Consider the following 144179-nt stretch of genomic DNA (forward strand, 5'->3'; position numbering starts at 1 on the left):
TAGCCCAGTATCTGGCACAGTTGTTATTCGGGTCCTCCTTACCTTATACTATTTTAGTGCTTTTTTCCAACTCACTTCTAATCTTTCCTTAAGTGCCACTGTCAGATTAAATTTCATTTTAGTGTTTCAAAAGAGCCATTATTTCATTGGTATAACTATACTTTCTGACAGAGCTCTAATAATAACCATAGCTAATACTTAAACGGTTCTTTAAGGTTTGCAAAGTGCTTTACATATTTGTTCATCTCATTTGATCTTCACAACAACTTTGTGAAGCAGGTATTATCTCCTTTTTACAGATGAGGAAGGACATTAAGTAAGTTCACATGGCTCAAAAATCCCTTGCTCAGAAATTTTCAACGGTTCTAGGATAAAGTCCAAATTCTTTAGGCTAGTATTTAAGATGCTCCATCTTTTAGTACCAGCCTATTACTTTCCAGCACACATCATATGCTATGCTGCAGCTAAATTGGATTACTTACCATTTTCTGAAGATATACATGGCTTTGTAGCTTCCAAGTCACTAATTTTGATGTTCTTTCTATTTGGTAATTGAAATGTTGGGCTGACTGACCATCCAGGATTATCCCTAGTCATCCTGATCAGATGGCTCTGGTGGATAAAGTAAGTCTAAGGGTTTTGCATAGCCTTCCCTCACTTAAATCTAATTCACTTGCATGTCATGGCATTACTTCCCTCTTGTCATGGTCCTCTTCAAGAAAAAAGGACAAACTCTAAATCACTATTGATTAGAGAAATGCAAATTAAAACAACTCTGAGATACCACTTCACACTTCTCAGATTGGCTGAAATGACAGGAAAAAATAATGATGAGTGCTGGAGGAGATATGGGAAGATTGAGACACTAATACATTGTTGGTGGAGTTGTGAACTGATCCAACCATTTTAGAGAGCAATTTGGAACTATGCCCAAAAAGCTATCAAACTGTGCATACCCTTTGATCCAGCAGTGTCTCTATTGGGCCTGTATCCCAAAGAGATCATAGAGGAGGGAAAGGGATGCATATGTACAAAAATGTTTGTAGCAGCCCTTCTTATAGTGACAAGGAACTGGAAACTGAGTGGATGCCCATCAATTGGGGAATGGTTGAATAAGTTATGATATATGAATGTAAAGAAATATTGTTGTTCTAAAAGAAATGATCAGCAGGATGATTTAAAAAAGGCCTGGAGAGACTTACATTAACTGATACTAAATGAAATGAGACAAACCAAGAGAACGTTGTATATGGCAACAAGATTATGTGATGATCAACTGTGATGGATTTGGCTCTTTTCAACAGTGAGGTGATTCAGGTCAATTACAATAGATTTATTATGGAGAGAGACATTTGCATCCAGAGAAAGGATTATGGGGACTGAATGTAGAACACAACATAGTATTTTCATCTTTGTTAGTGGTGTTTGCTTACTTATTTTATTCTCATTTTCCTCTTTTTTTTGTTCTGATTTTTCTTGTGCAGCATGATATATGTGGAAAATTTTTAAAGAGAAGGGGCAAGGTGGGGAGAGAGGGAGAAAAATGTGGAACACAAGGTTTTGCAAGGGTGAATGTTGAAAATTATCTTCGTATGTATTTTGAAAAATAAAAAGCTATTATTAACAAAAAATTAACAAAACCCAAAAAGGACAAACAATAACCTCTGAGAGTAGAGCTGCCTCACTGGGAACCAAACTGGAAAAGACAGTAACAGTTACCTACTTCTGTCCCTCCCTCCCTCCCTCCCTCCCTTCCTTCCCTTCTTTCCTTCTTTCCCTCTCTTCTTCCTCTTCTTCCTCTTCTTCCTCTTCTTCTTCTTCTTCTTCTTCTTCTTCTTCTTCTTCTTCTTCTTCTTCTTCTTCTTCTTCTTCTTCTTCTTCTTCTTCTTCTTCTTCTTCTTCTTCTTCTTCTTCTTCTTCTTCTCTTTCTTCCCTTCCCTTCCATCTCTTGTTTTCCCTTGTATTCCCGTGCCTAAAGAATGTCAACTTTTTTTGATTGAAGAAACCTCACAAGGTATTTTGAGATTTACTGGCTAGATTTCTATAAGGACTATGCTTAAACACAAATTTATAATATGTGTTTATTAGCCAACAGGTCTGAAGTCAAACCCCAATTTGTCATTATTTGGGTCCTGATTGATTCAGAGTGAATGTAAATAGCAATTGTTTCTATTTTGGCTGGAAACTGAAGATCTTGCCCTCCCAGATTGATTTTTTAAATTTTTGACTAGGTAAAAGAGGCCATTCTTTGCCTTAATTCTTACCTAGACTTAATTACTGAATGGGTGTTATCTAAGTCAAACTAAGATGGTTAAAAGACCTTAGCTTGAAAAGGCCATGATCTCCCACTGGATCCAAGGCCATCTCCAAACCTCCTGTTCTATATCTGGCCACTGGACAGAGATAAGACTGGTGACTGCCTCACTTCAATCCAGTTCACTTGTATGTCATGGTCCTCTTCAAGAATGAAGGACAAATAACAATATGCTGTACTGCAGCTAAATTGGATTATTTGCCACTCTGAACATGTACAAGGCTTTCTAGCTTCCATATTATTAATTATGATGCTCTTTCTACTTGGTAAATGAAATATGCTGACCCTGTTCAGCTCCTTTGCCATTCTCAATTGCTGAAATCATATTCATTTTTTTGAAGACCCAGTGCAAACCCCACCCCTTTTAAGAATCCTTCTGATCTTTCCAATCTCTTGGAATCTCTTGGATCTCTCATCAGTTTTTCCCAGATTTGTGCCTCTCTTTTGACCTCTACCATATTTCTATATATGTTGAATTTTAAGTTTCTTGGGTATAGGGAATTGAGCTGTTGTTTCCCCCATTGCTGCCTAACTGCTCTTTTAAAAGGTCTGTGTTTCTGTTATCTCAGATTTTGGAACAAATGCTTATGTCCTCTGTTTTTTCCCCTCACTCTGGACATCAAGAACCTACCAGTGACATCTCTGATTAGCCAGCCATGCTACTCAGTTCCCTCATTTTCTCATTCTAGCTCTCCTCCCTCATTCATTCTCTGGGGATGAGGTCATAAAATTAGAAACATTTTGTTTTCTAGTTGATTCCCCTATCTTAGACCTTTCAGTTTTGATCCATGCTAGCTCAGGAGAAAGCTAGAAGCATGCTTAGGGCTATGTCAAGAAAAGTTGTAGCATGTTCCCAAAACCTAGACATTCAAGGCCTGGGTCAGCTATAGGCTGCCAGTGGTCTCTTTTATTTTATCAGATTGAAAGGTGGGACTTGATCATTGGCTACAGTACGTACTATCAATAGTGGTGTTCAGAAAAGGCTAAAACTCAGAAATAGAACCAGCCTTTCCTTGTAACCTTATGTCTGACTAGGCAAGAAGAAAATACTGGCATTATGTCCTGAGAGCTACTGGGTCCTATGTGGGTTGTACAAACAGAACGAGAACAGGTGTTTAAAAGGAAAAAATATGTCTGGTTAAAGAAAGGCATAAAAAGACACCTGTTTTATTTCTCCTTCCTTTTTCTTTCCTTCCTTGTCAAAATCCTGGGAACTACCGAGTGAATTATTGTTTGGGTGGATCTTTGTGGGTTAGAAGCAACTGCTGGAGTGCCTAATTTAGATATACAGAGTGCCTTGCTCACAAGTCAGATCTGGCATGGAGAGTGATAAGCAGACTGCAGTATCCTCCTCAGTACATAACAAATCAGTTTGTATTAAAACTCTGAGACAGCAGGCTCTAGGGTTAAATCAGCTCCTTGCAATTTTCACCACGTAGAATTAATCTTTTTCCTTATATACCAGCCATTGTTCTCTGCAGCTTGAATTTTCTTTTTGTTGGGGGTAGGGGAGATTACCTCACATTTGCATTTTTCTTTTTAAACCTTTTCTTAATAAGGCAATTTATTGTCCAAAGGGGAAAAGACTTCAGGCTATGAGTGCTTCAATTTCTAGGCTCAGACTTCTGAAAATATCTTTTTTTTTTTCTGTTTATTCCTTGGTAAGAACTGGAATTAATTTATATATACATATACTGAACTAACATTCTGATGCAAGGAATAGGAAGGATAACAGGCTTAAAAGTACAAGGGAACGCAAGTGAACAAATCTTGTTTGGGAATCCTTTCTCCTCCCTGCCATTCTACCTACACATTCCTGCTAGAACACAATGTTGGAGGAGAGCACTAGTTTAAAGATAAAGTTATCTTGGGGAAAAAAAAACTGTCAGAAAGTGTTACCATATTCATGTACATGCATGTCTGTGTGTATGTAATGAAATCATGATTTTAAGAAGACTCAGCTATATTATTTTTGTACCAGTGTTGTTGCTAACAGCTACCATCAAATCTCTGCACTGTTATTCAGCCCCTCTAGTTCTGTGTCCTAATTCCCTCTTAATGTTCACCTTTAACTTGATTTTCTTGTTAACTCTATCTTTTTTCCCTAGCCCCTCACCCTCTCAACTCCTCCTCCCCTCACTGGCAACCCCTACTCCTTATTCTCTACCATGGGGCCTTCTGGGAATCTTGCAGGAACTAGGTGAGATCCCTTTCTGTCACATTCCCATATTTTTCTCTGGGATCAGCCTTAAGCTAATGTTCTCTATAGATCCAAGATTCCTTCTTCCTCTAATCATCACTCTATTTAAAGTGTTTCTTAGTAATGAACAATGATCAAGGTAGGGATAGGAAGATGTTTCTTACTACTAAAACTACAAACAAAGCCTTGAATACAGACATTAAGGAATACAGAGAATAAGGCCACAATCTGGATCCCTCTCCCCAAGGAAGGGATTAAGAAGGCCCTTACTGTGTTCTTTGTTGCTTTGAGACTTCTTTTCTTCTTTCAGGGCTCCCCCTGTCTATTCAGTAGGCAGTTTACTTTGTCATATTTTAAACTTAGCTATTTTGGGGTAGAATAGGAGGAACTGGGATGTTTTCCTAGATTCAGCCTCTCCCTAATTTGACCCTGTTGATATAAAGTGAATTATACTTCTATAATATGGGAGGCAGCCAAATTCATAGGATAAACAAAAGTATTCTTGATTCTCTGATTAACATAAATGAATAACCTCTCTTACATTTTCATATCTTAACTTTCAGTTCTAAGTTCAACCAAAAAGATCTACCCATGTTCATATTTCATAAACTTGTATGGGGCTTCTGTTTCTCACTCATATTCTCCCTCAAAGTGCCTCATTTTCTACAGGTGTATACACTAAGTACCATTCATATGAGTACCCAGATACAAATTATTAGGTTTCAGGTAGTCATATACTATCCCATTTTTCCACTTAATTTCATACCATCATTCATCTCCATTATTTTTATCTCTACTCTTCTTGGTCTCTGGTCCATGTATGCATGCAACCCTCTGTTTCTGCGTGGCTTCACAAAAGTTCTCTATTTCTATCCATCTCAAAGCCCTTTATGGTTTCTTTGACTATTAATTTATTTGATTATTTGCTATATTTTAAGTTCTCTCTTTTGTTATTACTGAGATACTGTTGCTAGTCTTCAGATCATTGTGGAGAACAGGATAGGTGCCATGACAAGAGGGAAAGGCCCAATATGCTGTTTTCAAAAAAGGAAAGGGAGTGGGTATGTAAACTATATGTCATCAAACACCTAGAATATCTTTACTGAACACTTAGTAGGCAGTGATACCAAATAACCATGGTTTTATCAAGATCATGCGAAATTAACCTTTCTATCTTTTTTTTTTTTTGACAGGGTTTTTGGGCTGTTGAATTTGGAACTTGAGTGGGCCAGACCTAACGAGTTAATGATCTATGTCAATTTGGAAGGCAGTTTCTAGTGGAGTGCCTCATTGCAATTGATCTAATGCTATTTAACATTTTTATCACTTGGAGAATCGTAGATTACAAGCTTATCATATTTTCAGATGATATAAAACTAGAAACTAACACAAAGCTTCAAGGGAGAGCCAGATCTAATGAGATTAGGCTACATGATTTCTAAGGTTCCTTCTAGTTCTAAATTTATGATTCTAAGGTGAAATTTAATAGGAACAAATATAAAGTCTTACATTTGGGTTTTTAAAAAAATCAGTTTCTTAAATATAAAATGGGTGTATGTTTGTATGTATGTATAAGAGAGAAAGAGAAAAAGAGAAGGAAGGAAAGAGGGAAGGAAGAAGAGACAAAGAGAGAGAGAGAGAGAGAGAGACACACACACACACACACACACACACACACACACACACACACCCCTCCAAAATGAGTCCATAATATGTCATAGCCAACTTAGGCTGAAATTAGAAAGTTACTATGTCCAGGCCTAGAGTGATAACAGAACAACTATATTTTGCCTTGTTAAGACAACATCTGGAATACTATGTCAGTGTAGCCATCTCATTTTAAGAAAGTGGTTGATAAAATCAAAGGCATTTGCATGAGGGTAGCTAGAATATTGTTGAACAAGTTACTTGAAGATTGCTTGAAGGAAATGGGGTTATTTAGCGTGAAAAAGAGAAAACTTGGGATAGTAGGGGACATGATAGTTGTCTACAAGTTTTGTAAAGGTTCTCATGAGGAGGAAGGTGTTCCACAGAGGAGAGAATGAGAAGGAATTTGTGGACGTGTCAGAGAGTTGATATAGAATGTAATGTAGTGAAAACTATGAAAAAAATTACCCTATAGAGAGATACAAACATGGAGTGAACTGTCTGGGCAAGTAGTGGGTTCCCTTTCCAAAAAGGGTCTCCCTGTAAAGTTTGGATGTCTACTTTTCATGGATTTTACTGCAGAGATCAGGGGCAGGTCAGAGAGAAAATCCATAGAGGTCCCTTTCAACTCTTGTGATTCAGTGATTGTCACTTAAACATAAAGTTCTAACTATAGATTCTTCACTTTTTACATAGACACATATATGTTTATCCTCACATGAACAGCTTCCTAGGTACATACATTTATTTTTTGGGTGGGGTGTTTTGAGAAAGACTTTGGATTTGTGATTTTATTATAGATTTATCACATATTATATGTGATTTTTCCCAGTTAGGAAACTCATTCTACCATTGTAGATTAGCAACCATTCCACAAATTGGAGTCTTGAAGGCATTTGATTTTACAGGTGATACAATCTTGCCTCAGATACTTATTAGCTGTATGATCCGGGCTAAGTTACTTAACCTCTTTGCCTCAGTTTCCTGTTCGGTATAATGGGAATATTAATAATACCTACCTCCCAAAGTTATTGTAATCTTTTGGGGATCAAGCCTGTAACCAGTTGGGACCAACTGCGATAATATTTATAAGCAGCTTTGCCATCTTAAAAGTGTTGTTGTTATCGTCCTTGTGGAGTTGCTTAGTGCACCCACAGGAGAATTTAAATGATCTACTGAGGGTCACATGACAAAGTACATATGAGAAGCAGCCCTTGAAGCCACTCTGTCACATTGTTTCTCTTGCAAATTTTCACAGAAATGTTGTGTACGCTGTCACTTTCACAGATGACTTTGCCCTCTTAGAGAAACAATCTGCGAGCTGGAAGAGAATACAAGGTCTTGTTCAACTTTGTACCCGCCAGTCGAGCATCTTCTATGTTGTCCCCAACAAGTGGCCATGCAGGCTGCACTTGAGAAGCTCTGGCAAGGGAAAATTCCCCACCTCGCCCAGCAGCTTACTCTCTCACTGTCTCCAGACCTAAATTTGGATTTCTCACACTGGAGGCTAAACAAGTGCTGATTTCCTACACTTCCAGCAAACAAGTTTTATGCACAAATACTCCCTCACAATGCTTTCCGAGGAAAATGTTTCTGCCACTGGAGCTCTTAAAGAGCAGGCAGCATGAAGGACCTTGTTCAATTTAAGGCAAGCGCTAGAGACAAAGTCCAGCTAGATCATCTCAGCGCATAGTCTGGAAAGAGAGAGAGAGAGAGAGAGAGAGAGAGAGAGAGAGAGAGAGAGAGAGAGAGAGAGAGAGAGAGAGAGAGAGAGAGAGAGAAGCTCATTAATCCCCCTGGGAGTGAGCGCCACTAGTGTCTCTCGCAGACAGCCCTCTGATTTGCTGCCCGCCTCCTGATTGTCCACAGTCATTCAGTGTCCTCGTTGCCCCTCGGCCCCCGGTTCCTCTCGTGGACTTGGTTACTTAACGATGAACTCTCTCAGGCTCAGAGGCAGCAGCTTCAATGGACAGACATGTGATTTAGAAACTTCGGTTACCACAGGAGATTGGGAGAGGGGGAGGAAGGGGAGGAGTGGAGCCAGCTAGACGAAATCCTCGGCTTTACTTTTCCCTGACTGCGCGGCTGCCGAGATGGAGCTCCCCCAGCAGATGCCTTAAATCTGAGTCGAGATTCATCTGGAGCCTGAGAAGGGGCTGAAATTGGGGAAGACGGAAGGCAGGGTAAAAGTATTGTTCCTTTCTCAGGGAGCACAGTGGTAGCTTCCATTGAGAAGTCTGGCTGATTCATACACTGGGTGACTACTGAGCCAAGCGGAGAGAGAAGGAGAAGGGGGCTGCTCGGTGCCAGGTGATTGGGAGGACCGGCTCCTTATTTCCCTGGATTGATCGGGTGCATCTGTCTACTTCACTCCCCACTTTTCTCTCTCCTTCACCTGGATGGGAAGTCAGGCAGAATGGACAGAATATTGCTGGGATGGATAGTTCTCTTCTGGGTAACAGGTAAGAAATGTATTCCACGATGATGTTTAACTTTTAAAAAAGGATTCCACTAGTGATATCTTTATTTAACCAATCCCCTCCCTCCTAATTTTTCTTTTCTAATTCCCTGTGTTTGAATATATTAGATACTCGATTATTAAATGGAGGCGGGGAAGAAGGGGGAGGTAAGGAGCTGTATTACGAGTGAGAGAGGGAGATGCCAAATGAAATATGAAGGTGTTTGATTCACGGATGATGCATTCTTCTTTCGCATGTGCATTCCCCCGTTTCTCTCCTTCCTCCTCATAGCAGTTCTCTCTTAACGTGAGTTTATAATGCCTTGAGTCCTGGTATGAACTCAACTGGTAAAGGAGGACTCAGAAGAGATAGAAATTAGGAAACCTGGATTCTTAAAGAAAAAGCAACCTTTAATTCTTTTCCTAAAGAAACTCAGAATATTTTTCTTAATTTGTTTTCTTACTGGAAGGGCTGGGGTGGTGGGTAGTAAGGAATATAGGTAGGGAATGGGGATGGAGTTTAGCACTGGTTTTCTCTTACTCTAGCTACAAGTTAGGGAGGGGCCACAGTATCTTAGAAGAAAGGGCCCCAGATAATGCACATCATCCTTCAGTTTTAAGCCTCCCCCTTCCCCATTCTTCTCTGTCTTCCCCCTTTTACCTCCCCTCAACAAAGAATGTATAGAGGGATTCAGAATAAGATCTATGGTTATATGTGGGAAAGCTTTGGGTAAGGAAATTTAACACTAAGTTCCTTATGAATAAAACTGAAAGAGGTTGAAAAAGGGACCCTCACTGGCTCTAAATGATAGTGATGATGATGAAGATTTTGGAAAGATTGGTTCCTTCCTATTCACTGGGGCATTGGATTAAGATAAATTCTCTGTTTTATCTTCTTGGGCCAGTGAGTTGCCCTCAAACTTTCTGCTCAGGTTATGAAGGGATTTTCCCCTAACAAGCTATAACACATGATGAATGCATTTTCTTCTTCCTGACCGGACAGCAAAGAGGGGTGGGGAGGGAGTAAGAGTTCATCCCCTCTCTCAAAGAAAGCTGGAGGACAGTTCAAAGTTTGGTACTTCTTGGTGAAATCAAGTCCAATCATACCATAATGGTTGTCTGCTTAGATCAATGCTGCTGTCAGAGGAGGGTTGTTAGGTAGGGTTTATGTGGCCAAACTTGGAAGCGTGGCAAGAGGTAAGTTGAGGTACCAGTTGAAGGAGGGTGTCATTAGAAGCAAAGTTGAGAAAGTTGATATATAGAGGAAGCCAAGATGGACAAAAGGAAGAAAGGACAAAGAAAGCAAGAGGTAACAACAGCAGATTCTCCAGAATGGGAGTCATACTCAGGTGCTACTGTCAAGACTCTAGGAAAATAGAAATAAAATTTAAGTACAAGTTAAATACAAAGGTAAATTTAAAAAAGGAAAAGTAAGAAAAGAGAGAAAATATGCCGTTTCAACTTCAAAAAGAAGCTCTCTAAAACTTTTTTTTTTCAATTAAGTGATCCCTCAATCTGTTCCTCTTGGCCACCCTTGAGTACGTCAATCTCATTTGCAGATTAGCCTCTTATTTGGCTTTTCCTCTTTACCCTTCCTCCTACACCATTTAAGAATGAGTCATCTACAATTCCTGAGGTTGCCTACCCCCAGTCTCTTAACCGGTCTTGCAAATTAAGAGCACTTCCCTGCTCCCCAGAGTCCCCACCACCTACAGCCTTTACCTCCTCTGATCCACCCCCATTCTTCCCTCCCACCCTCAGGCTGAATCTGTCACTTTCCCTTCTCTCGAATTCTCACTGCAGATAGCCGAGCCCTCCCTCCCCCAAATCCAATTCACATGCATATCATGGCATCACCTCCCTGAAGTCATGGTCATCTTGGAGAACAAAGGAAGAGCAACAATAGCCACAACCTCAAAGTAGCAACAGTGTTACTTGAGACCTCCCGGAGGAGGTTCTGAGGAGAGATCTCAGCCTGTTGGCACTGGGCTCTACGCATCTGGGAGGGGAATAGCCCCACACAGTGGAATATTCCTATTTTTAAGTAGAAGAAGAATGACTACAGTCGGTCAGAAGTAGAAGTACTTGTAGAGCTTGTGAGTGAGTATTCAGTAAGTTTCCATAGAACAGAAATTTACCAGATACAACTTGAGAATTGAAAGAGATGTTAGAGACACACTATGAGATCGAGGGGCTTACATAAAGTCTTATGAATGTTAATGAACGGCAGAGTCTAGACTGTAATCCAGGTGTGACTATCAGGCCAGTGTTATTTCTATTACATTCTACTCTCTCCGTGTGTGTGTGTGTGTGTGTGTGTGTGTGTGTGTGTGTGTGTGTGTGTGTAGGGGGGGAAAGATACCGGCTCAGCTAGAAAATAGCATGAAGCGAGCAACAGGTTAGCAGGTCTGTATCAAGTGACAGATGTGTCTGGAGGTATCTTTGGTTACTCATCACAAGTAAATCTATCATCCGCCTTCGTTCTCTCCGTTCTATTACATCACTTCATCCCATTACTCCTCTGTGACTGGGTATCTCTGCATGAAGTCCATGAGCTGTCTCATAAGCTAGGGAAAGTAGAGATGACTAGAATAGGGTTTGGGAGGAGGAGAGAAAGAGTGGGTAGAGTATGATATTGATTCAGACTCTAATTCTTCTCATTAAAAAAGCAAGAGAGGAAAGGTAAGGAATTTTTGACCAGCCCAATCAATGTATTCTCTCTTGAGGGGGTGGCAGAATGGAAAGGAAAGAGGAAAGGACAGATTTTTAATATGAGACAGAGTGCCAAAAATAAACTAATTCATTCTCTCTCTCTCTCTCTCTCTCTCTCTCTCTCTCTCTCTCTCTCTCTCTCTCTCTCTTTCTCTCTCTCTTTCTCTCTCTGTCTATCTGTCTCTATCTGTCTCTGTTTCTCTCTCTCTTTCTCTCTCTCTCTGTCTCTCTCTCTCTCTCTCTGTCTGTCTGTCTCTCTCTCTTTCTCTGTCTCTCTCTCTGTCTCTCTGTCTCTCTCTGTCTCTGTCTCTCTGTCTCTCTCTTTCTGTCTCTCTGTCTCTGTCTCTCTCTGTTTCTCTCTCTCTCTTCTCTCTCTCTCTCTCTCTCTCTCTCTCTCTCTCTCTCTCTCACACACACACACACACACACACACACACACACACACACACAGAGAGAGAGAGAGAAGAGAGAGAGAGAGAGAGAGAGAGAGAGAGAGACACTTCTACCTCCCTTACCTCCCTCTTTGACATGAGCCGAGAAATTTCAAATCAGTATTCCTGCTTTTTCCTCAGGCTTCAGCAGCTAATCTTTTCTTTCATTGTGAAAAATCATTGTTTCTGATATGTGCTTCATCTCATGATTTATCATTGTAATTGCTATGCTTCCTGTGGTGCATCTTTTTTTTTTTTAAAAACAAAAACAAAACAAAATGATCATCAGCTGCTATTATAGCAACAGGTGTTAATTAGGCATTAATAACCCACACTAAACACCAAACACCAAGATAAGGTCAAAATGGGTTCATGACCTAAGCATAAAGAATGAGATTATAAATAAATTGGAAGAGCATAGGATAGTTTACCTCTCAAACCTGTGGAAGAGGGAGAAATTTATGACCAAAGAAGAACTAGAGATCACTATTGACCACAAAATAGAAATTTTTGATTATATGAAATTGAAAAGTTTTTGTACAAACAAAACTAATGCAGACAAGATTAGAAGGGAAATAATAAACTGGGAAAACATTTTTACAGTCAAAGGTTCTGATAAAGGCCTCATTTCCAAAATATATAGAGAATTGACTCTAATTTATAAGAAATCAAACCATTCTCCAATTGATAAATGGTCAAAGGATATGAACAGACAATTCTCAGATGAAGAAATTGAAACTATTTATAGACATATGAAAATATGCTCCAAATCATTATAAATCAGAGAAATGCAAATTAAGACAACTCTGAGATACCACTACACACCTGTCAGATTGGTAGAATGACAGGGAAAGATAATGTAGAATGTAGGAGGGGATGTGGGAAAACAGGGACACTGATGCATTGCTGGTGGAATTGTGAACACATCCAGCCATTCTGGAGATCAATTTGGAACTATGCTCAAAAAGCTATCAAACTGTGCATATCTTTTAATCCAGCAGTGTTACTACTGGGCTTATACCCCAAAGAGATACTAAAGAAGGGAAAGGGACCTGTATGTGCCAAAATGTTTGTGGCAGCCCTGTTTGTAGTAGCTAGAAGCTGGAAAATGAATGGATGCCCATCAATTGGAGAATGGTTAAGTAAATTGTGGTATATGAATGTTATGGAATATTATTGTTCTGTAAGGAATGACCAGCAGAAGAGGCTTGGAGAGACTTACATGAACTGATGCTAAGTGAAATGAGCAGAACCAGAAGATCATTATATACTTCAACAACGATATTGTATGAGGATGTATTCTGATAGAAGTGGATCTCTTCGATAAAGAGAGCTAATTCAATTTCAATTGATCAAGGATGGACAGAAGCAGCTACACCCAAAGAAAGAACACTGGGAGATGAATATAAACTGCTTGCATTTCTGTTTTTCTTCCCGGGTTATTTATACCTTCTGAATACAATTCTCCCTGTGCAACAAGAAAAAAAATAGGCAGTAATAGTGGAAGGGAGCTTTCAATGTCTTTGTTTTCTAATTCGGGGTATTTTACCCTTTCTTGAAGGTAGAAGATGTTAGAAATCCCAGAGTAATGCTGACACACTTGGGAGCAGGCACATGTTATGCCCATGTTATGTGGCTCTTTAAATTCTTTTGGATATTTGCTTGATTGCTATGTTAGCATTTCCAACATTTCTTGCAGGTTCACTCTGGAGGGAATCTTGTCTTAGGTCCCAGTTATTTTGTTAATAATAACTTAATAATAATTATATTAATAGTAATACTGTTAATAATCATTAATAAATAATTTTGTTAAAATTCTGGCATTTTGCTGCTAATCTCAATTTTACTTTGCACTATACTTGGTCTCTTCCCTCTTTTTCTCATTTCAACTTCTTTTTCTCCCCGATCTGTTTCCCAAGCGCTAACATTTCAGGGGTACGCATAGCACTCTTCCTTCTTCCCATCCCTGCATCTGATGCACAGTGGAGCCAGAAACATGGGCTACTTGTTGCATCCTCTTCACTCGACCAAAATGCCTCTGTTGTTGTTCAGTTGAGTCCAACTCTAAATGGTCCCTTTGGGGGTTTTCTTGGTAGAAATACTGGAACAGTTTGCTATTTCCTTCTCCATCTCATTTTACAAATGGTAAAACTAAGGCAAACAGGCTTGACTGACTTGTTCAGGATCACACAGCTAAGACACTTCTATTAGAGAGGTAGTTAATGTTAAATTTGGTTATTATGAGTAATGTAAATGCTGGTAATTAATTGTGATGGTGATCAGTGACCTAGATATCAGAGCCTGAAAACACCTATCCTCGATTTATTTGGCCAAAAGTCCATAGTAAATAGTTGTCAAATGGCAGTCTCTTTCAATCTAGTCAATATGAAAAATGAAAAACAGAAGCAGAGGAATGAACTTTCTTGTTAGACAAGACTCCCCTTTCTAAGAAGTGGAGTAATCATCTGATGAGTTGGTACAGAAAGTAGTATCAACTCTGGAGAATTAAATTGGGCGCTATTGGGGAGATGTGAAATGTGACAAGGACATTGGGAAAAAAAAGTTTATGTTCTAAGTGAAGAAAAAAATGACAGATATCTTCTATGACCACCAGTTTTCTGGGACTCTTGCCAATCTTAACTTCCTTTCTCTCTGCCCCAAGGCCTCTCCTTTCTTGTCTTTTATTCCTCCCCTTATCTCCTTTTCTGTTCCAGTTCCTCTTACTCCCTAGTCAAGACTGTGAAGAAATCACATTTTAACAAACAGTATGTCATGTTGCTTTTGTCAAGGTTCTTTCATATAAATCACTTAGTTGTCTTTACAACAATCCTTATGAATTAGGCAGGGTGGGCGTTATTTGAGGGTACTTTGGGGCTGTGGTGTTCTGGGCCTAGGATTTAGTGGATATAGAGCACTCCAGGTATGGAAATTCCCTTTATCCATGCAATTTAGAAACTCACTTGTAACTTAAAGAAGAGGTTACAATAACTTGCCCAGAGTCACAAAGTCTGTCTGTGTCCTTAGACATAGGACTGAAATCATATCTCCTCATCAATTTACCTTTCTTCCCTCTGTTACAAATCAGGAAAGTGAAACTCATTGGATGAGTGACATTCAGAGGCTCAATCAACTAGCATTTATTAAGTGTTTCATATGTGCCACGCAACTGTGCCCTTAGGTCAATGGCATTTTATTCAAAGAAAAGGGCAGTTGATAGGAAGGAATAAGCTGTTTTAAGTACCTGGACCTAAAGAGAAGCCTGGATCACACAAGAACTTCTTATTTCATGGTATTCTGTCAAAAGTTTGATGTATCCTAGTTGGGGCAATGGGTAAACAGCATAAAATTCAGGAAGATCAATTTTTTAAAGTTCAGACAACTGAAATACTCAGACTTTTTGTATCACCAATATGGATTTTCTCCTCCAGTGATGTAGATATCAACCAATCTGTATCTGCCAATTCTATGGTACTTTTAGTCATATCCTCACATAAATTTGCTATAGGCTATCTACCCAGTGTTCTGGGAATAAGTAAGTTGTTACATATACTTAATGGAAAAAAAAACCAATAGAAAGTAGAATTAGATTTTATGAGAAAAATGATAGTTCAACTGACCAAGAGGGAACACAGAAATAGTTCAGAGATGTCAAACTCAAAAAGAAACATGGGCCACTAATCTATATATAAGGATCCCTAAATGTAATGTTATCTATGCTTTATTATATTTTAATTTGGTCAAATTCACTTTTACTTGATATCATCATACCAGTAGAGAGCTACCTTTGTCAACTGGTTTATTATACATGACCGAGCCATCTTCTTTATTAATTTTACAATTATTTGACGAACCTTTGGGTTCTTCTTTGAGGTTCTTTCTATTTTTTAAGCCTGCTCATGCTTACTTTATTCTCAATTCCTCTATAAGTGAACTATAAAAATTAGGAAAGTACACTAGTACTTCTAATAAGTCTTGAGATGTGTGAAAACATGATATGAGTGATACAGAGGCATAACACTAAGAGAAGAGCATGTGATTCAGGGGGGGAAAGTAAATAATGGGGAAACTTTGATCCCAAGGAATTGTATTGGAGTCCATCCTTATTCCAACAAATATATATAACCTTGGATTTTAGTCTTATCTACTTGGAAGTGAAAGAAGGCACTTTGAGTGACTCTGAGCCAAGGAATGTCTTAGTCAAAATATTTCACTTTCTGAAGTCCTTGTCTGAGATGGTATGTTTTGATGTGGAAGGGACTGTGCCTCCCTAGGTAGCTAATGTTCCTCTTATTTCCTTCATGCCTTTGGTTCCCTAGGAAGCACAGGCAGATGTTTGTATGGGTTGATAAAAAGCTATTGCTTGTAGGTATTTTTCCTGTCTGGATTACTGCACCAAATCACACATCTCCCTAGCAGAAGTCTGACTACCTGTTTTGGGATTTCTTCCAAACTAGTCTCTTGATTGCAGGTTGGACTCTGCTGCCATCTTTTCATATTGGAATTGGGACTGAGCCAGACTTCAGGTAGAGCTCGTTTTAGTTATGTAGTAGGACAGGAGTAACAGGCATAAAGGAAATAGATGTCTCATCTTCATCTGTACAGTAATAGTATAGGGTTAGGATGGTGTTGTTCATGGCATCATTGAGAATGATACTATGCATGCTTAAGAAATAGGTAAGCTGTTACATACAGTTATTGAAAAAAAATAACAGAGGGTTTTTATGAATTAGGTTTTATATGAAAAATGGTAGTCCAATTGACCAAGAGAGACCATGACATAATTTAGGGGTGTCAAACTCAAAAAGAATCAGGGGCCACAGATCTATATATAAGGATCCTAAAAGTAATGTTATTTATGCTTTATTATATTTTTGTTTATTTTGTCAAATATTTCCCAATTGCATTTTAATCTGTTTTGGACCCACTTGGGAGTGTGGCCATATGTTTAATACCTGTGGTAGGGGATAGAGAACTAACCTCAAAACTAGGAAGACCAGGGTTCAAGACCTCCTCTGACATCCTAACTGTGAAATCCTAGACACTTCATACCTCAGGGGGCTAGGCAAACTCTCTAAGACTTTAAGTTGTTGGGAGGATTCTGACCTGCTTTGGTAGAGGGAAATTTTTCTCTTGGGAGTTATCTATCCCCGTGAAATCACAAGTTCAGTCCTTATTCCCATCTCATTTGCTTGCCAGACAATGAACAAGGTCATTTGGGTCAATGAAGTAACAATGGGATGACTAGATTTACAAGTGGACATTTATTTGAATTCTTTCAGACAACAACCAATAATGCTATAAAACAGAACATCTTGTTAAAATGGTAACAACTAGTTACCCTGACGCTGAGGAAGCTCAAAGGAAAACTTGGGGATGCTTGAATTAAAAAGGATCCTATTAAACAGTGAATAGCTCCTCTTCGCTCATTTTTAAGGGAACAAACAGCATGTAGAAAAATATTTCCTGAACCTGAAGGAATTCAAGCCAAATTTTAACTCTTAAAAAAATATTTTGCTATATTTCTTTAGAACATTTCCCAAAAAGCTTTGTTCCAATTCTGAAAATCTTATTAGGTAACAGAAAAGGAGATGGTTTGAGGGGGGTTTGTTTAGACTAGACTTATGGACCAATCATAAAAGAAACTATTTCTATACCTACATTTTTTTAAAGGCCAAGAACCATTTATTTTTAAGCGACTTATAAGGAAACTGGGATGAAGTATCAGAAAACCAAAGCAAAAATGAGGATGACTTTCTTAAAAAGGAGGTGTTTGGCAGACAAAGAAGTCATTAAAGACATTGACTGGAAGAAAAATCCTCAATTTTAAGGATAGACCTGGGAATTGGCTGCTCTAAGAACTACTCTCACCTTTGAGACTTAAATGATTAAGGGAGGGCAGTATTAACTCCAAGATCTGGAAAGATCAGGCTGTGACCTTTAGCGAAGCAATCTTTGTGTTTCTCTAAAATAGGACTCTACTTACAGATCTTCCTCTTAGTGATGTGAGGAATAGCTAGTGCCTGATAAAAAAAAAAGAAACTCACTTTCAAAATATGAAAGTGCTAAAAATAAGAGCAGCATTTCTATAGATACAGCTTTTAATTTTTTTTTCACAAGGGCAGGGTGCCTCACATCTAGAATAGTTTTTCTTTCCATGATAATAATTCAATTACTTTACTAGACATGACTCTGTTGTCCAAGCCCTAATCTGCTTGGTGACTAGTTTACCAAAAAGGTTCAATTTGGGAGGCTGTTATCAGCCTTCATTTTACCATATCTTGATAGAAAGTACATAGATGGTAGGGAGGGTTGGCTTCCTGTAGAGCAAGCAGCACAGCAACAAGGGTTTTTTTTTTTTTTTAGGTTTGGGTACAGCTCAGTATGAATAGCTGGAGAGGGCTGAAAATAGAGGTCTTGGACAGAGGATGGAATGGTCTCAGTATGGCTGGAAGATGGAGGGAGAGGACAGAGGAAACAAGCATTTATTAAGTATCTACTGTGTGCAAGGTACTGTGTAATAAATAATATTATCTTCTTTGATCAAAGATGGCTGGAGTACTTCTTTGGGGACAAAAACCAATTTAGCTTGAGAAAGGCTTGAGAAAGTCAGTGAAGAAAGATTTTGGACCTCTGGACAGAAAGCCCATAAGAATATTGTCTTATGGCAAAAGAGTCAGAGATGTTAGGACACAGATCTGAAGGAAAAGAACGGGATAAAAACTGAGTGAGTGGTAGACAACTCCATAACACCCAGAGCTAATTATTCTTGCTAACTTAGAGCTAAAGTCAGTTGCTTGTGCTTGCTAAAAGAGCACAAGAGCTTCCCTCTAAATTTTGGCACTCTTGGAGAAAGCCTTTTTGTCATTTTACCCTAATCATGGCTCTGCCTCCTGGCTCTTTCTTTCTTTATTTTATCCAGCAGCAGCAACAATCCAACCTCTGAACCATTAGAAGCTATTTTCAAAGATTGGGGAAAGTGGAGTGGTTGGAGGTAAAGATTTTAGATATTTTCCCAGTCTTCAGTATACTATTAGGTGAGAAAAGTAAGAACTAGAGGATCCTTAAAAGTCCTTAATTTTCAACATTAAGGGAGAAGTCTCACTCCACTGCAAAGCTAAAGAGTATAGCATTCATTTTCTATCCATTACCTTTGTAAATCAAGGGATATTTTAGTAATTTCTGCTCTACTCTAATGGGTTCTACACAGTATAATTATACCATTATAAATAACAACATTATAATTAACAACTATAATTATATTGAAATTAACTACAATAATTATACCACTATAATTAATAATCAATAAGAAAAATTCTTTTTATTTTAAAAATTTTTGTCATTCAGTCTTGTCTGACTCTTTGTGACCCCATGGATTATAGTACATGGGGATCTTCTATCCCCCACAATCTTTCAAAATCTGTTCATGAACAGAACAGAACATGTTCATTGCTTCCACGATACTCTTATCTCATTTTCTACCCATTCCATTTCTTTTTTGCCTTCAATCTCTTCTAATATCAGAGTCTTTTCCAGTGAGTCCCATCTTCTCTTATGTGGCCAAAGTATTTAAGCTTCAGCTTCAATATTTGACTTTGCACTGAATAACCTGAATTAATTTCAAACTACTCAAATTTCTAGAGTGCTATAAAATTTACAAAGCACTTTGCTCACAGCAAACTTTGAGGTAGGCAATATAATGATGATCATCATCCTGGTTTTGCAGACAAAGAAACTAAAACTCTGAAACATTGTGACTTGCTCATGAGTAAGTATCTGAGGTAAACTTTTAACTTATCTCTTGATCTTATCTACTCTGAGATGCTGTTCTTAAAGTCTCCTTCCTGTACTCTCTAAAATCCTTCTTTCACAGTCATTTGCCCACATTGTTATGACACCAATTTACTTGATGGGGTGGACATCGGAGTGCCTTCATCTCTCTACTTTTCTTTATAAGAATTTTGATGCTCCAGGACAGTTTCTCCGACCCAGGGCTCAGTCAGAATTCCTGTTATATACTTAATTTTTAGTTCTCTGATTTCTAATGAGCTATAGAACCAATAAAGTGCCAGCACATAAATGGTAGGAGATGAGAAGCCATTGGTGGGAGAGGGGAAAGGATGGTTAGACAGACATCCTTGTGGCCTATGGCATATGATTAGACCTCAGGAATATAAAACAGAAGCTATATTATCACTATCCTTTCGCTAGGATTTTAAAGTGTTTAGTACAGAGCCTGACATATAGTAAATGCCATGTAAATGTTAGCTGTTTATTATTGTTGTTATTAATAGCTATTCCTCTTCAATACTGACTGTAGTAAAATGTTCAAAATTTGGACCTATTCACCTTTCCAACCTTTTAAACCACTCATATTCTCAGTTCTGTCAATTTTGCCAAATTCATTTACTCATGTTATTCCCAAGTACCTTCCTCCTGATGTTTTTGGTCATGTCATTCGCTCACTTGTAATGCCTCCCCTTGACTCTTCACCTCTATAAATCTTACCTGTTTTTAAAGATCTGAAACATTTCAGTGTCCCATTATTTCTGGTTCCTCTGAACTCTTTTACTATTTATTATCTGTACAATTCATTGAGTAATCTGGATCTTTTTTCACTGCACTGAACCATTTCTGTTGTTTTTAGATATTTTTCATTCATGTCCATCTCTTCATGATTCCATTTGGGATTTTCTTGGCAAAAAAACCAGAGTGATTTGTCATTTTCAGTTCATTTTATAGATGAGGAAACTGAGGCAAATAGTATTAAGATACTATGAAGTATGTGAGGTTAGATTTGAATTCAGAAAGATCTTTCTGACTCCAGACCTGGCTCTTTCCACTAAGCCCATTTCTGTTTTATTGTTATACAATTATTTATATGTTTATTTCATGTTGTTCTAATTAGATTGTGAGGTATTTCATAACTGTGAGGTATTTCCAGCTTTTTCACATCCCCTGAAGAATTTAGCACAATGTCTTGTACATAGTGCATAGTAGGTGATCAGATGTTTGTCAGTTAATTGATTTTCTTTTCCTTAGAGAAAGGAGGCATACTGTCACAAGTGAGTTATTAAATGTTTAAAACTGGTTCTCTGGAGAAAAACACACACACATACACACATGTATGCCCATGTATGTATATGTGTGTGTCTCTTTGACTTACTTTTAAGTTAACATGCATTAGTAAAATTTTCTCTATCATTCTCGTAAGTCTAGAAATCAACAAAACAGTAAATCAAGCCTAGATTTCTATTAGTTGATGATTTCCAAGCTAAGTTAGAGCTGGCTTCAGCACACTCCTGCCATAACCATTCTAAAATGATTGGACTGTGATATATAATCCTGAAGAAGTTCATTTAGTGAAGGGAACTGTTAAAATCAAAAGAATACCCTCTTCTCTTATCCTTTCATTCCAAAGAAATAAGCATTTGAGCACATAGAAGAAAGCTAGAAATAACCACTACCCTGCAGGGCCTTGCACTATAGCTGAGATAGGACAAATATGGAAACAAACCATTAACTTCACAACTTTGTTATTTTTCTGGTTTTCTTTTATCATATTCTTGGTTCTTGAGGGGGAGTAAAAAAGAAGAACTTTAGGGCAGTAGGATATTTGAATTGAGTAAGCAAGTTAGGAGCTTAGAAATTTTACTTTTTCTCATTTCAATCATTTCTAAAAAGAATATTAGAAAAAAGGAATATTCTCTATCTTGGGGCACTATAGGGCAGGTTTGACCTGACTCCCTTCGGTTCATAAGACCTCATGATAACAGGTTTTATTCTTATTTCTTGGAGATTATTGCCTGGGATGGATCATATTTTTATAAAAATGAAATCAAATTAGAATTAACATAAAGGTAGGCTTGAAATGGAATGGAAGTCATAACACATCAATGTAGGTAGCGTAAGTTTTTATTAAATAAAGGGCCTGTTTGTGTGGGTTTGTATAGCATAGTAGGGAAGGCAGCACAATCAAAGTGTAAATATAGAAGGAAAGCAAGAAAGAAATGGATAAATTCAAGAATCTATAGCTTTTATTTATATTTATATGTACATATGTGTATATTTATGTATAAATATATGTATACAAATATATATCTATATATACATATATGTACATACCAAGGGTGGGAAATGTCTAGCCTGTGGGCTGTATAAGGCATATGAAATCATCTGCAAATGATGTTATCCATATCCAAATGGCCCTTGCCAGAAAAAAAAAAGGTTTTCTACCCCTGGAATATACATATATACATATACATGTATAGGTAGGTATCTATGCATATAGATACATTGTGTGTTTGTATAGCTACATAAAACATAATAGTAGGTTCAGTTTATAACCAAGGGAACATAATTATTGTTGGAATATGAGAGACCCTTCTGTAGGTGCAAAGAAGGAAATGCACAATTTTTGATGAGGCTGTGTTGGTTTGGAGTTCTTGGGGACATTTTCCCTTTTGTGTATTCCTATACTCTGCTGGGATTCCCTTCAGGAAGAGAAATCAGCAGGATGTGTTCTGTGTTTTTTCTCAGCACACCTGCTGTTTTTGCTGCTATATCACTAAACTGCTTTGAAGTCTAGACAAAGCTAGCATTCTAGGGAGTAATCTAGCCTAAATCTATGCTTTAATACTGATCAGAAAGTATTTAATAAGAGTTTACAATGGTGTCGTGATTTGTGAGATATATATCTCTCACAAATCCATATATATATATATATATATATATATATGTGGGTTGGGAGGGGTAGGAATACAAGTATTATCCTCATGTATGCAATCAGCAAATAAGTGAATGAAAAAACAAAGTAATTATTAGATATATATGTATTAGATGTATTATTGGGGATTCAAATACAAAAATAAAAATAATCTTTATCCTCAAGGAGCTTATATTTTAATTGGGGATCCAACTCACAAAGGGTGGTAGTGGCTAGGGAAGGACACTTTGTAAAGACTGACAAATAGGTTGACACACTCTATAAAGGAATAATGGCAGAGATGATAGAATCATGGCTCATGGTTCCTGAACTAGGGTTGGGAGTAGAAGTGAGAAGTAACAAGGAAGTTGGTGAGGAAGAGATGACTGAAAAGTAAGAAGATTCTGAGAGGCAATCACCAGTTGTGAGGCAGAGGAATTCTAGGAGGAAGATTCCTTTAGAGCAGGGCTTTTTAAACTTTTTCACCACCCTTTTATGCCCAAGAAATTTTTATACAATCCCTGTGTAGGATTAATCTAGGTTCAGAATTCACATTCAACAGGCATAGTCTGAAAATAGGTACAAGTTTATTACTGCTCAGAACCTTGACTTAAACAAGAGTAATGCATAATTAGCAAACATGGTAATCATCAAGATGATATAAGAAGCAAGCAGACGACATACAACATACATCATCATCACTATGAAGAAGCATCAACATCTGAATTCCTGAGCTGGGAGAACTTAGGTCACAGATATTCAAAGTCTCAAGTGAGAAGTTTTATTAAACCAAACTTCCTAGCTGAGTTCTCAAAGTTTGTTTCCACTAAGGGTTTTTATAGGTTAAGAACAAAGAAGGCACTAAAATAAAAATTCTCATTTGATATGTGACCTTTGAGATTGATCAGGCACCCTCAAGTACAGGGATATTCTATTGCAAGAGTTCTATCAAAGAGAATATTTGTTTATTCCTTTAGAAGGATTATGTTTACTCCAGGAATTGGCTAAGTTTCCAGAATTAACACAAGCCTGCCATAAAGGATATTCATTAATTAAGATGCCAGGACAATGGTCAATCCTCCTAATGCTTCCTGAGACAATCAGATAACAAGGAGCATATTTCAAAATTTTCAGCAAAAAAAAGTTACACAAAAGACATGGCTGAGACGTACTTGATTACTTGCATCTGGGTATCTAGATATATGAAACAAGTAGACCATCAAACATTTACTGATAAATCATAATTTCACAACCCCCACATTTAATTACAATATGGGGACATGGGGGTTGTGAACCATAGTTTAAGAAGCTGGGCTGTAGGAACAGCAACAGGATTGGTATAGAAGAGATAGGGAGAACAAGTGGAAATCTTGTGGATTCTACCTCCCATAATCTTTTCCCTTTTCCTTCCTCCTTGAATGATCACCTCATCATCCTTCACTGTTAACTCCTTAATTGATCTCATTGCTTTTGGTTTTTTCCCTTCACCAATATATAGTTCACACAGGTACCAGGTTTGACCTGTTAGTATCCTTCTAAGAAGCTTCTTCTTGATGCTAAAATAAAGTATATGTTTCTTGATTTGGCTTTTTAGCCTGCAAAGTCTAACTCCATCTTTATAGACTAATTGGATATTTCTCTTCATAAACTCTAAAGCCCAATCAAACTGTCCTGCTGCCTCTTCCCCTATATATTACATCTCTTTCTCATTCTTGGATTTTACATGCTTTGATTGTACTTCATTTCTGCCTCATAGAATCCTCAGCTCCACCAGGGTGTCAGTCACTAAGCATGTGTTAAGTATCTACCATGTGCTAGACATTGCATTAAGTGCTAGAAATACAAAAAAAAAGATTCCTTGCTCTCAAGGAGTTTACAATCTGATGGAGAACATATGACAATAACTATATGTTAAATTGGAGATAACCATTGAAAAGAAGACACTAACAGGGGGATTAGGAAAAGCCTTCTTGTAAAAGTGGGATTTTAGCTGGGACTAACAGGAAGCCAGAAGTAATGATGAAGAAGAAGAGAATTCCAAGCGCTGGGGACAGCCAGTGATGATGCCAGTAGTTGGAAGATGGATTATCTTGTTAGAGGAACATGTTGGGTAACAACGATGCAAAATGACTGGAAAGATAGGAGGGAGCCAGATTATGAAAGGCTTTGAATGAGAAAGAGAAAATTTTAAATTTGATTTTGGAGGAGATAGAGTACCATTGGAGTTTATTGAATGAGGGGAGGAAAACATGGTCAGGCTTGTGCCTTTAGGAGAAATTTCAGTGAAGAATGGATTAGAAACTGGAGCCAGAAAGTCTTATGAGCAGGTTATTGTAATAGTCTAGGCATGAGATAATGATCAAAATCTTTAGCATCATGATTTTCTCTAGTTTGGATTCATCAGTGCACTAGTAGGAATGAGGGCAGTGGGAGTAATCAATCCCATGCTGAAGCATGAGAGGACAAAATCTCTAGGAGGACTTGGAAGAAAGGGACTTTAAAGGAGTAGACAATGTAGAGTTGAACTGTTTTACCTGGGGGTTGAGATGGGGAAAGGAGGATAATGTGGCTAATGCAGGAGGGATGACCTGAGGAAAAACAAAGTGAAGGGTTGAGGATTAGAAGGTGAGGACAAAGATCAGGAGTTACAAGGCAGAGAGAGTGGTAAAATGCAACAGGTTGAGGTCACATAAGGGGATTTTGGAGCTCATGAGCATGAAAAAAGAACACTGATGGGGATGGCAAGATCAAGAGGATTTTTGTGATTGTGTATAACAGAGGTGGGTTGAGGCATCAGAAGTAGGTTATGGGAACGGATTTAGTCCAGGAATTGGGAGATTAGGTTGTTTGAGGAGTTCCACTATGTGCATTAAAATCACCCTTTAGGAGGACAATGATTGGAAGGAAAGAAATCCTTGGAACCAGTCACTGAATTCATTAAGGAAAGCAGTGTCCTGGAGTATTGTGGCTATCTGGATTTTGAATAGCTGGTTAATAAGAATCCAGTGAACTTCTAAGAAGGAGAACTTGCTGGGTGATGGTAGAAGGAGAACTTGGAAGTGGCAAGGTCAGGGTGGGTAGAACAAGAAATATTATAACTCACCTAGGATACCAAGAGATCACTCCAGAAAATGCAGCCAGTGCTGGAAAGGGAAGCCAGTGTCATCAGGAAAAAGTTGTGTTTTAATGAGAGTGAAAAATGAAAGCAGGTAAAGAAAAGACTTCAGATGAAATCAGGTTTGTTACTTACAGGATAGATGTTACAGAGAGCACAGTAGGCAACTTTAAATTGGGGCAGCAGGAAATTAGGTTGAGGAAGATGGGAATAAAGAATGGACAGTATGGGGCAGAGAATGGGTTGGGAATAATACTCAGGGCTCAGAATGATGGACAACATATGACAGGTCATATTTTGTTCGTCACTGCATTGAGTTCTGAGGTATTTGGTCTAGTATTGGGCAACTCAAATGAGTGGACAAGTGGAGAAGCCAGGTGTTTCTCTCCCTCCCTTTGAGGCAGTCCAGGCCAAGCCAAGTCAAGAGACTGAAAAAAGGAGCAAGATGCACTAGTCTTTTTTCTCTTCCCAAGCAGGAAGGTTTTTTCTGATTTCCCAGCTGCTAATCTAAAATTATTTTGTATATGCTAGATTGTAAGCTCAGGGATTGTATTTTGCCTTTTTAAAAATTCTCAACATTTAGTATATATGTATATATGTTCTAAACAAAATAAAACAAATATAAGGTAATTATTTTTTATTATAGCTTTTTATTTACAAGATGTATGCATGGGTAATTTTTTAGCATTGGCCCTTGCAAAGCCTTCTGTTCCAACTTTTCCCCTCCTTCCCCCCACTCCCTTCCCTAGATGGCAGGTAAACCAATACATGTTAAATATGATAACATATATGTTAAATACAATATAGGTATACATATCTATAAAGTTATTTTGCTGCACAAGAAAAAGCAGACTTAGAAATAAGGTAAAAATAACCTGAGAAGGAAATCAAAAATGCAAGCGGACAAAAACAGAGGGAGTGGAAATGCTATGTTGTGATTCACACTCATTTCCCATAGTTTTTTGGCTGGGTGTAACTGGTTCTCTTCATTATCCAACAAATGGAACTGATATGGTTCATCTCATTGTTGAAGAGAGTCATGTCCATCAGAATTGATCATCATATAGTATTGTTGTTGAAATATATAATGATCTCCTGATCCTGCTCATTTCACTCAGCATCAGTTCGTGTAAGTCTCTCCAAGCCCCTCTGTATTCATCCTGTTGGTCATTTCTTATAGAACAATAATATTCCAAAACATTCATATACCACAATTTATACTATGATGTAATTTGAGAGGTAGGATTAGCACCTGGAGGAAATTAAGAAAGACTTTAGTCAGAAGGCAGCTCTTTAGTTGGTAAGAAGTCTTTCTTAGAGGTGGAGATAAGGGTGGAGATTTTATCAGACATAAGAGACACAGATGAGAGATGAGGTGTTGTGGGTAAGAAATAACAAAATCAATTTAGCCAGAACTCCTATAAAAAATGGAGGAGAATATTGTTTAATGTGTCTGGAAAAGCACAGGGTTGGGTTTATGATGGGCTAAATGGATTTCTTTATGTTTGATCCTGGGCCTACACCATTAGAAGCTTTCTTAAAAGATTTTCCTTCTCTGAAATAAAGAGAGGGAGCAGTGAAAAGAAAGGTATACCTGGGTCTGGTACAGTATCAACAAGAAGTAGAAAAGGATATGCATATGTTAAATCCAATATATATTATTGTTCAAGAGGACCAATGACATCATTGGGTAATATCTTGACTCTCAGGCAAATTGGATTTAAGTGAAGAAGAGTTGCACAAAAATCTGTCTCAGTCTTTTCCAAAGTCACCAAGTATGGAGGTAAGACAAAAGTCAGGATAACTGTCCGTAGCCTGGAATATAATGGGTGACTTTGACATTTTTGATGTCTTATCAAGTTCTGAAAGCTCAATGTTGCCTGCTTTAGCTGCCTTCATTGCTGTTGGAACAAATTGTTCTCATCCACCCTTTCCTCCAGGGGAAGTCTTAATATGCTCCAGGTAGACATCCCCCTAACTCTCCAATAGTTTTAAAGTCTAAAGGTTACTCTCAGCCTATCGGCTGACATGGTTTTATCCTGGTGTGCCTACTGTGCAATCTACAGCTTCTTGGAGCCATGTGTGAGAGTGGACGGAAAGTGGACACCAGTGGTGGACAAACAGCCCTGAAAAGGATTCAGCTAGCCCTCACACTGGAAGTGCTACATGTCCCTGAACACCCCATAAATCTAAGAGTCCTAGATCATCGAGTTTTTGTGAGAAAAGTGCTTTCTAAATCATAAATGCTGTATAATTGAAAGTTATTACTGTGATGTTCTTTAGACCTATATGTCTAAGTTCCTACACTCACTTAAACCAGTAAAATATCTAGGCCAGTTGAAAGTCACATAATCATCTAAAGCTAGCTGTATAAAAATTTATATGTGGGTTATGTATATGCTGATTTGACCTGAACAGCAAATGTATGTAGTATTGAGAACTGAGAATGGAGTAAACCTCTGTTAATAATTGGTTAAAAGAATCGAGTGCTGTATACAAGTGGCTAATCTTAGCAACAGGGAATAGAACTAGGAGGTAGGTTATTCTTAGTAATCACCTAGCTGACAAAGCCCAGTGCTTTAACTCTCAAAAAAATACCTCAAATCCCAATGTTTCAGTATAGCTCCTACTTTCTCTGTTAAGATTTTCTGAGCACATTAGCTGAATAGGGACCATAATAGAAAGGTGGTATGGTCAAGTAGACCAAGTATGGTGCGGGGAAACAATATTTATAATGAATCAGCCATCTGTAGCTATTTTGCAGGCATTGTAGATAAAGGAACATGTTATTTCACCTATCAGTGTTCATTTATTCTCTAATGAAGTCATAAAAATTTGAGGATGTTACAATGTTAAAATAATTTATGCAATAAAATATAAATAGTTTTTCAAAACCCATTCAGTAGTCTGCATGCTTTCCACAACACTTTTGAGTATAGTCCAAACCAGATTAAAATGTAATTGGGAAATATCAAACAAAATACATAAAAGTGCCATAAAACATAAGTAATGTTAATATGTAATTTGCTAAGTCAATACGTACCACAGGGATCATTATGTATGGTTTGGTGGCCCCTGTTTCTGTTTGAGCTTGATACTAGTGGTGTAAGGGATAAAATTTATCTGAGAAAAGCAGCAATGATATCAAAAAAAGAATAATGGCCTTGGAGTTAGGAGAGATGCTAGGGTTGAATTCTAGCTTTAGCTCTTCCTAACTGTGATCATGGGCAAATTTTAATTTTAATTTTTAATTTTTATGAGTTGCAGGGTTTTTTCTTATTCTGTAAAATGGGGATAATAATATTGTACTCCTTGTTTCAAAAAGAATGTTTTAAGGAATACTTAAGATGTTTTATAAATGCAAGCTTTTATTAATATTACAAACCAGAGTCTTTGGTTTAAAGACTTAGAAATATGGAATTTTACAAATTTTTCATGAACAAAAGTTATTGTTCTGTCTCTTATTTATCAGGAAATTCACATATAGTTGTGCTTTTTATCTTTCACCGATTGATTTAATTTTTTTCTTTATACAAAAGTTTGGGTGTTTGTTATCAAAATCCATTTTCTGACCCTTTCAATAAATATGTAGCTCAAATAAAAAAGAAGGTAATTTAAATTTGTAAAATCCTATATGTGAAGGAACAGTTTTAATGTTAAATATGTAGCATAACTGATAGGAAAATCAAGTAGAGAACTAACTAAAGGACCTGTTTAAGGACAGGAAAAGGCTGAAGATGCAAACTATTATGGTATCTCAACTTATTTACATGTGACTGTTTTTAGAGTTTGAAAGAATAATGCTCACAAAACGGTGAATCAAATAAGTTTTTGGAGACTATGGGGTGATTAAATAAACACTGTTGATTTCATAATTAATAGAAAAATGGATTTTGTGAGTTTTACCTTGTAAAGAAAGATGAATTCCTTAACACTAGAAAGCTCTGATTTAAGTCAGTTTGAGTACTGAATCACCTAACAGAAGTAATTAAAAAAGCAATAGGCAAGAAGAGGCTATCCAGCAGTCATCATTTAGGAAGGTTTCATCTGCTATATAATGGATGCTGCTGATTGGCAGGAATAAAAGCTCCTTGGAAGACAGTTACATTCTGTCTATTGCTTTTTAGCATCATCTGCAATTTAAAAGAGGTGAAGTCTCTTAGAAGTGCAGTTTCTTTGCTTTTTCTCTAGTTTGAGAGGGAAAACAGGTTTTATAGCTGCTTTGCTATAATCATAGGTTGAAGCTGATTTAACAACACAGTATCCCCTTGAGTGGGAATTTGCCTACTCTTTTTTTTTTTTTCTGCCTTCTCTAGAGAACCAATCTGAGGAACTTGGTAGTTTTCTAGTTTATGGGAACTACTTGTCACTATAATAAAGAAACACTGTTTCAGTGCCCTCTGATGACTGATTTAGAAAGGTTTGCCATTGCTTCAACAATAAGGTTAAAAAGAAAGTAGAGTTGCCAAGAAAAAGACCTATGAGGGGTAGAAGGAGCAGATTGATGCGGTACTAAAAGGTACAAGGATATTTAGTTTACAGTCTAGAATTATAAAGTTTTCTGAGTAGATGAATCATCCTCCCTTTTGTTTCCCTTCTAAATTTTTCTGAGTACCATTCTCTTTCTTCATTTTGGGCTATTATGTAAAGTGATGTGTCAATTATTCCTATATTGGCTTTATATAGATAACCATAATGGATTGATTCTTATCTATGTTACATTATCATTAACTATATGTTTTAAATTTAAGATTTAATGGCATCATCATTGTGACTGATTAGTTTTGTGTAGATGGAAAGGACGCCAGTGGGGCTCAAGAACTTATGTAAAAAAATAGGGAGATTATATCCTCCTCATAACAGGGTTACCCCAGAACTCTGAGAAAGTTTGTTATAGCTATGTGGTGGTGGTCTTTCTCTAAAAACCCAGACCTGCCAACATAAGGGAGGTTTGGGGTGAGTGAGCCAGTTAGGAGTCATGAAGGGACTTCATTGAAGGTATCTACTTGGCACAAACCTTATGTAGAAAGAGCTAATCTAGGATTTATTGTGGTGATCTTTACATTTTCAGGGACTCATTGTAAAGATTCTCCATCCAGAATTTATCAGATACTGTAGTGTCAGAGGAATCCACCAGAGAAAAAAATAATAAATTGCTATTTTAAAAAAAGTTATCCACATAATATTTTTGCTTTTTAAATCCTTTTTATGACTTTCTGTGACATAATTTTGATTATTTGAATATTTAAATATTACTGCTGATTGATTTACTATATTTATTAATAAGGTTGAATATGAGCAATACAGCTGTAACATGCCTAGAGTGATAATGCTTCACAAGGCAAATAAACTCTCACAAAATATTCTTAGTTAAGGGGAATACCACTTGACGTTAGAAATAAAAATATTGATGATATTCCAAAACATACTATTGAAAACATAAGGAAACATGAAGTATTACTTAAGAGGTATAAAGAATAAAATAAAATTTCTTCTGTTTTTTTGTTGGGGTGATGGGGATTTTTTGATTTTTGGTTTTACATTTTCAGAATATGTAGACTCCTTTAAAATTCCTAGTAGTATAGAGATGCTGTGTGTGTGCATCTCTCTATCTATCTATATACATATAAATATATATGTGTATACATTCATATAAAACTACATAAATACTTATAATGATTTCTAGCATTTCAAATGGCTTTTAAAAATCATTCTTAAGCAAATTCTGATAAGTGATTTCTAGATACTCTCATTAGTTAACATCTTTTTAACTCTATGTAACATTGTCAAGTGAAACACTCCTGTTATCCTGCCACACTTTATCCTACCTATATGACTAGTTAATCTCCTTCCATCATGCAGTTCTATGATGATATCTTTTATTTTTATTTAATTTCAAAGTTGTTCATTAGTTATATGTTACAGCCTGCTTACACTCGCTTGATGCCTTTCCATTACTGCCTACATGTCAGTCATTTAAAATTCTCTGGAGATTATTAAATTCTATGTTTTGTTGCCTCATTCCAACACTGGTAGAATGTTGGTCTTATAAAAATGGATCTTTGTTTTCCTGGGGAAGAAAGGATTATTAAAGGATCTATGGAATTTCCTGAAGGCATTCCAGCCCATACTATTCTTCCTGTTCAATTTCAGTTTCAACTCATATTCATCTATACTGTCTGTCTGTATACATAATAATAAGTTTTCTATCCTACACAATAGACATTCTTCCTCTACTTTATCTTTCTTGTGCAGATGGTCAGGCTACATATCTATTCCAGAAGACTTTGTAGTTTTCTAGAGCTTGATTAAATAAACCAATGTCAGCCACAAATGAGAACATCATCATCATCATCATGCTAGCATTTGTAAAGCACTTTGAGGTTTGCAAAGTACTTATGGTATCTAATTTTATTTGGAAGTCCTCTCCATTCACAGAAAAAAAAAAAAAACTATTCAATTTGCATCTCTTTCACCACAATGACCATTTGGTGGAGCATGCATTTCCCTATTTTAATGCCTCATCTGATTTTTATGAGCAGAAAATTATTGGTCTAATGATTTTTTCTATTATGTCTAGAGGAATCTTGAATGATTTTGATCAATGGGTTGTAGTCACTTTCAGAGAAGAACTAGTAAAACTAGTTGAAGTTTTGCTCTATGGAATCAAATGCTTTTCCATAATTAACAAGTAAAATAGGGTCACATATTTTCTCGCCTTCCATTAATTGTGACATTGTAAAGATGTGGTCTGTTGTTGAATATCCATTATAAAAGCAAGCTACTTGTTCCTTCATTGAGAATATTCTCATTTTGTGTATCAATGATTCATGAAGATTCTGTGTGGACAGGAGGCAAAGAATCACAAGTTGTTGATGTTTCCTTAATCTAACCTCTTGGTATTAATACGATCTGTTATTGGTCAGTACTTTGGTATCTTTCTTTATTTCAAAGAATCCTCAGTATTTTCTGTAAATCCTTGATTCAATCCCTTTGGTTTTCTCTACTTTGATCTTTACTGACCATTTCTACTTCACCTATGAACACAAGTGAGACTTGGGTGCTAAATTTCAAGTGTAATTTCTTCTGTCTTTGATGGTGAGAAACGTCTGTTATAAGATTTTTGCCGATCTTTCTTTTTTTAAACTTTTCATCTGTTTGTTGTCCTTCCATTTTTATCCTTAAATGCCCTTGGATGATTTTACTTAATTGTATCTCTTGGCAAGCTTTTTTAAAAACTGATTTTCCTCTCCACTACATCTTTCTACTTTATTATACTGCTCATAATTTCCCCTTATCTCTCTTTATAAGACTTCTCAAAAGAGTTTATAGTCTAAATTGAAGTTGTCTTAAGCATCCATTATCCTCCACTTGGCAAGTGGGTTAAATGTTTGCTGACTAATAGGCTTCCAGGGTTCTTTTGGACTTCTTGTAGGAGTAGATTTGTTGTGGTTAAAACTTTTTATAAAATTATTGTGATCAGTGTAATAGACATTTCTTCTTTCTATGTCTCATCTGTCTTTGTTGATTACTTGTTTAAGTAATTTAGAATTAATCTGTTTTCATTGTATGCTATTTTTCTCATTATCATTAGTATTACTTTTTATTCATTCCAACCTTCACCCCAACAAGTTAGTAGTTTAACTTTACAAAGACAATTGATTCAGGGATAATTGTCAACATAATGCCAAGCATTTTCCTAGCTCCAGAATAGAGTTATTTCTATTGTGGCAGTGTTATTTGTGGTGATTGCCATGTCCCTTCCCTACCAATTCTCTTCCTGAAGAATTTGTTCATGATACAAAGATGTCAAGCTTCCATATAGTCTATAGACTTTTGGCTTCTTTCATTCCTGAACTATACATTTCCATCATTTTTTCTTACCTTTACATTGATATTACAGAGTATGAGTATAATTTGGTTAAATTTAAAAGATCTTAATGAATTCCTTGTGGAATTTCTCTACTCTTTCATCTGTAGCAACCAGTGGTGATACATAAGTTGCCATTATTTTCATGGTGGTGTCATTATTTTCATATTTTTTGCAAATACTTATCAACATTGCATCCTGAATCCCTTGAAATAATGTTTCTTATTGCCATCAACTCCATTCTTTGCCTCCCTATATAGTATCTGTAAGCTATCTTTATATTTAGTTGCAACTTCCTTCTTTCTTTTGGTTTCATTTATAGCAAGAATATTAAGGTTGATATGATTAATCTCCTCTATATCATATCCTGTCATTGAACATCTTATATTTAGGGCACTAAATCAAATTAACATTTCCACATGGTCAAAAAATTGAGTGATTCTTAGCCTTATGTCATACCATTACAGAAGTGGAAAGGCAATACAAAGGAATGAGGGAGATTTTCTATTTTTCTTTGTTTCAAGATTGATATGGTCAAAAAATTCATCATTAGGTGGTCATCTTCCTATAACAGCAGCTTTTCTAACATGGTAGAACCTATCAGAACTTAATCTCTGTTGGGATAGCCTTTGAAAACCTGAGGCCATTGACATACCACAGGGAGGCAATGAAGTATGATTTTGTGAAGATAACCTATTCCTAAATTATTATGGTGGAAAAAAAACTATGGTGAGGTCAGGAAAGGTTCCACAAAGGAAATGATACGTGAGCTGAGTACTAAAGGATTTTTAGAGTATGAGAGTGATTTTGAGAGACTTAGATGAGGACACAATGCATTCCAGTCATGATGGAGAAGAGTGAGGTTACCTTTTATGAGTGCATGATAGGAGATGGAGTGTTAAACTTGGGGAAAGTCTAGCTGCCCAATTTTGCTGTAATGTACAATTTGTGAAGGAGAATAGAATGAAAAAAATACTGGAAAAGTAAGTGAAAACCAGAAAGTTAGGATCATCTAGCATTCTAGGCACTAGCGGTTTTTGAGCAATTCAGTGATATACTCAGATTTTTGAAATATAATAATTTAGGTAGTGTTGGGGCAGATGGATTCGAAAGAGGAAATAATGAAAGCAAAGATGTGAAATAGATGTTGATTACAATAACTCAAAGGGCCTTCTTTTGACTCATACAGCCACTGGTCAGAAAGGGATTGTGAAGGTCAAATTGACAAGATTCTGTGATTTTATTCTCTTACCCATTCAAATCATACAATTAGTATCTATAAAGAGCCTTTTATGTTTGATAAATCTGTATTTGTAATATTTTTAACAGTTATTTGGGTATATTGTGTGCAAACACCCTAGGTATTTGCACAGAACTCTGCAATTGATAGAGATGATTATTCAATGCTCTGTTCCTAAGTGAAAGGAGGACTTGGAGAAGAATTGGTCTTTTGGCTTTGAGACTTGGAGGGAGGACACATACAGTTCCAGGCTCCTTTCAAGAGAGATCCCTGGGGGGAAATACAGACTACAGGAAGAAGTTGACATGTAGAGAAGCTGACATCTTAAGCATTCCCTAGTTCCATCTTGTCACAGTCAAGACTACAGAATTTCCCCTTGGATGAGAGTAAATAAGTTCTCCCACTTGGCCTCAAAGTTAAGGAGAGGTCAAGAGGATGAACTCCATCAAGAGAATATTCAATCTCAGCTAAAGGGAAATTCCACAAAATTTCTAATGAGAAAATCAGGCGGACTCCTCAGACTGCTAGTCTTTCCCCAGAGTCTTTGTCTCCCTTCAAGGAGTCCTCTCTGAAAGTGTATGTGACTTCTCTCAAAGCTGGAGTTCTGCCAGAAGACCAGCTTTCTTTTCCTAAACTCTCATTAAGTACACCCGTCACAGAGACATGGAGTATCAAGTAATCATATGTTATTGTTGTTCAGTCATTTCAATTATGTATGACTCTTCATGTCCCCACTTAGAGTCTTGATGGCATAGGTACTGGAGCAGTTTGCCATTTTCTTCTTCAGCTCACTTTACACATGAGGAAACTGAGGCAAACAGAGTTAAGTGACTTGCTCAGGATCACATAGCTGGAAACTATGTGAGACCAGATTTGAACTCTGAAAATTGAGTCTTCCTGATTCCAAGTCTCATATTGAATCTACTATATTACTCAGCTGCCCTAAAAATAATCATAGTATCATTAATTGGGAGAGTCTCATGCAAATGTCTAGACTTGAGCCTGATGTTACATTGAGATACTACTACTACTACTATTACTACTACTACTACTACTACTACTATTAGTTACCATCTCAAAGTTTGCACAATGCTTTACATATTTTATTTCACTGAAGTCTTCTCAACAACTCTGTGAAGGAGCTATGATTATGTCTCCATTTAATAAATGAGGAAACTGAATCTGAGACAGGGTATGTGATTTGCCTGGTTCATGCTGCTGTTAAGTGTCCAAAACCAGTTTTGAATTCAGGTCTTCCTGACTCCAGATCCACCTAGTATGGGACCTGTTAAAGAAGCTCCAGAAGTGAGACTCCACATTCCTAGAACCAAAAGTCATTCTCCCATTTTAAGTTTCGAGGGATGAGATTCTCCCTTCATATGTGGATGTAAAATCTGGTTTGTCCTTCTTGCTTTCACAGCGGTCGCTGAAGGTTTGCAGGTCATTGTACCCGAAAGGACGAAAAAAGCTATGCTTTTTCAGCCAATTGTGCTAAGCTGCCGCTTCAGCACGTCCTCCCAGCAGCCGGCCGTCATCCAGTGGAAATTCAAGTCCTACTGCCAGGATCGAATGAAGGAAGCCCTGGGCATGGCCACTGCCGGAGTCCAGCCCCTCAGCAAAAGGAACCTGGAGTGGGACCCCTATCTGGACTGTGTAGACAGCCGGCGGACAGTGCGAGTTGTAGCCTCGAAGCAAGGCGCTGTGGTCACCCTGGGCGAGTTCTATCGGGGAAGAGATATCACCTTTGGTGAAGGTAATTTGGTCTAGAAGGTATCTGTTGTTGTTATTATGGTTTTAACACAAGCCTAACCTTCCAGGAGGAGAGAGCTGTTGATGACCCTTCTAACTCGATAAACATTTGATCGAGGGGAACAAAGACAGACCAAGGATAGAATTGAAATTTACATTTGACATCTCAGGGTTTGAGTGGTGTTTTCCCTACATTAGCTCATCTTTATTTTACAAATACAAATACAAAACTCAGACATGTCCAGGAACAAAAAATTATTTGTGGACAGAGTTGAGACTTCCCCCCAACCTGTAGATCACAAGCCTACTCTGTCTCCTCGCTGGACATGGACTGAAAAGAATTGTGGAGAAAAGAGAGCTGACTCCTGGGCAGACTTCATTTCAGCATGATATTGATAGCAGATCCTGTACGCAAACTTGACTTCTCTCACTAGATATCAGACTGTACCAGTGTATCTTTGGTATTTTTTATTTTACATGAAAGACTTTGCTAAATTGTCTCTGACTCAGGGAGAAGAGAGGTTCAAAGCAGTAATGTGTGACTTTCTTCCATTATATCAACTTCTCTGAATTTCAGGTTCTTCTTTTGGAAAATGAATGAGAGTATAGTTTGTTTAAAATTCTTTAAGGCCTTAGATATACCTGAGCTCCATTCCAGCCCAAAATCTGAGATCTAATAACCTTATTTCCCCCTTCTCTTTGACTTTTATTTCTTATAAAAGACTAAGGGAATTAGGGCTGACCTGGAAATATTCTTGGGTTGGAAAGTGCCATGAATCCTGTTCATTTCTGGGAGAATGGGCTTATTCTAAGATTTTTCTGAGATCTTAAAGACTATTCCAGATATCAACACTCTCCAAAGAACATATCCATCTCTGGAACTAGATCATAATTAACTTCAAATTTGACATTATCTCTGTTCTACTGGATTGTACCATGAGGTAGCAATACATTTAGCCTAAGGGCTTACTAACATGGGATAAGCAATGCTGTGTGTCCACTGAGGGAAGAAATAATGGAAAAGAAATGGGGGTAAGGGGAGATGAGAAAGAGATGGAGCGTAAGTGATCTCAGAGCATAGCACTTCTACTGGAGGTATATTATCCCAATTTTCCACATGCCATTTTTTAATTATGGGGAAGCTAAGGCAATATTTAGAGGAGAGGGAATAATTGAGTGGGTGAGGGGAGAAGGCCAAGTTCTAGACCTTCTCTGATTGTCTTTCCTAGCTTGCCATTGGGTTTATCCCAATGATTTTTAGCCCTGTGCTCAAGGGCACAGGACTGACAAATCAGCGATATTCTCTGCCACTAAGATGCCATCTTTCTGGGTCTCAGACTCATCACCTGTGACATGAAAAGGTTGGACTTGCTCTCAAGGATGTCTCTGATCTTGTGGCTCTTGCTTTTGTGTGACAGGTGCAGAGCTCAAGATTGGGAAAGTCATGTGGGGAGACAGCGGCCTCTACTACTGTATTGTCACCACTCCTGATGATGTGGAAGGCAAAAATGAAGACTCAGTGGAACTCCTTGTGCTGGGTGAGTGGAAGCCACTTCTAGCCTTGCTTGGGCAGGCTGTTTTTGATTCTCCTTCTACTCCATATACATATGAGTTTAGGTCTGTGTATATAGTTTTCTCTCTATCCAGAAAAACCCAACTGAAGATGAACACACTCTTCAGGTGCCAAATACCCTCATTGCTTTGAAGCTCTCTCCTGCTTTCAGTGTCAATCCAGATGCTTCTCCTGCTTTCCAGCTTCATTTTCCCCTTTTTCTTCCTCTTTCACCTCCTGTTCTCTTGTTCTATATTTGTCTTTTTTTCTATGCTAATGTGTTAGGAAAACAAGAGAGAAAGGCCCTTGAAGGAGGGCAGAGACCACTGGAATGAAAACAAAATTGGTATTTCAGTCTCTCCTGAGATTTGAGGGATGTTTCCTCCATCTAGTTCATTTCCAACTAAGAGAATCACAAAGGTATGAAAGGTTGCAGTGCTTGGATGTCAGAGGCAGCTAATAATTACTTGGTTGTTTTTTTGAGTGTTAGCATTCAACTTGCCAATTCCCCAAGGAAAAAGGTGGGAAGTGAAACTGACTGACTGCCTAGGAGGGCTTGACTTCCCTTCAGAACAAATACATTGAATTATCTTCATGAATATAAATGTATTCCTTTTACATTTTTGGTCCTTTAATACACAGGTTGGGGGTATGTCTTCCTCTGAAATTATAAATGAGGAAAATTTTTAAAAGTTTTTTTTAAGCAAATTGCTTTAATATTGGAAACAAAAGCAGTCACTAGTATGTGGACTGGAGGAGGGAATCATACAAGAGAAATTACATTTTTGTGGATTTCAGTTATTTAAGAAAAACTAAAAGAAAAAAATAGGGATAGTAAATTTCAAAAGGGCATATACTTTTGAAAGTGATATATTTGGGAAATTTATATTCTCTGCTGGAAAAAATATTGCTGGAAGAAGAGGCCACTGCTGATATTTAGTATTCCATGACTTGTTCTGGGATTCTGGTCCCTTTTTCCTTGCTTTTCCATTTATCAAGTGGAATAATGATGATAATGGTTGATTTTCCTAGAATGTTGAATTAGTTTGCATCTAAAATATGTTTAAAGATAGGAGAATGAACAGTTCTCAAGAATTGCAAACTAGTTGCTACTGTTTGCATGAATAAAAATACAACCTGTTTAAAAGGAAAGCAAAAGTGGAAGTCTTATGCTAGTACTGTAAGACACCCCAGGGAAATGAGAGTGGGAAACAGCTATGAATCGCTAAATCAGAAGGGGGGGGGATGAGTTTCTGCTTAATCATATAACTATAAAAGCCAAGTTTGAAAGGATAAGCGGCTCATCGAGCTGGCAATTAGCTAATTGTGGACATATTTATTTGCCCAGTACGGTTATTTGCAGAAAAGTAATTGCCTATGCAGGAAAAGGAGATAAGGTAGAGGCCACTTTAAATAATTTGGACCCAATTGCCCTGCAAACTCTTGAAAAATAAATGCATGAAGTCATGTCATCCGAGGATGTGCTGAAGTGCATGAAGGACACTTCTCTGGATCAAAACATATAAAAAGTAACTTGTGGGAAGATGCTATTCTCAGTGTGGTTCCAACAAACGGGAGGAAAATGGTGTCAGCATCTGAGAGGTGGGAGAAAGAAAGTCTTGACTGCAGTGATTAGTAAGGATGGGAGAAAAAAAAAAGGTGCAGCTGAAAAGTCTTAGTCTTGATTCAAGTGAAAAGGAATATGAGCAGAGAGCAAAAAGAGCTTTGAATTGGAAGCAGGAGAACTCAGTTCAAGTCCAGTGCTGCCATATTTATTAGCTCTTAGGTCTGAATTTAGATATGAAAGGCTGAAATGGGATACTTCCAAAGTCCCTTTTAAAGTTTCTTCTGGTCTGTGATTTTAAGTCCAAATCAGAAGAAAGTAATGGCGTATTTAGCATGGAGCAGCCACACATGCTGTGTCATGGTCAGAGCCGCATTTGGATTTAGGAGGAGTGGTTACATAGGCTACAAATGTCCTTTTTATAAAATATATGTTTTTAAAGCCCAGGAATTCTGATCTCCTGTATGTTGGAATTGTCAAAAACCTGAATTTGGGTCCTAATGGTGATGTCTAATAATACCCAAGTGATTTGGGGTAAATTATTTCCTTCCCTTCCCTGAAACTAAGGGCACTATATTAGAGTCTGAGGGAAAGGCCAGGTTCAAATCCTGGCTAGTTGAGAAATTATTGTATATATTGTTCAGTCATTTTTCAGCCCTGTCCCATTCTTCATGATCCTATTTGGGATTTTTTTTTTTAGCAAAGACACTAGAGTGGTTTACTTCTCCAGCTTATTTTCAAATGAGGAAACTGAGACAAATAGGATTAAGGGATTTGCTTACAGTCACACAGGTAGTAAGTATCTGAGGATAGATTTGAACTCAAGAAGATAAATTGATTTAATCAAGAGGTATTAATGTGGTACGATGACAAAGTGATTTAGAATGCAAATGTGTTCAAATGCTGCCCCTACTACTTACAAATCACCTCAACTCTTTGGGCTTCAGTTTCTTTATTTATAAATTGAGAATTAACGCTACCCTTTATACCTAACAGATAAATCTTCCCGACTCCAGGCCTGGCACTCTATCTGCTGTGCCTACTAGCTATCTCTAGCTGTACTCTTCTGGGCAAATACTCAATTCTTCTGAACCTTAGTTTTCACACTCATAAAACTGGAATTTTAATACTAATAATTATGAGGAACAATAATAGTAGTCGTTAACATTTACACAGAACTTTCAATTTTGCATTCTTTCACATTGATTTCCTCAATAACTTCTTGAAGAGTCTCCGATTAACTGCATTTTACAAATAAGGACCAGAGTGTCTCAAGAGATGAAATTAATGATCTACAGTGACATGGCAAGGGAGAGAGTCAAAAGTTAAACCCCAGGCTCCGCTGACTTTCAGGATAGGAAAATTTGTTCTTTAACATGATACATCACAAGGAAGGTGATGGTAATAGGGGCAATGATGGTGTACTCCCTACTTTAAAGTCTGGATGTGAAGAAATTGTTTTGTAAGCCTTCAAGTCAATACACATTTCTCAAACACCTTTATGATGCTCTAGGATGTATATACACATATATAATTATATATATATAGTTTTACATATATATATTGCCATGATTCTTATTACTACTATGTCATATAGTTATTGATTATATGATCAATCAGGTTCTACGTATTTTGCAGTAAAGGCTCAAAGCTTCTGGTAGGTAATATAATCCAGTAAAGGCATGATCTTGAAATACTTCATCCTGGCTCTGTCCAGACATTTAGGGAAAGAAGGCTAAAAAACTGATCCTATGAACTTTTCAAAGAAAAGAAAATACCAGTTGCTTTTGTAAAAGATCAGTATTTAGTAAGTAGGAATTCTTCAGACCTATTGGGTCCCTTAGGCCCAGTGCCTCTCCCTCAGATCTTTTGGAATGTTTTTTCAAGCTCAGAGGTTGTAGCATTATGTAGCTACAGTTATATAAGCTTCTTAAGAGTTGGAATTGTTTCATTCTTTGTCTTTGTAAGCCCGGTGTCTAACATGGCACATAGTAGATGCTTAGTAAGTGCTTGTTGATTGATTAATCATTTGTATTGAATAATATTATATGGTTGGTATATGATTGGTATATATATGATTAATCAAGAGGTATTGATATGGTATGATAACATAAATTAGAATCCAAATATCTGTGTTCAAATGCTGCCTCTACTATTTACAGATCACTTCACCTCCTTGAATCTCAGTTTCTCTTATCTTTAAATTGAGAGTTAACACTATATTCTATATTTTATACTTAATAGATAAATCTGAAATATTTTATTTCCATGGAAAACAAAAAGTAGATGATTCTAGAACAAGTCTGTCTTCCCATCCAGGGTAACTGAAGGCTTTACCAAATGGGAAACTAATCTCCAGGGATTTAGTGGCCTTGCTAAGAATAAAATAGGGCCAGAGTCCTTCAGCAGATGGATCATCTGACCACCTGGGGCCATGTTATAACCATTCACATTCACCAGGGAATGACAGAAAAACAAGCTGGGTTTTTACAAAGTTTCAATAACAAAAAGAAGTAACTTTTAAGTCTCTCCCCAGACTACACAGAAAAGCTGCTGACTTGGAAGATACTCCATCAACTTGAATTAATTGATATTGTCTTATTTTCTTTGGTAGGGAGGGGAAAAGTAGATGAATAGAGGGGGCTGGTTGATATGGTGAGTGGGCAAATTGGATTGAGATAGAATTAAAGCTGAAGTCAAATTAATGTAAAATAGGTGTGACACATTACAGTCATAAGGGGGATTCAGCTCATGGATCTGTTGTCCTGCTGACATAGGTTTTTCTTGGCCCACCACAGTGTGATCTACCTTTCCTGAGCTGCCTACCATTGATGTACATGATGAGTTCAGCAAACTCAAAATTATGTGCCTCAATTATTCAACAATGTTAAATCATGTGTATCACTATTTTCTCAAAGTGTACTTTATGGTGCAGTGGAAGGAAAGGTAGATTTGGAAACAGTATTAGTTTCCTTGTTTTGAATCCTAGTTCTTTCTCCTGCTAGTTATGACAAGTAAGGCAAATCCTATAATCACTGGGCTTATTTCCTTACCTGGAGAATGAAAAGTCCCAGGCTATTATTGTTGTTTGTTGTTCACTTGTGGCTGACTCTTCGTGCTCCTTTTGGAGTTTCCTTGGCAAAGATACTGGAGTGATTTGTCATTTCCTTCTCCAGCTCATCTGATATATGAGTAAACTGAGGCAAACAGAGTTAAGTGACTTGCTCAGAGTCACAAAGCTAGTAAGTGTCTGAGGCCATATTTGAACTCAGGTCTTCCTGACTCCAGGCCCAGAACTCTATTCACTGAGCCATCTAGCTGCCCTTAAAAAAAATCATTAGATGAGGCGATTTATAATATCCCTTATAAGTTGGAAAATGTAAACCTAAAATGGTCCTGGATTTAAGTTACTGTCTCCCAAGGTTGTGGGAAAGACTAAATGAGATAATTTTTGTAAAGTGTTTAATACAATGCCTGGCACATAGTAGGCACTTAATAAATGCTTATTCTTTTCCCCCAAGAATATTCATAGCTATACTCTGTGATAATAAAGAACTGAAAATACAGTGGGCACTTCTTGATTGGAAAATGGTTAAACATTGAACATAATAAAATATTGCACTGTGAGAAAGAATGAATATGAAAAATTCAGTGAAGCATGGCAAAACTTATAGGAAATAATAAAACACGGCAGTAAATAGAACCAGTAAAATAGTATAAACAATAACTACCACAATATAAATGGAAAGAATAACCAAACAAAAGCAACCCTTATTTTTAATGCTCAAATTTGGACTCAGAGAAAAGTTGAGAAAATAAACCCACCCATTTATGAATTTCAGTCAATCTTCTCCACTTCAGATACCTTTCCCACCTCCAAAAAAAAAGATGAAACAGAGACTCTCCCTGTACTGCAGACCTGGGGGAATATGGATATAGAATACTGTAAGCCTTAGTAGATGTAATTGAAATACTGTTGGTTGGTTTTGCTAAACTGCTTTTTCCCCTACTTCTTTTAAAAAATCTTTGTTATAAAGGATGACTACATGGGTAAGGGAGAAAGGTAGACATATTAGGAAATGAATGTGTGATATGAGAACAAAAGGAATTGTTCAAAATTATAGTTGATACAAAGCTGGGGGGAGTAACTAATATATTTGATTCCAGAATGACCCTCTGAAAAGATTTCAGTAAAGATGTGACTAAATTGTAAAGAGCATAGAGATTAAAGCATGGAAAAATCAATTGTGGGGACTGAGTATATTTGGCCTGCAGAGGTAAAAACTTCAGAAAGAAATAACTGTGTGTGAAGGCAGCTATCGCATGGAAGAAGGATTCAATTTGTTTTTCTTAGTCCCCCAAAACAAAGCTACAAGCCATGGGGAGGATATGTAGATCAATGATGGTGACTTTTTGGAAGGACCGCTTTCCTAAGGATGCTGAAATGGATTGGGTTTCCTTGGATGATAGCAACTTTCTCATCACTGGCAGTCTTTGGAGACTCCATGGTTATGTAGATCCTCAGTGTAAAATTGTAGGGAATCCTAAAGGTCACTGAATTCAACACCCTTATTATATAGAGGAAGAATTTGGATTCAGGTCTCTAACTCTAAATCTAGTACTCTTTACAGAAGGAGATTCTTGTTCAAATAGACATTAGAACAGATGACAGCTGAGATGCCTTCAACTTTGAGACTTTGTAAACTTCCATCAGCATCTTCAACAGAATCCCCAGGATTCTTGCCTCTTCATAGAGCTTCTTGAGGATATGATCACTGCTGGAGACTTGCGGTCAATAATCTTGACCTCTGGGTAATTTGTAGGTTTTATTTCCTTTCTTAACAAAGCTACTTGTAGCTATGGGCTTCCACACTTACTGCAAAAGTAGTTCTAAAAATTCATTCTAAAATTGTTCTTGTTATGTTCCTCCTGATTATCACCAGAACCCTACTTCATTAACAAACTCCAATCGTAAGTCTCTATCTCACTCCAAATTGTTTCTTTGTTCTCTGGTGGGAGAGGGACCAGAAACAAATTAATAATTAAATAAATGAGAGGGAAGGTTCTCTTTGGTGGGAAGTGCCCAATATTGAAGGCATTTGAGTTCATAGGGTCACACCAACAGAACTCTGCTTTTCTGGAATTAGACATGGAGTCTGGGAATCAGTGGGCAGGGACTGGCCTTTATATCCTGGAATTGTGCCACTGTTTAGTTAGAAATAAAGTTCTCTGGGATGGCTCCAGCTGGCATGACAAAGGACTATGCCATTTTAGGCTCAAGCTGTAATTTTTATTTTTAAACTTCAGAGAAATCCTTCATATATATATATATATATATATATATATATATATATTTTTTTCACTGCATTCAATGGACCTCACCTTCTCTCTTTGAATACCCCATGGGGCAGGATTTTTTTAAAAGGACTCTCAAACTAGGTTGATGTTAGAGAAGGTGGATATTGAATAAAAAGAGTTTTAAGTTAACTGAAGAATATTTGTTAAATGCTTTCTATGGCCAGGTTCTGGGGAGCTAAAGACAAAGATGAAGACTACTTGCCTTCAAGAAGTTTATATTTTATCAAGGAAAACCATATGTACATAAATATATATATACAAAATAAATGCAGATAATTTTTTGAGGGGAGGCACTAGCATCTGGGGAATCAGGAAGGATATCAGATAGGAAGTGATGTTTGAGCCTCATGTTGAAGGAGATTAGGGTTCCTAAGAGGTTGGAGATGAAGAGGGAGTTTATCATAGTTGGAGCAAGGGACAGAAATGGGAAATGGAACACCATAAGGAGGAACAGCAAAAAGGGCAATTTGGCTGGATCATAATGCATGTGATAGGGAGGAATATATAATAAGACTGGAAAGGCAAGTTGGAAGCCAGGCTATAAAGGACTGGAAATGACAAAGAGAGGAATTTGTAGTTGATCCTAGAGGCAATAAGGAACCACTGCAGTTTATTGAGCAGGGAAGGGATGTGATCAGACCTTTGCCTCAGGAAACCACTTCAGCAAGGGTAGACCCAAAGAGGAAAGACTTAGGCAAGATCAAATAGAAGACTGTTGGAATAATCCAGATAAGATGTGAAAAAGATCTACTAGGATAATGGCTTTGTAACAAGATAGAAGAGACAGATAGGAGAGCTGTCGTACAGATAAAAATCACTAAGATTGATAACCAATTGAATATGTGGGGTAAGAAAAAGGGAAGATCTGAGGATGATTTTCAAGTTTGCAAATCTGGGTAGTGAAAAAGATGGTGGTACCCTTAACAGGGCATTTAGAAGAGGGGTTTCAGAGAAAAGATAGTATGTTTTGGGTATATTTTGAGATGCCTAGAAAACATCCAGTTAGAATTGTCCAGGAGATAATGTGATAGTAGAGACTAGGGCAATAGTTGTAGATGTGGGAGTAATCTTCATGGAAATGGTAGTTTAAATTCATGGGAACTTAGGAAGTCACTAAGAAAGTGAGAGAGAAGAGGGCCCAAACAGAACCTTATATTGGGGGAAGCATATGGATGATAAACCAATATAGAAGACTGAGGAGTAGTTTGAAATAGAGATAACAGTGTCATGAAAACCCAGTAGGAAATAATATTCAGGAGGAGAAAGGTATCTGCCACAGGGGTATAGAAGTTTGGTTATGGTTTCTTGGGTTGAAGGTAGAGAAAGATAAAATGGGCAAAAGAAATTCACATTAAAATGATGAAGAACTTTCTGAAAAAGAATATTCAGGAAGAGAAAGGTATCAGTATTGCCAAAGGGCCATAGAAGTTTGGTCAGAAAGGTAACACCTTTTCAGCCAGTGTGGCTTCTTGGGTTGAAGACAGAGAAAGATAAAATAGGCAATAGAAATTCACATTAAAATGAAGGAGAACTTTTTTAAAAAAAAGGTATTGGAATGGTGATGAAGAAAAAGAAAACAGCTGCCTCTTCTGAAGAATGTGGCAACATAGTAAGTGTTTAATAAAATTGCTCGTTAATTGGTCAGTTGGCAGATTATCCACTTGTCCAAGACTCATTTAAATTAATCAAACATTAGATAAAGATTATTGACCACAATTCTCCAGCAGTGACTATATTCTTTTTGAATTCCATGAAGAAGCAAGAATACTGGGACTCTATCACATGTTGGGAAGATGATGATGATTAAATATCTATCTTATGTGAAGCATTGTGCTAAATTTTAGGAGTATAAAGACAAGATAGTTCTTGCCCTTCTACGAGCTCATATTATGGCAAGGAGGGAATAGATATAAACACAAGGTAACTCAAGGAGAGAAAAATCACCAAGTCAAATTGGGAGATTAGATATTTTCATGAGGGAGATGAAACACAAGTTCAGTATTAAAAAAAGACAAGGATTCTGCAGGTGGAGTGGAGAGGGAGTGAAGTGCTCTGCAGGCAGAGGATGTGACTTGAGCAAATATACACAGACCCAGTATCCAGTGCCAAATTTGGAGAAGAGAAGAGTCCAGCTGGAATGTCTAGAGAACACAAGAAGTGTGTTGATGGTAATTCATGCTTGAGCTTGGTGGAAACTAGACTGTGATCCCAATACCAGGCTGAAAAATGTGCTTTTACTTTAGCCACGAAGGATTTTGATTATGGAACTGATGCAATTAGACTGTATCTTAGGAAGTTGATTTTGTCATCTGTCTGGAAGATGGTTTGGAGAAGGGAGAGACTGGAAGCACAGTGGCCAATTCAAAAGCTTTTGTAGTATTCCAGGAGAGAGGTGGGGAATGAAGGTTTAAATTAATATGGCGGCCATATGAATGTAAAGTATGCAGAAGAAGGTGCTTCCAGATACATTATTCAATTTAATTCAGGAAACATTTATTAAGTCATAACTATGTGCCAGGTACTCTGCTAAGTGCCTAAAGTAGAATTAGTAATACTTGGCAATTTATTGAATATGGGAGATGAAAGGCTGTGAGCCTGGCTATTAGGAGCATTGTAATGCTCTTAATAAAAAACAGAAATTTGGAGGATGTCCTAGGTGACCCAGAATCATGGAATTCAAGAATTAGAAGAGGCCTCAATCAATTAACAAACAATTATTAATCACCTTCTGTGTGCCAGATGCTCTGTTAAGCATTAAGCCTACCAAAAGGTACCCTCAAGAAATCTACATTCTTACTCAAAGAATGAATTCCATCTCCAAAAAGTAGTTGTTCAGCCTTTATGTGAGCACTCCTAGTGAAGGGGAACCCACTAGCCATTCCTTTTCAGTTCTCAAAAGCTCTTTCAGGCCAGTGATCCTATGCTTCTTCTGAAAAGATCCTCCAGATCACAAAAGTAAATCCACACAGAAGACACAGAAGAGCCAGCTTGCCATCTGCTACAATTCTTTGAATGGTAATACCTTCCCAAAATTTAACATCCTGCAAGATCTTGTCAACCCCTGAAACTCATACCTCCTCAGAAGGTCATACCCCTTGGATCCCTTCTTCCCCCTGATTGGAGAGGGTGGAGAGATCCCTCCAGATCCTTTACATAAGGAGCATGGACAGGCCATCATTTCTTTTTACATTCCCCTTTAGTCTGCAGTTCATCATGCTCCTTGTGGCTAGCTCTTAAACCACCCCTACCTCTACTTTTCAGTTTCTTTTTATATATTGTTTTCTCCATTAGATTGTGAGCTCCTTGAATTCAGGAACTGTCTTTTGCATTATTTTGTATCCTTGGCACTTAGATGGAACCTGGCACATAGTAGGCATTTAATAAATGTTTATTGACTGGCTAATGTAGAATACAGCATATTATATGATTAAATTCCGTCCCATAAAATGAATTAAGCACAAACATTTTAAATCCTTATAAATAGAAACTAGTTTAGAACAGACTATACCACATGAACACATTATTGGAGGGATATTTCTGTGTTTGTACTGTAGTTTTTTTCTTTCTTTCTCTATCTCTGTGTGTGTCTCCCTGTCTCTATCTCTGTCTCTATCTCTCTCTTATGTCTGTTTCTCTCTGTCTCTGTCTCTGTCTGTCTCTGTCTTTGTCTCCTCTATCTGTCTTGTGTTTCTCTCCCTCTGTCTCTTTGTCTCTTTGTCTCTCTCTCTTCTCCCTTTCGCTTTTTCTTCTCTCTCTTCTCCCTCCCTCCTCTCTACCCCCTTTTCCCCTCCTCCTATTCTCTCTCTTTTTCTCCTTCTCTTTCCATTTTCCTCTGTCTCTGTCTCTTTTTGTCTCTGTCAGTCTGTCTTTCTGTCTCTAATTTTTCCCCTCTCCCTCTTCCCTTCCTCTTCTCTCTTCTTCCATTATAACTAAGGTGAAACCTAGGAGTATAATCTGGATAAAAACTCTTGGAAAGATCTGGTGAATCATGTTGGGCTATTTTTTTCTCATCCTCCAAATCTGAGTCGTTTGTAATTTTAGGAAGGGTTTTTCTGGGCTAAAGTAAACCTTTCCACCCATTTGTATTAAAAGCCATTGAGGACACTAGTGAACAGCATTTGGCAAAGGGAGACTCTGTTGGGTCCTGCTTGCTCCCGTGACTTCCATGGGGAGCTTCTTTCTTGAAGCTCTTCCAGGTTCTGTCAGATTCTTCTTCCCAACCACCCATGGGCTGCTGCTACTTCCCTATGAATCTCTGTCCCCACCTCCCACCCCCGTTACTCTATTTCCTACTGTTCAGAAAGGCGACTTGTTGCCAAGGTGCCCCCCTTCTCCTTTTATTTACCAGCCCCAGCCTCACTGATGCAAACAAAAGAGTTTTGCAGATTTAAAGGGCCTCAGCTAGGAGAGTTCCCATGGCAACAGTCTCCTCCGAGGTCTTTGTCGCCTGCTCAAACTTTGATCTTGGAGAGTGGCTGCTGCTGGTTCTCCCCCAGAATGAGAAACCTGGAGGAGGAAGAGGAGGAGGGAAGAGGAGGAGAAGGAGGAGGAAGGGGGGGCAAAAGATTGGGGGAGAGGAAAGTGAGAATTTACTGTTGGCAAAGAAGAGAGAAGGAATTAATTATCGGGCCACATTTCTCCAAACAAGTCTTAGTACTCTGTTCCTGAATATCTGATTTGGGATTAGGAGTCCTGTGCTTCAGAAGGGCCTTGTCTCTGACTCCAATACTCTGAATCCAATACATATTGATCTCATTAGAGTAGACAGAAACAAGGAATTACTCTTCCTTCCCACCTTGAATGACTGAAGTGCCCACATCTTCCCTCAGATTTCCCAGGACTGGTGAAATGACCAAGAGATAGAAGATCATAGTAGGGTGGACCTTGGCTCACACTGACTCGATCTTTCTCAAGCCACCCTCCTTTCTTATACTAACGGGAAGAACTGGAAGTTGAGAGATGGATTTAGAATCTATAGCCAGGCCTCAGTCAAGTCAGAACATGGTCATCTGCCATCATGAAGGGCCTCATGTTGTCATGGGTGTACCATGTGGTTCTCCCATCTCCCCCTTCCTCCCACCAGTCTGGGGGCCTCGAATTTTGTCTTTTGCAACAGCCAGTGGTTACAGGTTTTCTTAAGGAAATAACTTGGTGTCATGAAAAAAGTGTGTCAAAATCCTAGCTTCATGTATGGTATAATGTGCTCGAGGCATTAATAGCCAACTGTACTTAGTGGACTTGATCCATCCCACATGACTAAGGGATTTTATGAAAAATGTTTGATGCTGAAAAAGACTAATAGAGTGGCCCCTTGGAAACCAAAACAGGTCTTCATGGCTGGCTCTGTGGTCCTGAGTTTTCCTCATCCTGCCTCTAGAGTGAAGAGTATGTTCCTTGTACACCAGTGTATGATCTCCATTGATTTCCTATCTCTCTTTGTCTCTATCACTCTATCTTTCTCTGTCTCTCTATTCCCCCACACACACATTCCTCCCTGTTCACATGTTAGTCACATCCCTACACATCATGGTTTCCCCTCCCATGCCTTGTGTAATACCCACCTACAGTCTTCCCATTCATACTCTGGGTCTTTCTCTCTCTCTCTCTCCCTCTTTCCTTCTCTTCTTCTCTTCTTCCCTTCCTCTCTCTCTCCTTCCCTTTTCCCCCCCTCTCTTTTTCTCCTCCCCCTCATTCCTCCCCTCCTTGTTAAAATGTTGGCCACATTCATAAACATCACGGATTCCCCTCTCATGCCCTGCTTAATGCCCACCCACAGTCTTCCCATTCATACTCTGGGTCTTTCTCTCTCTCTCTCTCTCTCCCTCTTTCCTTCTCTTCTTCTCTTCTTCCCTTCCTCCCTCCCTCCTTCCCTCCTCCCCTTTTCCCCCCCTCTTTTTCTCCTCCCCCTCATTCCTCCCCTCCTTGTTAACATGTTGGCCACATTCATAGACATCACGGATTCCTCTCTCATGCCCTGCTTAATGCCCACCCACAGTCTTCCCATTCCTACTCTGGGTCTATCACTTCCGACCCCACCCCTTTATGCCCTAGGTCTGACACACAGCATCAGTTCTCCTCTCATACCCAGTCTCTGACCCACATCCTGCTGTCTAACCCCTCAAATGTTTGATATTGGACATAAACATCTTTCACCATCTCCTCCTATACAATGCCTGTTATCAATGTGTGCTGCCATCTTTCATCACACCCATCATCTGTTGCTCCATTTCCCCAACTCAACTTTATCCTCAGATCCACATGAGTGGTTTAAGCAAAACATTTCACATCTAAAAACTATTACTAAATCAGTTTGGGAAATTATGTCTTAAAACCTGATTTAATTAAAGACAAATACCTTTTGAGTGCCTACTTTTGAGCACAATAATGATGCAAAATGAGAAAGGGACATGGTTTGTCACTTGATAAATGACATCACAAATTTTGTGAGAGGCAAGATTCATCTTTTCAGTACTTTGTTGGATCCATGGTCTCTTTAAGGTCTTTTCCATATGTGCAGATTGCAGCCCCTTTATATCTTCTCATCCTATGGGGACTTGTATTTCTGCTTTTTCATAAATGAAATCATTAGAGAATAAAACAAGATAGAATTCATGGTATTTTTAGATGAAAGACAACATAATTTAACAAACATTGATTAAATTAAAACCTACTATGGGTAAAGCACTGGATTTGGTTCTGGAGAAGATATATTTAGGTAATATCTTGTCCTTGTGGAGAAAGCCATTTAGTAAGGGGTTGTAACCCATATGTAGATATAATATATAATAAAAATAACAACTGATAATTATTTAAGAGATATGTCATGGGAGATCCAAGGGTAAAGTGCCTGGATGAAGAATGTAGAGTAACTCCAGTTATTATTGACAAAATAATATGTAATCGAGTTCATCAAAAAGCCTTTCAGTATGTTTTGGGGAAGTTAGTCTTTCTGCCTGATACGTAGAAGTCTTTAAAGATGGATTAACTGTTGGCAGATGAACCCACAGTCTATCTATGGGATCCTAAACTTGTCCATATCCTAATTTTTATCCTTTATGCCCTTCATCCTGTTTTTTAAATTCTGTATTTCTTTACATGTAGGTATGCATAGAATTAACTCTTTATGCTATATATCTGTAAGTATATGTAAGTCTGTATATATATGTGTGTGTGTGTATGTGTGTATGTGTGTGTGTGTGTATGTGTGTCTACACACTCCACTGAATTTCCATTCTAATATCTCATTCTGTTTTGGAGGTAACCTTGGGAGCTTTAAAAAATATGCCAAGTCTCCAGAAAAAATGGATGATATGTCTTTCTTGTCTGAAGACTAATCTCATGTGATACATGAGGCTTATCATGTGGGCAGGCTTATCACCATGGGGCTGGCCACCAGGTAGCGATCGATGTTGGCTCCGGTAGCTCATGATACCATCTGCTAAGGTATAGAAAGAAAAATTCAGCAATGAACCTTTTGAAGTTAAAAATTAAGATGTGTTAGTATCATATTTGTGTATGTGTATATGTACTACATATATATATATATATATATAAAATATAATGCATATTTTTGCCATTCAGAGTATGTCAGTATAGATGTGTCTACATATACACACAAATATCCACATATACATTTATATTTTTATAAAGTATGTCAGCATATGTATGTATATACACATACATAAATATATATATATAAATATATATATCCTTGACACTCATTTATAAAGCATGTCAGTATATGTGTATATACATATATATATATATATATCTTATAAACCATGTCTGTTTATGTGTGTATGTATCCACACACATATATACATATAATATGAGGTATATCTATGCCACTTATTTATAAAGTATCTTAAGATTTAGAAATTACTTTTCACAAGTCTTGTGACCCAGAGTTTTATGTGGTATAAGTATTATTCCTATTTTACAGATCTGGAAAATGCCCACCCACAGGCTGATCACAGAGATGTTTTCCTTATACTTGATCAGTCAGTCTGTCAGAATCTCACTCTGGATGACCAAGTGATCCTCTTGTACATCTCTGTACTTCGGACCTGTAGAGGGAGAAGGGACTTTTAGAGGACATCTGGCTAGTAGGCAATTGAGTAAACTGTAAAAGACTTCCTGCAGGTCCTACTGGTTGTAGATGTCAGGCAGAATTTCAACCTGGATCCTCTGACTGTCCCTTATGGCACATGGCCTGAGTGTCTCTTCTATGTTGGTTAGATACACAGGCAGACTAAGCTGTGGATTGAGAGCTGGAGGAAAGGGACTGACCATAACAGCCCTGAAGCCCTTCATTAATGCTCACATATTGCTCTATCACTGCTAGCCTACTAAAATCCCTTCTTTCTAGCTAGCCTAAGGGAGAATCATCCTGAAGGGAGCCAAGGGCCTGGGATATATTTTTTTAAAAATCCATAACTGGAGCAACTAGGTGCCAGCCTTGAGTCAGGAGGATCTGAGTTCAAATGTGGCCTCAGACACTTAATGCTAACTCTGTTAACCCTGAACAAATCAATTAATCCCAATTTACCCCCCCCCAAAAAAAAAAAACCAAAAAAAAAAAAACATTTAAAACTAAAAGTTTTCTTTGTCAGTCCTAATTGGCAAGAACAATAGGAACAGCAGCAACTCACATTTGAATAATAATTTAAGGTTTTCAAAGCCTTTTCTTTACTGTGCAGTAGTGTTTTTATAACTATTGTTATTATTATCATCATTATCATGGGCAGCTAGGTGGTGCAGTGGATAGAGCACTGGAGTAAGAGTTAGCCCCTCAGTTCAATTCTGGCTGTAGATACTTAGTAGCTCAGTTTCCTGGCGTGCAATATAGCGCCCACCCACAGAGCTGTGGTGACATTCAGTGAATTAATGGGTGTAGAGTCTAACTGTTAGTAGCTTTTGAAGTGGTCTTGGAGTGATGCAGTCCTGAGTTCAAATGCAACTCCAGCACTTAGTCCTGTGTGACCTCACTGAGTGTTCGTGCATGTGTCTCCTAACGCCCTGGCAAGGGGAGCTTTCACGCACTGAGGCTTCTTCCTCCAGCCAGGCGCTGGGAACGCCAGCGGGGGGCCCCATTCCCAGGGGCCGCCCCTAAAGCTCAATGTCCTCCGCGGTCACTGAGAACAAACGGACGAGCGACCTCAGGGCCGAACCCCCCCTTCTCCTTCTCCTCGGCCCCCTCCCCCCTTCCTCGCTCTCCCTCTTTTTTTTGCTGCACTTGTAGATCAGCGCCGTGGGAGGAAGCTTGGCCTTCAATTAGTGAGCATTCATGACAGGCTTGCGCAGCCTCCCCCTCCCCGCCGTTGCCGTGGTTACCGCTGGTATGAACAAGAGCAGCTGGGTCAGCCCCAGCATTTCATTGTAGCCGGCTATTAAGAATGAGGAGAGCTGGGGGGGAGGTAGGGGGGCACCGGGTCTGCAAAGGAGACCCCCCCCTCGGGGCAGGGCTGGGTGTTAACTATAAATCGGCTCAATCCCTGGAAGGAAAGAATGGAAATTCTTGAAAGCTAGACCGGGGACGATCACTGAGTTCCCCACCTGCCCCCCACCCACCCCCAAAAGCCAGCTGCTGCTATTCAAGGGAGCAGGTCTGGGTTCCGACGTGACCTGGACCCTGGATCCTGCTGAATTGACTTCTCATGAAAGAGTGGGGCTCTGGGAAGGTCCCCTTAGAATGAGCCCTTTGCTTAAACTGGGGGGTGGGGAGAGAAAAAGGCTCTTTCCCATGATTGTCAATTTCCTCCAAGACCTCTTACTTCCCCAACTTTTCTGGAGCCGGTCTACGAGACAAGGTGCCCATGCAGCCGAGCAGACCTAGCTCAGGAAATCATCCCAGCGGGCGCCAGAAACTGTTTCCTCCTCACAGTGAACCCCACCCTTCTCCACATAATTTTAGAGCTAAACCTCCCACTTCTGTGTTACCTCCATCTCATAGTACAGACCGAGCCAAATAGTCTGTCTCGCTAATGTTTGCACGTATTTGTATCTTTGAGGAGAATTTCTCTTAATACTGTGCAACTAAAGTGCTTTGCAATCATTTTTATTGTTTATTAGTTTATAGAGATACATTGAATGCCTTTTAATGAGATCATGCTGGGCTATGATAGATTGGATAATCTTTAGCAGGTTGGAACATTACAAGACGCTGGGTTTTTAAAAGGTTTCAATGATTTAAAATGTTTTCTACATTCAGAAATCATACTTTAATTACACTACGTGCTGTAATGACACTGCAAACACAGATAAATGCAAAAATAGCTTTTGTGGCATATACTTAGAGAATAAAATCCAGTCACTTCACATTACTGAAAGAAGTCTAGGAACAATAGCATAAGAATGAAAAGCACTAGAGCAGGATAGTGTGGGGGGAGGGAAAGGGAAGGGAAAAAGAAGTAAGGGAGGGAAGAAGAGAAGGAAGGGGAAGAGAGGGAGAAGAGAGAATGAGAGGGAAGAAGGGAGAGATAGAAGGGGACCCTTTTGGGATTGGTGGTCTACTGGATCCATTAGAATGTTTTTTAATGTCTAAAATAAAGTACACAGAAAAGTCTATTGTTATATTGAAATAGTTATGTGTATATATATATATATATAATATATATATATAGCAGGCATAATCTTACATAGACACACATATATGTATATATAAATATGTATGTCTGTGTAAACATATTTAAAATTTATTTTAAAAGTTCACAAGCTCCAGGTTAATACTTAGGATGGTATAAAGAATACTGGATTGGAAGTTAGGAGAGCTGGGTTCTTGTTCTAGATGCAATGTAACAGTGGAGAGAGTACACCATATGGAGTGAGAACCAGTTTTTTTATATTCTGCCTCTGTGACCACAGGCAAATCACGTTTAGCTCTCTGAGGTAACATTTTCCCATCTGTAACATGAGGGGTTTGGACAAAATGACCCCCAAGGCTTTTCCAGCTTTAAATTTATGATTCTGTGATTTGGGTTAAATAATCCTTTCCCGCTACACTATGTGAGTGGCAGTAGTCACTCATCAAAAACTATAAATTATTATTTTAAAGTACAATTAAATAAAGTAACCAATATTTTTAAAGTACCTATTATGTGGGGGGCACAAAACTTGATCCTGAGGCTAGAGATGCAAAAGTAAAACAGTTCCTGACCTCAAGATGCTTACATTTTAAAAGAGAAAAATAACATATACACATATAAGCATATGTAAAAATCTATGCAAAGCCAGTCACTAGATTATCCCTGAAGAGAAAAGCATTGGCAGTTGGGGAATCAGGAAAGAGTTCAAATAGAAAGGGTGAAAAACCAGGGATTCCAAAAAATGTGAGGAAGAAGGAATACCATTCCAGGAATTGGGGGGAGAGCTAATGCCAAGAATGGAGTTGGGAGATGGAACATTATGTGTGAAGCTTATATAGGTGTGTGAGAAGGCTAGAAAAAGTCTGAAGCGGCCAGATTTCTGGTACAGGATTTTGTGACAAAAAAGTAGTTTATATAGAATATCCCCAAAGTCTTGTAACTATAGGCTACTGAAGCTTAAAATTGTACTCATACTTTTGGGACATCCTGAGCCCTAGAGATAATAAATAGACTTGTGGTGGGTAAAGATACAGTTAAAGAAAGTGGGAAGAAGTAATTGGAACTTTGGTGATTGCTTATTGATTGATTGAAAACTTGAGTGAGGAAGAAATATCTAAGGGAGGTGTGATGAACAATATTTACAGAGAGGTCAGGAAGGATGAGACTTTTGGTAGTTAGGCAAACTTGATAACTTTGGAGAGAGAACTTTTAGTTAAGTATTAAAAAACAAACAAACAAACAAAAAAAAAAACACTTGCTACAGTGGATAGAGAGCCAGGCTTGAATTTAAATCCAACTTCAGGTTCTTCCTAGCTGTGTAATCCTGGGCAAGTCACTTAACCCTGTTTGCCTCAGTTCCTCACGTATTCCTCACTTGTAAAATGAGCAGGAATCACTCCAGTATAGTTGCCAAGAAAACCCCGAAAGAGATCACAAGAAGAGTCAGACGTGACTGAAATGACTGAACAACAATATCAAAAATGCTTAGGTCTGGCTCTTCCCCTGCAAGCCCTTATAATGTAAAACAATTAACACAAATATAGAGGGCATTGACTTAGGCAGATTACCCAGTAAAAAGATAGTTTATATAAATAGATTATAAGTGTTGTATAATATATGTAAGAAAGGGAAAGGGATCATTCTATATTTGGGATACAAGCCATTATAAATTATACATAGGAAGGATTCTGTTTTGAGTGCAAAGAACTTATGTTTCTATTGGCTTTTGTCATGTATAGAAATAAAGCAGCATCCTGTTTAGGCTTGGGACTGCATACATGTTAGCTAGCATTACAGTGCACATGCACCAGAATAGGGCTAGTTGGTTATGCCAGTAGAATGTCAAGTTCCTTGAAGCAGATTCAGTTTCGTGGTTTTTTTCTTCATGTCACATAGTCTAATACGGTTCCTGATACATAGCAAGCACTTAGTAAACGTCAGTTGGTTGATCAGTAGATTTGTTAATAATAAGAGCTCTGTGTTAATGTCAGTTAGCAAAGATTTAGAGAATAACCACCACCTAAGATGTGTGCAGTTGTGCATGGCCAAAAGCAATTAGTTGTATATACATTACAGTTAATAGACATTGTTTTTAATTATATGTTACTATTAATATATATTTGGCAGCTAGATGGCACATTGCATAAAATGCCAGTCTTGGAGTATGGAGGACTTGTGTTCAAACCCTAGGTGACCCTAGGGAAGTCACTTAACCTTGTTTGCCTCAGTTTCCTCATCTGTAAAATGAGCCGAAGATGGAAATGTCAAGCCCTGTCAGTGTCTTCGCCCCCCCCCCCAAATCCAAATGGGGTCATGGAGAGTTGGCCATGACTGAAACAATTCAACCACATTTGTTTTGTAAACCCATGGTACTTTTACCTATATAATTAGGTTGGATATAGATGGCAAATAACATGTATCTTCCTATGTATGTTAATATGTATGAAATACAGTGGTACCTAGTTGCAACAATGGGAATGAGAAAAACAAGAATGGGGAAATATATTTGGGATCTGCCGAATCTTTGCTGACGTTAGTGAATGTAATCTTGTAGACACAGAGCAGAGAACTAGATGATGAATTAGAGAAAGTTCCTGAATATTCTGATCCTCATGTATGTACAAAAGCAGTCAAATTTGGGAAAACTTTGCAAAACTCCAAGCCAGAATGTAAATTAGCAGGAAGCTACTAAGATAGAAAGCTAAACATGGAATTGTAGAGAATATATAAATTTTATTCTTGTTCTATATGCAAAATATGTTTCTATAGTGACTGTGCAATTAAGAATGTATGAACATGTGTGCTTCCGGTATGAGAGAGGAGAACATGGTGCTATAGGAAGAGCATTGGGTTTAGAGTCAAGAAATTTGGATTCATAATTTGTGAGCTTAGGCAAATCATTTAACTTCCCTGAGTTTTGATTATCTCTTCTATAAAATGGGAGAATTGATTTTAATGACATTTAAGTTGCCCAAAAGTTCTAAGACTGTGAACATGCATATGCTGGCACCATTTATGTAATGTATTATTTTATGTAATAATTTCTTAAGAGAAAGAATGAGTTATTAGATATTTAGTATTATATGATGCTGTATCATATAATGTTATAATTATAGTATATTATCACATACTATATATAGATAATAAACTATATAATATTACACTTACACAATGTATCTTATTACATGCTAATATGATGTGTAGCATATTATTCATTTTAAAAGGAATTATATGAATCGTAATTTATATGATAAAATATATGTAATGTGTTAGACATTATATATTCTTTTCAGAAATCTGCGTATGATATATTCATGTTTTTTATTTATTTTTTATATAGGGAGGGAAAGAGAGAGAAAGAATAATGGAGGGAGAAAGAAAGAGGGGGGGAGAGGTTGTATTAAGAGTGCTCTCATGTCTCCTTCTCCCTCTCCTCAGCCCGCCCATAGGTAGAGTGTCTAGTTTGTGTATTTGACATATGGGGTTGTATTAAGATTGTATTTAGAGTCAAACTATCTCCACTGATCACCTAGCTATATATGTATATATATATCAAAATTATTAATTATATAATCATATAACACAATCAACTATATGTGTCTCTACATAACATAGATACATGCAGCTATAATATGTATTAATATAGATATTGTAAATGTATGCATATGTATATATATACACATATACTATATATACTATGTATGCTGCATACATGCATTGTGGTTAGGTATATATTTAGAGAGATAGTGTATGTATGTGTGTGTGTGTGTATTTGTATATATGCATGCCTGTGTGGTTAGGTATAATATGCACACATCATGTATGCATATATTTACATATATCCACATATCCATACATATATGCTGCATGGATGCAGGCATGAAGTTAGGTGATCCAATGGATAGTGCTCAGAACCTAGAATCAGGATAACTTGAAATCAAATCTAGTCTCAGACACTTAGACAACTCAGACCAGTTGTGTGACTCTGGACAGGTCAATCTCTATTTGCTTCAGTTCCTCATCTGTAAAATGGAACTAATAATAACACTTACTTCCCGGGATTGTTAGGAGGATCAAATAAGATAATATTTATCAAGTAATTTACTAACATTGTAGCACCAAATTAATGCCAGGGATTGTGCTCATATATTAGACAGTAGTTAGAAAGCCGGGCCTGCTGTCAAGAAGACCTGAATTCAAATTCAGCTTCACATTTAACCTCTGTTTGCCTCAGCTATAAAATGGGGATGGTAATAGTACCGAACTCCCAGGATGGTTATGAGAATCAAATGAGATGCTTAGCACAGTGCCTGGTACATAGTAGATGCTCTATATAAATATTACTATTGTTATTACTACATCAGTGATGTATTTTGTATATAAATATAACATATGTTATATATTATGCATTATATATATGCATGCATTATATCTATAGTATATAATTTCATTATATTATATTTGTATTTTTATTATTCTTTTCAGAAATTACTACATAAAAAACTACTGTCCAGTTAAAGAGATAAATTTAGAGCTAGATGGAGATGGTTTATATTATTATTATATCTATAATATATAATTTCATTATGTTATATTTATATTTCTCTCATTCTTTGAAGAAATTACTTTGTAAAAGACTACAAGATATGCGTGTGCTGTTACATACACACACGCATGATCCCAGCAGACATTTGTATCTCTATCTCTATCCAGAAAAAGAGATAAGGTTAGACTGAGGTGGAGGCAGCCACCTATCTTTTCTGGCTTCTGCTTCTTTCCATCTCTATTATTCTATATCTATCTCTCTTTCTATTTCAGACCAGGCCCAGCAGAGGATGGGCAGGGTGGGGTGGGGTGGGGCGGAGGATTACCTGTCTTCTCTCCCCAAGGCCCAGTGGAGTGCAGGATTCTGAAGCCACTTGTACCTGGTCCTCACTCTGTCCAGTATAGTCCATCGGCACAGTCCTGACCAGGGGTTTGTTGGGAGACTTCTTCCTTCCTTCTAAAGCATCTTTGATTATCTGCCCCCTCCCCCATACTCCTTTTCCAGATGGGGACAACAGGCTTAGAGAAGTTCATTGATTTCTTTGAGATCACACTGCTCGTTGATGTCAAAGCCTAGACTTGATAAAACTCGGGATTCCCGACTCTCCCTCTAGAATTCTTTCCATCTGAGTGCTACTGCAGATAGAGCCCTGGGATGTCTGGAGTCAGGAAGACCTGAATTCAAATCCAGCCCCAGACATTCGCTGTGTGGCCCCAGGCAAGTCAAAGTCAAGCTCTGGGCAAACCTCTGTTTGCCTCAGTACCCTCAACTGTAAACTGGAAATCATAATAGCAGCTACTTCCCAGGATTGCTGTGAGAATCAAACAAAATAATATTTGTAAAGTGCTTAGTACAGTGCCTGATGTGTGGTAGGTGATATATAAATGTTTGTTTCCTTCCTTTCTTTACCATGATCCTTCCAATTTGCATTTTATCTAATATTGATTATATTAATTATAGATTATATTGATTATATATCTATATATGTGCATGTGCACATAAACATGCGACATATATTAAAACATGCATATATACACTCAGAAGAAAGAAAGAAGGAAATGAGTAGTTATTAAGTGCTTAATATGTATCAAGTAATCTTTGCTAAGCACTGGGCCTACAAATATTAGCAAAAAAAAAAAAAAAAAGAGTCCCTATCCTCAAGGGGTTTGTATTCTTTATTCTAGAGTTATTGTCTGAAAACCAGCTAATATTTGCCAAGTTAACATCATTAGTAGATTACATTTAATATTCTCTTTTCTATTGATTTGTTTATGTGACCTTTCTCCTCACTACATCAAAAGGGCATAAATGTGAACTATGATAATTAATAATAATCTTAATACTTTGCCTTGACCACTAAAAAGTAATCACAAGCAGAACTGATTTCTTTCTCACAATCAATGAACATCTGCTTTGATGTACTAAGAGTTTCTAATGACCCCAGGAACCATCCTAAGGTTTTGTAGACAGGGTGCTGTAAAGAAAAGATTACTGGACATGGCCCCACTCTGACACTTATTGGCTGGATTAATTACTGTTACTGAATTTTTATGAGGCTTACTTTTCTAATCTATCAAAGAGGGATAATATTTGCGTTACTTCATGGAGCAACATTATTAAGAAAATATTTTGTAAACCTTTAAAAACACTTTAGAAATGTATGTTACTATTATCATATAGTTAAGTGATATCCTAGTTGTTGGTCAATCATCAATCAATGATGTACATTCATCCCAAAATATATAGTTAAAAGTAAAGCCACAATTATAATAACTTATAAAGAAAGAACATTCTCTAGCTACTTGCCTTCTGAATGAATAGATAACATTAGCAATATTCCAGCTTGTGTACAAAAATGTGGGAACCTTTTAAGTACAGAGATAAAGCAGAATCCTATTTAGGTCTGGACATAGGTTAGCATAAAAGTAATTTTTGATCTATTTATGACAGGATGGTATAGTTTGTAGATAAAGGTTTGAGAGTCACCTAGTAAAGATTTAGATGGCAGCTGCTGGTCTTTGCTGTCTGATGTGAAATGGCAAAACCCTTTTGCCGTGGAATTTGCTTTTCTCACTACACAAATGTACCATGAACATCCTGAGGGTAAGGCTGCCATAGCATACTGTACTTTTTCATCTATCATGCTATACTGTATGAAAGCTCTTGTGTTCCTACGGCCTCATCTGGGCATGGCATATGGAAACACAATCCCCTATATATGTGTGTAACGGATATTTCTGAAGGCAGAAGGAGGGTGGAGAAGTCGGCAATTCATCTACTTCTCACCTTCCTCTGCATTTGAATATTTTAATCATTGAATTCAGTCTAAGGCATAAATAGCATCATCTAGTAATATGATAACTCCAAGATTAAAATGAATGTGTAAATGCATTTGCTTTTATGTGGACATAGAATTATGAGTGTATGTATGTTTGTATGAATGGGCAAAGACATGAAAATGTGGATTGGACGTTTGAGTGGGAATGAATTAGATTTTGTGATTTATAGAGAAGAGTGTCAATATCAGTTAATATGATATGTCTGTTAGGCAGTTGTCCCTAACTGTATTAAAACAGTTTCTCTCTGACTATTAATAGATTGGAGAGAAAAGCTCCCTTTCTATCTCTACATCCCACCCCTCAGCCCATCCCTTGCCCCTTAACATGGAATCAAAGGGAGATCATTACCGAGTTGAGAGGAGGATAAAAAAGACCAAGTGCCTGTGATCCATAAAATGCTTGTGGGTCAGGATCATGGCCTGGGGATGCATGACTGGTTGGGGCCAGGCTTTTGGCAGCCTTTTCCCCTGGAGTAACCTCTTTCCTTCTTTTCCTTCTGCCTCTTCTAGGCAGGACAGGGTGGCTTGCTGCTCTCTTGCCAAGTTTTGCTGTGAAGATTATGTCAGGTATTCAGTCATTTAACTCCTTATTTACTTGTTATTCTATTAGTCTGTCTGTCCAGCTTCTGCATTGTATACTAATTTCACCCTTTATTTTTTGTCCAGTTTGTGTGTTGATGTTTATGATCTTTCTCAGGATGGACTGCTTCTTTTGGGAAAAGCCTATCTATAGTCCCCATTCCATCTATAGTTCTGACCAGTGAAAGAGAAAAAGAGCTTAGAGGGGACATCTTCAGTATTAGGAAAGCAGAACCTTAAACAAAGTCTTTGTTTTTTATCTCAGTGTCTTGCTAAAACTAGTGAGTACCATGGTGTATTGATTATTAATTTATATTCTTGTAGGAGCCTTTTAAACAACAACATATTCCAGTGCAACTTTTAGTCAAACAGCTCATCACCTTGTTTTTTCCCTATTTTTGCAAACCTTAAAGCTTACTCAAATGTGAGCTAGTATTATTGATACAGTATAATCTGTATGTAGTGGATGAAGGCAGCTGTAAATTAAAGATAGATGATTAGGAAATACTAGAACTTACAGGCCAGCTTTCTTTTTTGTGTATTTAATTTTTGATTTATTTTTCTTCAATTTCGTCTAAACACAAAATTTTTAAAAATTCTTTTAAAAAAATGTTGGGTTTCAAATTCTCTTCCTCCCTCCCTCCTCTTCTTCCTCTTTATTCCAGAAGGCAAGCAATTTAATATAGATTATACATGTTCAGTTTTGCAAAACCTTTCTATATTACCTATAATACAAAAGAAAATTCAGGTTAAAAAAAGAATAATAAAGACAGTTAAGAAAGTATACTTGAATCTGTATTCAGACTTCATCAGTTCTTTCTTTGCAAATGAATAGTACTTTTCATCATAAATCCTTCAGAATTGTTTTGTTTCATTGTATTGCAGAGAATAGCTAAGTCATTCACAGTTGCTCATCATATAATAATTGCTTTTCCTGTGTAGTGTTCTCCTAGTTCTGCTCATTTCATTTTGTATCCGTTCATGCAGGTCTTCTACAAACCAAATTTCAACTATATCTTCAAATAGTCCAAGAGCTGCCTAATATTTCTGAGCCATAAAATGAAGTGATAAGAGTCACTACAAAGGGACCCTTCAAGTCATTGGTTCTGATTGAGTTTTATCTGGGATGCTTAAAAATTAAAACTAAATCCAACAAAATTTATTGGGTACCTATATATGAACAAGGCAGCATTCTTGATACTTGAACCCAAAAGTGAAATCAACAAGATCCTCTCAGACCCTAAGGGATCTTACCATCAAATTGGGGAAAACATGACATTTGCACAATCAGAGAATAACAATGGCTGACATTTTTATCAGATCTTGACATTTTCATTTTACATACATTATCTCATTTGAGAAATTTTAAATGGAGAGATCTCTCATTTGGAAGAATGAGGAAGGAAGGTATCATGGGAAAGTCCCTGAGTTGAATCTGAAAGAAAGCATCTTCTACAAGAGAATTGCTCCTTTGGTAGGGTAGATGGAGTCTAGTCACCAGGCAAGCGAGACAATATGAACAAAGGTAGAAAAGTGGAACTAGGAAAGATCAGAATGAGTATGATGAACGGTTCAATTTGGGTAGAACATGTAAAGAAGAGAAGTATAAGATTGCTCTGAAAAAAAGTTTAGAGCCAGATTAGAGAGGACTTTGAATGTCAAAATAAGGAGTTTTTGCTTTCAAAAAGCAAAAAGGAACCAATAAAATATTTCAAAAGTAGAGAAGTAATGAGATTAGAACATTGCTTTACAAAAATTACAGCTGGAACAGGGTGAAAGATGGCAGAAAGAGAAGACACACAGTGGGCATGAGCCCCCAACTTTAATTTGCTTACTGTTTAGAGGTAGCTCTTAGAGTCACCCTGTTCTTAATTGTTGCTTTCAAGTTGGTCGATGCCTTCAGAACATTCTTGGCCCAGAGAAGCTAGATAAATAGAAAAGAAAAACAAATCTAAAAGTAAAATTTAGTGTTAAGTTTTAAAGTATCCTATACTACTCAGTAACTATTTATACCTTACTGCTCTAAGTACTAAGAAGCCTTTCCCATTAGCTGAACAATCTAAATGTAGAATTCCCACTAATTATTGCCAAATGAATGTCCTTTTAGGACTCAAGTGACCAGGAACATATTACATCACAAACAAAAGTTTTGTATACATTGTGCCAAGGAAATGTTACACTCACCATTCCCCACAAGACATCACTGTATTTTGTTTATCTTGCTCTGTGGGCCTGAACCTTCCTTCCTGCTGATAGTATTATTTGTTTATCTGGAGTAAGTTCCCATCTTTCTGTCCTTGGTTTTTTGAGTAAGGTATTCTTCAGGCTTTGGTAACATCTTAGCTTTCTTATCTCTTTAGTCCCATGCTTCTATTCTTCTTAAAGGATATGTTTTTGCGTGTGTTTATGATACCAGCAGACATAAAAAGCCTCATTTACATTCTTTACAACATCAGTATTCTGTGTGGTACAATGCTATCATGACTCACAGAACTCTGATCATGCATTCTGTCACTAAAATGAATCAAAATCACAGAATCATTTTCATTTCAGAGCTGAGAAAAGACCATAGTGACCATCTGGTCTGCCCCAGGGGAAAAACAAACAGATTATTTCTTCTACAATATACCTGACAAATGGTCATAGAGGCTTTCTCCCAAGACTTTCAATAAAGAGAAACTTATTACCTCTTCTATATTGAGAGAGCCCACATTGTTATGAAGTGGGTTTCCCCCCTTTATCCCAGTCAGATTACCTCTTTGTAATGTCCACCCATTTGTCCAGTTCTTCTTGGAGGGGACATTCATATCCCATTGATGAGCAAACCGTAATATACAGAACTAAGTTCAACTACATCAAATGTTCCATCACTTAGTTTTAATTAATTTCTTCCCTCAGCTGTTCTAGTAACTATAATATGACATGCTTACATCACAGGGTGGTAGCATCCAAGTCATACTCTTCAGACCACTAGATTCAAGGTCAAGAGATCTGCATTCAGTTCCCAGTTCTGCTTTAATTTGCTCTGTGTGCTCAGTTAAGTCACTTAATTCCTCCAAGCCTTAGTTCCCTTCTGGGTAGAATGAGAGAATTAGATCATATAGTGACCTTATAGTGTGAAAAATTACCTGATTATAGATTTCTATTCCAGCCCTATTTTGTTATACAGGAAGACCTAGGCAGAGGATTTTTTAGTTTTAAGCATTAATGTTCCATGAAAGTAAGAACTTTTTACAATTTTTGTCTTTCTCCATCTGCTAGCATGGTACTTAATAAATGCTTGTTGATTGGATAATTGAAAAATCACTTTAATTTATTCAATAAGTATTTATTAAGCACTTTCTGTGTACTAGAACACTGTTCTAGACACTGAGGATTCAAAGACAAAAGCTTCCCTACCTTCAAGGGGCACGTATTCCTTTTAATAGTTTGAAAAGCACTAATGTAGGATCAAATTAATGATGATCACGGGAAAGCAGATTTAAAAATAGGGAAACATGGTACCAAAACTTACTTTGACAGTAGGCATAATGTAATAGAAAAAATTGTAATGTGGTCTGGGAAGACCCACAGATTAAGAATGTCAAAATCTCATGCTTGCAAAATCCAAAAGGCAGCCTTTTGCTGTTGCTGATAACCATTCTGATACCTCCTCCATCAATTTGAGGAGCTCTTTCCCTAAGAGGTAACAGTGAAATTCATCTGCATTGTCCCATGATTTCGTGTTTGTTGGTCATTATGTTGCTCCCAATGCAAGTCCAGTCACTCTTTCCTTGTCTCCACACTGGGAGGGCTCAGTGCCCCTCATTTCCAGAGTTTCCTTTGGGTTTGGGGGCTCTCTGCCTTGTTAGGAGATATTCCCTTCCTCAGGTCCCAGCTGTTATTTCACAGAGGGAGCATGAACCCAGGAGACCCTTTTCCTGGTGTAGAATTTCTTTTAGTATAGATTTTCTCTTTCTGTTTCCAGAGTGGGTGTTTGTTGGCCTGGTGATCTTGGGAGTGTTCCTCTTCTTCCTCCTGGTTGGGATTTGTTGGTGCCAGTGCTGCCCACACAGCTGTTGTTGCTACGTCAGATGCCCTTGTTGCCCGGACTCCTGTTGCTGTCCTCGGGCATGTGAGTGAAAATGAACATTTTGAGTTAACATTCAGAATTGTACCGACCTCACTTTCCCTTCCCCAAAGCTTTCTTCTCACCAATGGGCTGATCCTTCCAGACCCTCATCCTTGCTGGAGATCCCTGAGGAACCAGAGCATCATTGCCTCATTACCAACAATCCCATTCCCATGTCCCTACCTTTTAACCCACATATATTTCTCCTTCACATGGAGTCTTCATTGATTTCAACGAAGGACATATTTGAAGGTAAGAGGGCAGATTCGGAATTCTGAACTTGGAAAGGCTAGTACCCCTCAACCCTTTCACCAAGGACCTCAAGGGTATAGCAAATGAGCTCATTCCTTTTCCTCCAGAGACTAACTAAAATCCCACTTATTCCTATAGAATTCTCCATCCTGGAGACTATTAAAGGAAAAGGTATCTACCATACTCAGCATTAAGGCAACTTCCTAAGAGAAATTAGGGTTATTTATTCTTCTCTTCAGCTAGGAGGCTGAGATCCAGTTAAGAGCATCCCTAGCTGTGAGTCTCCTCCCTAAGGACTAAAGCAGGATTCTGATTTTAGACTGGGTTGCCAGGTTGTTTTTGTGGCGGATGCTTTCTTAAGTACCAGGGGATGCTAGGATGGTACCTAGTGCCATTTAATTACCCAGTTTTGTCAGATACTAAATACTATAATTCCTCATACCACTGTCTTTCAGCATAGCTGGAGGAATGTAAGGGGGTGGGGAAAATGAGCCTGATGAGTCAGTTCAGGGGTGGAAAATAAAAATAATTTTGAAACCAGGAATTTCCTTAGGTTGTTCTGTTGGCTATAAATCCTAGGGATGTGTGTGTATGTGTGTGTGTGTGTTTATGTGAGAATTGTGAGGAGTTAGTTGGGGATATAATCTATTTTTCTCTTCTCTTCACAGTATATGAAGCAGGGAAAGCTGCAAAAGCTGGCTATCCTCCCTCTGTCTCCAGCGTTCCTGGTCCTTACTATATTCCCTCTGTTCCTGTTGGAGGAGTCTCCTCTTCTGCCATGCTGATGGATAAGCCACATCCACCTCCCTTGGCGCCAAGTGACTCCCTTGGAGGAAGCCAGAGTGGTAAAAGCAAAATATATTTTCCTTACCCTTCCCCATTCTGCATATGAGCTCCTATCTATGTTCCTTTCTTAGCACAGTCAACTCAGTGGAGCTATTAATTCCATGGATGGAGTCAAGAAAGCCCATCCGTGGTACCATAATTTCCAAGGGCAAGAGGACATTGCTTTTCTTTTCCTTTAGGCCTTCGAAAAATAAGAAATATAACCAGAAAATAATAGAAAATAATTCAATCTACTCAGACCTCTAGTCATGTAATCAACTGAAAAGTTATCTGCCATCATCCCAGGATTGTGTTAGATATCATTTTAAAAACATATAATATTTAGGTTCTGTCCTCAAAAAGTATATAATCTGGTGCTAAACTGTATAGGACTATTTTGTGCAGTAGTGATTCAGAAAAAGGAGAGTTTACTGTGGTTTAGAGTAAGCTGGAAAGGTTCCATTTCATAGAAGAGGTGAGTCTTGAATGTTGAAGAGGATTGAGACAGCAAAGGACAAGAAAGAGCACTCCCAAGTTGGAGAAATTAATAGGCAAAGACTAACAGAAAGGACTGGTAGTGAAGATAATGGTAAATCAGTTGACAGTGGTACCAGATAATGGAGGGTTTTGAAAACCATTGTAGAGTATTGGGTGAGTAGGAAGCCGACAATAGATTTGCAGTTTCACATGCAATGATTAAAAAAGCATACAAGTTATGGAAATGCCTGTTTTCTTCCATAAATTAAAAAAGAAAATATTTTAAAAGTGGTTTTTAGGAAGACTAGCATGAAAGCAGTATGTAAAATGAATTGGAAGAAGTAAAAACTAGAATTAATAGAATTCAGAATGCTTTTATGTTCCACTGAGCCAAATGTTGGAAATAGAAGCAGAAAAGATAAGATAAATCAGAGACATTGTTCAGTGCAGTGAAACAAAGATTTGTTAAGTGTCTACTATATATTAAGTGCCTACTGTATTCAGCAAAAAGGTATAAATGACATCATACCCTGCCTTGAGGAGCTAACTTTCCTTTGGAAAGAACAAGATAAATATAATCAAAGCCAGAATGTGGCAAGTGCATAGGAGAGTTCAAACAGAGAAGAATGGGAGATTTAGGAAGGAAGGAATCCTTTTCTAAATAAGGGAATTGGGACCCCTTCATGGCTGAGGAAATACTTAAATTGGGCCTTGAAGGAAAAGAGGATTTTTTTTAAAAGCTGAGAATGTGAAATCTGTTTCAGGCAATGATGTGTGTGTGTGTGTGTGTGTGTGTGTGTGTGTGTGTGTGTGTGTTTGGGTGCGCGTTGAGGGAGAAGACAGATAGTCAGAGGTGGGAAAAAGACAAAATGAGAACAGGTGGTTGTCTAATTTGGTTGGAACACGGTGTGCATAAAGGGAGACTATTGTGAAACAAGTTAGCAAGGGTACATTAGGACTAGATTATAGAGGATTCGGATACCAGATGAAGGAATTTTACAGGTGAAATTGGTATGGAGCTAGTACTAATTATAAGCCTTCACAGAATATAGACTCTCAAGTTAGAATCTCTCAGCCTCTGGATCTGCACTCATCAACAACTTGTGAATAACAAGGAGGAAAACGTGAGATAGTTTGAAGTTGTCAGTTTGGTCTAAGTTGAGTTTGAGCTCTCAGTATGGTACAGTGGAACATCCTAATTAACTGTCATTAATTCACTCTACGACCTTCAGCAAGTTATTCTGAGCTTCCATTTTTCCATTTGCAACAGAGGAATTAGAGGAAAGGACCCCTTTACTTTCTTAAAAATTATCAACAACTTCCCTACAAAGAACTTTTTTTCCCTCAAATAAGTTGTAACCATTGATATTTACCACAGGTGGAATCCAACTATTTTAATATTATGAAAATAGTTTTAACAAAGTAGATTCTAGGTCCTTTTTTCTCTTTTAAGAATCACTGGAGTAGACAATATCTGAGTTCCCTTTTCATTTTGAAATACAATAACAAATCAAAGTTTCCTGCAGGCATTTGCAAAAATGGGTCTGAAATGTGGGAGATCAGGGCTAGAGAAGTGACCTGCAAGTTCACATGCATAGAGAAGACAGTTAAAATGTAAGGAGTGGATAAAACCTCGGTAAGGGATAAACGTCTGATTTTTTCTCGTTTTATTAACTTGTTGATATTGAGTAACAGTAAGAACTTTCTATAGCCAAATATATTTCTTTGAATAAAGTTGGGTCTTATTGGGGACAGTTATTATTTTTAGATCTCAAATATCAGTCAATAAGCACTTTTTAAGCATCACCTATGTGCCAAACTTTTCTTACCTCTCCTTGAGGAGCTTACATTCTATCCAAGGAGACAACACACACACACACACACACACACACACACACACACACACACACACACAAAACAATAACTGTGGAATAAACACAACATAAATTTTTAGGCAGTAGGAGTACTATTAGGAACTGGAGGATCAGGCTTCATGTAGAAGGTAGAAGAACTGAGCAGAGTTGTTTTTTGTTTTTTGTTTTTTGCTGAGGCAGTTGGGTTAAGTGACTTGCCCAGGGTCACACAGCTAGGACGTGTTAAGTAGCTGAGACTAGATTTGAACTCAGGTCCTCCTGACTTCAGGGCTGGTGCTCTATCCACTGGGCCACCTAGCTGTCCCCTTGAGCAGAGTTGTGAAGGAAACAAGGAATTCCAAAAGGAAGAGGTGAGGTGCCATCTAGGCACCTACGAGACAGAAAATGGAACATTACTTGTGAGAAACAGGAAAAAGTCCAATTTGGCTGGACTGTAAAGTATGGGAAAGAGAATAATGTGTAAGGTAGGTTATATTTGAATTATAATGGGCTGTAAGGAAACAAATAGAAATTTATATTTGATCTTCAAAATAATAGGGAGCCAGGAGAGTTTTTTTGAGTAAGGGAGTGACATGGTTAGATCTCTTCTTTAAGAAAATCATTTTGGCTGCTGCTGACTAGGACAGAGAAGAGAATTGAGCTTGGAAGTTAAGATAGGAGACTATTGCAACAATACAGGCAAGAGGTAGTGAGGTACTAAAGAAAGATGGTGGCTATGTGAGTAGTGTGAGTAGTGACAGAAAGAGGAAACATTGGAAGTAGAAATGACAAGATTTGATGACTACATGAGGGGTGAATCAGTCAATGATCATGTAGAGATTGTGAACCTTTGTTGCAAATGGGAAGATCCTTGGCAATAAGAGGGAAGTTCAGATGAGGATAAGGTTGGAGGAATGAAATAAAATTGGAATTGCTCTGAATTACCTCGTTATTGAAAGGAGCCAAATTTATCACAGTTGATCATCACATAATCTTGTTGCTATATACAATACTCTCTTGGTTCTGCTCACTTCACTTAGCATCAGTTCATGTAAGTCCTTCCAGGCTTTTCTGAAATCCTCCTGCTGAACGTTTCTTACAGAACAATAATATTCCATAACATTCATATACCACAATTTATCCAGCCATTCTCCAACTGATGGACATCCATTCAGTTTCCAAAAAGGCTGCCACAAACATTTTTGCACCTGTAGGTTCCTTTCTCTCCTTTCAGATCTCTTTGGGGTATAAGCCCAGTAGACACTGCTGGACCAAAGGATATGCATAAGTTTGATAGTCCTTTGGACATAGTGAAGAAAAGATTTTAAGTTCTCTTTTGAACATGAACCTATAATATATGTGAAATGAAATATCTTATTAGAGATGGAGCTTTGTGAATAAAAGTCAGGAACTACATTAAGACTATATATATATTTGAGAATCACCTGCATAGAGACTGTAATTAAACCCATGGGGCTGATTAAATCATCAAATGAGAGATTATAAGAAGAAAATAGAAGAGGGTCCAGGATAGAGCTTGGGGGTATCCCTTTAGTTAGGAGACATAATACAGATGAGGAATCAGCAAAAAATTCAAAAGATTGCAAAGGTTGAGAAGTGAGTGAGAGGACAGAGGGTGAAGGCAATGGACATAGACAGCTTTTTCTACTTTGTCTGTTAAAAGGGAATTGGGACCAATTGTGAAGGGTTTGTGATGCAAGCACAGGCAAAAGGCTTCATTTTGGTTGTTTTATCATCCATTTTTTGTGAGAGAAGAAAAGCCAAAATGTTTAATTTAAAAGCCAAATATCGGAATTATTTTATTCTAGAGACAACAAGAAACTATCAGAGTTTATTAAATAAGAGTAAAAAATGGTCAATTTTTAGGAGAATGATTTTGGCAGATATATGGAAGAAGACCTGGAGAAGGAAGACAGGGAGACCAGTTAGGATCTTTCTCATTAGTTCAGGTATGAGAGAGAGCTTGACTCTTCTTATAACTATTCATAGAAATCCCTATTCCTGAGAATGAAATAAAATGGTCATTAGATGGTGAATCAACAAGCATTTATGAAACACTTAATATGTGGTTGGCAGAGCACCAAGTCCTGGGGATATGAAGAAAGACAAAAATGTAGTCCCTTCCCACAAGGGGCTCATATTCTAATTCGTGAGATAACTGTTGGTTTCCTGAGGAACATGGGATCCAAGTTGAGTCTTGAAGGAGACCAGAGAAAACATAGGAAAGTGAGGAGGGAGAGCATTCTAGGTATAGGGAACAGCCACTGAAGAAACATGGAGGCAAGATATGAAAGGGGCGGAACTGCAAGCAGACCAGATAGCTATCTTGTAGAGTATATGAAGGGGAGTAATCCTCAGGAATTCTCTTGAGAAATGGAGTAGATGAAAATCACTGATGGAAGTTTTCTAATCATCCATGAGTCTTCTCTCCATCTTTCCTATTACTCCCTTTCCCCCCGCCCCCCATGCCCACTGTCTCTCTGCATGTAGCTTCCTATTCTGACTTTCCTTTCCCTCTTCTTTCATGTTTCTTTCAACCTACTTGTGCTGGGTACTATTTGCCATTTTAACAACCCTTGCTCAGGCATCTGGACATTCTTATTCTTATCCAATCCTTATGATGGAGCTCTCCAGTGAATTCTTTGTGACATTAATGGGGTCAAGTGGAAGAGACCTGATGTGGTGAGCTTATGTGGTATAGTGGAAAGAGCTTTGGATTTGACTCAATGCCCAATTGCGCTATTTTGGTCAGTGGATCAGTAAGCTTTTATTACATACTTACTGTGTGCTAGACACTGTGCTGGTTGTTGGGGATATAGACTGGGAGTGTTTGTATAAATATGTATATGTAAATATATACATATGTATATACACATATATGAATATACAGAATAAGCTTAAAGATAATAAATGCAAATAAATTCAACATGGTTAAAGACAAAGTAGCTGGGGCGGAGGCCATTAGCAATTGGTGAGATATTTGTTCTCTCTGTGACCTTGAACAGATCTTTCAAACTTTCCAGCTGTCAAATGTCCTTACCTATACAATGAAATGGTCCCTTCAAATCCCAAATCCTGTCATGAATGGCCATATTTTAGGTATTCTTTGACTACTTCTAGCTCAAAGAAGTGGGCTTGGGGGAAATATTCTTCAAGGGATTTTATTTTCTTTGAGGGAAGTAAATTTTCAAAATTGAAAATTCATAGTTTTATCACTTTGTGTTATTCTAAGCATAAAAGAATTACCATCATCCAGAACTATTTATTAAACTTCACAGTGGGATCTGAGTTATGTAGTAGAAAGGATGCCAGGTTTCTGTGGTCAGAAGACCTGGATTTGAGTCATGACCCAGCATTTATCACTTGTGTAATACTGTAAGTCCTTAAATTGCCCTGGGCTGCATTTTTCTCATCTGTAAAATGCCTAAGTATTTGATTTCCTACCTCAAAATTCTATGAAACCTATACACAGATGATATATCTTATACCATTATACTCAATCAAGTAGATAGTTTTCTATTTAAACAAACCTATTGTGTATTTGAATGTAAATAGAGCAAAACACTTTGTATGTTTTTTAATCGTATTTTTATTGTTGTTCTTTGTTTTTACTTTCTGTCTGCATTTCTAACTACATTCTTCTCTTTACAATCAAGGGAGCTATACTTTGTAACAAAATTTCAAAAGAGGAATAAGTGATAATCAGCAAAATATTAATCTTGAGATTATATGTAATATTCCACATGCCTAGATTCTTTTCTAGAGTGAAGAGGAGGGGGAAGTATAATTTTCTTTTTCCCCCCACTTAATAGTATTCTACTTTTTCCGATTATACATAAAGATAGTTAGTTTTCAACATTTCATATTTGTAAGATTTTGAATTCTATATTTTTCCCCTCTATCACCTTACTTCCCTCTTCCCTAAGTCAGCAATCAATCTGATATAGGTTATACATGTACAATTCTATTAAACATATTTTCATATTAATGAAAATACTATGCTTTGATCTGTATTTTATTGCCATAGTTCTTTCTCTATATGTGAATGGCATTTCCCATCACAAATCTGTGGGAATTGTCTTGGATCACTGTATTACTGAAAAGAACTAAGTTTATCATAATTGATCATCACACAGTCTTGCTGATACTGTGTACAATGTTCTCCTGGTTCTGCTCACTTCACTCAGCATTAGTTCACCTAAGTCTTTTCAGATTTTTATGAAATCTGCCTGTTCATCATTTCTTATAGATCAGATGTATTCTGGGAGGTGTATTTTCTTAACTCTTCTCAGGGACCAAGCTAGGTCATAATTACACAGCATTCATTTTTACTTTTTTGTTCCTTTCATTTGCATTATCATAGTCATTGTTATGCATTGTTTTCCTGGTACTACTTATTTCTCACTATGTACCACTTCATATAACTCTTCATTTTTGTCTTTTCTTATCATCATGATTATTATTCACATCCTTAATCCAGACTCCCACTTTACCACCTATGTGAGTTTAATAAATAGCTTTAGCTGATGATAATCCGCCAACATTAGAACAACATAAGCATAAAACAAGCTGAATTTTCATTTAAAAAAATTACTTCTCTGAAAGAAAACAAAATCTCTTGAATCCAGGAACATGGGAATAGAATGCCAGTCCTGGAGTTGTCAGACCCTGAGTTCTAATATGGCCTCAAACACTAGTTACATAATCCTGTCTGCCTCAGTTTCCTCATTTGTTAAATGATCAGAAGAAGAAATTTGCAAATGACGCCAGTATCTTTGCCAAGAAAACCCAAATGGGGTCACAAATAGACACAACTAATCAATAAAAGGAAAATTTGTAGGGATATATTCCTTTACATTCATGTACATAACACAATTTGTGTAACCCCCCAATCAATGGGCATTTTACCTGGAGCCTTGAAACGAATATTCTCTGTCTCTGTGAGTTGAATCCTGTCTTTCTTTAACAACACAAAAGCTAATCCTTATCATTTACCATTGAGGAGATTAAATTTCTGCAGAATGGTTGGAGTTCTGGCCCAAAGGACACTACTTACATAAGTTTTCAGTATCATTCCAGCCGTTAGAATGTGAATGGTACATCTGGGTGAGCCAAGGAGAATACTGCAGATTCTTGACATCACAGAAAAAAATCCAGACCTGGTCCAGATATACAAAAATCCCCAAATGACTCTAGCAGGGAGCGAGAGCTACATGCTGTGTAAGTTGGCACATTGGATTGCTTCAGCATGTGTGCATTTTCAAGTGGGTAAGCAGCCTGCTCTTGAGGAAGAAGGCAGAGAGGATCCATTGGGCATGCTAGGTAGGATTTATCCTCCTCCTGCCCTGATAAAAAATGCTTTCTGGACTCAGAAAGGCTGAGTAAAGAGTTGCATTCTATACAAAGAAGAGCTCTAGTTTGTTGGAACTAAGGAAAATAAATCGTCATGGACATGGTAACTACAAGTACTTGAAGAAAATTGGAATTTGAGAGTTAGAAACTGGTCTTTTATAAACTTTTAAGAGACAGCTAAATTCTCTAGATAAAAATGCTTTCTGGACACAGAAAGACTGAGTAAAGAGTTGTATTCTCTGTATATAAAAACGAGCTCTAGTTTGTTGGAACTAAGGAAAATAAATAACTGTGGACATGGAACTACAAGTACTTGAAGAAAACTGGAATTTGAGAGTTAGCACCTGTTCTTCTAAGCTTTTAAGAGAGACAGCTAAGCAGTCCACTGGATAGAGTGCTAGATCTGGAGTCAGGAAGACTAGAGTTCATTCACTAGCTATGTTACCTGAGCAGATCACTTCCCCTCTGTGTCCCTCAGTTTTCTCATCTGTAAAATGGGAATAGTAATAGTACCTACCTATAAAGGGTTGTTGTACTTTGCAAACCTTAAAGTGCTATATAAATGGTGGTTATTATTATTATTATTCACATATTATCCCAGCTTCTTCCTGAAGCATATTAAGACCAGTGCCAGCTGGGGGGAGCACATGTAGATTGCTATCCAAGTAAGCTCTTTCTAGCCCCCTAGTTTCTGAATGAGACAAGTGCCCAGGGCACCTCACCAGAAAGTAGAACCTCTCTTCCTCAGCTTCTTACACTGCCTAGAAGCCTAGAAATTTCCTGGACTTTTAATAAGAATTCCCGGCATCTCTGCAATAATTTTGAGACATCATAGGCTCTGTTGACATTTATTTGTTTAGTGCCTGGAAACCAAAAGGTTCCAGGAGCACTTAAAAGAACATACCAGTCTTGTAAAATCAAAGAAAACAAAACCAGCCTCCTGACCCACGATGAATGAGCTTGTGTTGAAGTTCCCAACAATGAATGGCTTGTGTAGCCCAGGGACACCCCCTGCTTCCCTTGTTAATTATCATCAAGAGCCTGGCTGGGGAATAGAAGTACTTAGTCATTGCTCTGATGTCCCATCAGTCCCCAAATGTCTCTTAATTAGTACTAATCCTCTGTTTGAGTTTTAAAGCATTTTCTAGCCTTGACCTCCTTCCCTTTCTTTCCAGTCATCTTGCCCTTTACTTCCCTCCATGTACCTCAGGCTCACATTAGGGGATGGCAGCACACTCTGTGCCCACAATGTAGAGCCTCCTTTTTACAGCACTTGGCACATATTGGGCTTGTAATAAATGTTTCTTTCTTTTACTTATTTGTTTGTTTGTTTATTTTTGCTGAAGCAATTGGGGTTAAGTGACTTGTCCAATAGTTCTGCAGATTTGAACTCAGGTTCTCCTGACTTCAGGACTGGTTCTCTATCCATTACACCTGCCCCTAAATGTTTATTTCTTGATTGATTTTTGACTACCAGTTCCTCACTCCTTTCAGCCTGACACCGGGTTTCCTTCTGGTACAGATGAGTGAACTAGTGTATTGATGGGTAGATTGGTTAAATCTTGTTTACAATTCTGATAATGTGTGTATATGCCTGAATATGCATAATTACATAATTGTAGTATACATACACATATGACATGCAAAAATGAAAGCATTACTATATTCCCTCCTGAACGGAGTCCCCTTGGCGATAGAATATGGCAGCTATTTCACCATCCATTAAAAAAATACACATATTGTGGAACTAAAGTATGACATTAGATTGAATTTGCTGGCTTCTCCTTTCCAATAAAATAAAAACTGGTTAAGCTAACAAACTGGAGAACCTGAGATGTGAATATCTTGATATTTGTAAAGTTCTTTACCAAATATGAAAGATCTGGATTTCATTATTGTTGTTGTTATTAATGCAAAGACAGACTGGACTAAAGAGAAAAATTATATAAATCATTCATTGACTCTAAATTGAAACCTGTTTTTTAAAAATCCAATTTTCCAAAAATGATTCTAGCATATTGCATATTTCTCATTAAATTATCACCACCATCTTGGAATTCCCAGAATTTTGGACCATTCTCTATTATGGAAAGAAGCATAATAACATAAAATTATCCCAGCTACTATTGGGTTTTGTAGTGAGCCATAACAGTTCAGATTGGGATGAAATAACTGTTTCATCACAAATGATGCTAATCAATGAAATTACCTAATAGAAATAAATGTTTTTTCAATGCTTACCATGTGCTAAGTATGTTGCCAAGTACTGAGGACATGAATAAAAAAGTTAACAATTTCCTTTCCTTCAAGGAATTTACATTTAAAAGATAGAGGCATCTTTGGGAAGTATAGGCCAGGGAAAGTCTGGTCTCAGTTTCGGTCTGAGAGCTTCGCAGATTGTGTGAGTGATGGGAGAGTTGATTGGCACAGACTTTCCAAAAGCACGGATAGTACTGATTTGATTACTGTTCCCAGAGCAGAAGGAGGAAAGAGGAGAAATGTTAGGAGGTGAGGTAGAGATAACACATTTTGGATTTGCTAATGTGGTGAATTTGAATTTTTGTCTTGTGGATTCTGAAAGGAATAAATTCTTGAAATGTGTTATCTCTGTAGATGTATGTGAATGATGTGAGAAAGAATGAGCAAAAGACCAATAAAGTATTATCTGATCAAAACAAAACTATATCTTCACAATCAGATTAGCTACTGATAAAGATTGAGTATCCCAATGAAAACCTTCATGTCCCCCTAAGCAGATTTCTCTCTCAATGAATGTTAGGCAAAAATCTGAATGTTTTTGTGAGTTACCACTAAAATTTGTAAAATTCTAATGTAGTCAACAATAAAATTGTTAGCTCTGTAGTAAAAATAATTGCCACTGTGGCTGATCAAATAACAGGATTTTAAACTTCAGACTTTAAAATGACCACACATTTTATATTGAAGGTATAGCCAAGTTCTTTAGCTGCTGAAACCCAAACCGATAACATCCATGGGACATTAAGAGATCCAGGCACCATCTTCCCTCAATGGCTTCCAATGTTATTTGAAGAGCATTAGAAATCCCTGAAGACCCAGATGGCATGACTAGGAAATCAACTTTGGGATTTTTTTTTTGAAGAATAGTGGACCAAGGATATAATGTTGTACCAGAAGACAGGACAAATACCTTCTTTCTAGATTATGAAGTATACAGATTAGGTTTTCTGAGTTGATATGTATGGTATCACAATATGTACAGTCATGAATTTTCTCTGAGGATGAGACATATCTAAACTGTGTATATGGTTCAGATTATAACTCCAACTGGGATCAGTTTAAGGAATTCAGGATATTTAGATCTATATCTAAAGGAGGAGAAGGAAGGAAGGAAGGAAGGAAGGAAGGAAGGAAGGAAGGAAGGAAGGAAGGAAGGAAGGAAGGAAGGAAGGAAGAAAGGAAGGAAGGAAGGAAGGAAGGAAGGAAGGAAGGAAGGAAGGGAAGGGAAGGATTGGAAAAAAGGAAGGAAGGAAGAAAAGAAGGAATAGGAATTGGGTTTGCTTGATTCAGTCTTAGAAGGACAAATCCACGAAGTAGGAAGTACAGGAAAATGAAATTTAGCTTGTTATCATTAACCTCCTTAATAATTAAGGTTGTCTGAAAAATATAATTAAAAAACTGCCTTGTGAGCCAGTGCCTCACTGGAAATGGTTAAAGGGATGCTGATTTGTCATGGTTATCATAGAAGGCATTCCTATACGGGATGAAAGTTGGGTTAAATATGACTTCCAAATAATTACTAATAAATTTCTCAGTTCCCTGATTCTAGTTGCACTGTCTCATTGTTAGAGAATCATGTCTCATGTATCACTGCTTTCTCTCACCATCCTGGTCTTACTATTTTTTGAAGTTCTGTTATATTAAAATGTTAGGCAACATGAAAATAAAGTCAAGGAGAAAAGGGCAGGACACTCAGTAACCCTGGAATAAAGAGAGAAACATAGAGAGAGGACTGGACCATTAGAGCATCCTTACTTAGCCTGTTGCCATCTGCCTGTGCTAAGCCCAGAATTTAGATTACTCTGCATTCTGACTGATGACATTGGACAGCTTGCCAAAAGAAAGGCAGCCAGATTTTGTTTGGACACAATCCATGATATAAACATCAGTGGCAGGAGGACAGCACTTGGATATGACACATCTCTACTGATCACCACCTCTTTGACTTTGAACAAGTTGCTTTCCTTCTCTGAATATGCAGACTTTAGGATTATAGAATACAAACCTAGAGCTGCAATAGATCTCTCAGATCATCTAATTCAACCAATTTTACAGGTAAAGAAACTGAGGCACAAGTTAAGTGACTATCCCAAGATGACATAGGGAGTAAATGTCAAATGTGGATCAAATGAAATAATGGACTTTATAGACCTTTTTATTTTATTACCAATTATTCTCCCTTCCTCTCTCCCTTCCCTCCTCCCTTCCTCTTTCTCTCTCTCTCTCTCTCTCTCTCTCTCTCTCCTCCCTATAGGGGATGAATTAATGAATGAATCAATATTATTTTAATAGTGTTTAACACACACGCATAGTTAAGCAAAATAGATCCCCACATTGCTGATGTTCAAAAATACATATTTTCATTCTGCATCTTGAGTTATCACCTACGGAATATGGTTGGTCATTGAATTCATCAAAGTCCCTAAGTCTATTAAAGTTGTTTGTCTTTACAAGGGGAACGTGACTGTATTGATTTTGTTTTCTTGATTCTGTTTGAACTTTGCATTCATTGATACAAGTTTTCTCAGGTTTCTATGAATTCTTTAAAATTCTTAAAAGTAATATTGATATAGATATATCTACATATCTATATTAATACATAAAGATGTCAGCCATTGCTATTAGTTAGCTTTGCTTACAAATTCCCTCTGCCTAAAAGGGCCCTCCTCACAAGCTTATTTCCTACCCATCTTTTCGGACCATCTCTTTCATTTTCTGCTATTTTCTCAGCGGAAAATAGGCTCCTCTCTGGACTCCCATAGCACTTTGTACCTCTCATATTACAGTCTTACATCCTTTTATTATACTATTTATGCACATATTTTCTCATCCTTTCCAGATTGTAAGCTCCATCTGGTTGAGATCTCATTTATAATGCAATTTTAGACTGTAGTAAGAGAAAAATAGTGTCCAAAACAAGAGAGAAATAATACTCCAGAATTTGCCCTGAGTAGAGCACAGCTGGAATACTGTGTACAGTTGAGGGGCCCACATTTAAGGAAATATTGTTGTTGTTTGTCCTTCATTTTCAAAGTGTATCATGACATTGGGGAGATGATGACATGACATGCAAGTAAAATAGATTTAAGTGAGGGAGAGCTGTACAAAGGCACCTGCCTCACTTTCCCCTCCAGAGCCATCTGGGTCCAGATAGAGACCAGGACATCTGGAGATGGTTCTGGATGCAATGGGAAACCAAGCGGTTTAAAGCTAAGATCTTTAACAGGTCTCAGTTGGATTAAGGCCACACCCATTCAGTGATTAAGGCTAGGTAGTAATTGAAGCAAAGAATGACCTAGAGAGAAAAAAAAATCTGAATAAAGAAATCAATAAATCGGGAAGGAAGGACCCTCCGGATTTCTGACCAAAACAGAAATGATGATTATTTATATTCACGATGAATCAATCAGGACCCAAACAATGACCAACTGGGGCTTGGTCTGGGATCTATTGGCCAATCAGCTAGAGCCAGAGTGATCCTAAAAAATGATTTCCCTTTTCACTGTGATTCTATGCTTCTTCTGTAAGATTTAATAAAAATTAGCCACTTTAACCAGTCACCATTATTTAAAACACTATTAAAATGGTATTAATTCATTCACTAAACATTTGTTGAGCATCTGTTATGTTCAGGGCATTGTGTTAAATGCTTTATGGGATAACAGACATGATTTCACCACAATCTCAGTCTTACAGATTGATAATTTAGCAAGGAGAGTAAGACATTTACACAAAGTGTAATACAAAAGAGAATGTGATTAAGTTCTATAAAATAAGTATGAACAAAATTCTACTGGAATTCACAGGAGAGGAAAATTGTTGCTAGCTGGAGTAATCAGGCAAGGTTCTTCATGGAAGAGGTAGTACTGGAACTCATCCTAATATATCTGTTATTTCTTATATGTTTTGAATTACACAGAATTCAGATCTGATCTCACTTAACCTTTCAGCATTTTCATGAGCCCCACTGGGGAGAAGGTGTAATTCTTCCCATTTTATAGATTTTAAAATTGAGATTCAGAGAAGCCATTATCTGCTCACAGTCACCCACTGACTCATTGGTAGATCGGAAAATGGATGACTATTCTCCTGATCCCCAGCCCTGTACTTAATCCAGTAGACCAAGCTGCCTCAAAAGAGACACAGCATTTTCGTAGGATAATTGCATTTTAATTGAACTGTCTGTACTACTCTGCAAACGCCTCTGCAGAGATGGGAGAGTGAGTGCTTGATAAATAAAACCATTATTACTAATAATTTCCTCCATGTAAGGATTTTAGAGTTAACCTCCAAGAAAAGGTGCCCCCAAAATGTGTGCTGAGAATCATTAAATTTTTTTAAAGCAATCCTACAATTTGAAATGAATGTGCAAGAGATGCCCAGCTTGTTCTCATATAATCAGTGCACCTGCAAATGTGTGTGTGGGTGTCTTTCACTGTCTTTAGTGCTGGTTCTGTGATTAGCGTACTGCAAAATGTAAAATTCTCATCTGTGATGTAAATAGAGCTTTGCTCACAATCAGGGCACAATGACCTATCTCCTCATAGATTTTAGAAAATTAGACCAGAGAATAGAAAGGAGGCTTTTCTCTAAAAGCACATACAATGCTCTTCATTACTATTTGTCAGTCTTTGTGAATCACTTCCATTAAGAGTCAGATCTTAACTTTCTGAAGTCCCTTCCAGCTCTGGTTTGCTGAGTTTAGGATCTCATGAATATGAGTGCTATCTTGAAATATTAGGAGGGCATTTATTTAGAAGGTAGGTAGACTTAATCTATTAGATCCAAGGGGCAATGATATAATATGGATAGAAGTTGGCAAGAGCAAGATTTAGGATTGATGTCAGGAAAACCTTCCCTAATACTGAGTCCTCCAGATGTGGGATATGGGCAATTCATCATCCCTGGAGGTTTTTGAATAAAGCTGGATATTCACTTGTCATCTCTATTGTCATGGGGATTCTGTTCCAGAGATGGGCTGTTCTAAATCATTACAATGGCTCATTATCAGTGTTAAATCCTGTATTCAGTGAAGGGGTAGGCAACTCATGGCTCTTGCCTTGTTGGTGCTCAGTCAATCCAACTATAAAAAATTCTTTTCATAAATGGAGAATCGTAAGCTCATTTGTTCAAGACCATAGAGTGGAAGTAGACTCTTATCTGGAGATTTTTAAACAGAGGCTGGGTGGCCACTTGAACAGAGATATTGTGTCCCCAATCTTTCTTAATTCTAGTGCCTTCCCTTTGTATATTTTCTCCATTTATTGTTTGCTTTAGCTATAGCATGTTACTTTACTCATTAGACTCCTTAAGAACAGAATTGACTTTCACCTTTCTTTGTGTCCTCAGTGCTTAGCATAGGGCTCCGTACATGGCAGGTGTTTAATGAATGTTTACTGATTGATTGATTAGAAGAGATTCTTAATCAAGATATTAAGTGGCGTGAATGACCTTTGAGGTTGATTCTTATTTATTTTTATTTATATTTGTATTCTCTCCTCCTTCCCTTTTTTTCCTTTAAATAAGCTCCTTGAGGACAGGGACCGTCCTTCATTTCTATTCTTGTACTGCCAGCACCTAGCACTGTATCTTGCACATAAATATTTGTTAAGTGGAATCCAATTGTATTCTTCCATCCCGTTCTTCTCTTGGCAGTTCGCAAAGGTTACCGGATCCAAACTGACAAAGAACGGGACTCCATGAAAGTGCTGTATTATGTTGAGAAGGAATTGGCTCAGTTTGATCCGGCCAGAAGGATGAGAGAAAGATGTGAGTAATAAATCTTCTGTGATTCGTTCCATGCTGGTAGCTCTGAGAAGTAGCCTACTGGCTAGTCCCAGGTGCACAAGGGTTTGCTGAGGTATGAACTGTCAGAGGGCCATGGCCTTGAAAAAATTCACCTCGAGTGGACCCCGGGGAAAGAGCTTCTGATTTGGTGGGTAAAGGAATCTCTTGTTATTACATGACGCCAGATTTGTGTATGAGGATCATTATCCTCAGTGGGGGCTATCAAAACACTTCAAAGACAGAAAAAATATATAATTTGGCAAAAAAAAACCCACCCCACCCTTTAAAATTTTTTTAAAAGCTCCTGAAAATCTCGAGACTAAATTCTGCAGTTCACTGACTCAAAAGACCTTGACATTGAATTCTGTAGACCTGGCAGCAGTTTTCCCTGTAGGAAGTATTTGAGAGAAAACCACCTTATGAATCTGGCAGTCAGGGGCTTCATCATCCTAAGCAGCCAAGTAATGGAAGGCTTGAGGGGCAGAAAGAAAGAGAAAGGGCCGTCTCTCTTGTTGGAAGGACTTGTTAATTAAAGAGTCTCTTGGTGGCAGGGCCCCAGCCATGAGCTCATTCACAGACCTGAAGCCTATATAGCTGATGGAGATGATTCTTTGGGATAAATCTTTAGTCACCACATATCATTAGTGTCTGCATGTAGCAGGTCTGACATGTGAGGGCTAGTTATGGAAGGCCTGTTGGAGTTGGTGAAGAGGCTCTCGTTCCTCCTTCTCCCTTCCCTGCGTTGATAGCAGGAATCTGTCATAATTAGGGGGTTCTGTTCAGATTAGGAGGAGCCAACACACTGCATTAGCTCTCCAGTCTAAAACTATCCTGTCTGAGGAGCATTCACTGCTGTATCCTCCCACCGCACCTACTATAAAAAGATCATCTCCAGATTGTAATGTCAGAAATGCAGATGTCACTGCATTTGATGGGCTCGTTGTATGAGCTGTGATGATGGGTCTGCATTAGGGCACAAGGAAAGGCCCGGGTAAAGGAGAAAGGTTAGGGAAGAGGTGGCTGCTGAAGGAGAAAGAGGATCAGATGCTGACAAAATCAGATGTTGTAGTCAGACAGCCAATAGAAATTTGCTAATTTATTTATTAAGTACCTTTGTGCTAGGCGCTGGACTGAATATTGGGAATACAAGCTCAGAGATGAACCATGGCTCTGGCAACTGGGCGACCAGCCTAGCTAAATCTAAAGAGTTTTGTCACTAGATATTACAGATCATCATCATCATCATTATTGTTATTATTATTATTATACCATTACAGCTCTTGCTAAGAAAGACTACAGTCTTTCTGGGTAGCATAACTATACCAAGGAAATGGTCCCTTTATATAAGTAAAGACTAGAGGTGAGAATAAGACTGACTACTTTGCACAGCCCTGCTTTACTCAAACTTAGCTCCCATACAAGTCAAGACATGATAACTGTGATGCCTTTGGTTCTCCACAAGAACAAAGTATGAACAACACATTAGAAACAAGAGCTAGACGTTTTACGGCTTAGGGCTACCTTCCGAAGATGTGCTAGGCTCACCTTTCTCATACATCATCTCCTTTTTCAAATGTTTTCCTTTTCCATGTTTGATCCTAATGGACAAGAGCAGCAGAGCCCAAAGGCTGCTGGGTGAAAGGCAAGCAAAAAAGGGGAAGAGAGAGAAAAACCAAAAGCCCCCATTGTCCATCCTGATTCTTATTAGGAATTGGAAATATTTAAGATTAGTTCCAGTTTGTGCAGATTTGGCACATGGCTTATTCCAATGATTTTTTTTTTCTGAGGCAATTGGGGTTAAGTGACTTCAGGGCTGGTGCTGTTCCAATGATTTTTTTAAAAAAATGAATGTCCAGCTTTAATTCAGTATAGTTTAGATTTAAGCAAACTAACATGGCTCATTCTAGTCTCCAGGTTCAGACCCTGTCTATGATCCTTCTACAGGAAGTCTCTGGGTCTGGTTTGGGGCTGGAGGGAGAGAGCCTTCCCCAGCCCCTAGAGTCTTCCAGTACTTGCTGCTGAGGATAATGTGGGCTGCTGGTTACCAGATTCATCAGGAAGTTTGGGGTTTTTACCTCTGTTAGAAAAAAGTGCTGCTAGATCTACCTACAAAAGGAAAACCATGCTAAAGGAGAATTCCCACATAGGGAAATTCCTTCTCCCAAAGCAGGTCAGCCCCTTCTCTGCAATTTAGTCTTAGAGACTTACTCAGAGCCCTGGCAGGATAAGTTACTTACCCAGGATCACACAATGAATTTGTGTCAGAAGCAGGACTTGCATCCCTCTGGTTCAGGAGGCAAGGAAGCCAGCTTAATATCCATCACTGCCTCTCCTGGATATGTCTCATGAGATAGAATACTCTCTAGTTACTGAGAGAGGCTGAGAAACAAGATAGATATTGGTTTCTTGTCTCCCCGTATGTCTGCTTCTTACCTGAATCCTTTATATTCTGTTAGTCTTGTTCATCAGTGTTGAAAAATACCATGTATTCTCCTACCGAAGAGCAAGGCACAGAGAGGAAACATCATTTTTCTGAGCAGACATGACTTAAATTGCAAGCAATTCCTGCTATTTCAGCATAACCCGAAGGAGCTTTGGTCAGTAACCCACCCTGAATTAGAGAATGAAGAGGGTCCTCCGAGAATTGTTCTCAATGCCTTTGGCTTTGAGGGATCACAGAATAATGTTATGTTGGGGATGTGTTTTTCCCCCCTTGCAGATAATAACACCATTTCTGAACTCAGCTCCCTGCACGAAGAGAATGGAAATTTCTGTCAATCTTATCGCCAGATGCGGAGGAAGCCTCTCCCTTCTTTGGGGAACATGGAGAGTGATGCAGACTATTGGACAGGTGTAATGGGAAACAGTGGTGGGTCAGGACATGGGCCCTCATCTTCCAATTATAACAAAGAGGATCGAGACAGCTTCAGGCACAGGTATAGAAATTTTGTTTAAAAGGAAAATGAAATTTAGGCAAAGCGGGGGGGCGGGGAGAAGGAGAGAGGGAGGGTGATAAATAGACGTGGTGCAAAGCCTAAGGAAAGCTGGATTTGCTGATTGCCACTCATGGCTTTCCCATTCTATGTTAGTTTGGTTGAGCTTTATTTTCCCTCCTGAGATCTTTTTGCATCAATTTCTTTTGGTAAACCATTGGATTTCCAATGACATAATGGAAAGTCATGAGAACAGAGTTCAAGTCTCAAGTTTCCCACATACTATCTATAAACATGAGCAGATTTCCACCTTAAAATCTATGATATTTCAAGATCATATAGAAAAATGATTCTTCCATCCTTAAATATCTCTAATTACTCTGGTTTTCCCAATGTCTCATATTATTTTCTTTTAGTATAGTTGTTTATGTGCAAAATCCTCATCCCCCACTCAATTGTAATCTCCTTGAGGACAAGTATATTGTTTTATTTTCATCCTTTTAGCCTCAGCACTTAGCTCAGTGCCATGTGTGCAGTCTTAATTGGATTCTTGGCATTCTATAATTCTTTGATGAATATAACAAGTAGTTCTTGGGTTTCTCCATTCCATAGATAAGTTTAAACAAGGAAACATTTTAAAATGCTGTTTGCAAGAATTACTTTGTTAGACTAGAGTCAAAACATTAATCACTTTCCATTTTTTTCTTTGAACTATGTCATACATCCTTTTTTAAATAATTAAAATTAATTTTTTTTTCATTTTCAAAATATATACATGGATAATTTTCAACATTAACCCTTACAAAACTTAGTAATTTTTTTCTAATTTTTCCCCTCATTTCTTCCCCTAGATGGCAAAGTGATCCAATATATGTTAAACATATACAATTCTTCTATATATATTTTCTTAATTTTTTTTGCTGAGGCAATTGGGGTTAAGTGACTTGCCCAGAGTCACACAGCCAGGAGTGTTAAGTGTGTGAGAACAGATTTGAATTCAGGATCCTCCTGATTTCAGGACTGGTGCTCTATCCACTGCACCACCTAGCTGCCCCTCCTATACATATTTTCCCAAATAAGCTGTACAAGAAGAATCAGATCAAAAAGGGAAAAAAAAACCAGAAAGAAAACAAAATTCAATCAAACACCAAAAAGAGTGAAAATACTATGTTGTGGCCCACATTCAGTTCTACCATCCTCTCTCTGGGCACAGATGGCTTTCTTCATCACAAGACCAGTGGAGCTTATGCCTTAATCCTTATGAACTCTCATGCATATGTTTTCTCATCCATCTCATTTATTTTGCCACATAGCCTCTAAAAGCACATTATACTGCATAGTAACACCTTTTCTGCTCTTGCTTTCTTACTGTACGAGAAGAGCGGTATATATTTCCATCCTTGGCTAATTGAAATTTTGCAAAGGAACTCTGTTCAATTCACTTTTTCCAAAGCCCTCTTTTCTCTATACCTTGGGGGAGAAAGGAAAAAATATTGCCCAGAGGCTGCTAGAGAAGTAACTAGGTATGTGATTACAAGAGAATCTCGAAACCCTATAAGAATCTAATCTAGTATTATTATCGCTGTTATCACTATGGATGTGAGATGTTGCTCCTTAATATACATCCCGGCCACGAGGATAGGTCCCAAGATTAGGGGGAAACATTGGCAGGTCTCAGGACTTTCTCCTATTCTTGGCCAGCTGTAATATCTCGCATATAGTTGGTGCTCAGCGGACGTTTGTTGGTTGGCTAAGGTTGACCGATGGCTTCTTGGTTTGCAGCCAGCAGCGGTCGAAGTCGGAGATGTTGTCGCGGAAGAATTTTGCCATGGGGATGCCAGCCGTGTCCATGGACGAGCTGGCCGCCTTTGCGGACTCCTATGGCCAGCGGTCCCACCGAGGCGAGGGCAACAGCCAAGAGCCTCGTGGCGGGAGCCGCTTTGAGAGATCCGAATCCCGGGCCCACGGCGGCCTCTATCACGACGGCTCCTTAGAGGAGTATTACAGCAAAAGGAGCCGCAGCCGCGAGCCCCTGACAGACTCCGACAGGGGCTGGTCCTACAGTCCCCCACGCAGACGGGCGAACGAAGACAAACACCTCCCGCGCCTGGTGAGCCGGACCCCGGGAGTTGGCCAGAAGTACGACCACACCTATTTGAGCAGCGTGCTAGAGAGGAAGTCCCGGGGCGAGGGCAGCAGCGGCGGGGGGAGCCTCGAGACCCCGTCCAAGCTGAGCTCCCAGCCGCTGCAACGGAGCGGGAGCTATTACGCCTGGTCGCCGCCGACCACCTACAAAGCGGGGGCTGGACAGCAGCCGCCCTCGCAGCCAGACGAAGAGGACGATTTGGAAGATACCTTACCGCCCTACAGTGAACTGGAGCTGACCCGAGGGCCTTCCTACAGGGGCCGGGATTCCTTGTACCATAGCAACTCGGAAAAGAAGAGGAAAAAGGAGCTCCCCAAGAAAACTGTGAGACCGTGTCTGGTGGTCCTGATCCAAGTGGGATGAGAAGGGGACCGTCAGGCAGGGAACATTATGGCTCATGGGCAGAGTCTGGCACAAAGCCTGTAGTGGAATGGAAAGAGCTTTGTAAGGGTTGGGTTCCGGGATTAAAGCGTACAAGTCATCGAAGTCTGGGGGAACTGGGGAAGGGACTGTCCTATTTTATTTATTTATTTATTATTATTTTTTGCTGAGACAATTGGGGCTAAGTGACTTGCCCAAGGTCACACAGCTAGGACATGTTAAGTGTCTGAGTTCACATTTGAACTCGGGTCCTCCCGACTTCACTGTGCACCTAGCTGCCCCGACGATCCTATTTTTTAAAGGCTCACTCACTATTCAAGTATGAATTGGGGTTCTTAGTGATGGGTAGAAAAAGAAAAGCAGAAAGTGGTGAGAAGCAAGTCTGGGCGGTAAGAAGGAAATTTTGAAATCGTTGATTAGGAAGAATAAACACCTAGGAAAATGCTAACAAATATCACAAGATGCAGCATTCTAGAATTTTATAGTAAAAATGACTCTTGGATTTTAGGAACCATTGCTTCTTTGCAAACTTCCCCACAAGATTAGTGCAGGCAATAAAAAGATAAATGGAAAAGCTGCTACCATTATCATTAACAACAACAAAATAAAAATATGTAGTTGGTATATTTTAGGTTTTGTATTTCATCTAGAGCAGGGTTCTTAATCTATGTTGTATTACAGAGCCTTTTGAGAGTCTGATGAAAGGCTAAGGACTTCTCAGAATAAGGTCTTTCAAAGCACAAAAATAAAATACACAAGATTACAAAGGAAATTGATTATATTAAAATATCATTAACTCTAATATATATATGTGTGTATGTATATATTTTTACATATATATATATATTTTTTAAAGCTTATGGGCTTCAGAGTAGAAAATTCCTGTTCTAAAGGAATTATTTCCTGTTCAGTTATCAGTACTGTTTTATTGTATATGTTCCAGTTCATTTGTCAGTAGATGCTTTGGGTTAGTTTTTCAGAAGTAGGAATTGGTTTGTAGTGAGCCATCCATACTCTGTTTCTCACCTGATACTTCATATAACCAATGATAAGATAATGGAAGTAGGAAGTACATAGGCTAGTCTGTAGCTAAGGAACAAAGCTTTTCTCTTGAGGAAGCTAAGGGGTTTCTCTAAGAAGAACAGTTTTGGATCCAGCAACTGAGCTAACTGATCTAAGATAACAATCTTGTTATGAAGAAGAATTGCATTGTTAGCTGTGTTCTAGATGCTTTTTAATATATAGGGAGAAATCTAGTTCTTCTGTCAGTCAGTCAGTAAACATTTATTTTGTTGTTGTTAGTCATTTCAGTCATGTCCAAATCTTCATGAACCTTTTGGGTTTTTTGGAAAGATATTGGAGTGGTTTGCCTTTTTTTTTCTCTAATTCATTTTACAGATGAGGAAACAGGGTTATGTGACTTGCCCAGGGTCACACAGGTAGTAAGTGTCTAAGGCCAGATTTGAATAATGGGAAATTAGTTTTTCTGACTTCAGGCCTAGCACTCTATCCATTTCTCTACCTACCAGCCCTAAATATTTATTAAGCATCCACTATGTGCCATGTATCTACTATGTGCTAAAAGTTGGGAATACTAAGGTCAAAAACAGACTATATTCTCAAGATGCTCACACTCTAGTTGGGGTGTCAACATGTAAGCAACTATCTGCAGACAAGCTGCATGCAGAATAAACTAGAAATAATCAACAGCAGGAAGCGATCAAAATTAAAAGGAATTGGAAAGGCATTTCATAGAAGGTGAGATTTTAGCTGGGACTTGATATAATCCAGAGAAGCCAGGAGATGGAGTTGAGGAGAGAGAGCATTCCAAGTATGGGGGCAGCCAGATAAAATAAGCAGAATACAGAGATGGAGTGTCTTGTTTGGGGAACAGTCTTTTCCCAAATAATCTGTTTTGTAAGTTTTATTTAAAGATTCATTAACTTTTAATCTCTCTGTAGCCTAACTTTTCCCTCTCTTAATTTTTCTCCCTAGAATGACTTTCCAACCAGGATGTCTCTTGTGGTCTGATACTTGTTTTCAAGGCATCTCTTTGGATGACTAAAAACGAGGAAGTGACTACAGGGACAAGAATCTGACCCAAGAGCCAGCAGGCCATCAGAGATGGAAGATGTGACAGTTACCAACTTTGTCTTGAGGAGACTCATCCCAAATCATAATGTCCATTGAATAAGCTCTTCAAGAAATGATCAGAAAAACAGCAAAGATTGGGATTATTCCCATGTTTTTGACCTTAAGTGTTTCACAAAATTTGTGCTCTATTTCATGGAACCAGAACCAAAATGCTATTTTCTAGTATGAAAGAAAGCTAGCTCTTGACCTCTTATCACCTGATATTGCCTCTGTCTGTGGTACACTTTCCACGTCTTGGACACCCCCCTTAGAATCCCTTTTGACTCATTTGGACAAGAACAAGAAAGGTGATTCTTAATTTTAAGGGGAGGTCTGCTGCTAGCATTTGAACATGGCCCTAAAGCAAAAAAAAAAAGTACCCCATCTCTGTACTATTCATTTACTGTAAGGACAAAATCTTAAGGCCTTTGGAGATTGCTTAATGAATTTGCTCAAAATCTTAGTAATGATGTCATGCTGGGCAATGAGACTTCAGTTTGCTGTTCCAAGTGATGATTCTTTAGTAACTGGAGCAAAAAAAAAGGGGGGGGGTAACTCCTTTCTGAAAAACTTTATGAGTTTTGAGATGTAGGGCAAAGAGCTGGCTTCCAAAGCCGAGAAGATCGGGGTTCAAGCCTCCTACACAACTGACTCTGTAACTCTGAGCAAGTCTCTTAGTTCTCAGCATTCCAGTAAGCTCTCTGAGCCCATATATTACAGAAAAAATGACCTGCATTTGTAGGAGGAGTCTCTTCACCTTCATACCAGTGAAAGAATAAGTTCAGGATCTATCCCTTTGGGACATATGTGACCCAAAGATGTGATTTAACAATACAAACTGTGTTTTTTGGTTTATGCTGCTCACTTGAACATGCAAATCACCCTGACTTGAGCTAATAAAGGGCTTTCACTCCCTCTTCCCTTAGCTGGGTAGCATAAACTAAGAGAAGTACACTACCAGCAGTGAGAGGATTTTGGTGTCCTTGGGAACCTTGAGATAACTTTTTGAAATACATAAATGAAACAGGAGAAGAAAGGGAAGGGGAGGAGGAAGAGATGACAAAGCAAAAAAGAGAATGAGAAAGAAACTGGGGGAAATATATATGTAGCAGTTGAGCATGTTTACCATTTCCCCACAAAAATAACAGAATCATTGATGTTTTTTATACCTTCTTGACCATGAATTCTTTTTACCATCTCATTTCTGCTAACTCTAAGTCAGCATTGGATGGTGAAGAATAATTTTTGCAGGGTAAGCAATCTGATAATCTGAATAAGCAACCATTTAATGCTCTGCGATTAATGGGTACTTGGTAAATATTGCTTTCTTAGCAAGAGGGGATCTCTTCCTTCCATCTCTGAATGATTAAGTCTATATAAAACTCAGTGAGGGTTCCTTTCTTATTTCTCTGACTAGGAACCTACTTGTATGGCAGTGATAAAAGCTATTAGTTGCTCGCTATGGAAATTGATCCTAACATAAGAGTCTGAGGTTCTACCATCCATCCTTCCTGGATGAGGGACTGGCCTCCATATAACCTGAGCCATGTAATTTTGAGAAAGATTCTCAGTTGAGGCATGAGAAGGCAGCTAAAATTTCCTATTCCATACAGGAGAATCTTTTATCTGGTTGCCTACTTCTATAATCATATATCCCATGCCTTTTTTTTTTTAACTCTGGGTATTGTATAACTGCCATTCAGTTGGAAAAAGTATTTGAATGATTGTTCAGATAGCCCATCAACCCTGCCACATTGGTAGATTGGTCCATGTTTAAGTTGGAATCTCTTGGAAGGGGCAATCCTACTTGACCTTGAAATCCCTACCTACTCCTCCCAACCCCCAGAAGGAATCTCATTTCCAAACTCAGTAGCTGTGGTCCTGATTCTGCTGGATCCCTTCAGAATCAATTTGGGCTTCTGCAGAGCTACCTGCCCCAATTGAGATAATTGTTCTCAAAACTGAGGATAATGTTCCATTGGTCTCCAACATATTTTAATAACATTTCTTAAAATTGGGTGTTGCAGACATTGAAACATAACCAGGTCCATTTTGGAGAGGTAGGAAAATATGTCCTGCACGCCACTTATTATAGGAGAAGTAAGGATTTATTTCACTCAGATTTGGACCGTATCCCTTAGCAGGGTTGGCTTCCCAAAGGACTACAATGTCACCCTGACCCTCACAGTGGAATAGGGCAGGATGCTTACAACACCTCCAAGTTCTGCCATTCCTGAGAGATGGATGGACTTCTTCAATAACAAGATCAAATCATAATGCTGGTGCTTGCCTACTCTTCTTCATCAGAGTCTGACTCGTTCTCATTGTTGACCTTTGATCTTTATTCAGATGAAAAAGATGAAGTACCATTTCTCTGTCATCTTCTCTGTAGTTTTACTATTCTTAGACAACCCCAGCTTTATATTCTAGCTTGCTTGGGCCCTGATACAGATGAAATTTGGGAGCTACAGTGGCTATAATCTCTTTAAACTGAGCCCTATGTCAGGCTTCACACAAATCAGAGAAATATAGCACTAGCTACAGAGACCAAAAAAATATTGTTTTTATTAGCAGATGGTATGTATGATTCTTATAAAGATTTAAGGAGCAAGGGGAAGAAAACTATTATAACTGGAAACCTCTGTTTCAAAAGACTGTAAACTACATATAAACAATAAAAAGATAATAAACTGATAACTCAAGCCTTTTTGAACACATACTATGCATGGGTCAGGCATTGTGTTACCCCCAGGGATAAAAATACAAAGAATGAAACAATCTTGACTTTAAGGGGGAAAAAAAGACATTCTAATAACAAGATAAACCTCAGGTTTATGAAATAACCCGGGGAAGAAAGACTGGAACCTTATTTATAGAGACATGATAACCATCCACACTTTCCAATAACTAATATGGGAAAATGTTTTTTTTTTGAGTACACAGGCTCCTGACTTAATAGGACGGGTTTCACTGACTGATGAGAATAAATAAAGCCCACACTAGCCGCTCAATATTAAATATACCTGACTCCTCTTTGACCCTTCCCACATCTCTGACATCATTATTTTCAAGCATCCAGTGCCCTAGTGCAGCTTTGGTCTCTCCTAACTCAGAAAAGTTATTCTTTTCTGAATAATTCAGAATAATATATAATTCAGAATAATAATATCTCCAAGATATTAAAAACTGAATATGGCTCCCTATCTAGGAATCTTTTCACTTAAACAAATGATTTCAAGAGAAATAGCTCAAACAAGTTAATTGCTAATTATAGAATCCCATCTATTAGTTATAGAGACTTTTTCCATATGGGGTTTTCAATGATCTCAAAAATCACCTAATGTATTTGCTGTAGCATAATCTGGTCAATCAATTAGGCATCCACTAAGTGCCTTCTGGCTGTCTAGCAATGATCTATAGAGAAGTAGTGTGTCTGCCTCCGCTCATAAGCAGCAAACAGTCCAGGTGAGTCAACAAGACACTCACATATCAAATAATAAATTTTAAGATAACATAAGACCAGTTATGGATAAAAAATTTCCCAATAAGTTTATAAAGCATAATAGAACTTAAAATAGTTTTAAACTAAAATAGTCTTTAAAAATTCATCTGGGTGTGTGCTTCCTTTGCCCAGATATGTCCTCCTTATAAACAAAAATAGTAGCACCTTTTGAACAAAATCTGTATTTAGAAAATAAAGAAGGGATGATTATATACCAGAAGGAGTTTCGCTCTGAAAAAGAATAAACTGAAGTTTTGTTTTGTGTAATGCAAAGCCACCTTTGAGGTATGACATAAAATGCATGTAACTTTTTCAAAATGATGTAGTGAGACAAATATTAATTTGGGAGAAAATTGATACTAGTTCTAGATTTTGTCACCAACTCTGTAATCTTGTAAAAAGTCAGTGAACATCTCTGGTTTGAATTTTCTCATATAAAAAATGAGGAGGATAAATTACAGGATCATTAAAATTTTTTCCATCTCTAACATTCTAGGATTCTATGAATATAGAAATCGTATAAAGTGAAATACACCCACCCAGCAGGAACAAGATGTGTTTTCATTATTTCCCTTGGTACATTGACTGGGAATCCTATAACATTTCTTTAGATCTTTTATCTTTCCTATTTAGGGACTTTACAAACTCCAGAAAGTTATCCCAATGTTTCCTAACATTAGAGTGTATATGAACTATGTCCATTTGGCCCATAACCTGGCATGTAAGCCATTGGAAAATACAAGGAAGGTCTTATTACCTCAAAGAAAGACATGACCTTCATTGGAAAGGAGAATCAGGACTGGTCTGAGAGAAAATTGTGAAATCTACAACTTCTTTTCTCTGTTTAATGTCATCCTGTTCTCTCTTTTTCTTTCCTAGAATTCTCTTTCTTACTCCCCTCTACCCCCAAACATTTCTTTTCATTTTTAATTCATTTTAAATTCATGAAAAGATTTAATGTCGATCATCGATGGAAAGTTGGACCCAGAGCCACTAACTAGATGATAACTTTGGTTAATCTGCATCTACAAAGCATGTATGACAACTTTTACTATACTTCCTTCATGGGTTGTGAGGAGATATTGGCTTTAAAAATAGTAAAATGTGGGACAGCTAGGTGGCACAGTGATTAGAGCACCAGCCCTGAAATCAGGAGGACCTGAGTTCAAATCTGATCTCAGACACTTAACATGTCCTAGCTGTGTGACCCTGGGCAAGTCACTTGTCCCCAATTGCCTCAGAAAAAAAAAAGGTAAAATGTTAAACCACAACAAAATTTTTTCCTCTATTAAAGGAGTTTCAGACAAATGGGGAAAGTTAAATAGACCCTTCCCAGAATCCCTGAAATTACATTATATTGCTTGTGGGTGGCCCTTGAGGCTGTCACACTGCAGGCTATTTCAAAGCCTTTAGGAAGTCAGGTTCATATTTTCCAGGGCTCAATCTTGGGTCCATTGTAAGACTGGGTCAGTAGGGAATTGTGAGAAATGCTGGCCACCAGATAGCCACTGAATCTTTCACCCAAAAGGTTTTCCTTGATCTTTGTCCTAAGGAAGGCTTAGCTTGTAAGATTTTGGAAGAGGGACATAGATTTAGGCAGGCAGGCCTACGATTCATGAGACTGAATCTCCTCGAGTGAATCATGGCTCAGTCAGTGAAGGGTGAGGAGAGCTGAGTCTGTGCCTCAAGAGGTACCTACACATCTCAGGACCAAATATTATAGGCTCATGAAAGAGCTAGTGGCCTTTTCCATGGACTTGATGGTACCATTCTGTTGTATTGGTCCAACTTAGGGTAGAAATCTGAATTCTACTTGAAATGTCTACCTGCAACTCTGATGCTAATCTGCAAGCCAGATGCTGCACAATGGATAGATACATCTATAAATGAATAGATTTATTCTATTCATAGATAGAAATATACACAGATAACATATATACATGGATCAATGGATAGATACACAGATGGATACATATATACATAAATTGATGGAGAGAGGGAGAGAGGGAGAAAAGGAGGAAAAGAAAGAGAGAGAGAGAGGCAGAAAGTTTAATGCTTGGCACATGGTAAGTACTAAGTGCTAGGGATATAAATATAATCAAGCAAATCATTTCTTGCCCTCTAATAGCTTACATTCTAATGAGAAAATGTATAATTTATTTTTAATTTCTTGGGGGTGATATTTTGCCTTCTGAGGCTAGAGCTGAACCTGCTAGAGGTCTCTGCATATTGTGGAGAAGGATTGTTCTCTGCTTCATAGTCAATCTGTGCTGAATTAATTATGCCCAGTGTTGGCTTAGAGCCAGCCAGATAGTACTATTTCTATCTATTGATAGAATCCTAGAATAGGAGTCAAGAAGATGAGTTCAAATCCAGCCTCAGACACTGACTAGCTGTGTGACCTGGAAAAGTCACGTAGTTTGTCTACCTCAGTTTCCTTGTCTGTAAATTGAGAATGAATAATGATAGCACTTGCTTCCCAGAATTCTCATGAGGACAAAATTATGTATTTATAAAGTGCTCAACAAACCTTAAAATGCTATATAAATGCTATCTATCATCAGATTATTTAGTCACACATGCTAAGGCAGGACAACTTGCCCAAAGCAGATAGAATAACATCAGGCAAAATTTGAACTAGATTATACTACTGTTGTCCTACCATTATCTAATAATAATTCACATTTATACTGTACTTTTTATACAAAAAATTTTTCTCTGAAAAAGCCTGTGAGAAAAGTAGTCCAAATATTATTACTCCCATTTTTCAGATGAGAAAACAGAGGCTTAGAGAGATAAGTTGTCCATCATTGCATAGATAGAAAGTATAGCAACCAGAATTTGGAAGAAGCTCTACTTTTGCTTCCAGTGCTCTTGACATTACACTGTGTTGTTTTCAATAACCTCCAGATAATTTAGAGTGATCTGATTTGTCTGCCAATTTCTAACCTCTAAAGTAGGTAAGTATAATTGATAATTTTACGGTTATTTTATAACCTGGAAAACTGAGATAAAAGAAACTAAATGACTTGACTAAACTCTGGTAAAAGCAAAAGGTCTGGATCAGTCTACATGTTAATTCCTCTAGGTTATGTTAGTAAGAGTTGAAATAGTGCATTCATCAAGCTTCAGGATTTTGTCTCCAAATTACCTGTGTAGGATGCCAAAGAGGTTGCTTCCTAGTCACCTGGGGAGGGAATGTTCTGGTTACCTGCCATCTGAAGCCATCAAGACAATCTGGCCATGACACTGTTATCTGTCTCATCCTCAGCTGGAGAATTCTTTGGAGAAGAGGGGAGGGCATGTTAGCATCAATCCCCAGGAACCTATATTCTTCAATTCACAGAGCAGTGATCTGTTATGACTGTGTCAAATCAAAGAATAAAAATTACAGGTAATTTTCTCATCCTCTTCATGCTATTCTATTAGTCATTAGACTATTCTTAGTCACACTAGGGACAGATAAAGAAGGGACCATGGACTAAGGGGATGGCAAAAAAATGAAAAAAGAAAAGACTTTTTTTTCCACCCAGGTATTCAGGAAAATCATCGCCTAATCAACACTTTAAGGTCAAAAGTGGAAGTGGTCAGGAGAAGCTTGTATATACCCTATCAAAAATTAAAATTGCGAAAAATCTTGAGGAGCTGGTGACATTTTAAAATAAGCTCTGGAAGTCAATGTAAAATCCAAATCCATTAAGAATTGACAGTCAGGGCATTTATGGGCCAGGAGAAAGATAATGATTCCCTAACACAGGTTTGTTTTTCTGCTGTCAAGGCCTTAGTTCACATAGGTCGAGTGAAGTCTGATGATCTCATCTGTCTCCAGAGCACTACATCTCAAGCAAGATGAATTATAGTTTAGTTAAGTAGGGGCTGGATAGCAGTCCCCAACAATAGGCCAGACTTTGCTGAGTAAAGAGGTTACCACACATTGGCCACAGGTAAACTTCTGGGGGAAAATGAAGAAAAGGAGCTAATGGAACTGAACATTCAGTTTATTTTCCCAAGAATCAAACCCTTGTCAATGTTTCAGAATCAGGCATGCATCTTGATACCCACTCTTCCACAGATGATATTAAAATAGGATACTTCAGGTGGTTTAGGAATAATCACTAATTTTCATAAGGTTTTAGTTCCAGGTGGGCCAATAAATAGTCAGAGTTCAATTCAGACTCTGACACTAGCTGTGTGTGACTGAGTAAATCACTTAATCTCTGCCTCAGTTTCCTCATCTATAAAATGAAGATATGTAATAACCTTTGGCCAAGGTTATTGTGAAGATCAAAAGGTGTGATATTTATAAAGTACAATATAAATGCTAGCTTATTATTATTATTTTATTATTATTACTGAAATGTCTAGATATGTTATTTGTAAGGTCCATTCTGTGACTCTGAGTCTGTCATTCATTAAGTCAAACACACTTATGAAATGTTCTGGTGTAAGAAATAAGAAATAATTTTACCTCAAAAAGCTATATTTTTGTGAGCTGTTCCAGGGCACATTTGGCAGAGGTTCTGAAGCAGCTCATTGCACAAACTTTAGAATTCTATCTTGAAAAACATTCTGGGCAAACCTCAAATTTCAATGAGTGTAGGAAATCTGGGAAGGGGCTCGTGGGTGACATCTTTGGCATCTCATTTCACTGGCAAGGTTTAAGGATTTTTGGAGAGAGGTAAAGGATATGGAAATGAAGGAAGAAAAAAGAAAGAGAGAAAATGCTGTTAGAATCTTAGCTCAGAAACAACAAAAATAAAAGGTATTCTGGGAGTTTGGAGATAAAGATTAGACAGACACCAAGGGAGAGAGCACCTTGTGATAACTTTTCTTCCAGATACTTAACCTTAATTTTAAGACGTAATTTCAACAATAACAAAGGTTCCAGTTCTTTGGAGTTTTTCAGATGGTTGGATTTTATGGAAAATGGAATCCAGGGAGAAATGGAGCAAAATTGTAGGGAAGGGAGGTTCAGGTGCCTGACTTTTCAGTAATGTACCTAACCATCATATTTGTTAGTTTTGCTATGTCCTTGGCATAAAAAAACTAAAATGTTGTATCAATGTTGCTCATGAAACAATGTAATAATTGTTATAAGACATTCTCAGTGAATTTAGTTGTATTGTCTTAGAATCTCAAAATAAAGCATAATTTTATCTATCTCCATTAGTGGAGAGGTATCATATTCAATCAATCAAAAATATTTATTGTATTCAGATCCTCACTGTACTCAGAAATTTACTAGCTTGCTTAACTTTGCTGCCTTAGTTTCCTTAACTGTAAAATAGAGACAACAATAGCACTTACTATCTAGGGTTCACTTACTATCTAGGGCTGTCCTGAAGAACAAATGAAATAATATTTGAAAAGCAGAGTGCTATATAAATACTAGCTATTGTTCTTGTGGTTGTTATTAATAGATGCCAGCTATTAAGATTTAAAACTTCCCTAAGACTTTTGGAACATCTAATATAAATAAACAAGGAAACAAGACCTAGTCTCAAGAAGATATGAAGAAAAGTAAAAATAAACATAATCTTTATTTCCAAGATTCATCAGTTGTTTGTATGGAGTTGTAAACTAAGATATTGGGGGTAGACCCTTTTCACTGGTGGACTATGTAATCTGAAGGATTTTAGAAAACAAATACTTTGACAAATACACATGTCAAAAGAGGCTCTTGGGTTTGTCAGATAATTCTAAGCTTTAAAAGCCCAAATGTAAAGATTTTTAGCTTTATTTTATCGAGATAGGTCCAAATAGACACACATTTTGAAGGAGAGTGGAAGAACCCAGGACCATCCCCTTTTAACAGCACCTCTCACACACAGCTAGGATGTCCCATTCGTATCAGGTGGGTTCCATCCCAACCCCCTTTCCTTGTTTTTCTGATAAAAATGATATGCATTCTGAGAACAGTGACTGAGCTCCAGCATAAATCCAAACTCTTCATGAGTTCCAGACATCCTTCTGGCTCCCTGCCAAATCTGTCTTTTCCCTGCTGATGCTGCTCTTTCTGGTTTACTGTAGGACTGAAAGCAACAACATCCCTAGGCACCTCGACTGAGAACTCCTTATGGGATCTTTAGCTTCATCAAGACCAGAAAATATCGAAAGTTCTCTGGAAGAGACCAGTCCCAAAGAAGTCTCTTTAGTTCTTCAGCCAATGGAATTCCAGCCAATGGGAATGTTAGCTCTCATTTTAAATTGTGGTACCTCATAATTCTAATAGTTCAATTCAATACTGTTAACAGAGCTTTTACATAGCCCTTTAAAATTTGCAAATTTGTTGGTTGGTTAATGTTTTTCTTTCTCAACGAGGACCAAAATAGTATCATTCTGTTAGAGTAGAGTTACAGTGTGTCCAACTGTGGCTGAGCAGAACAATATAAGCTTAGACTCTCTGCCACAGGTTAGGCATGAATTTGGGGTGGCTTCCCTAACAGTGATCATTTTTCTGAGCTAATTCAATTCTGATTTGCTCATAGAGCACAGCGCCTTCTCTGATAGGGCACGCCATGCTGGGTGGTCCTGTGCCAGTGTCATATGCCATGTCATATAACCAATTCTAAAGTTCTTAAGAGACACCTTGAGAATGTCCTTGTATTGCTTTTTTTAAAAATCACCTGTGAGCTTTTGCCTGTGTGAGTTCTCCATAAAATAGTCTTTTTGGCAAGTGTACATTTGGCATTTGAACAATGGTCAGCCCAATGGAGTTGTGCTCTCTGCAGTAGAGCTGGAATGCTTGGCAGTTTAGTTTGAGAAAGGACCTCAGTGTCTGGTATCTTATCCTGACAGGTAATCTTCAGAAACTTCTTAAGCATTTCAAATAGAAGGGATTCAGTTTCCTGACATGGCACTGGTACACTGTCCAGGTTTCATAAGCATACAATAATGTAGATTTGTAGACTTTCATCCTAGTACTCTAAGACCTCTCCTCTTCCACACTTTCCTTCAGAGCCTCCCAGACACTGAGCTAGCTCTGGCAGTATATGTGTAAATCTCATTATCAATCTCAATTATCAATGGAAAATATACTGCCAAGGTAAATGAACTTATCTACAGCATTCAGAACTTCTCCGTTTGCTTGGTAATACATATGGATAGTAGCCCTTTAAAATTTGTAAGGAACTTAAGTAACTTGGCTTGTTTGCTATTCCTAACAATCCTGTGAAGAAATAAAACTCAAACAGGGTAAAATGAAATACATCAGTAAGGTGTTTGTCAGTGATCACATCAGGGTGTTTGGTTATTAAATGGTTTTTCTTTAACTGTGAAATGAAAGTCTTTTCTCCCTATTTTCAGCTATTCCCATTTGACAAATGAAGAAATGGAGGTGAAAATAACTTAAATAACTTGTTCAAAAATGAAAAAAATAGGAAAAATGTGAGATTTTTTATTGGAAAAACAGCTGACTTGAAAAATAGGTCTAAGAGAGATAATTTTAAAATGATTGGTCTACCTGAAAGTTGTGATTAAAAAAAGAGCCTGAACATCATCTTCTAAAAGTGTGCAGGGTCAAGTGTCGGAATCAGGATTCAAACTCAGTACTCTTGTGATCCAATTCTAGAATACTTTCCCCTCCAGCATATTATTTTTCATTATTAAATGATTGTTATGTGTAAAAAAACTAGATCTTCTTGGTATTGAGGATAGAAAGATGAAAAAAAGACAATTCTTATTTTTTAAAAGCTTACAATACAAAAGGGGTATAAGATGTACACAAATAGCCATAATTAAGTGCCAAATAATATGAGACTCAAAGAGAGAGATCACCATCACTCTTACTAGATGAGTTCATTCCACACATGGGAGAAAGCCTGTATGAAAGTGTATAAAGGTGCAATTAGACTGGAAACAAAGCCTATGGGCTTTGAGTGCTTGATGTTGGCCAGCCTGGCTATGGGATTTTCATTTTATCTTGTAGATAGTGAAGTTTGAATGAAGTTTTGAGCACAGGACTGACATGATCAGACCTGTGTCTAAGAAGAATACTTTGGTAGTAGTAGTAGGAAAGATAGATTGGAAAGATTAAATCTTAGTGATCAAAAAGCTAGAATTCACTTTAGACATCCTCAGATTTATTTTATTTTTTTGAATTAGGTAACTGAAACCAAAACATGGAAAAAGGAGGAAGAGAAAGAAGGAGGAAAAGGAAGAAATGAAAGAGGAGGAGAACAATAAGAAAATCTTTCATTTGTGTAGTGATAGAATTTTCAAAATTCTCATATATTTAAAGCATCATCTTGCCTGTTGATTGACTCATTGGAGTAGGTGAAGAACCACACTATTATCTCTCTCTTTCCCCTTCCTTCCCTCTCTCTCTCCTTCTCCCTCTCTGCCTCTCCCTCTCCCCCTCTCCTTTTCCCTTTCCCTCTTCCTCCCCCTCTCTTTGTCCCCCTCCCCCTCTCCCTCTCCTTCTTCCCCTCTCTCTCTCCCCCTTCCCTTCCCTCTCCTTCTCCCCCTCCCTTTCCCTCTCCCCCCCTTTCCATCTACCTACCTATTTTCCCAATGAAACCTCACAATAACCTAGTGAATTAAGTACCCTTATGACCACCATTTTATAGAAGGGAAAACTGAGGCTCAGTGAGATTATGTAACTTAGAGAGGTTAGTTATGTAACTAGAGTTAGACAGCTGTTAAGTAAATGAGTCCAAACTAATCCAAACTAGATTAGTTCAAACTAGGTCTTCCTATCTTCAAGCCTAGTATTGTATATCAGGGGTGTCAAACAAGCTGCTGGGGGCAGAGAGGGTACACATCACTACTGATTAAAATGTAATTGGGAAACATTCAACAAAATCAATAAAAATGCAATAAAACAAAGATAATATTAATATATGACTTTTCTAGGTTAATATACTACCCTCATGGATCCTTAGGTAGATTTAAGTGATTCTTTATTTTAGCTAGACAGCATTGCTATACATTATTCTCATTCTCTCAGTAGCAGATTGGGAATTTGAACCCAAGACCTCTGACTACAGCTCGCTCAAAACTATCATAATAATGAGGCCCTGAACTAGAGTAATGGTAGAAACAATAGAAAGTAGAAGTCAACCAGAACAGATACAACAGCAATGATAAATGTTTTAATGTGGATGAGAAAGAATTAAAACATAATTCTTTACCATGAGCTTAATTCCAAAGTTAATGACAAAACAAAACAAACAAAAAAATTATTCTCCTTACTATGTCTAAACAATATTCTGGGAACTGGAAAGAATGCTGACTTCGAGTAGTTTATAATCTAATAAATGAAGAAAATACCTACACAGATAATCATAATCTATATTTTAGATATGTAATATGGAAAGCTTCAGTTACCATTTGGGAGATGTTTAGAAGAAAATGGGTGGTTTTTTTTTTCCTCCCAAACTGAGAGTTTTCCAGAAATGTTTGTCTAAATTCCTTCAGATTGAGAAAAGTCATCGGATATGAAGATAATTACCAGAACCACATGGGGAAGATGTGTTTGCCTGAGGTGCCATCTAGTGGGCTTTGTGAAATCTCTTGTGGTTAGAAATATTGATACATACATACATACATTCACACACACACACATAATATATATTTTTTAAATGTGGTGGTTGATGTTCCTCATTTTGTGCAGTCAGAGCATGCCCCAAAAGGGCAAGAATTCCATTTATTTTAATGAATCACATCAGATTTTAAAAGTACTAAATGAGCTTCTGGTTTTTAACATGAAAAAAAAAACCCTTTTATAAAATAAATACCCTGTAATTTTTATGTTTTATAAATTCAAATTTTCAGGTTTTTTAGGACAAACCTACAGGGTACCAGTTAGGGAAAATTTCATATTTTTTGTATGGGTGTGATTCAAATACTCACTTTTATTTGAAACTATAAAAAGACCAGTGTGTGCTTTAAGTAGTACCAGGTTTTAAGAATTTTCTTTAATTAGATCAGGCCTATTTTTCTGCAGAAATATAAGTAAGCCCAGTGTAATATAGCAGAAAAGTGTTTGACAACATTCAGAAAACCTGTACCTTTGGAAAGTAATTTAATCTCTCTGTGTCTTAATTCCTTTCTTTGTAAAATGAAGAGAGTAACAATAGTCAATTTGTTGGATCATTGTGAAGAAACAACTTTTAACAGTATCTTGAAGTTGAGAATAGTCTCAGAGATCATGCAGGTCAGAGGCATTCTTGAGCCTCAGTTTCTTTACCTGTAAAATAACCATGGTTTCTACTTCACAGTTGTTAGGAGATCTAAAGGAGATATCATAGACTTCAAAAGCATCAAAATGCTTTAGAAATGTTCATTATCATCATTGCCATCATCATCATCATCATCTAGTTTGAGGGGGTGGCAAACTATGGTGCGTGCATCAAATCTAGTCAATTGTCTGTTTTTGAAAGGTCCACGGATTAAGAATGTTTTTTTTTAACTATTCTAAAATAAAGATTCCACTCTACGCCAAAACAGGAATACTTTTGACGATGTAGCTTAAAATATTCAGTTCAATCTGTGACCAAATCTTGACATTACTATCTCTTTTAGCCATCCCCTTCTCTCCATTCAAACAACTCAAGTTTTCAACCCTTCTCACCTGGAGCATTATGGTGGCTTTCTAACTGATCTTCATTCCAATGCTGCTCAATCCACTCAGCTGCTAAAACCATTTTCTAAAGTGTAAGTATGACCATATCACATCCTGCTTGATGAGTTTTAGTGGCTCCCTTCCTGTTTGACATTTACTGCTCTTTCAAAATTTTCCCATCTTTTTAGTCTTTTCACACTTTACTCTGCAAACTATAATTTGTTGACACTGACCTACTTACTGTTCCCTCAAACTGAATATTCCATCTTTTGTCTTCCATCCCAGGAAAGCTCTGTCCCCTTCTCTCCATCTGAGTTCTAGTGATTTCTTTCAAGCTCCAACTCAAAGTCCACCTTCTGAGAGAGATAATTTTCAGTTCACCCACTTGTGGATGTCCCCTGCTTTCAGATGGCTTTATATGCTTCTTGTATGTACGCAGTCAGTTCTATATTGTCAACCCCATTAGAATGTGAGTTCTATAAAAGTAGGGACTATTTTTTTTTCTGTCTTTGTACCCATAACACAAAATGCTTGTTGATTGACTAACTTTGCTCAGAAACATTTAGTGAGGGCGAATGTACTACTTGGTCAGATGGCTTGTTCTGCTTTTAGGTAACTAACTTTAGAGTTTTTTCCTAACTCAAGCCAAAATTTGCCAATATAAAAGTGTTAGTACTTGTCATCAATAGATATGAAAGGTATCATTCCATTCCACTACCCTGAAATCACACAAGAATTACATCTACTTTTAAAGACTACAGGGGTGGAGAAGATTCCATATCCTGTATGATAAAACTCTTTCTGATGTATCCTTGCAGTCAGGAAGTCTTTTCTTATGTTTAATCTGGGTCTGTCATGATATAGTTTAAGCCACTATATTATTATTAAAATAAACAAAGGCTAGATAAAAGAGGGATGTTCCCTCCAATAAGAATCCATGCTCCTAATTCTTAGCCTGCCAACTATCTTTATAAAAGAAACTGTATTCTCTTTGCCCTGTGTCAGTAGTACAAGAGGAATCACCTCTCAAAGGTTCTAGACAAAGAACTTATATATGCCATGCTTTACAATCACCTCAAATTGAGGAACTCCTCAAACTGATTAAATTCCCCCTTATACAACTTATGAACTCTCTGTTTTGTACCTTTCCACATAGAGATAAGCTGTTTACACAAAAGATCCTTTTAGATAGAACAGCCATGCATGTGCTTAAAACCTAGAATTTACTGCAGAAGAGAGAATGGCACCCTGTAGAGACACTCTGTGAAATGCTTAAAAATAGATTAATCTTGCATATTGTTGAGGAGCCTTTTTAAATCTGCTCAATTTTCAAATTCCTTCAATACGGTTGCATGTTTTATGTCCTGGTATCCAAGAGTCTCTCTATATGAAGAAGGACATAAGAAAGGGGAGAATGACCAAAGGAAGTAGATCAAAGGCAAGACAATTGGAAAGAATATTATATAAAGAACAGGGGAACATTTTTGTCTGGAAAAGCCCCATATATTGCCAGAAAGGCCTGCTTAGGCACACAAGGTTTGAACAGGACTGAATCTCTGGGCAATCAACTCTGATTGCCAAGGCTGGAAGGCAGCCAGATGCAATGAAGTAAGGCTGCCACTTGCAAATATCCACTTCTTTTTGTACTCATCTGGGCACATTCATCTTCACACTATTCATTCCTTTTTTTCTTCTGGCGTTGTCTGACCAGAGCATCAAGTGAATAGGACACCCATCACTTCTTCTCTATGGGAGAGAGAAGATGGAAAGCTCCAATTCTTGTCCACTGGACAGTCAACAGGCAATGCTATAAAGGGATGAGTAAAAGTCCATTATTCTTCTGAAATTTACACTTAATAAGTTGCTTCAGAATAGATTAATGATTTATAGAATGTCAAGATAGATGCAATCCCGCAGAAGCTGGAATCTCTCATAGTGTTGATGGATGTCTTAAGGACTTTCTGAGATTGTCCAAAGGTACAAAATTAGATCATCCAATTTCTCTGTTCTGTCCAGTCTCCCATTTTTTTTCCTTTTACTTTCCCTTCTTTGTATAAACCCCTGCTCTACTGTGCTTGGTGGTCCCTTTCCCTCATGAAGGAGGCCCGCAAGGTACATCACTCTTAATCCCCAATAAATGCCCAAATAAATGCCTTTGCTTGATTTGGAGAGTTTGAGCCTGAATTCTTTAAGAGATAATACTGTAAGCCACAGCTCCAGTCCTTCAACAGTATCTTCTCCCCAGAGGGCAGATGTATCTAGAGCTGATACTGACAATGTTTTTGTTTTTTTAAGCCAAAGGTACTACTCCTTTGTCTTCCTTGACTACATAGTGTCTTCACCTTCAGTTTTAGTTTTAGCAACATACCAGGTGTATGATAACATTATAGTCCAGACTCATAAGTAGAAGATGATTTTAAAATCATTTCTCTGCAAAAAGGAACCTATAAAAGGATTATTTTCTCCTACTTCCACACCACCCTTAAAGAAAAAAAAAAGCAAAAGAAAGGATTTAAATGTGGAAAGAATTGTTTTTACAAAGATGTAGTCTCTTGGGTCCTTAAACTTCATTGTGTCAGAGACCTCGAGAGTAGCTTGGTGAAAGTATGTTTCTCAGAAAAATGGTTTTAAGCATATAGAATAAAGTATATATGATTACAAAGGAAATAAATTATACAGAAATATGGGTTATATGACCTATCTTGGTGAAGGAAATTCTCACACTGGAAGCCTCCTTCACTGCTGAATTCACCATTGTGTGGTGGAAAGAGCTATGAACAAAGAATCAGGAGACTTGGTTCTGGCCATGACTGTCACTGACTTATTATTTTGTCCTTCATTTTCAAAGAAGAACATGATATCAGGGAAGTAAAAAAACAAGTGAATTGGATTTAAATGAGGGAAGATTGTTTAGAATTTACCAGCCTCACTTTTTCTTCCAGAGTGATTTGGGTCCAGTGGCAAGATATAGATCAGGATGATTGGAGATGGTCCTGGATGCAATGGGAGACCTTGAAGACCTTTTAAAACTAAAGTCTTCAACAGGTCTCCAGGCAACACCCATTCAGTGATTAAGGCTAAGTAAGAAATGAGGCTGATAATGGTTTCTTTTACCTAGTCAAAAAAAAAATCAGTCTAGGAGGAGAAAATATTCAGGGTTTCTGGACAAAAATATTGCTATTTACATTCATTTTAAGTCAATCAGGGCTCACACAATGACCAAGTAAGGGTCTGGAGGAGACATTGAGACTGGTGATTTTGCATTGACTTGTATGCATTTTGGTAAGGCATTATCCCTCTCTGAGTCTCAGTTTCCCCCCTTACTAATTTCTACTTGCCCCACCAATTCCATAGGATTGTTGGGAGGATCAAAGGCAATATATATATATATATATATATATATATATATATATATACACACACACACACACACACACACACACACACACATACATATATTATATATATATATATATATATATATATATGTATATATGAAAGTTCCTATCTATAAGGGACAAAAATAAAATAAGTTAATAACAAGCCTCCACTAAAGTTTACACTTCATTTTATAGAATGATGTGTCTTTTATCTCTTTTCACAGCACTTTGCTAGAACTTAACAAATATTGACTGTTTACCTCAGTTTCCTCATCTATAAAATAGGCTGGAGAAGGAAATGTCAAACCACTCTAGTATCTTTGCTAAGAACACCCCAAATGGAGTCGGAAAGAGCTGAACACAACTGAAGATGGTTTTGAGGGCTAAGAATCAATGGTGGTAATACAAAGAAGCATGAGACACATAAGCTTAGTCTTATATATTCTTGTGTAATAGTCCTCTCTACTATCTCCAATTTGCTACAAAAACTCCAAGTAAGAGTGATTTTCTCCAACTCTAGACAACTCATTCCACTTCAGAAAGGATCCTTTGACACATCCTCAGCTTGACCCCCCTTTTTTCCTGACTCAAAAAAGCCTTTTCACACATTAGGCCATTCACCTTAGGACAGGAAGGTTTTTTGTGTTTTGTCTATCTTTTAAATCTTTTTTCCCCCCTCAGAATCATGAACCATTTCCACAGATGGATGAAGCCTGTGACTCCCCAGAACAAAGTTTTTAAACCACTAAAGACAATGCTGTGATATCAAGGTTAATAAAAATAAAGATGTAATTATCTCTTTCTCATTTAAGTTCATGGATTCTCTGAAGGTCTAAGGAATCCCAGCTTTAGGATAATTTGTTTAATTTCCGTTTTTTTAAGAAGGAGATAAGTACTGTAGTAGTTTATTCACTGGGTACAAGTTCATTTTTTTACCAATCTCTTAAGCAATCGAGCTATTCATACTTCTTATTTGGTAGCACATCTATCTGATTTCTCTAGGGCTCCTGGAGATAGATAACAGCTCACTTTTATACAACACTTTAACGATTATAACGTCTTTTTCTTTAGTTTCTCTCTAATTTATAATGAAACAGACACAAAAAGGCTAAATGGTCTTCCCAAGGCAACATCAATAATTCAATGACATTGAACCCCACACATTGGGATTCTAACACTTCAATATTAAACACAACATCAAAAAAAGTAAAGCTGGCACTCAGGGAAATGTAGTCAAGGAAAAAACATGTAGACCAGATGAAGTCCTTGCTAAATGTGGCATGATATTAAAGCAATAAAGGATTGCTTTTCTTAAAAAAAAAAAACTCTCAAAGATGGAAAAATAACAAGCAACTGGAGGTGTGTGTGCGCGGGGTTACATTAGGTATTACTGCCCTCCCCCAAAAGACTACGGAGAGGACAATCAATTACTGAACTACCTGCAGCAGACCATATTTTCACAATCCCATGCCTGACTGAATGACAAAATATATAAACTACCCTATTTATTGTTTATAATAAAGCATTCGACTCAGCAAAACTAAATTCAGCCTAATTGGCTGTCATTTAAAATATCTCCTATAACAAAAATCATACAAGTTGCTTTGATAGATGTAACAAAGACAACTATTCGATGATCCTCGGATCAGGTATGTGGTACAGTAGATAGAGCATTGGAGTCAGGAAGATTTGTGATCAAATCTGACCCTTACCAGGCTGTGCCAACTTTGACAAACTACTTAACTTCTTTCTAGCATAGTTTCCTCATCTATAAAATGGGGATGATAATAGCATCTATCTCCCAGAGTTATTGGGAGGAAAAAAATAAGATTTATAAAGTACTTTGCAAACTTTGAAATACTACATAAATGTTGGCTATTATCACTAATGGTGTTTTTGTTAGGCATTTTTTAAAAAGGGAAAAAATGTACTCATCTAAGATAGATGATAAATTTATATCTAAAAGGAACCTTAAAGGACAGTTGGTTAAACCCCTTCATGAAGGGTATGTTGGTGATGGATGAGTCCATCTGCTACTCAATTGGGCTGACTTTTTAACTATCAAATTCTAATGTTATTTCTAATATAATTCTAATATGTTATATAATAACAATGCCAGAGAGATTTGCCCAACCCATTTAAAACATCTGGGTCTCGGTTTCATCTTTAAAACCAAATAAATAAATGAAAGTGTCAATGCAGCAATACAAGAGTTTATATCACAGAGGTTCCATGGGCTAAAGGACATGTGAAGATATAAAGATAGGAATTGGACTCAGGAGTTTCAGGGGATAACAAGAAGGCCTGTTGGAAAGGGGTGTGACAACTTTAGTGTTCTATGAAGATGATATACCTTCTGTATCCCAAGATCCATAAGCTTTTGCATTCATTTGGAGAGTATTTGACACCAGCAATCAAAGAGCACACCACCATAAGCTTCCTTCACTGATACAATGGGGCTATATTTGTTACAAGCTAAGGTCATCCAATATTAAATAATTTAAAATAATTTGGAAGTGCATTATTTTTAGAAAAGAATTCATTTAGATGGTAGTTTTTTTAAACATACTTTATTTAGATAAAAACATTTAAAACCATACAGCAGATACCATATTTGAAATGTCCATCCATTCTAACCTTTACACAGACGGATCAGACCAAATATCAGTATCACAAGACTGATAAGTAGGCCTCTGAGCTGATGTTTATAAACAGTAAGAACCTTTTGAAGCTGGCTAAAAATCAACTTCGAGATTATCTAAACAAGCTAAGGTATGTAAAAGATCAACAGCTCAACTTGTATATTACTAAATTTTAGAGAGACAAGCTAGATACTGGGACTGAGATTATAGTTTATTTTTCCCCAATGGCAAGTCTGTTCCTCTCTTGAGGCTTCCTATTTTATATTATACTGTCTTTCCCTATTTCTACTAGCCTTTCATACTTCTCCTCCTCTCCAATTCCCCTTATTTAACTAGGTTTCTACATTTCATCACTGTGTCATTCTAACCAGAACCAAACAGATTATACCTCCTCTCCCAGTCCCCTTCCATTCTATAGGCAAACTGTAGATTCAGGGAAATTAAGTCTATGAACAACAGACAGCATACCTCCCTAGTTCACTGCTTGAAGCACTGATGTGCCAGCATGCTTTCTGAAGAGTCGAAGATTTGTTTACAATAAGGGCACAGATAACTGGGTTTTTGAAGCAAGACGCCAACTTTGATACCGGAATGTTTTTTTCCAGGTGGGTACGAAAGTCTCCTGGATGACTAAAGATTTCTAGACAACAGAGACAGTGGAAAGGGCCCTTTAAGTTTTGGAGGTATATATTATAACAAAGTCATCCTCGTCATCCTCATCGCTAATACTGGAGCAGTCCCCATCTGGCACTGCCGTGGCCGCCGGGTCCCCATCTGGCACTGCCGTGGCCGCCGGGTCCCCATCTGGCACTGCCGTGGCCGCCGGGTCCCCATCTGGCACTGCCGTGGCCGCCGGGTCCCCATCTGGCACTGCCGTGGCCGCCGGGTCCCCATCTGGCACTGCCGTGGCCGCCGGGTCCCCATCTGGCACTGCCGTGGCCGCCGGGTCCCCATCTGGCACTGCCGTGGCCGCCGGGTCCCCATCTGGCACTGCCGTGGCCGCCGGGTCCCCATCTGGCACTGCCGTGGCCGCCGGGTCCCCATCTGGCACTGCCGTGGCCGCCGGGTCCCCATCTGGCACTGCCGTGGCCACCTGCCTTTCGGAATTAGTCAAAAAGGAGGAATTCACCTGAATTTGGTATCTAGGCAAGGTATCCCCATTGCTCTGGTTACAAACATCATAATAGTTCTGGAAGTATCTTTCCACCTGTTGTCGAATAGCATGATATTGAAGCCTCCTCTCCAAGTTCTTTAGAGATTTTATTGCCTTTGAATAGAAGCATGAGTGTGGTCTTGACACACTTCCACAGTAAATACAAGAGCATGGTGTTGTCCTCTGATGACTGAGAGTGAACCGAGGCCTCCTAGTTTGGTGATCCAGCCTTCCTTCCCCATTGACCACAGGTACTGGCGGAGCTGGAGGTAAAATAGGGTTCGTTGGGGAGGGGTACTCTCTCCATTTCCAGGTTGGGGGTAGTTGAATAGAAGAGGTTGCTGACGAATCATCTTGAACATGCTCCAAAGAGTCTTTGCAAGTTTGTCACCTTTTGGAACTTAAAGGAAAAAAAAAAGAAGTTGGTCCTCCTAAAGTCTTACTTCTGAAAAGCTATATACCCGGAAGGGACCTGAGAAGTTTGCTACTCTTAAATCAAGATAATTTCAAGTTTATCCATAAGTCTTTTTCAAAGAGATATTGATTACATTATATTATACTTCTGGGCAAGAGGATATTGTATTCTTTTGGAGGACTATTCAGAAACCTAAAAAAAAAAAACAAAAAAAAACAAAAAAAAACTAAGGTTCTTGGCTTGAGACTTGACTTTGTCCATCTCTCTGTATTGAAAGAATGCTACAACTATGAGTTATGTTTTTCTATCCTGGTTATGGAAATATCCATCCCAATCCTCTTCCAGGTCTTTTGGAAGATAAAAAAAAAGTCAAACCCCTGATCACCCATTATCCCTTTGCTCTCCAGCCTTATATATATATACAAATGTTCCATTTGTACTTGTCTGATGAAGAAAGTAGATAAAAAAGTCACATGATCTAGACTCAAGCCATTGATGGACAAATATCAGTATTTCTAGGTTTTTAGTTTACTTGCCTGGAAAAAAAGAATCTCAGGAGGTGATTTCCTAAGCATCTCCCAGCTCCAAACTATATTCTTATTTTGTATCATTCACTACCCTATTAGGCTATAATCTCTTTGAGGGCAGTTTTCCAGTCTTTTAGCTTCGTATATTTGGTATTTAGCATACTGTCTCATATCTTATAGATATTTAATTACTGAATTATTCTCCATCCTAAATATACTCTTTAGGCAATCTAGTTCAGATTCTTTTAAGAAGTACAAAGAAAATAAAGTTTAGACTTATTTAGCCGGTTCTGAATCTATTCAATTATACTACTGTTTAATCCATTGATCTGTCTTTTTACAAATACTTTGATGAAATCTAGGCCAACTGTCTCTATAGCATTTTCCTCTACTAGTTTAGTAGATTTGTTCTGCCAACCCCTCTCCTCTCAAAAAAAAAAAAGTGAAATGAGTCGATCTTGGTCCATTTCTTATGGGAAGCAAGGCTGGCTCTCAGTGATCACTGCTTTCCCCCAAAAAAAATGGATAGAAAGGAGACAGAGAAAGAGAGACATCTTTGTAAAATATTGATACTATTGAATCCCTATGGAAAAGTAAATTTTCTTATCTAGTAACTGAGAAAAGCCACATCTAAGAGGGAATGAACTATTAAATGATCTGGAATTCCTCAGTAACTGATAGGAATTATTAGCCTATTGCTAAGCCAGGAAACGGGGACATGGAAGATTACCACAGCAGAGTTACAGAAAGGATGCAGAGAGGATCAAGATAAAACAAAAGGAATAATTCTGTCAACATTTAAAAGGCTCAGTAAATGAATTAAAATACTATAGCTGCCCCTTACTGCAAATGTTAGGATTTAGAACAGACAAAGTTATAGGGATTTGAGCTCTTGAGTATTCTTCTGTGCCAAGATGCTATCAGAGAGTCAGCCAACTTCTAAGACAGACAGGAAGTCCAAGTCAGCTTGGAACCAAAGCTCTTTATGAGAGAAAGGGACAGCAAGAAGGAAAAGTGGGTATCTCTTAACTTTTATCCCAATTCCTGATTTCCTACCCTTTTCTGAGGTAACCAATATTCAATAAGCCAGGTACAGTTGAGATGAAGCCTGTTCCATAAGCTCTGAGGCAGCTCAGTGTATCAGTTACACAACTCATTTTATCATTTCATTTTAATTCCAAAAAAGAGCAAAGAAAAGGAGTGAGAGGAGGCACCCTTTTCAGATGGATGGCACTTGGGACAGGTGTTATCCCTCAGAATAACTGTGATTAACACAGGCTCACAGCCCACATGGCCCTTTTCTTAAAGTTCTCACACAGGAGCTCCTTAAGCTTTTCAGGTTCTCTTTTAGGTCATCAGCCTTGATTTTAAAAGGCAAAAATTGATTCATCTCATTGTCCTAGAGAAGCCCTAATGAAGCCAGTGTTGTTAAGGGAAATTCAAATCTAGCTCCTCATTAACTCAGGTAACCCCTATACTACTCAATTAAAAAGCATTAAGCATTTACTATAGCACATATGTGTGTGTGTGTGTATATACACACACACATACATATATATGTGTGTATACATACATAGATCTATATATATGTGTGTGTGTATATATACATACACATGTATAAATACAATAACATATGTAATACACACATGTAGTCCTCATTTCTTCCTTCAAGCTTACATTTTCATTTACCTGTTGAGAAGTCTTCTGTGGTCTTTTGGTGTTTCTGGTCATATGATTTTTGGTATTGTTTTAGAAGAGTAGCCATGCGAGACTTTAGTTCTGTTTGTAGGAAAGAAGATAGATCCCTATTAAATATTTATTAAGCACCTAAATTGTGCAATGCTAGGGATAAAAATAAGCAAAAGAAAAAAAAAACAGTCCCTACGCTCAAAAGTCTTGCACTCTTCTTTACTTCTTGAGGAGTCTTCCAAGTTCTCTTCCTTGGCTTTTTGATATTCCTGGTTACATGTCTTTATGTTTCTTTTTGAAAGAGTAGCCATCTTGGAAATTAGTTCTGTTTGTAGGAAGAAGACAGAGGATCATTGAATATTTATTAAGCACCTACATCTTACTAAATGCTAGGCATACAAATAAGAAAAAGATAATCTCTGCTGTCCTCAAGGAGTTTACAAACTAATAGGAGAAAATAACATTCAAAAGGAAACTGAAAAGTGGAAGAATGGAGCAGAGAAAATACTGGCAAAAGGGGTATGCTGGAGTACAAAGATAGAAGATGGTCCCTGCCCCCAAGGGGCTTGCACTTTCCTTTACCTTTCAACAAGTTATACAAGTTTTCGTATTCCTTGGCTTTTTGGTGCTCCTGGTCACTTGTGGTTTTGGTTTCTTTTGGAGAAGTAGCCATCTTGGAAGTTAATTCTATTTGTAGGAGCAAGAAAGTACCATTGAATATTTATTAAGCACCTACATTGTACTCAGTGCTAGGGATACAAATAAGCAAAGGAAAGAGTTCCAACTCTCAAGAAGTTTGCCTTCTCCTTTACCTTTTGAGGAGGCTTCTACGTCCTCTTCTTTTCTACATTTTTGGTATTCCTGGTCACTTGTGTTTATGGTTCTTTTTGGAGGAGTAGCCATCTTGGACATTAGTTCTATTTGTAGGAAGACAGGGCAGCATTGAATATTAACATTTATTAATATATTGTGCTCAGTGCTAGGGATACAAATAAAGTTGAGAGTAGGGACTCTTTCCAAGTTTGCACTCTCCTTTACTTTTTTTTAAATGCAGTATTACCTATTTTATTTTATTTTCATTTATTTTTTTCTTTTTTAAATAGCTTTTTATTTACAAGATATATGCATGGGTAATTTTTCCAGCATTGACAATTTCAAAACCTTTTGTTCCAACTTTTCCCCTCCTTCCTCCCACCCCTTCCCCAAGATGGCAGGTTGACCAATACATGTTAAAGATGTTAAAGTTAAATACAATCTATATATACATATGTCCATACAATTATTTTGCTGTACTAAAAGAATCTGACTTTGAAATAGTGTACAATTAGCCTGTGAAGGAAATCAAAAATGCAGGTGGACAAAAATATAGGGATTGGGAATTCTATGTAGTGGTTCATACTCATCTCCCAGAGTTCTTTCTCTGGGTGTAGCTGTTTCACTTCATTACTGTTCTATTGGAACAGATTAGTTTCATCTCATTGCTGAAGATAGCCAGGTCCATCAGAATTGATCATCATATAGTATTGTTGTTGAAGTATAATGATCTCCTAGTCCTGCTCATTTCACTCAGCATAAGTTCATGTAAGTCTCTTCAGGCATTGCTGAAATCATCCTGCTGGTCATTTCTTACAGAATAATATTCCATAATATTCATATGCCACAATTTATTCAGCCATTCTCCAATTGATACTCTGCTTTACCTTTTGAGGAGGCTTCCAAGTTCTCTTCTTCGTTGGCTTTTTGGTGTTCCTGGTCACTTGTGCTTATGGTTTTTTTTGGAGGTGTAGTCATCTTGGACATCAGTAATTCTGTTTGGAGAAGACAGAGTACCATTGAATATTAACATTTATTAATATACTGTGCTCAATGCTAGGGATACAAATAAATAAAGGAAAGAGTTCCTACTCTTGAAGTTTGCCTTCTCCTTTACCTTTTGAGGAAGCTTCCAAGTCCTTTTCTTCCTTGGCTTTTTGGTGTTCCTGGTCACTTGTGCTTATGGTTTTTTTTGGAGGAGTAGCCATCTTGGACATCAGTAATTCTGTTTGTAGAAGAAGACAGGGTACCATTGAATATTAACATTTATTAATATACTGTGCTCAATGCTAGGGACACAAATAAATAAAGGAAAGAGTTCCTACTCTTGAAGTTTGCCTTCTCCTTTACCTTTTGAGGAGCTTCCAAGTCCTTTTCTTCCTTGGCTTTTTGGTGTTCCTGGTCACTTGTGCTTATGGTTTTTTTTGGAGGAGTAGCCATCTTGGACATCAGCAATTCTGTTTGTAGAAGAAGACAGGGTACCATTGAATATTAACATTTATTAATATACTGTGCTCAATGCTAGGGATACAAATAAATAAAGGAAAGAGTTCCTACTCTTGAAGTTTGCCTTCTCCTTTACCTTTTGAGGAAGCTTCCAAGTCCTTTTCTTCCTTGGCTTTTTGGTGTTCCTGGTCACTTGTGCTTATGGTTTTTTTTGGAGGAGTAGCCATCTTGGACATCAGCAATTCTGTTTGTAGAAGAAGACAGGGTACCATTGAATATTAACATTTATTAATATACTGTGCTCAATGCTAGGGATACAAATAAATAAAGGAAAGAGTTCCTACTCTTGAAGTTTGCCTTCTCCTTTACCTTTTGAGGAAGCTTCCAAGTCCTTTTCTTCCTTGGCTTTTTGGTGTTCCTGGTCACTTGTGCTTATGGTTTTTTTTGGAGGAGTAGCCATCTTGGACATCAATAATTCTGTTTGTAGAAAGACAGGGTACCATTGAATATTAACATTTATTAATATACTGTGCTCAATGCTAGGGATACAAATAAATAAAGGAAAGAGTTCCTACTCTTGAAGTTTGCCTTCTCCTTTACCTTTTGAGGAAGCTTCCAAGTCCTTTTCTTCCTTGGCTTTTTGGTGTTCCTGGTCACTTGTGCTTATGGTTTTTTTTGGAGGAGTAGCCATCTTGGACATCAGCAATTCTGTTTGTAGAAGAAGACAGGGTACCATTGAATATTAACATTTATTAATATACTGTGCTCAATGCTAGGGACACAAATAAATAAAGGAAAGAGTTCCTACTCTTGAAGTTTGCCTTCTCCTTTACCTTTTGAGGAGGCTTCCAAGTCCTTTTCTTCTTGGCTTTTTGGTGTTCCTGGTCACTTGTGCTTATGGTTTTTTTTGGAGGAGTAGCCATCTTGGACATCAGTAATTCTGTTTGTAGAAAAAGACAGGGTACCATTGAATATTAACATTTATTAATATACTGTGCTCAATGCTAGGGACACAAATAAATAAAGGAAAGAGTTCCTACTCTTGAAGTTTGCCTTCTCCTTTACCTTTTGAGGAGGCTTCCAAGTCCTTTTCTTCCTTGGCTTTTTGGTGTTCCTGGTCACTTGTGCTTATGGTTTTTTTTGGAGGAGTAGCCATCTTGGACATCAGCAATTCTGTTTGTAGAAGAAGACAGGGTACCATTGAATATTAACATTTATTAATATACTGTGCTCAATGCTAGGGACACAAATAAATAAAGGAAAGAGTTCCTACTCTTGAAGTTTGCCTTCTCCTTTACCTTTTGAGGAGGCTTCCAAGTCCTTTTCTTCCTTGGCTTTTTGGTGTTCCTGGTCACTTGTGCTTATGGTTTTTTTTGGAGGAGTAGCCATCTTGGACATCAGTAATTCTGTTTGTAGAAGAAGACAGGGTACCATTGAATATTAACATTTATTAATATACTGTGCTCAATGCTAGGGACACAAATAAAGGAAAGAGTTCCTACTCTTGAAGTTTGCCTTCTCCTTTACCTTTTGAGGAGGCTTCCAAGTCCTTTTCTTCCTTGGCTTTTTGGTGTTCCTGGTCACTTGGCTTCATGGTTCTTTCTGGAGAAGTAGCCATCTTAAACATTACTAGTTCTGTTTGTAGAAGAAGACAGGGCACCATTGTGCTCAATGCTAGGGATACAAATAAGTAAAGGAAAGAGTCCCTACTCTCGAAGTTTGCCTTCTCCTTTACCTTTTGAGGAGGCTTCCAAGTTCTCTTCTTCCTTGGCTTTTTGGTGTTCCTGGTTACTTGTGCTTATGGTTCTTTTTGGAGGGGTAGCCGTCTTGGACATCAGTAGTTCTGTTTGTAGAAGAAGACAGGGTACCATTGAATATTAACATGGATTAATATATTGTGCTCAGTGCTAGGGATACAAATAAGCAAAGGAAATAGTCCCTACTCTCAAGAAGTTTGCCTTCTCCTTTACCTTTTGAGGAGGCTTCCAAGTCCTCTTCTTTCTTACATTTTTGGTATTCCTGGTCACTCATGCTTATGGTTTTTTTTGGAGGAGTAGCCATCTTGGACATCAGTAGTTCTATTTGTAGAAGAAGACAGGGCAGCATTGAATATTAACATTTGTTAATATATTGTGCTCAGTGCTAGGGATACAAATAAGCAAAGGAAAGAATCCCTACTCTCAAGAAATTTGCCCTCTCCTTTACCTTTTGAGGAGGCTTCCAAGTCCTTTTCTTTCTTACGTTTTTGGCGTTTCTGGTCACTTGTGCTTATGGTTCTTTTTGGAGTGGTAGCCGTCTTGGACATCAGCAATTCTGTTTGTAGAAGAAGACAGGGTACCATTGAATATTAACATTTATTAATATACTGTGCTCAATGCTAGGGACACAAATAAATAAAGGAAAGAGTTCCTACTCTTGAAGTTTGCCTTCTCCTTTACCTTTTGAGGAGGCTTCCAAGTCCTTTTCTTCCTTGGCTTTTTGGTGTTCCTGGTCACTTGTGCTTATGGTTTTTTTTGGAGGAATAGCCATCTTGGACATCAGTAATTCTGTTTGTAGAAGAAGACAGGGCAGCATTGAATATTAACAGGTATTAATATATTGTGCTCAGTGCTAGGGATACAAATAAGCAAAGGAAAGAGTCCCTATTCTCAAGAAGTTTGCCCTCTCCTTTACCTTTTGAGAAAGCTTCCAAGTTCACTTCTTCCTTGGCTTTTTGGTGTTCCTGGTCACTTGGCTTCATGGTTCTTTCTGGAGAAGTAGCCATCTTAAACATTACTAGTTCTGTTTGCAGAAGAAGACAGGGCACCATTGTGCTCAATGCTAGGGATACAAATAAGTAAAGGAAAGAGTTCCTACTCTCGAAGTTTGCCTTCTCCTTTACCTTTTGAGGAGGCTTCCAAGTTCTCTTCTTCCTTGGCTTTTTGGTGTTCCTGGTCACTTGTGTTTATGGTTCTTTTTGGAGGGGTAGCCGTCTTGGACATCAGTAGTTCTGTTTGTAGAAGAAGACAGGGCAGCATTGAATATTAACATGGATTAATATATTGTGCTCAGTGCTAGGGATACAAATAAGCAAAGGAAAGAGTCCCTACTCTCAAGAAGTTTGCCTTCTCCTTTACCTTTTGAGGAGGCTTCCAAGTCCTCTTCTTTCTTACATTTTTGGTATTCCTGGTCACTCATGCTTATGGTTCTTTTTGGAGGGGTAGCCGTCTTGGACATCAGTAGTTCTATTTGTAGAAGAAGACAGGGCAGCATTGAATATTAACATTTGTTAATATATTGTGCTCAGTGCTAGGGATACAAATAAGCAAAGGAAAGAATCCCTACTCTCAAGAAATTTGCCCTCTCCTTTACCTTTTGAGGAGTCTTCCAAGTCCTTTTCTTTCTTACGTTTTTGGCGTTTCTGGTCACTTGTGCTTATGGTTCTTTTTGGAGTGGTAGCCGTCTTGGACATCAGCAATTCTGTTTGTAGAAGAAGACAGGATACCATTGAATATTAACATTTATTAATATACTGTGCTCAATGCTAGGGACACAAATAAATAAAGGCAAGAGTTCCTACTCTTGAAGTTTGCCTTCTCCTTTACCTTTTGAGGAGGCTTCCAAGTCCTTTTCTTCCTTGGCTTTTTGGTGTTCCTGGTCACTTGTGCTTATGGTTTTTTTTGGAGGAGTAGCCATCTTGGACATCAGTAATTCTGTTTGTAGAAGAAGACAGGGCAGCATTGAATATTAACAGGTATTAATATATTGTGCTCAGTGCTAGGGATACAAATAAGCAAAGGAAAGAGTCCCTATTCTCAAGAAGTTTGCCCTCTCCTTTACCTTTTGAGAAAGCTTCCAAGTTCACTTCTTCCTTGGCTTTTTGGTGTTCCTGGTCACTTGGCTTCATGGTTCTTTCTGGAGAAGTAGCCATCTTAAACATTACTAGTTCTGTTTGTAGAAGAAGACAGGGCACCATTGTGCTCAATGCTAGGGATACAAATAAGTAAAGGAAAGAGTTCCTACTCTTGAAGTTTGCCTTCTCCTTTACCTTTTGAGGAAGCTTCCAAGTCCTTTTCTTCCTTGGCTTTTTGGTGTTCCTGGTCACTTGTGCTTATGGTTTTTTTTGGAGGAGTAGCCATCTTGGACATCAGTAATTCTGTTTGTAGAAAAAGACAGGGTACCATTGAATATTAACATTTATTAATATACTGTGCTCAATGCTAGGGACACAAATAAATAAAGGAAAGAGTTCCTACTCTTGAAGTTTGCCTTCTCCTTTACCTTTTGAGGAGGCTTCCAAGTCCTTTTCTTCCTTGGCTTTTTGGTGTTCCTGGTCACTTGTGCTTATGGTTTTTTTTGGAGGAGTAGCCATCTTGGACATCAGCAATTCTGTTTGTAGAAGAAGACAGGGTACCATTGAATATTAACATTTATTAATATACTGTGCTCAATGCTAGTGACACAAATAAATAAAGGAAAGAGTTCCTACTCTTGAAGTTTGCCTTCTCCTTTACCTTTTGAGGAGGCTTCCAAGTCCTTTTCTTCCTTGGCTTTTTGGTGTTCCTGGTCACTTGTGCTTATGGTTTTTTTTGGAGGAGTAGCCATCTTGGACATCAGCAATTCTGTTTGTAGAAGAAGACAGGGTACCATTGAATATTAACATTTATTAATATACTGTGCTCAATACTAGGGACACAAATAAATAAAGGAAAGAGTTCCTACTCTTGAAGTTTGCCTTCTCCTTTACCTTTTGAGGAGGCTTCCAAGTCCTTTTCTTCCTTGGCTTTTTGGTGTTCCTGGTCACTTGTGCTTATGGTTTTTTTTGGAGGAGTAGCCATCTTGGACATCAGTAATTCTATTTGTAGAAGAAGACAGGGTACCATTGAATATTAACATTTATTAATATACTGTGCTCAATGCTAGGGACACAAATAAATAAAGGAAAGAGTTCCTACTCTTGAAGTTTGCCTTCTCCTTTACCTTTTGAGGAGGCTTCCAAGTCCTCTTCTTCCTTGGCTTTTTGGTGTTCCTGGTCACTTGGCTTCATGGTTCTTTCTGGAGAAGTAGCCATCTTAAACATTACTAGTTCTGTTTGTAGAAGAAGACAGGGCACCATTGTGCTCAATGCTAGGGATACAAATAAGTAAAGGAAAGAGTCCCTACTCTCGAAGTTTGCCTTCTCCTTTACCTTTTGAGGAGGCTTCCAAGTTCTCTTCTTCCTTGGCTTTTTGGTGTTCCTGGTTACTTGTGCTTATGGTTCTTTTTGGAGGGGTAGCGGTCTTGGACATCAGTAGTTCTGTTTGTAGAAGAAGACAGGGTACCATTGAATATTAACATGGATTAATATATTGTGCTCAGTGCTAGGGATACAAATAAGCAAAGGAAATAGTCCCTACTCTCAAGAAGTTTGCCTTCTCCTTTACCTTTTGAGGAGGCTTCCAAGTCCTCTTCTTTCTTACATTTTTGGTATTCCTGGTCACTCATGCTTATGGTTCTTTTTGGAGGGGTAGCCGTCTTGGACATCAGTAGTTCTATTTGTAGAAGAAGACAGGGCAGCATTGAATATTAACATTTGTTAATATATTGTGCTCAGTGCTAGGGATACAAATAAGCAAAGGAAAGAATCCCTACTCTCAAGAAATTTGCCCTCTCCTTTACCTTTTGAGGAGTCTTCCAAGTCCTTTTCTTTCTTACGTTTTTGGCGTTTCTGGTCACTTGTGCTTATGGTTCTTTTTGGAGTGGTAGCCGTCTTGGACATCAGCAATTCTGTTTGTAGAAGAAGACAGGGTACCATTGAATATTAACATTTATTAATATACTGTGCTCAATGCTAGGGACACAAATAAATAAAGGAAAGAGTTCCTACTCTTGAAGTTTGCCTTCTCCTTTACCTTTTGAGGAGGCTTCCAAGTCCTTTTCTTCCTTGGCTTTTTGGTGTTCCTGGTCACTTGTGCTTATGGTTTTTTTTGGAGGAGTAGCCATCTTGGACATCAGTAATTCTGTTTGTAGAAGAAGACAGGGCAGCATTGAATATTAACAGGTATTAATATATTGTGCTCAGTGCTAGGGATACAAATAAGCAAAGGAAAGAGTCCCTATTCTCAAGAAGTTTGCCCTCTCCTTTACCTTTTGAGAAAGCTTCCAAGTTCACTTCTTCCTTGGCTTTTTGGTGTTCCTGGTCACTTGGCTTCATGGTTCTTTCTGGAGAAGTAGCCATCTTAAACATTACTAGTTCTGTTTGTAGAAGAAGACAGGGCACCATTGTGCTCAATGCTAGGGATACAAATAAGTAAAGGAAAGAGTTCCTACTCTCGAAGTTTGCCTTCTCCTTTACCTTTTGAGGAGGCTTCCAAGTTCTCTTCTTCCTTGGCTTTTTGGTGTTCCTGGTCACTTGGGTTTATGGTTCTTTTTGGAAGGGTAGCTGTCTTGGACATTAGTTCTGTTTGTAGAAGAAGACAGGGCAGCATTGAATATTAACATGGATTAATATATTGTGCTCAGTGCTAGGGATACAATTAAGCAAAGGAAAGAGTCCCTACTCTCAAGAAGTTTGCCTTCTCCTTTACCTTTTGAGGAGGCTTCCAAGTCCTCTTCTTTCTTACATTTTTGGTATTCCTGGTCACTCATGCTTATGGTTCTTTTTGGAGGGGTAGCCGTCTTGGACATCAGTAGTTCTATTTGTAGAAGAAGACAGGGCAGCATTGAATATTAACATTTGTTAATATATTGTGCTCAGTGCTAGGGATACAAATAAGCAAAGGAAAGAATCCCTACTCTCAAGAAATTTGCCCTCTCCTTTACCTTTTGAGGAGTCTTCCAAGTCCTTTTCTTTCTTATGTTTTTGGCGTTTCTGGTCACTTGTGCTTATGGTTCTTTTTGGAGTGGTAGCCGTCTTGGACATCAGTAGTTCTGTTTGTAGAAGAAGACAGGGCAGCATTGAATATTAACATGGATTAAAATATTGTGCTCAGTGCTAGGGATACAAATAAGCAAAGGAAATAGTCCCGACTCTCAAGAAGTTTCCCTTCTCCTTTACCTTTTGAGGAGGCTTCCAAGTTCTCTTCTTCCTTGGCTTTTTGGTGTTCCTGGTTACTTGTGCTTATGGTTCTTTTTGGAGGGGTAGCCGTCTTGGACATCAGTAGTTCTGTTTGTAGAAGAAGACAGGGTACCATTGAATATTAACATGGATTAATATATTGTGCTCAGTGCTAGGGATACAAATAAGCAAAGGAAATAGTCCCGACTCTCAAGAAGTTTCCCTTCTCCTTTACCTTTTGAGGAGGCTTCCAAGTTCTCTTCTTCCTTGGCTTTTTGGTGTTCCTGGTCACTTGTGCTTATGGTTCTTTTTGGAGGGGTAGCTGTCTTGGACATCAGTAGTTCTGTTTGTAGAAGAAGACAGGGCAGCATTGAATATTAACATGTATTAATATATTGTGCTCAGTGCTAGGGATACAAATAAGCAAAGGAAAGAATCCCTACTCTCAAGAAATTTGCCCTCTCCTTTACCTTTTGAGGAGGCTTCCAAGTCCTTTTCTTTCTTACGTTTTTGGCGTTTCTGGTCACTCGTGCTTATGGTTCTTTTTGGAAGGGTAGCTGTCTTGGACATCAGTAGTTCTGTTTGTAGAAGAAGACAGGGCAGCATTGAATATTAACATGTATTAATATATTGTGCTCAGTGCTAGGGATACAAATAAGCAAAGGAAAGAATCTCTACTCTCAAGAAATTTGCCCTCTCCTTTACCTTTTGAGGAGGCTGCCAAGTCCTTTTCTTTCTTGTGTTTTTGGCATTTCTGGTCATTTGTGCTTATGGTTCTTTTTGGAGGGGTAGCCGTCTTGGACATCAGTAGTTCTGTTTGTAGAAGAAGACAGGGCAGCATTGAATATTAACATGTATTAATATATTGTGCTCAGTGCTAGGGATACAAATAAGCAAAGGAAATAGTCCCTCTCAAGAAGTTTCCCTTCTCCTTTACCTTTTGAGGAGGCTGCCAAGTTCTCTTCTTCCTTGGCTTTTTGGTGTTCCTGGTCACTTGTGCTTATGGTTCTTTTTGGAGGGGTAGCTGTCTTGGACATTAGTTCTGTTTGTAAGAAGACGACAGAGTACCACTGAATATTTATTAAGTACCTAGACTGTACTAAGTGATCGACATATATATATAAAAAAAATAGTACCTGCCTTCAAGGAGTTTATAATCTAATGAGAGAAAACATTCAAAAGGAAACTGAAAAATGGGGGAATGGAACAGAGAAAATATTGACAAGAGGGTATGCTGGAGAACAAGGATAGAAGGAAGATGGGACCTGTCTCCTTTACCTTTTGAGAAGTGTTCCAAGTCCTCTTCTTCCTTAGGTTTTTGATCTTTTTGGTCACTTGTGTTTATGTCCCTTTTCGGAGGAGTCATTTTGGAAATTAGTTCTGTTTAGAAAGAAAGAAGACAGGGCATCTTTAAATTCTTACTAAGCATCTACATTGTGCTAAGTGCTAGAAATACAAATAAGAGACAGTCCCTGCCCTCAAAGAGGTTACAATTTAATAAGAAACATACAAAAGAAAACTAAAAAGTGTGTGGGAGAGGGGTAATCCAGGACCTAATTAGACAAGTAACAACGTAGAAAGCAATAGTGATTAAGTAGGTGAATCTTCTATCAATCATCTAGATACAGTAGGCAAAATGTTTAATACAATAAAATTATAACAGCATGCATCTTTGTAACACTTTAATGTTTTCAGTTCTGTCAGTGTCCCCATTTTACAGATAAGAATAAGGCTCACAGTTCTTAAGGGACCTACCCGCCCAAGTCACACAGGTTTAATCTTAGGCAAGTCAACTATCAGTTTTCATATATATAAAATAAGGGAATTATACTAATCTCTAGCATCTCTTCTAGTTTCGACATCTTATTAAAAATAAGAAGTGCTACCTAATGATTTTTTTTTCAAAGTTTGGGTCTATAGGGAATAGTCCTTACCTCGCTGCCAGGAGCCTGATTTTTTTTCCCTGTTAGTAACAATCTAACTTTCTTCTCCCATCAGCTCTTGTGCCCATTGGTGGGAGTTTCCTTTTAGGGCTTTAATGAGATTATCTATCCCACCTGTGTCCCTCTGAATACTGGCCAGGCAAATGTTGATCTCCCTAGTATGCCTTCTAGATCCTGTTCCTCTCATCCCCAAAGTTCAGCATCAGACTTGGAATCAGGAGAATTGAGTTGAATCATGATTGCCCCCTATTAAACTCCTTGTTTGTGTTTAAGATATTAATCCTCTCTGAACTTCGTTCAGATTTCTGATCTACAAAAGTGGGGGTAAAAATACTTGCTCTAACCCTATCTTCCAGCACTGTTGTGAAGAAATCACTGTTGAAGGGAACAATTGAAATGTGAGCTATTATTTTATGACTACTAATAATAGCTAGAGTTCATATATTCAGAACACCTGATATTGCAGAGCACCTGATGTATTCTTATTTGATTTTCATTATGGCCTTTTTACAGGTAAGGAAATTGAGATCTAGATAGGTAAAATCCCTTGTCCCAGGGTCACAAAGCTATTAAGTGGATTAGAACTGAATTCAGGTCTTTCTAATTCTGGCACTCTATCCATAGCTTTTCCATCTTGGTGCCTCTAATTACAGCATGTCAGTACTTTAGGAATCCATCATGTCATCAGTTTGAGTACTGTTTCTACCAACAATTTGCAATTTCTTTAGGACTTTGTAAACAGTCTTTCAAAATTACAACTCAGGAGTTGTGGATATGAGGGAAAAATGCATTATTACTCTGTGTCTGACCCAGTAATAAGCTTCCAAACTTAGTGGGTTTGATCCTTCTATATAAAGTCTTTCCCTTGGTCCCTATAAATAACGTTGGAAGAAGTGGACAGAACTGGCCAGATCAAGAAGCCAGGTTCATCAGCATACCACAATGAGGAATGTTCTAACAATAATGGGAGAAAAAAGTTTCCACATATTTCTAGTTGGATAATTTTATAACTAATAAAGCAAAGCAGCCAGGGAAAAAAAATCTCCCTTTGTCACTGTTTTTTCCCTCTTTTTTTTTATTGTGCTTTATAAACTTTTATCTCTAGGTCAGGAGAATCAATAGGCATATTCAAGTGACAGCCCCCTCCAATTTGGCTGGCTTCCCTCTGAAAGAATTGCTACCACAGTAGAAAATTTGATAATCAGAAAGAGCAGAAAGCAAATAGGCACCTCTCAGAAGAATCCTGGCAGGTAATATTAAATATTAATAAGAGTGAGAATTTACATATCACCTATGATATACCAGACACTGTTATCTCATTTGATACTCCCTGAAAAGTAGAAGCCCCATTTTACAGTTGAGGAAATGGAGATTAACAAGAATCAAGTGACTTCCTTGCCCAGGGTCACACAGGTAATAAGTAATATCTGATTCTGGATTTGAACTCAGATCTTCTTGACTCTAGTCCTAGCACTTATGTACTATGTCACAGAGCTATCAAGTTAAGTGAATACAAGCTTTGCTCCTAGGTGACATAACTGCAAAAATGGGTGCAGATGTCTAGGTAGTTCAGTAGTGACGGGGTTAGGAGAGGAAAAGTATTCTAGTAGCTGGCACTTGCTTATGTGGGGCTTCTAAAGGTTGTGAAATTCTTTACATATATTATCTCATTTGATTCTCTTCCCAACCCTGTGAGACATGTACTAGAAGCATTATTGTATTTGTGTGCCACTAGGTTCCTAGATATTATGGTCCCCAGCTAAGAATCAGAAAGTGTTTAGGATGGGCTCAAACTTTGGTTTCTCTTATATCTAAGTTTTGATTCAGAATGCTTTGATGAAACCTTTCCAAAGCAAAAGTGAATTTTAAGTCAAAATGAGTATTTTCCTATTGTGTGAGTATATTAAAACACCAAACTTTTTTTGGTTTCTTTAGAAATATTTTACAAATAATACTTCCCCAGCCTTTAGACCTTTCGCTTTAAGAAAATGGGAAGAACATCTTCTTTTCAAAAGGTGTAAAGGTGCGTTAACCAAACTTAACTCCTATTTAGACAAGATCCCTTCCTCACCCCCTGAAGTACTGGAGTCAAGACCTACCTGGCGATCAGATCTTCTCTTTGAAATTCAGTGTTAGAATATTGATTACAGGAAGGAACTCCTTTTAGTTCTTGGAGGGGAATGCTCAAGGTGAAGGAACTGAGTAGTTCTGGACTGTTAAGCCCAATCTATAGTTTTGTGTACTATGATTTTTTTTTTGTTAAAGATTCTTATAAATGTCGATTTAAGTCTTCTTGGAGCAAAGAGTTATGTCAGAAGCTATGAAAAACTATGAGAGTTTGAACACCTCTCTCTCCAATTTAGAAATGATTTGCATATAGATTTCTTTTTTTTTTTTTCCTTTTTTCTTCCCCCCCCCCCCCCCCCCCCCCCCCCCGTGAGGCAGTTGGGGTTAGGTGACTTGCCCAGGGTCACACTGTGTGAAATAACTGAGAATGGTGACTCCTGACTCCAGGGCTCCACTGAGCCATCTAACTGCCCCTTTACATATAGATTAATGTAAATGTTAACATTCAATTAAATTCAGTAAAATTCTTTCTAGCAGACTTGAGCCTAAATCACAGAGTAATTATTTGAATTATGTTTTTCCTTTCAACAGCATGTAATATATTCCCTAGGGTTTCCCCATGATTGTTCTCATGGGCACTAGATAGTTCCGCTTTCTTGGGAATACATAGTCCAAAGCATTAATAGGCTAATACCTTTATTTTTCAAGTGAGAAAATTGAATGTTGGGGAGATGAAAGAACTTTCCCAAGATCTTACAGGTAATAAGCAATAGAGGCAGAACTTAGGCTCAAGTGCTTTTACCCCAAAGCCAATATTTTCTTTTTTTATTATTATTATTATTAAATTTTATTTTTTAATTAACGAAACTTCCATTTCCTTCTTTTCTCTCCTTAAGAATAAGAGAAAAACTAAATCCCTATTTTAAACATGTATAATCAAATCAACAAATTTCCACAATGACCATTTACAGAAAAAAATATACATACACACATGTATAGTTGTATATACATTATACATATATTTCTATGTATGTGTGTATATATACATATATATATACATGCCACATATACATAACATACATATACATATATATGATATATATATACACACACATACATAGAGAGAGAGAGACAATGTGTATATACATCATTCTGTACTCTGGGTTTTGCTCCTCTCCTCAGGAGGTAAGCAATATGCTTCTTCTTTTTTTTTTTTAATAACTTTTTATTGATAGAACCCATGCCAGGGTAATTTTTTTTTACAGCATTATCCCTTGCATTCACTTCTGTTCCAATTTTTCCCCTCCCTCCCTCCACCCCCTCCCCTAGATGGCAAGCAATCCTTTACATGTTGAATAGGTTACAGTATATCCTAGATACAATATATGTGTGCAGAACCGAACAGTTTTCTTGTTGCACAGGGAGAATTGAATTCAGAAGGTAGAAATAACCCGGGAAGAAAAACAAAAATGCAAGCAGTTTATATTCATTTCCCAATGTTCTTTCTTTGGGTGTAGCTGCTTCTGTCCATCTTTGATCTGAATTAATTCTCTTTATCGAAGAAATCCACTTCCATCAGAATATATCCTCAAACAGTATCGTTGTTGAGGTATATAATGATCTCCTGGTTCTGCTCGTTTCACTTAGCATCAGTTCATGTAAGTCTCGCCAGTCCTCTCTGTATTCATCCTGCTGGTCATTCCTTACAGAACAATAATATCCATAACATTCATATACCACAATTTACTCAACCATTCTCCAATTGATGGGCATCCTTTCATTTTCCAGCTTCTAACCACTACAAACAGAAAGCCAGTATTTTCTACCAAACTCACCACTTCCCCCAGTTTCTTTCCTCTCTTCACTCAATCTACCAATAATGCCCTGGTGATCTGCTTTCTTTCTTTCATGCTACTGAGGGTTCTTAGGGAAAGGATATGAACAAAATATGTTAATTTTTTCTTCCCTGAACAAGCATCTCAATGTAAACATGAATATAAAAATAACACAATGCATAATTCAAAACTCTTCAAATCTGAATGCCAGCAAAGATTTTAATAGCATGGAAGTGATATTTTCTACTTTTTCAAGTGAAGGGAACCCAAGTTTAGTTTGGTAACTGCTTGGGAATGCTGGGGCCATTGAATTTGAGCACACATTGGGAAACCTTGGAGTAACTGCTGTCTTGGTATTGACAGACAACCAATTGCTGTGGGAAAATGGTGGTGGGGTGCCATGGGATGTCCCCAAGACCTGGGCAAGGAGTTTTTCTTTGAACACAAGGGTCCTTTATCTGTTCAGTAGTAGGGGCTCTATAGGAAGTCATTATATGCTGGATTCTGAAACTTCAAGATGGAAGCAAGAGCTTGCATACTAAAACTGGAAATTCTTACTTAGATTGTCAGAAGGGACCATAAGAAAGGCTTAAATCCTGAGTTAAGATTTACATTTCACAAAACTTTTGTCTTTTATATTTTTTCCCTCTTTTCCATGGAGCAGTCTAGAGAAGCATGCATCTATCCTGACACCTTTCTGGTACTTTTTTGGCTAAATAGGTCTACCCTGAATAGAGTAAGCTCTTACTAAGCAATTATTGAACACTGAACAAATTAATGAACATAAAATTGTACAGAATTTAGCCACTGTTGTTGTTCAGTCATTTTTCAATCATGTCTGATTCTTTGTGACTCCATTTAGGGTTTCCTAGCTATATGGAACTACACACCTGTATCAGAAATTCTGTTAGAAAAGGATTTTTTTTCTCCTAGATGCTGTTAAATTGAAAATTAGACTATTAAAAATGTGGTCAAATTGTTAAAAACTTAAATATTTAACTGGAAATAATTTACTTTGATAATGGAGAACATAGATAACTTACTGTGGGAAGAAAAAGCAGAAAATACCTCTTAAATTATCTTTATCTGTGAAATGCCTTGGGACTTTTTACTTGGACGGAATCATAAAATCTTGTCAATCCTATCTACCACTGTTGTAAAATTCTAAATACTAACATTATATCTTTGAGCCACCTTTTTAAAACAATAGACCGTAGATTCAAAGATTCCTTTTGTCTTAGGCATTAACTGACAGTACAAAATTGGAGGTTTGCTGTAGTCAGCATTTTTCTGGGGCTTTAAGTCATCTATTATGTAGGGGCATGTAGGTCTTACAGAGGGTTATGGGATTCAGGAAGACTTGAATTCAAAATTGGCTTCAGATTACTTACTAGCTATGTAAATCACTTAACCCTATAAAATGAGCTAGAGAAAGAAACAGCAAATCACTCCAGTAGCTTTGCCAAGAAAACTTCAAATGTAGTTACGAAGAGTAAGACATGTGTGATGATCTTCTTCTTTAGAATAATAATGGTTGTCTCTGGGAACAGGTTTCTTGGGGAGGTTTTCTGGAGGCAGCCTTACTTGCAGTTGAAAGTAATAATCACCTCAAAACGCAGCCAGGTGATAAAAATGCAAACATTTATTTTCTCCTTCCAGAATAGCCCGATTAGTTCAGGCCTATCTCTCTGCTTGGTTCTAAGAGCTCTTGAAGCTTTATCCTTTGCTTCTGCCTCTGCTTTCTTCAGCCTCCAGCCAGCCAAGTGGAAAATGGAATGAATCTCTTTTGCCTCTGAGAGAGGGCTTCTGGCTCTCAATCTCCCAGAGTGATCTGTGTCTGTCCCAGCGTGCTTCTCTCCAATCTGATTCAGCTGAACTCTCTGACTGGGCTCACTGAAACCCTATTTATTATGCTCCTTCTTCGAGAAATGTATTGTGGGATTTCTCCCAGAGTGTTCTCTGGCTCTAAGAGCTTCAGGGGAGGTGTGAATTCACAAAGTTACAAAGTTTACTTTGTGAATCTCTCATACTTGTGAACGCCAATGAGTACTTAAATACTTCTTGCTTATATGAGCTCTCTAAAGGTGTGAACACAAGCATTGTTTCTATTAGTTCTACTTAGTACCTTGTTTCAGGTTCTGGCCCAAAACATCTCCTTGTAAGATCAGATCAATGATACTGAACCATGCTAAATTAGATAATTATTGTCTCTATCAACTCTAATGATTTAACAATTTGTAAAGATTCCAACAGACATGACTGGAAATGACTAAACAATAATAACAATCATGTATTCACTGTATATGTGAAACTCCAAAATGTAGTTATTCTTATATTAAAAAGAAATTAATGAGATGTTCTTATATGTGTTCATTGTTAATAATTCTTGCAAAGTGAGAAAACATCATAACTTTTATCCTATACTACTATTAGTGTAAATTTGCTATTTGAAGCAATTTCACATGAGGCTGTAATTTGATATTGTTCTGAATTTGATTTTATGTAAAATTATCTAAATTTCTCTTAAGTCAATAGTCCACCATCCATGAGAAATGCCATTTACTGCCCAAATAGAGTGTTACCCAAGAATTGCAACAGTTGGATATTTGTCTCTGGGAAAAATTGAGGAGGTGAGTTTGTGTGGCAAAGGTAAGACTCCTTTGGCTCAGTTTTCCATTATGCTATTTCTTTTCTGAATAGGAAATTTTCCAACCTAATTCTGAGCCTGGCTTTTGATATCCTGTGAATAAATGTGGGATTTTGCTACAAAACTAACTGTTAAATATTATTTATGACTGGAATCAAATAAACCTAAGAGAATTTTTCCTTGATATGTCTTATATCAGATCAGTCTAGGTTTTTGAAAGGACAGTCTTGATATCATCATAATCATGTCCTTTCCTTTTGAAGTACTTGCCAAATCCCTATAGATAATGGATACTATCAAGGGATCTGACAACCCTAAAGCCAATTCTGTATTGGGTTTCTTTATTCACCTCCTGTAAACTTTGCTTGTTATATTGCTCCTATGTAGAATTATGGACCTGTTACCTACTAATTCACTTTTAATTGGGAAAAGATCATCAACATTTCACAATTCTTGCCCTCCTTAATTAACCTTATGACACGTTGTCAGGCTACCAGTTCTGTTATGAGCAAAATGGGACACTAGGTCAGACAGTAGAATGGCTCATGGGATATAATTATACCCTATTCCTGAGATAAAATATGACTATTCAAAAAGGAAAGGATTGTGTTTAAGTCAGGGGAGCAAGCACATATGAGCAGGTTTTTATTTTTATTTTTATTTTGTGCTGGTAGTGGTTCTTTTTTAGGATAGCCCCACAGAGTATTTTTCCTGTGCAACCAAAAAGCATATTATTGCCTCCTCTTAAATTAGACAGATAAGTGTAGATTGGGATTCCTGCCTATGATTTTGTACTGGCAAAATAAGCTTGCAGCCATCCAAGTTTCTACAGTGAGAGAGCTTGAATATGTCTTTTCCGTCATATTGCTTGTGCATGGGACTGGAAACCATTTGGTGCTCCTGAATAAATCAAACAGATTTTTATATTTTTTAATGAAACCATAGGTGTAGTGAAGAAGCCAGATATTGGAGTCCATGAACTTAGGACTGTAAGCTTATAAAACAGGCTAACTCTGAATTTCTTGGCAGGAAGAGATGAGGTATGTACTTGTAGAACAGGACTGCTATACCTGGGTTCCTAACAACTTCAAACACATCCATAAATGTATGGATTGGTTCTGAATCCCTGGAACAATCCCTGGTCCCTGTGGAAATGATTCAGCACTTGGTTCTGTTTCTTAGGTTTCTGTTGTATCTTCATAGGGGTTGTGTGCTGTTTGTGTTTACAGTACCTCACTTAGTACAAGGAACTGATTCCCAAGTTAATTTCCAAATTTCATGCAACAGAGATTAGGGTGATGAGATTGGGAATAGAGGAATTTGTATTTTTTCAGTTGATTAAATATTTCCCAATTATATTATATTTTAATCTGATTTTGGCTAAATTTAAAAACTAAGCTAATGTATAGCTTACAGGGATCCTTATGTGCAGCTTAGTATTTGACCAAAAACATGACTTGATATACAAAATTATGAGAGAAGCCTACTTGCTAATTCCATATGTGATTCAAACTCATTATGGCTATTTGAAAACTATGCATGATTTGGCAGGGTCCAAACACCTCAAATTTAGTAGATGTATTAAGCAACATGACTCCTAAGAAAACCTAGATAGTATGAGATTGAATGTGAATTAAACTGTATAGTATAAATATCCCTCTATTTCTACTATAGAGCCATTCTTTATAATAAAGAATTTTTAAAAAGAAAAAAATTATTCAATAAAAATTGTACAGTGCATCAAATGAGTAATGATGCATTAAATATTCAACATTTATAGTTCTCCACTCTACAAACCAAGGAGGTGCATTCTCCTATCTCTTCTAAAACAAATTTTATGTAGCATTTGATTTCACAATCTTTACCCCTCTCCACATTCCTGTCTTGCAAAAATTTACATTGTTGCTTTTGTTGTTTATACTGTTTTCTTGGTTCTGCTTGCTTTACCTTGCATCAGTTCATGTAAGTTTTTATAGACTTCACTGTGTTCTTCATTTTTATTGTTTCTTAGAGGAAACAATATTCCATTTTACTTTTTAATCAAGAGGCACCTACTTTGTGTGCAGTTCTTTGCTATTCCTTGGACAAAATAGGCCTTGAGATGCCTTCTAACACTGTCATTTCATGCAAAACTGCATGAAAGAGCCAAAATGTTTCTACCTTCTGTACCTGTCCGCAGTAACAAAGGTGAAGGCTGCTTTAGTCAAGTTATTTCTGTGGCAAGGGTCATTTTGCAGAGGAGATTATAATATTTCTTGTGTCCCTCTCTGTGATTTGCACTGCTAGGAATAACTAGGACTTCTTTGTCAGTTTGCTTTGAGGCTTGCTAAACTGTGTTGAAAAATCCAGTTGCTTTTGTATATTACGTGATGCAAATTAGTCCTTTTGTAGGCGTATTGATGACAATACTCGTGAAAATACCAAAGGGTTTTGTAGGAAGTGAAGAAGCAATATACTACTGCTTGATGAAGCAAGTAATGGAAATATCTCATCCCTGTAGAACATCTGACCAATCTGGCTCAATGGCTGAAGAAATCTCTTATTAGTATAACTGAAGCAAATGAACTCAGACTTATTAATTGAGCTGAATTCCCAGTATGTTCAGTAAAATAAAGAGATTAGTTATTTTAACATTATTTTACATGTTAATATATTTTTTTAAAAATACTGTTGATGGGGTTCTTGGTAGCTAGGTGGGCCTTGACAGAGAGAGCCTGAATTACTATAAATAATCTGGAAGCCACATTACTCCTGAATCAAGCAGAGAAGAGCACTGATATGATTATCTCTTTAAGGGGTCCTTTTGATTTTGGTGAGACAGATGACCTTGCACAGCCTTCCCTCACTTAAATCCAATTAGCTTGCATGTCATAGCATCACCTCCCTGATTTTGTTATCCTTTTATTATCCTACAAAGACTTTTATTGCAATAGGCCCAAGTTGAATTACTTGTTCAATTCCTTGTATTGACAAATCCTATAGTTACTGTATCCAATCAGAAAGCCAAGTTATGATGTCAACCTCACCCCCACGTTATTTTTCTCCTATAAAACCCTAATCCCCTGTTAATTTGTTGGCCCATAAATCAGTGCTGTAATCCCCAGCTAACCTCATTTTTTTTAAAAAAAGAATTTAGCCTATCTTATGGCATTCTCCTTGTGATAGTTAACTCCTTTTAAACCTGCTTACAGGCATCTTTACCCTGGTTAATTGTGAGTTCTGTTAGGGAACTTAGCAACCCTAGTCTTTCCCTTTGTTAATTATTAAAATTCCCTTTTTGGATCTTAACCCCGTTAGTCAATGGGGTAATAATAAAATCTTTGTCTCCTGATTTGTAGAGAGTATAAGCTGACAAATTCTTTTGGGATATTTTGTGCTACTGGCCCAGAAACCCAGTATACTTTTGGGTTCAATCCCCTTTGCACGATCATTTTGGTGGCCCTTTCAGGGAAGTTACCCTTATACTGTATCATTTTGTGGCATACCCCATCATTGTTTTATTATACATGTAATGTATATGATGTATATAATAAGTAAAGAAACATCACAAAAAGTCTTTTAGATAGAATTTGATTAGCTTTGAAATTTTTTGGCTGAATTTATTATATTAAAATTAAATTAAATTCTACTTAAATTGCTCTACTTCATTTTTGTATTGTTTTAAAACTTGTTTTTAAAAGACTCCCTTCAAAACTCATGTTTTCCTCCTTTTAATAAATAATTTTTATGATTATTATATTATGTTAATAATTATGTTTATATTAAAATCTAATCACCAATCTAATCTCACCATGCTGGTAACTGCCTTAAATTGGGAGACATTGCCTTAAATTTAAGCCCTGCCACTTTCTATCTGAGTAACTGTGAGTAGAACCCTGAATTTCATTTTCCTTATTTGCAAAATGAGAGGTTGGACAAGGTGACTTTGTAAGGTCCCTTCCAGCTCTAAATTTAGAACTCAATGATAATTTCAGAGAATAATTAAAAGAATCATTAAAAGGTGTCACCTTGGCCATGCTTTGAATAAAGTTGGAAGGAAAACATCCCAAATACCTGGGATCCCTTCTAGACAGTCAAGAGATGGAGGCTTGTGAGTGAGGGAAAGCTAGTGGGGCAAAGAGAATCATAGTCCACTTTTGAAAAGGGATATCTCAAGATGACACAATAGTGCATACGACATTGATTCTGAAACCAAGAAAACCAGAGTTTAAATGCAGCTTCAGATACCTGTTTTATGAACCTGGAAAAGTCATTTAACCCTGTCTGCCTCAGTTTCCTCATCTATAAAACAGGGATCATAATAGTATTTTCCTCCCAGGGTAATTGTGAGGATAAAATAATATCTTAAAGTGCTTTTATAAATTGTAAATCACTATATAAAAGCCAGCTATTATTAATAAAAGTTGCAAGTATACCACATTTTAGTGCATTAGCTTTGGTTGAATATCAAAACACTCATAAAGAATAATACATGGCAAGCATTATTATCTGTATTTTACAGATATAGAAATAAATCAGTGGATAATCTAAAAATCACATTTCAAGTTAATACTAGTGCTAGAACTAAAAAGTCTGAACTTTGAAACAAACATATGTCCTTGGAACTTAGATTCTACCTTTCAATGGTCTACTTTGTTTTTATATTGGACAGTGTCAGGTACTGTGTCTGAATTCTGCTTCTCTCTTAGGATTAGTAGCACCTGACTTGCTCTCAGCTCAATGATATATAAGTATATTTGTAATATTTTATGTATACACAATGTGTATATGTATACACAAGCATATATGTATACACACATATATTTATAAATACACATGTATATATGTGAGTATATACACACATATACAAATATATATGTAATATATATGTATAGTATATATATATATATATATATATTTTTTTTTCATACACATACACATAGATTTGACCCCTAATTGTTGGCTTGGAATCAGGCATTTTTTCCCAGCTAAACCCCATTACTCCATGTTGGCTGAATTCTCTTTTGCCTGAAGCCCTAGAACCATTCTGAAAACATTTAAATTTTTTCTGTAGAGGAGAAAAAAGATAGAAGATGGGACATAGAGGGATCCTCATTGAATATAAGATCTTATCACCTTTCCTTTCTTTCTTCCATGTTCTGTTCATTCAAAGTAGATAAATTCAGGGGCTCAGATTCCAGTTATGAAAAACTGGATTTGGAAAATCTTGTCAGCATTTATTTGAGATTCGATGGAAAGTCTTTAATATCAAATTCTGTGAAAAACATGGAATTATCACTATAGCAACATAAGTTTGAAGAGTAACTATGGAGACACACACACTATACTTGGAATTATGACCAGATGGCTGCCTGGTGTTAAGTATTGAAATAGGAAGAATGCTACTGCAGTAGCCTAGTGCCTTAAATATGCATCAATTTGTCAAGAACCTATAATTTTGCTGTCATGCAAACTCTAAATATATAACTCATAAAGAAGTCTTGTAGAATTGCCTGAATTTCAGAGGCTTCCCCATGGTCATTTAGCAAGGGAGAGTAGAAGGCTAGATTTGAATACAGGTCTTCCTGGCTCCAACTCTAGCACTTAACCACTAGAGTCTTGAACTTAGTAGGTACTCAGTATTTATTTAATTGAACTGAAAAAATATACAGATTGCTACAGATAGCTAAATATATAGGTATCTACAGCTTATTCAGTCATATTCATCTCTAAGTTAACTATAAGGTTGATCAGTACCATTCAAACCTCCCACCAATCATAAATAAATAGAGAAACAGCGTGGAATTGTATTTGGAGTCTGGGGACCTGGTTCAGGTAAGCCTCCTTCAAGTTCCAGAAAACTGATCAAATCAGAAGTAACCTAAGGAGAAAATTTATAAATCCAAAAGACCATCCCATCAGAGAAGGGCAATTGATATTCCATCACCTCAGCCTTTCCTTTCCTTCGCCTTCTGGATTGCAAAAAAGGTCAGAGATGGATACCTCCCTAGTCAAGAGACTTCATCTCTCTTTGTTTCAAGGGTGACTGTTTATTTCTAGTTATAAGCCCTTGGCAGAGAGTGTGCCCACTTGGGGTATCATGGCATTGTGAATATTGTGACCCACATTTCATCCTGTCATTTTATTATCTCTGAATTTTGTTCATCTCTAATTCTTCCTTCAAGTATAATTTGGCATATTTCTTAACCCTAATGTCATCTGGGGAGGGTTTAGAATCTGGTTTAATACTCAAGGTAGCCATATCCAGCAATAGTTTTTTCTTTATCTTGGGTCAAAGTATTGGAAAACTGGAGATATATTGGGTTATTTCATGAAACAGAGGAAATAGCTAGGAGCTCATCATGGTAGATTCAAGTTTTCTTCAAGAAGGTGCTTGGTCAGAACCTTAAGTCAATCTATCATAGCTTTTCTTTCCATGATCATAGTTGCCCTTGACTTTGCTTATTCTCTCTAAGGTTGGTGGAAAGATGGTTCTCTTCTGGTCTTTTGTTAAGGATGTTCTCTGCATAACATCTGCACAAAGGCGAACATAGTTTTCATCCTCCATTATTAAAAATATCCTTCAGTTGACCTTGCCATCCCCTCAAACTGTCTTTCTAGCCTTCTCTTTCCCAGAAAAAAAAAACTGTCTAAATTCTTTGCCTCCACTCACTTTCCTCTCTTCTCATTTACTTGTCAAGCCTCTTAATCTGTCTTCCAGTTCTTCAGTTCAGTTCATACTCAAATGAAATTGCTCCCCTATGTTACTAATGACTTTCCAGTTATCAAATCCAATGACAAAACAATTTTTTCTTTTTTCAGTCTTCATCTTTTGTTGACCTCTCTGCAACATTTTATAATGCCAACCATATTTTTCTTGCATACCTTCTTTCCTCTATGATTTTGTGGCATGGCAAACTCTTTTTTTTTGAAATTGACACAAAGAATTTTATTAAACATTTTTTAAGCAGGCAGAGTGAAATGGAACGTTTCATAAAGGATCCTCTTTTTTTGAAAACTACCTTTGCATATGCATATATACATATATATATTTAATATTTTCCCCAGTTATATTCAAAACAATTTTTACATGTATTCCTAAGATTTGAGTTCTCTCCCTTATCTCTATCTACAATCAAAAAACCACATGTGAAGCCATGCAAAACATTTCCACAAAAGTCTAGCTGCAAAAAAAAACATAGATTTCCCATCCTAATGAAAATAAAAACCCTCAAGAAAAAAATAAGTTAAAAATTAAGAGAGAGATAGAGAAATATAGAATGCTTTGATTTGTATTCAGACATAATCAGTTCCTTCTCTTGGTATGGCCAGGATCTTTCATCAGTTCCTTCAGAGTAGTTGTGGATGACTGTACTACTGAGAATAACAATGTCATCCACAGGTAGTCATCCCAGAACTTTGCTATCACTTTGTATACACTATATTTTACTTTGTTCATGAAGGACTTCCCAGATTGTTTATTTTTTTCTTTCTGAGAACATCCTGCCCATCATTTGGCATGGTGAACTCTTGACTCTCCTTAAATACATCTGACTATTCCTTCATTGTCTCCTTTGTTGTATTATCAACCACCACTCACTGTGTATACATCAAGACTGTCCTTCACCCTTTCTCTTCTCTCTCTCAGTGAATTCATTCATTTGCGTAGTTTCACTTATGACCTTGGTATAGATGATTCCCAAATTTCCAGCCCTGGCTGATCATCTGACACCAATTGCTTTTTGAACTTTTTGATCTGGATATCCTAGAGGCACCTAGAGGCATCTTCTAAACATAATACACTTCCCCTTTATGGCCTTTCCCCATCTGAATTTTCCTATCTTTGTCTAAAGCACAAATATCCTTTCAGTCACTCAGGTTTACAACCTGAGTTCATATGTCTACCACTTTAATTCAAGCCTAATTTGTCTCTTGCCTGGAACACTCCAATGGCGTCTACAATAGCATCCCTACTTCAAGTTTCTTCTCTTTCTAAACCAATGATCCTACAACTGCCAAAACAATGTTCCTAAAGTACAGATCTGACCACGTCAACTCCCCTCTCCAATAAGCTATAGTGGGTCCCATTGCTTCAAACGTCAAATTCGTTCTCCTCTGTTTGGCATTTAAAGCCCTTAAAATCCTATCTCCAGGCTGTATTTTTAGACTTATTAGATGTACTCTAAAATCCAGCTAAATGGACCACCCTGTCTGGAATCTCTTCCATTCCACTCCAGCTTCTAAAAGAACAAGTTTAATGGTGTTCACAAAGGGAAGTAACATATAATAAGCCTAAAAAGATAAGATGTAGCCAACTAGAGACTTTCATCTTTGTTTTTGCACCATCAGCATCTAATACAGTAGCTGATATATAGGCACTGATATATAGCTTAAATGATTATCCAAGAAATATGTACCAATGAACTAGTTTTGTAGGTTGCCCATCTGGCTAAATATCATATTCTAGAGCAGTGGTGCAAAATTCAAATAAGAATCACTAAACCATACATAAATATCCTTAAGAGTATCAATTAAAAAAAACCCCACATATTTACATTATATTTTCCTGTATTTTGTTAATTGCTTCCCAAATATATTTTAATCTGGTTTGTATTGGAACTCAGGAATGTTGTGGGCCCATTGGTTTCATGTTTGATATCTCTGCTCTAGATCAGAACTTCTTAAACCGTGGGTTGAATAACTGAATTATGATCAGTAAATGTTTGATATGTAAGTTTAAATTTTTTTCCAATTACAATTCCTTTTTTCCTGAGAAATTTTTATACAACCCTAGGTATGTATGTATATAAAATAGGCATACAGATCAAATATTTACTGATAATCATAATTTTGTTTCCCCCACATCTTTAGCTATCATCTCTATGCAAATGACTCTTAATCTAATCCTAGTCTCTCTCTTAACCTTCAATTTTATATCACCAATTGTCAATTGGACATTTCAAACTTGATGTCTTAGAGACATCTTAAATTCTGCATACCTAAAACTGAAGTCATTTATCTTTTACCTTAAATTTATTTTTCTTTCCCTCCTCCTGGTCAAAGGAGTGTCTCAGTTCTGTATCTCAACATTAATTATCCTTGTTCTCTTTTCACACATATAACCAGTTAATAAATCTTGTCATTTCTAGAATGCCTCTTGCATTCAAACTTTTCCCTACACTCACACAGCTACCACTTTATAGTTCAAGCCCTCATCCCTTCTTTCCCTAGTGACTCCCATCCATTTCAACAATCCATTACACACTGATGTCAAAGTAATTTTTCCCTGTTCAACCAACCCCAGTGCCCCCCTATTGTCTCTAAAATAAACTACAAACTCCTCTGTTAAGGTTTTTTATTTTATTTTTTTATTTTTCTCTGTTAAGCTTTTAAAGTCTTTATATAACTTGACTTTGACCCAGTTTTCTAGCTTCTTCAGACATTATTCCTTATCCTGTGCTTTGCAATCTAGTCAAACTGATCTTATCTCTGTTCCTATATCCCACCTCAAAGTCTTTGCCCAGGCAGTTGCACTTGCTTGGGATGTACTCCCTCCTTATTTGTCTCTCTCAGAGTCCATTTCTTCCTTTAAGATGCAGATGTGGCATAATTTTCTACATGCAGCTTTCCCTGATCCCCTCAGCAGCTATGCCAACTGTCCCAAACTGCCTTGTATTTAACTACTCTGAATGCATTTGTATTTTATATTTTATATTTAGGATATACAGATTTTTACATGAAATTGTTGCTTCCCCCATTAGACTGCAGGCTTCTTCTGGGTTGGTATTATTTCATTCTTTATACTTGTACTGCTAGAGCCCAGCATGGTGGGTCCTGTCATGTAGTAGGTATACAATAATAATAAGTACTTATTTAACATTTTTAATGTCTGCAAAGTGCCTTATAGTTAACTCATTTGCTGGTTGGTTGATTGATTGATTTTTAAATTGACTTGAGTTTTTCCTGTGTGGATAATTAGGCCAGGCTCTTTGAAGTGATTACAATTTCACTGAGGAGACTGCAGGATTCTTGAGCTGGATATAGTCCATGTAACTTTCTCCTTATTCACCAAACTATGCAGGACTTCATCTTTTATAGGGAATCCCCCTTTGGTACTTAAATTTGCTAATGTCAGTTCTATACTCAGAACATCTCCTTAGCTCTTTAAATTTATTTTCTCCCAAGAAAATTCTGCCCAATCTAATCATAGGCAACAGTTTAAAAAGCTTCTTGACAGTAATAGACCACTAAAAACAATAGTGGTTTGTTTTTAGATCAACTAGATTAGATTCAGATTCTTTCATCCTTGGATCTGTATTACTCCTTGATGTACTAAGCTCATGCTATAAATAAAGTCAGTGAGTTGGTATTCTGAGATTATATCCTCATTATCAGATATGTTAGACTAGGTTGGGATTTTAAGAAACAGAGACATCACTTCCCCCTTTTATGAATGATATTAAAACCCATTGATAGAACACTTAAATAAAGGATATAAGGAGACATGTGCCTGTCTTGGTTCCTAGTCTTGTTCTGATTCTGAAATATGAAGCCATATATGTAATTAAAATCCAGAAAATCAACTCTGTTCAGAACTGAAAACTTATTAGAATAGCCTGCATTGGGAAGGATCTATTTGGGCTTTATACTGAGATAAACAAAGGAAGTGATAGTTTTAGGGTATGAGGATCACAGGTACCTATAGATAAATCGTCATGTGTGGACTAGATAACCATAAGTATTGGTATAACTCCTTTGGTGTCAGTGCTCACACTTAAGAGATTCATCATTTAGTCTGGTGTTTCTGGTTGACACATTCTTCCTTCTGGGAGAAGAGGAAAGTCTCCTCGTTAGTCCCCTTATTATGGCACTTAATTGATGTAGTTTAAACTTCCATATGAAATCTTTATAGTTTCAATGTCTTTTCCTCCATCCACTTGCTGTTTTTCAGGGCCACTAATTTACTTACTTCAGGTTGACATGTTAAATTGTACATCATGTCTCTTTTGTCTTCTCATTTTTATTCTCTTTTAGTCTTGTATAAATTTTTACTTTTTCTTTAACTAGTTAACAA

General features: G+C 37.6%; 2 protein-coding genes across 54 annotated transcripts; one reads left to right on the forward strand and one right to left on the reverse strand.

Annotated features, from left to right (window-relative positions):
- The first annotated feature begins 8007 nt into the window (after positions 1-8007).
- ILDR2 (immunoglobulin like domain containing receptor 2) lies at positions 8008-94185 on the forward strand. Of its 4 annotated transcripts, XM_051999035.1 has the most exons (10): positions 8009-8623; positions 36110-36442; positions 37857-37976; positions 62890-62946; positions 66926-67072; positions 67990-68166; positions 83764-83877; positions 86615-86831; positions 88611-89298; positions 91351-94185. In XM_051999035.1, exons 1-10 carry the CDS (start codon positions 8578-8580, stop codon positions 91384-91386), a joined length of 1935 nt encoding a protein of 644 aa, XP_051854995.1. In that variant the 5' UTR covers positions 8009-8577; the 3' UTR covers positions 91387-94185. The 4 variants fall into 4 exon arrangements, with proteins under 4 accessions (XP_051854994.1, XP_051854996.1, XP_051854995.1 ...); XM_051999034.1 differs by having other exon boundaries at positions 8008-8623; positions 88611-94185; XM_051999037.1 differs by lacking the exon at positions 62890-62946.
- Positions 94186-112817: 18632 nt separating this feature from the next.
- On the reverse strand, positions 112818-126646 carry LOC127562954 (trichohyalin-like). Of its 50 annotated transcripts, XM_051999039.1 has the most exons (42): positions 126569-126646; positions 125913-126014; positions 125572-125676; positions 125340-125447; positions 125105-125212; positions 124870-124977; positions 124635-124742; positions 124400-124507; positions 124165-124272; positions 123933-124037; positions 123725-123832; positions 123490-123597; positions 123257-123364; positions 123022-123129; positions 122787-122894; positions 122579-122686; positions 122346-122453; positions 122113-122220; positions 121880-121987; positions 121647-121754; positions 121439-121546; positions 121204-121311; positions 120971-121078; positions 120736-120843; positions 120501-120608; positions 120293-120400; positions 120058-120165; positions 119825-119932; positions 119355-119462; positions 119147-119254; positions 118918-119025; positions 118685-118792; positions 118220-118327; positions 117989-118096; positions 117756-117863; positions 117291-117398; positions 117061-117168; positions 116173-116277; positions 115943-116047; positions 115557-115685; positions 115361-115450; positions 112818-113129 (listed from the first exon to the last, which is right to left on the reverse strand). In XM_051999039.1, the coding sequence occupies exons 2-42, from the start codon at positions 125998-126000 to the stop codon at positions 112837-112839; spliced, it is 4584 nt and encodes a 1527-aa protein (XP_051854999.1). In that variant the 5' UTR covers positions 126001-126014; positions 126569-126646; the 3' UTR covers positions 112818-112836. The 50 variants fall into 50 exon arrangements, with proteins under 50 accessions (XP_051854999.1, XP_051855016.1, XP_051855015.1 ...); XM_051999056.1 differs by lacking the exon at positions 125340-125447; XM_051999055.1 differs by lacking the exon at positions 125105-125212.
- Between the last annotated feature and the right edge of the window lie 17533 nt (positions 126647-144179).

This window comes from Antechinus flavipes, chromosome 4 (genome assembly GCF_016432865.1).
Source record: "Antechinus flavipes isolate AdamAnt ecotype Samford, QLD, Australia chromosome 4, AdamAnt_v2, whole genome shotgun sequence".
Classification (NCBI taxonomy): Eukaryota; Metazoa; Chordata; class Mammalia; order Dasyuromorphia; family Dasyuridae; genus Antechinus; species Antechinus flavipes.

Excerpts from the sequence above, each read along its gene's own strand:
- ILDR2 (XM_051999034.1), top strand. The coding sequence starts at position 8,578 with ATGGACAGAATATTGCTGGGATGGATAGTTCTCTTCTGGGTAACAG. Across the intron at positions 62,947-66,925 it reads TGCTGTGAAGATTATGTCAG|AGTGGGTGTTTGTTGGCCTG; the intron begins GTATTCAGTCAT and ends TTCTGTTTCCAG. Across the intron at positions 86,832-88,610 it reads CGAGACAGCTTCAGGCACAG|CCAGCAGCGGTCGAAGTCGG; the intron begins GTATAGAAATTT and ends CTTGGTTTGCAG.
- LOC127562954 (XM_051999039.1), bottom strand. The coding sequence starts at position 126,000 with ATGACTCCTCCGAAAAGGGACATAAACACAAGTGACCAAAAAGATCAA. Across the intron at positions 121,547-121,646 it reads CTTGGAAGCTTCCTCAAAAG|AACTAGTAATGTTTAAGATG; the intron begins GTAAAGGAGAAG and ends TTCTACAAACAG. Across the intron at positions 120,166-120,292 it reads CTTGGAAGCTTTCTCAAAAG|AATTACTGATGTCCAAGATG; the intron begins GTAAAGGAGAGG and ends TTCTACAAACAG.